The 143,119-nt window shown below is 46.3% G+C and overlaps 4 protein-coding genes across 5 annotated transcripts; 1 reads left to right on the top strand and 3 right to left on the bottom strand.

Annotated features, from left to right (window-relative positions):
• The first annotated feature begins 8,483 nt into the window (after positions 1-8,483).
• Positions 8,484-30,158, top strand: LOC143172579 (one cut domain family member 2-like). The gene is made up of 2 exons (XM_076362185.1): positions 8,484-9,624; positions 29,382-30,158. Exons 1-2 carry the CDS (start codon positions 8,484-8,486, stop codon positions 29,666-29,668), a joined length of 1,428 nt encoding a protein of 475 aa, XP_076218300.1. The 3' UTR covers positions 29,669-30,158.
• A 20,793-nt stretch (positions 30,159-50,951) lies between these two features.
• LOC143172403 (ferrochelatase, mitochondrial) lies at positions 50,952-72,275 on the bottom strand. The gene is made up of 11 exons (XM_076361830.1): positions 72,191-72,275; positions 69,755-69,860; positions 68,410-68,529; positions 67,883-68,031; positions 61,507-61,641; positions 60,890-60,996; positions 58,731-58,829; positions 57,829-57,936; positions 56,666-56,830; positions 56,173-56,232; positions 50,952-55,705 (listed from the first exon to the last, which is right to left on the bottom strand). Exons 1-11 carry the CDS (start codon positions 72,246-72,248, stop codon positions 55,571-55,573), a joined length of 1,242 nt encoding a protein of 413 aa, XP_076217945.1. The 5' UTR covers positions 72,249-72,275; the 3' UTR covers positions 50,952-55,570.
• An 8,242-nt stretch (positions 72,276-80,517) lies between these two features.
• LOC143172444 (asparagine--tRNA ligase, cytoplasmic) lies at positions 80,518-94,520 on the bottom strand. The gene is made up of 15 exons (XM_076361912.1): positions 94,439-94,520; positions 93,413-93,495; positions 93,137-93,202; positions 92,937-93,029; positions 92,404-92,493; positions 91,064-91,142; positions 89,973-90,043; positions 89,603-89,689; positions 86,421-86,642; positions 85,821-86,020; positions 85,233-85,368; positions 84,074-84,187; positions 82,362-82,493; positions 81,609-81,740; positions 80,518-80,984 (listed from the first exon to the last, which is right to left on the bottom strand). Exons 1-15 carry the CDS (start codon positions 94,479-94,481, stop codon positions 80,853-80,855), a joined length of 1,680 nt encoding a protein of 559 aa, XP_076218027.1. The 5' UTR covers positions 94,482-94,520; the 3' UTR covers positions 80,518-80,852.
• Positions 94,521-96,112: 1,592 nt separating this feature from the next.
• Positions 96,113-141,714, bottom strand: LOC143172534 (phospholipid-transporting ATPase IC-like). 2 transcript variants are annotated; one of them, XM_076362098.1, is made up of 29 exons: positions 141,651-141,714; positions 138,346-138,482; positions 125,384-125,576; positions 121,625-121,722; positions 118,500-118,613; positions 117,879-117,977; positions 117,712-117,773; positions 117,193-117,265; positions 117,026-117,096; positions 115,679-115,761; positions 113,794-113,952; positions 113,508-113,596; positions 112,555-112,745; positions 111,422-111,630; positions 110,502-110,545; positions 110,199-110,355; positions 108,821-109,009; positions 107,980-108,092; positions 107,320-107,484; positions 106,865-106,976; positions 105,662-105,737; positions 104,713-104,845; positions 103,243-103,528; positions 102,252-102,475; positions 101,217-101,300; positions 100,009-100,254; positions 99,614-99,752; positions 98,380-98,510; positions 96,113-97,504 (listed from the first exon to the last, which is right to left on the bottom strand). In XM_076362098.1, exons 3-29 carry the CDS (start codon positions 125,562-125,564, stop codon positions 97,274-97,276), a joined length of 3,759 nt encoding a protein of 1,252 aa, XP_076218213.1. In that variant the 5' UTR covers positions 125,565-125,576; positions 138,346-138,482; positions 141,651-141,714; the 3' UTR covers positions 96,113-97,273. The 2 variants fall into 2 exon arrangements, with proteins under 2 accessions (XP_076218213.1, XP_076218212.1); XM_076362097.1 differs by lacking the exons at positions 96,113-97,504; positions 98,380-98,510; positions 99,614-99,752; positions 100,009-100,254 and adding an exon at positions 100,265-100,585.
• Between the last annotated feature and the right edge of the window lie 1,405 nt (positions 141,715-143,119).

The following is a 143,119-nucleotide window of genomic DNA, read 5'->3' as shown; positions in this document are numbered from 1 at the left end:
ATGTGCTGCAGCTGAAAGGCAGTGCTGACTGATTTAAGGACTTAAAGATTTTAAACTGACTGATTTAAGGACTTGTACTGGTGCAGAAACCACTGCCTTATTTTTAAGTTCTCATAGTGGTTATTTCCCCACCACTAAAAATGTGCTTTGTATCTCTAGTCTTTTATACAGGCAGCTTGTGGGTATCGGATCCTTTTACGCCTTTATGAAATTAAGAGGATGTCCAGTAACGGCAACATTCTCCCTGTACCTACAAGTTCCTCTTCACTGCCTATTCCAGTGCCTGTGAGAGCAGTGCAGGAATGTCCTGGCTCCCTCCCGTCCCTCGTTAAGATTTACCAAAGCCCCGGCAGCGGTGCGGCTCTTTGGGAAACACCGGCCAGGCGGGAGCTGCGCTAGTTCTCCCTCTAATCGCTACTGAAGCCTAAACAATTGCCAAATCCATCTACACTGTCAGCATTTATTGCCTAGCAATAGTCGCTATGGGATATTTTGGGGATACCAAACCCCAAAATTATGTAAAAAGTGACAATTTAGGTGCTAACCAGAATATCTAAAATTTCTAAGCAGTTTCCAACAACTCTTCGTAAAATCATATATACAAAAAAAAGAAATAAGCTGTCACACAGTCTGGTTCCTTCCCAGTTAATGCAGTGACAGTATTCTACAACACATTTTATACTACTTCATTCAATCTGATTTTAAATATAATGGCTGACTGCCAAGGCAGCAGTAACGTCAGGGTAAAACTCACGTGGACAGGGCTGACTGAGAGCTCCTGCCCGTGCTGGCCAAAGCCCTGTTTCTTGGAGCATTTCTGCTCTCTGAATGTGGCTGGTATTCAAACCCACCTCAGGACACCTCTGTCTGGGACAGCTCATTCTGGATTTGTTCTGATGCACAAATTGCTCTGGAGAGGTTTGCCTGGCTGGCACAGCACAAATGCAAGTCAGCTCCTGAATAACATTTGTCACTCTTGTGCACATCAGGCATCCTCACCACCAAAATATATTTAAACCCCACACTTTTGTATAAACTGGAAGGCTCACTGTCCCGGTACATCTGTGTGGACGTTTCCAGAGTAGGGCTAATAGTTTGGGCAACCAGTTGTTAATCTTTGAAAAATGTTTTAGTAGGTAATGTTTAGTGCAATATAAATGAAAAAGCATTATCTGTCTATGCTACTTGCATGCTTCCCATCACTAATATCTAATATATCTAATATATTTATCCTTGAAATGATCATGGGAGAGAGGCAGGTGCCACTGTCTCCATTTGAGAGGCAGGACACTGTGCAAAGCGTGGGAGGGGAGCAGCCACGTCCTAACTGTGGGGTGCACCCGTTGATGTGGGCCCCTCCCTTGGGTTTTGTCCCATCCTGGCCACGTCACATTCCCCGCTCACTGCGCGGGGACTGCCGGGACCCCGCGACCCCGCTGGGGCCAGCCCTGCCAGCTCTCTCCACGCCAGCGTCACTGTTTCCCAACACTTCCCATAAATCAAACAAGCCGGGGCCCTCCTGCTCCCAAGATAAATATTGCAAACTGGATCCAGTTTTAATCTTTAACCATGGCCCTCGCCAGCCAAGTATGCCATCAGCCACGCCAGGATGGCCCCGCTGCCCCTCTCGCAGTGGGGGCCGGGGTGCACCGAGCTGGGGCTGTCCATGAGAGGTGTGGAGCAGAAACCCCCGAGCAAGCAACCACCCACCCACTGCCCCGGCCCCTGCCGGGGGCACACCTACCCGGCACACTGTGCCACGGGGACTGCACTCCCCATCCCTGAAAGAGCTGCTGTTTCTGCCTGGTGAGGATGCGCGGGGACAGGGGGCACTGGGGCTGGTGGCTGCTCGGGAAACCCCTAGCAAGAGCAGCCCTGCAAGTACCACTCAGGCTGGGATTTATTGCCCCATAACCCAATTTCTGGTGTAGTGATGGGAAAGGAAAAATCCTTTCCTTCATCTTCCCACCAATAAATCTGAGGAAGGCTCCCCAGACCCTCAGCCCCTCGGTGCCGGGGCCGGAGGGTGCTGGCAGTGGAGGCAAGCAGCCCGGCCAGGATCTCGCTTCCCCCAGGTAGCCCCTGAGCCATTTTTCCTGTTTATCAATTTGCACTGAGAAAGCCGGCTACAGCTTTCTCAGGCCCGTTTTACCCTCTAAACTGCCCCCCAAAAAACTCTGGGAAAAAAAAATCCCATATTGTCTGACTGGGTTTTTACTTCTAAATAACTGAAATCCTCTCTGGGGGGAGAAAAATCACAAGGAAGGTTGGTTCTGCTTCTCATGAGCAAAACTTAGACCCTGGGCAGCAGATACACCTGGGGCCAATACAGGTTTAAGTCGCCTCTGGACCTGTGTCCAGCTGCACTGCCATCACTGGGAAGACGTCACGGGGGGCTGGAGCTGGCCCCTCTGCCCTCTGCAGAGAAGAAGGGACTTGCGACAGCAATTTCAAAATACCAAAAGAAAACACTTGCAATATTTGTTTAAAAGCAGGTGAAAATTATGTGTGCCGTCCCTGGCCAGCTCGTGCTAGCTGTTTTAAGGGAAAGCTCACCCGTGCCTGTGCCACATGCAGCACTAACATGAGCGGGGCATGCAGGGCTGTAAGCGCAGGTGACGAATCCCTGGACTCACCCTTTTACAGGTGGTTTGGGTCAGCCAGCCAGTTTTGCAGCACTGAAGGGCCAGGGCCTTCTCTTTCCCGCCCTCAGAGACAGGTGTGGGTGCTGGAGAAAACTGCAGAGTCGAACCCCTGGTGAACAAAAGAGGAGAGGAATTAAAATTCAAATACCCAGGGGAGCCACAGCCAAAAAAAGAAGGATGCCGAGCAAGAAAGCCTGGGGCGAATGCGGCCAGGCCAGGTCAGCCCCCAGGTCCATCCCGTCCCGCCGGCCCCTGGGCACCGCACTGCTGCCTGTTTCAGGAGAAGTGAGGGTACCCGGCAGCGGCACAAGGAGTCCTGGCTACAGGCAGGGAGAAGGAGGAAAGCTAACAAAGAAACCTCCCTCCCCCAAGAGCGGAGAGGGAAAGCCTCTGGCAAAGCAGCCATGCAGGCAGGGAACGCCGCTTCCCGCTGGGCAGCCAAAGCTCGTTAGGCTGGAAGCAGCAACCGGCCGCCCCAGCTCTCCGGCACTGCTCCTGCCAGCCGTGCCCACGCCTGCTGCCAGCGACACGGCTGACGGCAGGGGTTTGTTTCATGTGGGCCCCAAAGGACACCCGAGCACCCTCCATTGCGCAGGAGGAAAGGTTTAGCGGGCACGGGTGCCTTGGGGAGTCCCACGGCGGATGCCAAAGCAGGCGGCACCGACGGGGCAGAAGGGCAGAGCTCTCCCTCACACTGTCTCCAGCGGAGCTGACGGCAGCCCTGGGCTTCGCAGCTCCCACCGAGCCGCAGCCCCCTGGCAGTGCCTGCGCTGCCTGCCAGCTGCGAGACGGCAGGCAGAGCACAGGCAACACAGCACACGAGCAGAGCCACACCACGATGTACCCACCATGTTGGTTACAACTGCGCTGTGCGCTGATATTTATACATTTGTGGGTTGATTACCGGGAAGATTTTGACATCAATTTGGCAAGATGCCAGAATTAGACACTACCATGTGTAATATGACATAATCATGGAACGCAATAATCAGGCACAGGTTTAAAAAGAAAAGGTCAAAGTCAGGCCTTATCTCCTGAATTTTGAAAACATCGTTTTGTCAGGAAAAAAAAAATCAATTTCTCATCTCTCCTCTGTTAACTTAAAGAGAGCATAATGGATCGAAATGACAGGCACAGCCCAGCCCTCCGAAGGCGCTGGCAAATGCCCCTTCCACCTGCACACCCCCTGCGCCAGCCTGCAGCCCCACCGCGGCAGGCACTCGGCAGCTCTGCTCCCTGCTGCCGGAACACTGCTTCTGTCACTCTGCCGAGCCCGGTTGTTCCTGCCTGTTGTCCAAAAGAAGGCAGCAGCCTGCCAGCTGGACAGTTAAGCCCCTGAAGGGAAGCCGGGGTAAGCCGCATCACCGGCGGGCATTGACCAGAACGGGAGCCTTGATTTTTTTTATTTTTAGGGAAGAAAACTCTGCAGCACTTTAAGCAAATAAAGTAACCTAAAGGCAGTGAAAATGCACCCAGCAATTAATAATTACAGTAATAGCAACCAGTTCTCACACAGAGCAGCTGCCCAGTTTGACTCAAAATGCTTAACAAACCAGCTCATCTTAAAGATGGGGGAAACTTAGGCTCAGAGAGCTGTGAGTGACAGTTCCCAGCATCAAGCAATATATATTCACCTGCAACTGTAATAAACCACCATATTATCCACAAATCTCAGGGTTCCTGCTGAGTTATGGAAGTTCCAAGTCTCATGCCTACCGGCACAGACCCCACAAAAGCCAAGTACCACCCCAACTAACAAAAAGAGGGGCTAGGTGCCTACTGAGAGAGCTGAATGCAGCTGGCTTTTTGAAAGAAAAGGGGATCAATACACAATCAAGTAAAACAGTGCAGTTCATTTTTTGTTCAACAAAAAGTTGTATTTCATTTAAGTTATGAAACGTGTTAGAAGATCTTTGCAATCCTATGGAGCTAAAATTCAAAGTATGATTAATCTTAATTTCTAGGTAACAGTTTCCACTCTCTAAGAGAGTACTGGTTAGTTCCCAGGAACGGCAGGAGGGGATGGAGTTGAGTATCTAAAAAAGCATGTCCTGCCACCAGCTCACACTTGTGTGACATGGTTTGAGCAGGGGTTGGAGTGCCTGGTCTCCAGAGGTACCTTCCAACCTCAGCACTTCTGGGGAAGGGGAAGGGGAAGGGGAAGGGGAAGGAGAAGGAGAAGGAAAAGGAGAAGGAGAAGGAGGAGAAGGAGAAGGAGAAGGAGAAGGAGAAGGAGAAGGAGAAGGAGAAGGAGAAGGAGAAGGAGAAGGAGAAGGAGAAGGAGAAGGAGAAGGAGAAGGAGAAGGAGAAGGAGAAGGAAAAGGAGAAGGAGAAGGAGAAGGAGAAGGAGAAGGAAAAGGAAAAGGAAAAGGAAAAGGAAAAGGAAAAGGAAAAGGAAAAGGAAAAGGAAAAGGAAAAGGAAAAGGAAAAGGAAAAGGAAAAGGAAAAGGAAAAGGAAAAGGAAAAGGAAAAGGAAAAGGAAAAGGAAAAGGAAAAAGGAAAAGGACGCCATCACATCTGCGGCACCTGGCTCCCATCAGGGTCTGCCCACCCAGTCCCCTCCCCGCCTGCCCACTGCGGCACCTCTGCCTCCGGCGGGCTGTACTTGCCTCTCTTTTCCCCGAATCAACTGCAACTTTTGCCTTCCTTTAGGAAGGACAAAAAGATTTCACGCATAACTTGCCCTGAACAAAGGCACCTCACGCCAGGGCTCTCCTTTTCTTCTTCCTTCCTTTTTTCTTTTCCACCACAGGCTGACAACGGCAGGGGTAGCTGTGGTGGGGGGAGCTCCACTTTATTCCCACTTGGTTAGGGCCAAAAAGCAGCTTGGAAATACCGTGAGCTCCAGAGACACGCGGGGGTGGCAGTGTGGAGAGAAACGGATCGTTAGCCTTTGGGATCCATAGTGGAAATCTATAGGGAAACTGGGTGCTATCATACGCAACCTGTCTGTAAAGAGACTCTGGGTACCCTGGAGAGGGGCCTAGTAACGAATGGTGTCTTACCTCGGAAGAATATACGATACAGCCATTTTTGGACTGGACTCAGCCATTCTCACTCACCAGCTGCGTTTCTTTACAAGCCCCACGGTATTTCTGCATGTCCCAAAGCAGAGGGATGCCCAACACCCCATCCCTGCCTGTACCCGGGCCCAGGCGGGTTGGCTCGGCACACTGCCCACAGCACTGCCCACGCCACACTGCCCACACCACACTGCCCACCCTGCCCACAGCTCCCCCCAGCCCGCCGCCATACCACCCCTGCACATCTCTCCCCCTTACCCCTTTTCAGAATTTTACTCCCCAGTGTCCAACGCAGGCTGAACTCTCGCTGATCCTATCAAAAATGTGACGTTTCCCCCCATTTTCCCCCATTCCATTACCGGAAAGACACAGTGGGGGTGGGACCTTTACAAACACAGAGATGGTTATCAGGGCCTGAGATAAGGATGACATAAACGCAAGTCTCTGCGTTACTGATTAAAGCGGGAGGGGGGAGGCAAAGGCAGCAAAGGGAACCGCACGGCTGGGAGCAGCTGCTTGACCTGGCACGGCACAGCACAGTACAGCCCGACAGTCAGGCACAGCATGGCTCAGCATGGCACAGCATGGCACACTCCGGCACAGCCTGGCACGGTGCTGCACAGTCCAGCACGGCCCATCCTGGGATGGCATGGCACAGCCCGACATGTCTTAACACGGCACAGTCCAGCACAGCCCAGCCTGGGATGGCATGGCACAGCTCAACGTGTCTTGACACGGGTGCCCTGCAGTGGAGCGTGTGGACGGCACAGGGCCTGGCAGAGCAGGCAGGTCCCCGCTTGCCAGCTCCGTGCCAGGGGCTCCTGTCCCCACGGGCCCTGCTCCCATTTGCCCCATCCACCCACCCGCACAGCTGCCTGCACAGCTGCCTGCCTGCCTCCTTGGCTGCCCACCCGCCTCCCTCTGGCCTGCCCACCTGCCTGCTTCCATCCCTCCCTGCCTCTCCCCACAGTCCCCGCAGTGCCCGCCGTGTGCCGAGGCTACGGCCGCGCTCGAGGCCCCTCTGGGAACCCGCAGGCTGTTACCTGCTGCTGCCTCCCCTTCCAGCGCAGCCCCCACTCCCCGTCTGCCCCCAGGGCCTGTCCGGGCAGGACAGTGATGGGCTGTACCCCACGCAGCGGCATACCTGGGGGACAGGGCACTCGGGGGCCTTCGGAGCTGGGAGGCGGGCACAGCTGGGAGCAAAGCTGGCTGCCGGTAACACGCTGGATCGGCACGGGGGCTCGCAGCTCACAGCTCCGAATCGATGGCCCTGCAATCGCGCACCAGATGGTTTTGGCAAGGGTAAACGTAAAATAGTTCAAACCCGCTCACTGTGACTATGCTGGTTTGTGCCTCTTGGCTCGGCCTCCTCGGCGCGAAGGTGTGCTGCTGCGCCTTCCAGCTGCAGGGGCTCAGAGAGGGCCTGGGGAAGCCACTCGTCCTCAGAAAGGGGGACGATGTGCGTGTGTGTGGCAGGGGGGTGTGCGTGTGTGAAAGGAACCACGCAGTTGTGTGAAGGCAGGCTGACACGGGGACACAGGTTTCTTTTGTGACCGTTACCAGTTCATTCACTGCTGTACGTTCATGATGCATTTTTGCTAAGCCGTACTTTCTGCCATATTTAATGCAATTAATAACGCAGATCTACACTGCGCCTTGGTTTAAAAAAGCAAACAGTGAAGCAGAAGAGCGCGGGTGCCGTTAGCCCGGGCCGGCCGTGCCGAGCGGGATCCCCGGGGAGCGGCGCCCCCCGCCGCGCCGGCCCGCGGCAGGCTGCGGGGGCTGGGCTGCGCGCCGCGGCTCTGCCCGCACCTCTCACGCTGCTCCGCCGAGGAAGTGCCGAGCGAGGGCGCGGGGCGAGGCGTCCCCGCTGCCGAGGGAGCCGGGACCCGCTGCCGCCCGGGGCAGCCTCCGGCCCCCTCCCGCTCCGGGGGCGGTCTCCCCGCGGGCGCGGCGGCCGGAGGGGCCGTCCGGCCGGGGCCCCTGCTCGCCCTCCGGCAGCCGAGCGGGAAAAACGGGTCACGGCTCCCCGGCCCCCATCGCCGCCTCCGCACAAAGGCGACACCTGAGCGGCCGGCCCGCCGACCCGCACCGCGGGCAGCCGGGAGCGCGGGCCTGGCGGGGCGACGGCACCGGCACCGGCGGGCCGAGCGGGATTGCCGCCCGCCGGGACTCGGCGCGGCCCCGTTCGGGGGAGCGGGCGTCTGAGGGGGCTGCGGGGGCTGAGGGACCCGAGGCACCTGAGGGGACTCGAGGAACCTGAGGGGGCTGAGGCACCGGACGTGACTTGAGGCACCTGAGGGGACGCGAGGAGCCTGAGGGGCTGGCGGGGGCCGCGGGGCCCGGGCCGGACCGTCTCCCAGGAGGAGCCGAGCCGCCGCCGGGCTGTCAGGGCCGTGGATCCCCGGCGCGGCGGTGCGTGAGGAGCCCCGGCCGGCCCCGGCGGCGAGACACCCCCCGCGCGGCTACAAAGGGCCGCGGCATCTTTAAGGGCCCGGCGGTTCCCGTCCCACCGCCCCGCCCCGCGCCGCCATTGGCGGGCCCGCCCCGCCCCGGGGCCCGCGCGGCCGCGCCGCCTGTCAGTCGCGCAGGCCCGGCCCAGCGGGCGCGGCCAGGCTGTGCGCGCAGCGCGCCCTGGACAGCTCCCGCCGCCCGCAGACGGCGGCGGCGGCGGCGAGGCGAGGACATGGCGCGGGGCCGGCGCGGGCCCGGCTGAGCGGCCGCTGCCCGCTGCCCGCTGCCCGCGGGGACGGCGGAGCGGGCGGCCTCGGGCCGCGGCGCGCTGCCCCGGCGCGGCCGCCGCCCCCATGAGTGAATGAGGAGCGGCCGCAGCGCCCGTCGATGCCTCGCCAGGGAGCCGGGTGCCTGCGCCATGAACCCCGAGATGGCGATGGAGCCGCTGGGCAGCCTGCACGGGGCGGCCGGCCATGAGCCGGAGCTGATGGGCAGCCCCAGCCCCCACCACGGCGGCCGCGGCGCCGGGCCGCTCCGGGTGCCCCCGCCGCCGCCGCCGCCGCCGCCGCACCAGGAGCTGGCCCCCGCCGCCGCCCGGCCGGCCATGGTGTCCAGCATGGCCTCGCTGCTGGACGGCGCCGCCGAGTACCGCCCCGAGCTCTCCATCCCGCTGCACCACGCCATGAGCATGCCCTGCGAGTCCTCGCCGCCCGGCATGGGCATGAGCAGCACCTACACCACCCTGACGCCACTCCAGCCCCTGCCGCCCATCTCCACCGTCTCCGACAAGTTCCACCACCCGCACGCCCACCCGCACGCCCACCACCACCACCACCACCAGCGCCTCTCGGGCAACGTCAGCGGCAGCTTCGCCCTCATGCGGGACGAGCGCGGGCTGCCCGCCGTCAACAACCTCTACGGGCCCTACAAGGAGATGCCCGGCATGGGGCAGAGCCTCTCGCCGCTGGGCAACGGGCTGGGCCCCCTCCACAACGCCCAGCAGGGCCTCCACGGCTACGGGCCGCCCGGCCACGAGAAGATGCTCAGCCCCAACTTCGACGCCCACGCGGCCATGCTGGCGCGGGGGGACCAGCACCTCTCCCGGGGGCTCGGGACGCCCCCCGCCATGATGCCCCACCTGAACGGCATGCACCACCCCGCGCACCCGGGCCACCCGCCGCCCCACGGGCCCGCGCTGCCCGCCGGCCGGGAGCGGCCGCCCTCCTCCTCCTCCGGCTCGCAGGTGAGCAGCTCGGGGCAGCTGGAGGAGATCAACACCAAAGAAGTGGCACAAAGGATCACGGCGGAGCTGAAGCGCTACAGCATCCCGCAGGCCATCTTCGCCCAGCGGGTGCTGTGCCGCTCTCAGGGGACCCTCTCGGACTTGCTGCGGAACCCTAAGCCTTGGAGTAAACTCAAGTCCGGCCGGGAGACCTTCCGGAGGATGTGGAAGTGGCTGCAGGAGCCGGAGTTCCAGAGGATGTCGGCCCTGCGGCTGGCAGGTAGGTGCGGGCCGGCGCCCCGCGGGAGGCCGGCGGGGAGCGGAGCGCGACCCTCCGGGAGCCGAGCGCCGCCCCGGCCGGCTCCGCAGGGCGCTTCCCGCCGGTACCGGCCCGGCTCGGCGGCCTCCCCTTCCCGCGCTCCGCCTCGCCCGCTCAGCGGCCGGGCGCGGGGACAAGGGCTCGGGGCCGGCCTGCCCTCCGCCTCCCCCAGCGCCGGCACCTGCGCAGCCCGGCCGGGAGCCGGCGGGGCTCGGCGGGGCTCCGGGCCCGGCGGAGAGACGCTCTCCGCTGCCAGCGCCGGCCTGGAGCCCCCCGCGGCCGCTGCCGGGCGGCGGGGCCGGGGCAGCTCTCCCCGGCCGGGTGCTGAAGGGCGCCCTGCGCGCCTGCCGCACCGCCCCGCGCCTGCCGCAACGCTCCGCGCTCGCAGCGAGCATCCCTCATGCCGCTCCCAGCGCTCCCGGGCGCACCGGGAGAGACTGACCGCCCCCGGGCGGGGGGGACCGCGTCCCCAGGGCAGGCGGGGCCGGGCGGAGCGGCTGGGGGGGCCGGCAGCCCCGCGCAGCCCCGCGCAGCCCCGCGGCCCGGCCTCATTGTCCCGCGGAGGGCGCGCGGGCGCCCCCTGGCGCGGTCGCGGGGCGCCGCAGCCCCCATTGTTCTGCGGGCGCGGAGGCGGGGGGGCAGCGGGGCGGCCGGCAGCGACCCCCGGCAGCACCCGCCCCGCACCGCGCTGCGGGGGGCTCGGGGGGGGGGGGGCAGGCAGAGGGGGGAAGACCCGGCGAAATCTCTTCCCGCGCGGTGGGGGACGTGCCGGCGCCGGGGTGCGCATCCGCAGCCGCCCAGCCCCGCTGTGGCTGCCCGAGGGCAGAGCGGTGTCGGCAGAAACGCGTTCGCTACCGCTCGCTTCTCTGTCCAGTCCCACGGTAACGCAGGACTTCGGGCAGGGCCGCCCGGCGCCTGCTGAGGAACATAGCCTGTCACGCGTCTGTCTTCCCCTCCGTGGAAACTGCTCATCTGGTTGATGTGGATATATGGTAAATGGGCGGGCTGTGGCACGGACAGACACGCGTGGACAGACGCACAGACCGCAGGCGCGGTGGTGTGTGCCTGTGTCCGGCGTGGCTCTCCGCTGTGACAGCGACATGTCCACAAGCGCAGCTGAGAACCCTGGGGATGTTTGTTCCGACAAGTCCGTCCTTCTTTTATTTCGATTGATTCCGATCTGGACGGATTAATCCTCTCGCGTTATTGATTAGCAGGGGGCAGGTACGAGCGGGCTGCCCCTCGCCCCGGAGCCCACTCTGCTGGCACACACGGAGGGGTGGCTGAGGGGAGAGGCGGGGGTCTCTGCCCGAGCTGGACCCTCCCGGCGGCTCTTCCCCGCTCTCCGCGATGGTACCGTGTCGTTCCTGCCGCGCTGGTGCCGCGGTAGTTCCGCACTTCCTACAGCCCGCAGAGTAACGGGGGCAGAGCTCTGCGTGGCTTTGCGGGCGAGGACGGGGGCTCGGGAGGCCCCGGTGGGCGCTCGCCCCTCCTTTGTCTTCGGCGGAGACAGGGGGAACAATGCGGTTTGGAGAGCGGGGGGCGAGCCCCGGCCCCCCCGCGCCCTGCGGCAGCTCAGCTCTTCGGGCCGGCCGGGGGGCTGCCTGCGGCGGGGCTGCCTGCAGACCCGCACCCCAACCGCGCCGAGACCTCGCCTTCTGCCACGGGATTCCCTCTGCCACAAGAAGTGTGTGCAGGACTCCGGGCCGCTCATTCTCCCTCTCCTGTCTGGAGGCGGTGGGATGCTCTCCCCCCCCTGGCAGGGAGGCGGGCGCAGAGGGTCCCTGCATGCGGGGCAGCTGCCGAGCGGGGGTGGGATGCGGCAGAGCAGGGGGGCGAGGAGCCATGAATTATTGATGACCGTAATCCCAGCCCGACCCCCAACCGGAGATGCTGTGGGTTAAACAGACACCGCTCTGGGGCCTTCAAAAGCCTCTCGGAGGATGCTAGGGCTTTCTCAAGGTGAAGGTGTAAGACCACCGTGCCCCGAGCCCGGCTTGGCCGGGACGGGGGAAGGAGGACTCGGGGCAGGGATGCTGATCTCCTTCTTGGCTCTAACAGCGGCTGCAAACTCCTCCCGTCCTTTCCAACAACCCCTGGGTATCCAGTTCTTCTGCATCATCAACCAAATGAAGGTCCCGAGGTTTGTCTGCAACGGGAGCATCAGAGGAACAGAAAGGGTTTGGGTTTTTTTGCCGGAGCGCGCGGTGATGTCGCCTTCTCAAACAAACGCGTATCTAGAGGGAAATCGATGCAGATAATGTTTAGAAGATTAAAAGAGCATTAATGCTGGCAACAGGAGCATAAACGCGTGGACCCAGTTTTCATTGATCTGGAACCTGAGCCGGCTCATTTCCAGTAATGCTGCTGGTGCTTTTCCTTCCCAGCATCGGTCCCGGGTGGGGGGTTCCCCACGGAGCCGTACATATAGGGCAGAAAATCAGAAATCGCACCTATGCACCCGTACACACGGAGATATGCATATATAATTCTGGATCTCCACTTTCCCAGTTCCCCCTGAATTCGTCGCAGTGATGCCTTTGCATCCAGGAGTAAAGTTTGGAGAGAGCTCGGTGGCCGAGTGAGCACGGGTTCCCCGTGGAGTGGGAGCCGGAGCGGAAAAGACCTTTGCAAATTACCGTCCCCTTCGGGAAATCGATTTTTTTTTTTTTCTTACCACGTGTGAATATGCAGCCTCATTGCCTCGGTGCTTCCTTCTTCCCCTTTACTCGCCTGCTTAAATCCCTCCGAGCAAGGGGAATAAGCCGAAAGTATTTCAGATTTCTGAAAACCGGCCAACTTGCCCCGTGCTCCTGTAAGTTTTCCCAAACGGGACGAAAATCTGTTGTCCTTTGAGGGAAATCCCCCCCTCTCCCGGTGGGAGCTGTAGCAGTGGGGTGTGCTTATTATTTCTTCTTATTATAGAAGATATGTAATAATATCCTATCCTATCCTATCCTATCCTATGCTATCCTATTATTTCTTATTATTTCTGTGCTTATTAGCTCTTCTTTTGAAAGACTCCTAAGCCGGCGGATGGTGCTCGGCCGTTCCTGTGCTGGAAGCAGCGCCGGTGCTGCGCTGCTTGGAGCAGTAGGGGCAGGGAGGGCCGGCTGCCCGGGCAGAGGTGTGGGCAGCGCACGATGTGAATAGGCAGCTCGGTGCGCGCTTTGGAGATCCGAGAGTGAAACATCGTCTTGGCGTGACCGTGCGAGTGTTGCTGCGGTTGCAGCCGGGGGAAGCGGCGAGTGCCTTCCCGGGGAGATCGGGCTCCCCCCGGGACAGCTGGAGCAGGGACGGGGTTTCGGGGGAGCTGCGCTGGGCTTCGGGCGAACGCTCCTCCCGCAAAGCAAAACGAAACGCGAGAAACCCCACCGGTCCCCGCGTTCTCGGTCTGCCTCGACGGCGGCATCGCCCCCGGGACCTCGTCCCCGGAACGGGCTGGCGTCCCCTCTCCTGCTCCCTCCTGCCGGGAGAGCGGGGCTGCCCCTCGGGGCGGGGGCGGCCCCAGAGCAGCGGGGCTCCGGGGCTCCGGGCAGGACCCTGCCCGCCGCCCCCCCCCCCCCCCCCCCGCCCGCGGCCGCGGAAACGTCTCGGTGAAGGCTTGACTGGCTCCGGCCCCGTCGGGCAGTCCCTGAATTTCTGCCGGGGTGAAAAATATTAATGATCTCCAGGCGAGTCAATGTATTTATCTGCGCGGTGAGTTCAGAGGGCAGGGTTCAACTGCGGTTCAGGTTAATTGAACACGGAGCCACGTCCTAATGCCTGGGTTGCCCGCAAAGCGCTGAACCTCGGGGCACTGTCACCAAGTCCCTGCTAGGTAAACGCAAGAAGAATGCAATTAAAACAACTCCATGCCGTGTTCTCCTGCGAGCCACCGGGCTCAAGCGGGTTCCGAGATGCCGGGTGAAGACCCTTGGGTGCACAAGGCGTGCTGCTGAGCGTGTGGTTCTCGTGCTGGTGTCCCCGACCCGCGGAGCAGCCGCGGCAGCTTGGCCTCGGGCTCCGAGGGCGGCGAGCTCCTGCCGGGGCAGAGCGAAGCGTTTCTTTACCCAGTCCCTTCGTGTAACCCCACCGAAGTCGCTGACGGCCTTGAGCAGCGGCGGTGGCAGCGCTCCCCGGTGTTCGTGACCGAGGCAGGGCACGGCCGGGCGAGCCCGTACCCCGCAGGGGTCTTTACTAGCCATTTTTCGGGGCCGGTCAGCAAAACGCTTGCGCTGCTTGTTTACATTTCCCGATTGCTGAATCACGTTATTGATGATTAAACGGTTTTGTACCAAAACACCATCAATGATTCATTTGTGCAAAACAGGCGCGCTGACCTCGCCGTATTTATTTATATCCCTTTGATCGCAGCGCGTTTCGAGGGGGGCGGCTGTGTCAGCCCTGCTCTTCTTTGCTCGGCCGAGGGGCAGCGGCGGCTGCCGGGGGTCTCTCTTTCTCTCTCCCCCCCCCCCCCCCCGCCCCGCGGGTCTCTCGCCGCGGAGCCCCGCCGCTCAGCGCCCTGCGGCGTCCCCGTGCCGGGCACCCGGGCAGCGGGGGGCGCGCCCATCCACGGGCTCGGAGGACTCGGTTTCGTGGGAGCTGTGCTCGAAGCTCCATCCCGGGTCCCCGCGTGAAAGCCCCGGCCGTGTGTGGCCTTTGCTCCGCGAGTGCTAGGGGGTGGCGGGCGGCGCTGCTCCGGTCCTCGACCGCCCTCCCCGCGGCGTCTCGTCCCCGGAGCGCGTCCAGAGTGCGCGGCCTGCGCAGGGACGAGCTCTGCTTCTCCCCCCGCGACCTCTGCCCGCTGTGGGCGCAGGGCGGGTCTCGCCACGCAGAGAGGCTCGGCGAGCTTCTGTGCGCCCGGGAGCGGGCCGGCTCTGGCCTCCCTGCGGGAGGTGCGGCAGCGATCCACGCGGGAAGGGCGGGGAGCGACGCCCGGCGGGGGGGTGCCCGTCAAACCCCGCTTGCCGGAGCGGCGGGCGGACCGCCGGGTGCGGGACGGGAGCGGCGGCGGGCGGAGCCGGCGGGGCGGCGGCGAGCGCGATCCGTCAGCACCACGGACAGCGGTGGGGAGCGGAGCGGGGGGGCGGAGGGAGGGAGGGAGGGAGGGAGGGGGGCGTGGAGGGGAACAGGAGAGGGAGGGAGGGGAGGGAGGGGTGGAGGGGAACAGGAGAGGGAGGGAGGGGAGGGAGGGGTGGAGGGGAACAGGAGAGGGATGGAGGGGAACAGGGGAGGGGTGGAGGGGAGCAGAGGGGTGGGGGGGCGGAGGGATGGAGGGGAACAGGGGAGGGATGGAGGGGAGCAGAGAGGTGGGGGGGCGGAGGGATGGAGGGGAACAGGGGAGGGATGGAGGGGGCCGGAGGGATGCGGGGGAGCGTGAGAGGGATGGAGGGGAGCAGGAGAGCTAGGAGGGGAAAGGCAAAGGAGGAGAGAGGGGAGCAGGAGAGGGGTGAGGCACCCCGGGGCAGGCAGTGGCTGTGGCCTCTTCCTGGCCCAGGCCCCGGTAAACCGTGGGGGGCCATAACAGAGGAGCGAGGGATGGTGGCTCCGCATCCCACCAAGGCCAGGGCTGCGCTCGTGCAGCTGACCCTACTGTACCCTTCAACCCTCCAGCGCCCGGGAGAGCCCCCCTGCTGTAGCTGATTGCGAGGGGTGGGTTGTGTATGTGTGGGCTGTTGTTATCCGCCCGTCCTCTGCCTCTTTGTGCTCTACCTAATGCTTCTTTCTCCGGATTTTGAGACTATTTTGTTGTCTGTAGGTACAGCTAAAAATTCAGGCATAACAACATCTGTATCAAGTGCATTATCTATATATAAAACTATTTCTTAGTGTTGAACTAAATATACAGATACATAAAGATTCTTTGAAAGGTGCTTAGTGGCTTGAAATATTAGTACTCTCTTCAGATATAGATTAGTGGTTATGTTTGAACAATCCATGCGGTAAATTGTGGTGCTGGGTGATAAATTATATTTCTCATGTACCAACTTTCTGAAATAATATTCTGCCCTATCTTTTTGTACTACATTATTTCTGAAGACATTTCTGCCCTGCAGAAATTTGAATACCATTTTTGTTAAGCAGCCAGTCTTTATCAGTCTCTTGATTGGTTGATAAAGATAAATCTGACCACATTTGTCATTAAATGCATTTCTATCTTTTTTCCCCTCTACTTTTTTTAAAGAAACAATTAGTCTATCAATGTGTTACTCATTCTGAGATTTTCCTATCTGTTCTTCACTATTTCCTTATTAGATTTTTTTCCCAGCATCTCATTTTTTCCTAGTATCTCTTGGGCATCACCATTTGAACTGAAATATCCCAAACTCAAATATTTCTCTGCATTTGAAAACTGACAGAATTTATTTGCGGCAAGGAACACATAAAGGAGAGAATATTTTTGCCAAAAGGATTATTTTCCAGTAACTGACGCTGTTTCTTCCCTCATTCTTTATAGGGGCGTTTTCACTCAAACTTTGCGCTTCTTTTTTTCTGCACCGTGGCCCCGGTTGCTCATCCTTAGCACTCCTCCCTTGTATTAGTCACAAAATCTTGTCCTAGATGTTCCTGCCATCCACCAGTTGCAAGTGGCTTTTTCATCCCTTCCAATTAGACATTACTCAGAGATGACAAGCTTCTTGCCAGTAACCCAACACGTCTATTCTGAGTCTCCACGCACTGAAAGTAGCAGACTCCTCGCATCAGAGGAGCTCCCCTGTGGCTGCCTTCAGAGTGGAAACAGGGCTCTGCAGGTATACGGAGAATTAATCTAACAGGGAAAGCAGGGCTGAAAAGGACTTGAGACATCACTTGTCCTGACAGTCTGCCCCATTCTTCAAGAATCTCCAGTGATGGGGGTTTCTCAGGCTACCTAGGCAATCTCTTCTAGGGCTTACAGGTACAAAAAAATCCTTAATGACTAGCCTTAATCTCCCTTTTTGTCTTTTAAATCCTTTGCTTCTCATCTTATCCCTGCTAGACACAGCAAAAAAATTACTCCCTTTCTTCTGATAGCAATCTGTTTGTATTTAAGACTACTATCTTGTCTCCCTGTCTTCTCTAGAAAAAAGCCCCATCATATTTTGGAGATGAATATGCAGAGAAAGCATTATGTCCAATGGGACAGATAATACATCTCTTTTTCCCAGGTAAAAGATTTTGTATCCAGCTCTATCAATCTTGCAGACTTTTGCATAAAAGGCTTTCTGATTTATAGAGGATTTTTGTACACAGAAATCATACAAAATAGACTAATCTCAAATGGGTTCAGTGATAAGACCAACCAGACAACTCACTGATGGCAGATAGAAATGCAATCAAAAAAGAAATTTGAGTGTTTTGGGATTGTTTGGGGGTTTTGAGCTATAAAATCAACTACTCCATTGTGAAAAAAGGGGACTCAAACCACTGGTAAATGCTGCACAAAGGAATTATTAGACAAGCGATAGAGGCTGGCAGTTTCCCAAAACACAAATTGTCTCTGAGACCAAAATATCTCTAAGTAAGCAGGGAACATATTTATGAGTAGTGGTGATTTTCCAGCAGATCTCGTCTTGTCATAATGGGCATTTAAGAACGGGGGCCTGCGCTGAGGCATTAAGCTTTGGCAAGCAGCACACAGCTGAAAAAGATAAAGGAAGAGCATGAGGAAGTCTTCCTCGGAGAGCTTCCCACACATCTTCTCTGTTTTCCTTCTCCTCTGTGCTTATCATGCCCACTTGTTCCCATATCAGGTCAGGACACCGCTGCTTTCCACGGCAGCCAGTGTCACAGCACAAGCACCTTTCCTCCAGCTATTGCTGGTAAGGACCAGTGGGCACCACGGCACCGTGTCAACCCCAACCACAGGCTCCCAATGTGAAGAGGCTCACACAGATTAGGTATAAGCTGCCAAAGCTTTTCCCCTGTCCTTCTGGCATCTTTAGTGCCAAATTTCTCCTCCATCATGCCTGGATCCTGGAGCTTCTTGGCTCTCCTCTCACATCCAGCCCTGACCGTGCACCGCAGAAGAGGTGTCCTGTGGGGCATGGCCTCACAGACCCGATGCCGGAGCCACGCTCGGTGTCAGCTAGCTCGTACCACTGGGGTGATAGGAGCACTACTTGATGCAACTGCTATCACCCACATAGCCTGCTGAAGAGCCATCCCACCTCCCATTCACCAGCTGCATGGTAGCACGTTCACTGTGGAGGTGGGAGACCCACGGCCCCTCTGCCTGGAGGGAGCTCACTCCCTTCCTCACATCCACACGCTACCTTGTTGGTGCTCGGGGAGGAAGGACACTTACCTCTTCTGCTGAAGCTTACTGTGAAGTAAGCCCCTGGGAAGACGGAAATGGGAACCTGACTTTATGGCAAAGAACGTCACTCCTCCCAGGCCTGCTTTTGCATTCTGTATTCAGCAGTCATTGTCTGAAGTGCAAGGAGAGCTCGGAGAGCCAGGAGAGCAACACAGGTCTGGCTTTCGCAGATAAGCCAGCAGAGCTTTGCTCCTGTCGTCTCCTGTTCTTCATAATTGTGCCCTATCAATAACAGCCATTAAAAGGAAATAATCATTTCCTGCTTTCGCCCATGAGTCAGAATTTCTGAAAACAAGCTGGTTCTGGAGGCACACAGCAAGAACTCAGTAGATCCGTACTTTCCCTTGCAGTAGGGCCCATGGGACTCAGCTCGCAACTCTGACTTGTAAGTGTAAGGTGCCAGGAGGGAGCTGCAGCATGGGAGGGTGTCAAAGCAACATAGCTATGGGAAAGCTGCTAGATGTAATCAGCAGAAAACAAGAAGGCAAGATATTTCAAATTCTAATGCACTCTAAGGTTTCAGACTCCTATTCAGTGCTTGCTCACCTACCTCAACTTTAAATTCCCAGTCCTTTCTTGGAAAAGATGCCTGAAGCACTTCCCTTTCTCCACAGGGAGAAGGTCACAGCTGTATTCTGGTACTTGAGGGGATGTGCTGGCGCATCACTTGCAGATGCTGCTACAACAGGCAGAGCACTCGGTGTGGGGAAGGTTTGGTTTCAGCTCTGTGCTCTGACGAAGGGAATATAAATCCTCGTTACAGAAAAGTGTTATAATTCAGCTGGAAACTATTTTGGGATTCAAAAGGGAGAATCTCCAGAACAAGAGGAAACATAAATCTCCCAGGCGTTAGAAGTGAAGGACTCGCAGAGCGCAGTTTGAAGGATCCAACGTTTTGCTGTGACTCGATAGAGTACCTGAGCAGTCTTGCTGCTGCAAGAGCTGATGGTGCCGGGGGGTGGTACATCAGCGCTGCAAACGGGGTGACGCTGCTCATCACAGTCGGGTGGCGGCATTTAAATGCTACTGCTTCTACAATTTCTGTCAGCTTGTGCTTCTGCAAGCAGCTGGGACTCTGAACCACCACAAGTGTATTTTGGCACCTCGACGAGGTTGATGGAATTATGCAGGGTGTGTGTCTGTCTGTCCCTGCAGCCCCACTGCTCCTCTCTGCACAACGTCATTGGTACCCTGCGGGGTACCCCAAGGGTGTCATTGCACCCAGGACCAGAGGTCTCACACGTAATTGTGGGCGGTTGTACCCCTTGTTGTGAAGACAGGAGTCTATGGAGAGAAGGAAGATCCCATAAGTGCCTGCCCTGCAACAAGGCTACGGCATGAGCTTGCACCACGCTGGATGGTGGTCCTGGCAGGAGGGCGAGCTTATACATCCCCCAGCTATTGGAAAGGAGACCTTACGAGCTCACGATCAACTCTGAAACAGAAATCTGTCAGAAACCGGGTCTGTTCCTTTTGCAGCTCACAGAAAAGCTTGTTTGTAAAGAGGGCTGGATATTGAGTGTCAGGGGATGCTCCCTGCCTCGGCCACAGAAGAGAAACTGGGAGGCTGCCTTGCCAAAACTGCTTCAGTGCATGGTTAGAGCTCGCAACCGCTCAGTGACAAGGAGTACATTGAAACTGTACTGCATGCTCACCAAGCCTCCACTCATTCTTGCCCTAGAGTGCAATAAATTGGCCCTTTCCCATCTATTATTTATTATTCTGTATTAATGATGGAAGTATATTACAATACTACTTAGAGGCCCTTGTCAGAGATCCCGCACTGAGATGGGTGTTGCAGCATTGCACGGGAGGAAGCAGCCTCTGCCCGGCAGAATTTACAGCCCAATTTCAGCCACCCAGCAGATTTACAAGAGATTTGACACAAATAGCCTGAGACCTGCTACATGCCAGAAAGAAATATAAAAGAACCAAGTCCCTAAACCCCTTCATCTTTCCTTCTCAAATAGCTGAAGGAGGCAAGACCTAGACAGGAAGGCATTCCCTCCGTGACAGAATTAAGAGAGAGAAAAATCAGGTTGAGTACCAAGAAAACCCGTTCCTGGCAGGAAACAGCAAGGCTGTGCGCTTCTTTCTCGGAGTGTTGTAGGAATCCCTGTATCTCCAAACAGGAATTGCCGTGTAGGGAACATCTTGCTGTTACAGGAGGGTTGGTTTGGGTGAGCAAAGAGATCTCCAATAACGGTGGATCTTCTCTGGCAGAACAAAATTAACACTTTCTGCTACACTTCTCATTTGTGGGCACATTCTGTTTTTCTAGATAAATGCCGTCAGAGGGATTATGCAGGACTACAAAAATCAGGAAGGTTTCGTGTATGTGCAGCCGATGGAAATGAGCAGGTGAAGGCGCACTGGCTGCACACCCCGACAATGTGATCATTTGCATCTTCATTCAAATTGTTTCTTGTTACATAATGATTTTGTACACAGTGGAGTACTTAACCTAATTTGTATTGATCTCAATTGCTTTCATTTGTGCATACTTAATTCAGAGAGGTAATCAAATTGATTTTTGAGGCCTAGTTTTTAAGAGATTGTAGTAACACAGATATACAAGAGGTTGCTTTAAGTGAATCATAGTGAAAGAAAAACATTTTAAACCTTTGGAAAACCTTTTGATGGTCATTTCATTGTGTTCAGTATTACTAGCATAATTAAATTTCCTTCACATTGAGTTCTGTCCGAAATCAAATTGAGGAACATTTTTTAGTTCCATCAGACAGATAACTGGGTTTAGTTGACTTTGTACTACACCCGCATGAAACCACATACAGGAGATCAATATTCACGGCTTATCCTTATGAACGATAAAGAGAAATGACTTACTGCTGGATTAAGGGAATATTGTTCTCTACTTGGCTCCTTCTTAACATTTGTTATTTGTTTCATAGTTCCAAAGTCACTTTTGCCATTAGAGTAAAAACATCATGAAACCGGTGATTCTCTGAGGGTGTTAGTTAACTTGAGAAACTGCAGGGAACCAAATTTAGAGGAGGTGAGGACAAAGGGAGGCTTTTTTCAGTGAAAGTAGACCATGAAGTATGGCCCTCAGAAATTTCAGACTGCTAAGTAGTCCTCCAGGATTTCTGGTTAAAACCCCCTCGCCTAATTGTTTAAAAGTAGAGATACCTGAGGGGGAAGATGGATTGACATCAGAGTTATGCTGGGGTTTTGTTTGTATGAGTGCCGGGCTTGCACTGTGTTTGTGCTTCACAGGACATGAGTTCACACCATCTCTTTCATTAATGTTTCCAACATCCGAAGGAAACTGATGTCAGGCTCTCGGAAGAGAAATGGGATGGGTCTGTAGTCTCCGCAGGTCCCTCTGTGCCTGTCTCTACAGTTTGTGATATTAAAGCCCGGTTGGCAAAGCCCCTCTGCCCATAAGCATCACCGCCCAGGGTTCCCTTATGGACCAGCTCCTGCATCTCTGGGATGTGGCTTCCCAGACTCCCTGCAGCGCCGGCCATGGTGGCATTAGCCAGTGGAAGATTTCACATTAACACTTTTCCCTTTGCTTGAGCAATCATTATTTCTGTGTTGGCATGCTTGCCCACAAGTGTAGCTCCAAGCAGCGCTGACACAGAAGAGCAGAGTTCACCCCATCCTCTGCCAGCGGCACGGTCCCTATCCTCTTTCTCAGGTGCGGGACATAGGCTTTCTCTGGATGTACTAGCCACCAGCGGCGATCACGTGAACACACACACCCCCAAGCTCTGCATATCTTACTTTCTGAAGCCTCCAGACCACCTGGCTCTGCAAGCAGCTCCTCTTCTTCACCGAGGACTGCTCAGGCACCACCCCAGCCCCTGGGACCCCTCCCTGTCCTGCTCCTCCTCCTCCTGATGCTGGTGACCCTCATGTCCTCCTCCCTGGCTGTCTCCCTCCCGGAGCAACAGAGTCTGCGCAGGGAAGCAGAGGAGCTGAGGGAGGAAAGAGGCCCAGCTCACTCCAGTGAGCATCCCTGCCCCGTGCCTGAGGGTTTGGAGGGCAGGATTTGGCTGAATGCTATTGCAGTGCTGCCACTCACAGTGGTGAGCTCCGTATCAATCAATTTTGGCCTACATATGGCAAAAGCAGTTTCTATAAAAAGGACTGGTCTTTCTGTGCATGCATAAACAGCTGATAGGAACTATTGCTGCCTATAGGGATATGCAACGCTGCTTCTGGGTTTCATAAGACCAGCGTTACGCACTGCAGATTGATTGCTCTGAGCCGCACGTTGTTTCAGCCATTAACGATGGAGCCTGTGGATATCTTTCAGTGAAAAAAACTGCCACGAGAAAATGCCAAATCGTCTGATCTGAACCATTGCATTTTATCGAGCTTTCACCAGCTTCATGGAGGACTTGCCCCGGACTGTGGGTCCCATCCTGCAGGGATCCACCAGCTGCCGCGGCTCTCCCGAGTGAGCTGGGCTAGGGCTGGAGCGCAGTGGGATCCACAGCCTGGCGGGGGGGTAGGCAGGGCCGGGCAGGGCTGCGCTGGGCGCTGGGGACCACCGCAGCTCCTGGGGGATGAGCGTTCCTATCATAGGAGGGCGGAGGGGAGACCCCCACGGCGGCGTTAGTGAATCCACTGTCTTTTGCTGGTAGTTGCCATGCATTCATCTTTAATGATAGAGTAAATTTCCCAGTGCTTCAGTCTTTATAAACGGAAGTTATAAGGCAATACTTATCAACTGAAACATTTCTAGATATTTTTCAGGATTTATAGCTATTTGTAATGCAGGGGCTGGCTGGGTTCCTCTCTTCTGAGGAAGAAAATGGAAAATAAGAGTTATTGTTGCAGAAAATGAGACAAATGAACTATTAGTGGAAATATTCAATTTAATGGTACTCAGTGACAAAAAAAATTGAGCTTAAATTAGAAGCATGTGAAGTTCACAAGGAAACCAAAACTCAGCCAGGCTTGCAGAAATAAAATTTAAAAAAATCACCACTTTTCTGCAGATCCCTTTCAAGCAGGTGGGGTTGCAGATGCTGGAGTTGGTGCAGTACACATCAGTCACTACAGCTCCTGGTTACAGCGGGGTCATGATTTCTTCCAAAGCAGTGTGATATGATTCTTTTTTCCATGTGAGTTGTATTGAAAGCTATTAAGTGTGGGCAGTTTAAAGGAAATTTTTTAGAGAGGTGTGTCCCAAGACACGACGGAGTCCGTGGCAGATGCGAGCGGAGGCCGTGTCCTTCCCCGCTGTCACCCGCTCGCAGCGAGGCGTCTGCCTGCAGGAGGGGACGCTTGTGCCCTGGCTGCAGGGGAAGCCAGGACATGGGATGCCCTGCTTTCCCTGGCTAATGTTAGGTGAAATGAGTGCTGGCCTTACTGATCAGGGGAGCTGGCTTACGGGTGCAGGGAATTCGGGGAGACAGCCCCTTAGCAAGGCTCAGCGGAGACAGAGGAGGATGAGCCAGGAGCAGTGGGGTTTTACCCAGTTCCCGGAGCTGGAGCTGCACAGGGCAGCCTGGACTGATGGCGGGGTTTTGCTTCCCTGGCTGACAAACAGGGCACGGTACTTGGGTGGCACATTTCCTAACTGCCAAACACTCGCACAGGAAGGCGGAGTTGGGTGAAACTTTTTGAGAGCTGCTCTATCTGTTAGCCAGGAGGGATGACTGCCTGACTGCCTGCCTCTGCCCTCCCTATCTCTGGGATCTAGCAAAATATTTCAGCACATGCTTAACCTCGGGCTTGCAACAACGCTAATAAAAAAATCAATGGAGTGTCTTGCATATTTAAAGTTGAACATCTGAATAGTTGTTGTCTTTCTGAAGAGGAACTTTATTAGCACTGAGAACTGCAGAGATTCTGGGGCTCATTCCCGTCATCTCCTGGTGCCTCGCCTGACTCGCCTCCTGCCTCTCCACATTTACTCTGGCTGCTTCTTTTTATTTTATTTTTTTATTCCTAAGCAATACCTAATTCTGTTTTAAAGCAACATTTTTTAAACATTCTCTTAGTTTTAGCTGCAGGACAAAACCACGCTCACTGAAGACAGGCTGTTCCTCCTTGGGGACACAGCCCCACAGTGCAGTGTCAGGTCTGCACCACTCTTAATGCCCTTTAAATCGGTGGGTTTTCACTTCAGTCAACATTAAGCGAGGCAGTACTGAATCTATTTCTGAGCTCCTTCTATATTGTTTCTATGTAAAGTGTCTTTAGTCCAGTGTAGAAGAAAAGGGAAGTTTTTTGGTTATGGCTATCCACAGTTATGGCTTTCAATTCTTGCCAGTTGTCCATTCTCTTCCATAGAATATGTTCAGTATTAACTGCAGTTAATAAATCAAATTGTTCTTAGAATCAAGATGGCCGCTTCCCTTCCCTCTACTATTAAAATGTTTCTCTTTCTGTAGGCAGGTTTCCTGGATAATATCTTTATTTTATTAGAGTGCTCACTCCATTTTTCTCTTCTGATAAATGCATGTCAAGGAACAACATTTGCCTTTATGGTGCCTTTTCAAGAGCAAACTTAACAGCTCAAGGAAAGTATTTACTGAATGCCTTGAAAAGCACATACCTTTGCATTATTTATTATAAGATACCAATAACTGTAAAACGCAGAGTATCTCTGGACATAAATTAGTGATGTTAGGAAACACTAGACTCTTCCCAGTGTCCCGGAACCTATTAGAAACTGCAGCAAAGATGCAGGCGCTTGTCACATCCCCAGTGCTGGGGGTACTGCCGCATGGATTCCAGACAAAAGGCAAAGTAAAGCATTGAATGCAGAAATCCAGCCTAAAATCTGCTTTTTCATCTCAGACAGGCAGTAAAACATTGCCTGTGGAGTGTGTTATCTGGTAGGTTAGAGATGCAGTCAGGGAACCCAAATTCTTCCTGTGTGATGCCTTTGGGCTTATCACCTCCGGAGACCCAAGTCTGGCCATCGGGATGCAGTAACGGGCTCACCCTGCAGCCTCCGACCTGCCCACGCAGGAGCGTCCTTGCTGCCACCCCACTCCCTCGGGTCCCAGCAGAAACCCTGTGCTGGTGCCGCTGCCTCCGGGGGGGCTGTGCTGTGAATCGCTCCCGGGGATGCTCACCCATAACCCGTAAGTCTGGGTTTGGACCCAACTCTCCGGAGCACCCTCCTCTTACATTTTGGCCCTCTTGGGGCATTTTGAATGGTCTGACCCTGACCTTCCTCCCAGAGGCAGCTCTGCTGCAGCCACTGGAATTTGGCAGCTGAGAACACATGCAAGAGAGGGGTCAGGATCAGCCACTCCAACAAAATATTCCAGTTTCCTGCAGAAATCCTGTTCAATACTGTCCCATGCACAAAACTAAACTGATCAGCGTATTATACACCCGGCTGAGCCAGGCTCCCTGTGGTGCCATGCTCAGGCACAGGTAGATGGGTACGGTCCTGAGTTTGGGTTAATTACAGACATTTCCACAGTCTGAGTTTTACCTTTTGGAGCAGGTTCTCATTTCACATTCTAGACCTGCAGAATTATTTAATAGGGCTGCTTAAAAACCCGTCCACTTACCAATTCACTCTACCTATTTTGTCCCAGCACATTACCTAACTATGTCAACACACGGATTTTTTTTATCTTACTGCCCTGTGTAGACAGCCTTATCAGGCTATTTTTAAATCTGGGTATGCTATGGCAGCGGTATTCGTTTCAGTACTTGATGTTCTCTCTGTGCTAATAAATACAGATCAGCTATTAATACTGATTTTTTTTTAGGCTCCATTAGCATCGCTTGGCACAGCAATGGTCAGGCGCTGCTGCCCTGCCTGACCTGAGCTCTGACGGGCATTTCTGGCTGGCTTCGCCCTTGCCCTTGGGAGATGCCCTGGGGAGAGGGATGCTGCTGACCCCCGCAGAGCACTGCCGGCTTGCCCGAGGGCTCTGCAGCTGCCCTGTGGCTTTCAGCCCTTCCCACCCAGCCGCCGCCGGCTCCCTGGGCTGGAGCAAGCTGGGGGGCGGGGAGGATGGCCCTGCTGAACCTCCGGCCCAGGAAAGCAGAGGGTCAGGCTTTAAGGTGATAAGAACAATCTGAGGAGGAAGGGGAGATTTCTTCTCAGAAGAAAGACATTTGCCTGTTTTAAAAGAGATTTGCAATCCAGGGTATTTTAGACTATTTTGTCCTCCTGGAAGGCGCTTCAAAATGCATGCTGTAAACCCAAATGCAGATAAACTCAAATATATAGGGCCCAGGTTTCTAGACAGCTCAGCTGGCTTTATGCCTGGAGGCCTCCCCTTGCACAGCCTTGCTGTGCCGTGGCTGGAGAAGCATCCTCCAGTGTGTGATGGGCTGCTGCCGCAGCTGACCCCTGGCGATCTCTGCGTGGGACGGAGGGAGAAGAGGCACAGAGCCCTGGGGTGGTGACACTGCCGGGAGTCACGCTGGGGCAAAAACCCTAGGGGAGGAGCGGGAGAAGGACCAAGGCGAGCCAGTGCCTGACCTGCCGCTGTGGAAGCCCAGGTATTGTCACCTCCACAGAGACAGGCTCTGGTAACCACCGCCAGCAGACACTGGGAAAAAAAATCAGCCAGTGTGTTTCAGCAAAGCTGCATGTTCAAAGATGATTTCCTTTGGGAAGTGTTACCTCATTTCTGGACCAGCTTGTGAAAAGCATCATGCAGGGTGAGTGTATCGTGCCGTGTAATGCCATGCCTGGTTTCAGCGATGCTTCTGAGTTTGCTTATGGAAAATGCAGTCATTGCAGTCTAAGAACCCGCTGTGAAGCAGTGATGAAGAGGATGGAGCTGCTGGCAAGCATGGCTGCACTGCAGCCAGTGGCTGTGCAGGGTGTATGAGGTGCCCGGGGGAGGCTGCAGGCAGGACGGAGAACCTTTGGTTGGCCGTAAACCATGTGCATCAGGTGGCAGCTGCCAGATGACTTTGGAGCAAAGGCTGCATGGGACTGCCTGGATGTCCACGTCATCTAGGGATGTGTGGAGAGCTAATTGCTGACAAGGGACATTGCCTAAACAGCAGGTACTGCTGCCGTGGCATCTCAGAAAGATGTGATTTCACTTCTTTCTGTTTTTTCATAGCTTTTCAACATTGTAGTCTGTGAGAGACCACATTGTTGTGGTTTAACCTCAGTCGGCAACTGAGTACCACACAGCCGATCGCTCACTCCTCCCTCCCCCACCCCGCCCCCAGTGGGATGGGGGAGAGAATTGGAAGAGTAGAAGTGAGAAAAACTTGTGGGTTGAGATAAAACCACTTTATTAATTGAAATAAAATAATAATAACAATAATAATGTAACAACAACAACAACAACAATAATAATAATAATACACAAAGCAAGTGATGCACAGTGCAGTTGCTCACCACCCGCCGACCGATGCCTGGCCAGTCCCCGAGCAGCAGCCCCCCCCGGCCAGCTTCCCCCAGTTTATGTACTGAGCATGACGCCCCATGGTATGGAATGTCCCTTTGGCCAGTTTGGGTCAGCTGTCCTGGCTGTGCCCCCTCCCAGCTTCTTGTGCCCCTCCAGCCTGCTCAGTCGGTAGAGCATGGGAAGCTGAAAAGTCCTTGACTAGTGTAAGCACTGCTCAGCAACAACTAAAACATCGGTGTGTTATCAACATTGTTCTCATCCTAAATCCAAAACACAGCACTGTACCAGCTACTAGGAAGGAAATTAACTCTATCCCTGCCGAAACCAGGACACACATGAAAGTGCAAACCCACAGAGAGCTGTAGAATTTGACACACACTAGGTGGTCTGGTTATTTCTACGCGAAGCCATAAGCAAACGGTCTCACACCAGAAGTTATGAGTTTATCTCACAACAGATGTCTGAAGTTTTGGCAGCTTTTTCAGACAGCAGCTGTTGCAGCAGTGGATAGAAACCACAAATAAATTGGTAAATGGTTAAAAAGTGGCCACAGAGGTCTCTTTCGGGAGAAAACAAGCAAACAGAAGTTTCAGCTGGACAGTGGCAGTTTGTGCTATCGAACATGTTTTTTCCCCAGTGGTGGTCACATGAAGTTGCTGCCATGGGAGCTTTGACTAGGGTTTGCTTTGGGGTGTTTAAAGTAATAAAACTCCTGTACAAGTGTTAGACCTGGCTGTTGGGGAGGTAGAACCAGGCCTCCTTTTGGGGGTGGAAAAGATGAATGTGGGGAGTGGAGCAGCCTGTCCTGGGTCAGAGCAAAGCTGGGAGTGGAGTTCGAACACGTGTCCTCCCCTGCCGTGGGGTTTTATCCGTCCCTCTGTGTCCACGGGCGTATCGCCAGCACCTCTCCGTCCTGCAGACATCTTCTGGGAGAGGATCCCATTGGCGCAGGTGCTGCGAGCATCCCTCCTGCCGGCCAGGGCCGCCTCACCAGCCCACCCTGCCGCTGAGTGGGAGTGAGCGGGGGAAGTGGGTGCAGAAGGATGCGTCGGCACCAGTTCCCTGGGGAATGCCTGGCAGGAGTTACCTGCATTCGCTGTCAGACAAGAAGGCAGCTCAGTGTGCTGAAGATTTCAACTGATGCCCAAAAAACACACCGCAGCCCCAGATGGAGGGTGTTTTTGTGTTGCAAATCGTGTAGGGAGCACTGGGAGGAGGCTGGGGGCAGTTTCTGCTTGCTCAGCTGTTCTTTCCACTGTACTAACAAAGCAGGTTTGGGGGGTTCCCGCCTTCACCGTTGTGCCCACGGTAATTGTTTTAAGTATGTGTTTGGAATGGCAGATCAAAGAAAAGGCTATCTATCTGTCCCAAAATATGGATAAATTTATTCTAAATGCATGAACAGCAATTTCCAGTTGTATTTCCTCTGTCCTGTACATTACCCAGGGGGTGGAGTTTACATTATGGAATAGTGGCCTGCACAGTTTTGTTAAAAAATAGTAATCTGCAGTTGTTATATGCTATGGCACATGAGAAGTTTCTGCAAAGAATTAATCTTTGTCTTAGCTATTGAGGGGAAAAAAGGATGTGCTCTGCATTTTCTTTCCTAGGCTGACATCAGATAAACTAAATTGTTAATTCTAATGCTGGTGTAACAGAAGAGCAACGCATTTCTCAGATGGTGGCTTTATAAAAAGTGTGGAAAATCTCAAAGTTGTGCACTGTCCAGAAATGGCAAGTGAATTTGAGGGCTCTGTCTGGGGATGGTCGGGGGGAGCGCTCCAATTGCCTAGGAATTCAATGCCCGAATGCCTAACAATCAGGTGCCCATCCAAAATAATTTCTGAAAATGCAGGTTTTTGGGATGCGAGCGCGAACACCAGCATAGCCCCCCCTGGGATTCTTCCGCGAGCCCTCGGGTCCCACATTCCGGCACGGTGCTGGCTCAGCCGCCAGCTGTGCACCGCTGGCTCTGTGGGTCCTGCAGGAGGGTGACAGCTCGCACCCGCCACGTGCCAGTCTCAGTGCCCAGAGCGGCCGGCAGGGTCTGCGGGCAGCCACGCGCGTCCTGACGCTCGCTTTCTCTCTGTCTCTGCCCACCCCTTCCCCAGCCTGCAAACGCAAAGAGCAAGAGCCGAACAAAGAGCGGAACAACTCCCAGAAGAAATCTCGCCTGGTTTTCACGGACCTCCAGCGCAGAACGCTTTTCGCCATCTTCAAGGAGAACAAGCGCCCCTCCAAAGAAATGCAGATCACCATCTCCCAGCAGCTGGGCCTGGAGCTCACCACCGTCAGCAACTTCTTCATGAACGCCCGGCGGCGCAGCCTGGAGAAGTGGCAGGACGACCTGAGCTCCGGGGGCTCCTCCTCGGCCCCCAGCACCTGTACCAAAGCGTGATGGGGAGCAGCCGGCGCGGCGCGGCACGGCGCAGCACGGCGGAGAGAGCGGCTTCGCAGCGGGGCCCTTCACTGGTGACTTAAAGCACAATCCTCCTGGAAACAAACCCCAGCCCAGCTGTAACAGAGGACACTTCTTACGGCTTTTAGTCAGTCTTAGCAGGCGCAAGTTAAAAATTAACCTCTTTCTATACAATACTATGCTCAGGACAGGCGAAGCAGGTCTGAAACGTAGGGGAGTCGTTCGTGAGGCAAGTTTCTCCTGAGCCCCAAAGAGCCTTGGCCGGCAGGGGTGCCGCTGCGAGCCTGGGCAGCCTGCCCGTGCCCAGCGTTTGCCGGCAGGGCGCCGGTGCTGGCCACACCGCCCTGCACCAAAGCTCGCCGCCGTGGCGCAGCCACGCGAGAATGGAGCACAAAGTCTGACACGTAGACGCTAAAGAATCTGAGAACCTGTTTTTAAAACTCAGGCATGGTTTTGTTAAGTGTTTTAGGGAAAAAAAAAGATCAAATTTAAGTTTTTGTTTGGTTTTTTTAGTTTGTTTAATTTAATCAGCAAGTATAGCTTGATCTTGGATCAGAAAAATTCAGTTCACTTGAGCTCAAAGTATCAAGCACAAAGCCAGAAACTATAGAAATAGGTACGATCCTGGACTCACTGCAGCAATTGTTTCGAGATGCAGTCTAACTTCCAAAGTCGGTAGGGAACACCTCTGTGACCACACGAGCCTCAAGCACAGTTTGCAGTTTGTCACAAGTTCTGTGTTTGTACCTAATGCAGATGCACACTCAGGAGGTCAATTTAACTGCTACAGTACATGGAGCAAACACAACGTTTTGAAAGATCTAGATTTTTTTAGGTCATTAATACATCCTTTTTAGTTACCCGGAATCTAGTTTCTCCTCGACAATGTCCTTGTTAAACGTATTTAGCGTTCAATGTATTTTTGTTCATTTTTTCAGTATTTTATGGTACTTTCAAGCAGGAAAAAAGCAGAAACAAGCCCTTCAGATGCCACTGACCATTTTAGATGTGCTGCATATGGCTTCAATATGCCATCTAGATCTATTGCATCCCTAAGTTCCTTTTATCCACCAGTTACCCAAGCTGGCGGGAACACAGCACACCAAAGAGACAGGATTACTGCAAGCCAAAGATGTTTATAACTTGCCATTTTCTTTCCGTCATCGCTGGTGCGGGTGGTTGTTTGGCGATGGGGAAGCCTCACAAACTCCAAGCCCTCTCTCCACCTCCGGCGGCTGCCGTGCAGCAGAGCGGGCAGGCAGCGCTGGCAGCCGATGTCAGCGAAGCCCCGGCCGCAGCCGCCGCGCTCGCAGCCGCACCGATGCCACGGCCCCGCCTGCACCTCGCAGCCCCGACCTGCGCCGCCGAAACGGCCGCAGCCGCTCGATGTGCGCACTTACCAGTGAACGGCCCCTCCTGGAGCGCCGGCCGAGTCCGCAGCAGCAAGCCAAGCGTGGTCGTGGTTCTTTAGAGACACTTGAGACTTTTTTTATGTACTACTTAATCGAAACCAAAGAAACGTTTTCTGCACCTACTTCTTCTGCAACAAACTGTTCCATTTAAAAATAAAATAAAAATTAAAAAAACAAGGAAGCACGTCAGGAAGCAAACGAGTAACACACTGTGTTTTGACAGACATCTTGGACATTTTAGGAAGCAGATCTCAAAGAAAGGGTTGACAAGGACGAGAACAAAGCAAAGCCAGTACGATTGCTGCTTCATTTGACAACTCAGTCATCTTAAAGTTGAAGATTGTCTTTAATTTGTGCCTATGCAGTTTTTTCAAAAGAACAAGGAACAGAGCAACCAAAACCTCAACAGCTACAATACCAAAGATGAGGATTCTCACTACTTTTCTTTCAGTTCATTGTCTCCTCTTGCACGACTAAATGCATATAGCACCATTGATCTGTGTACAGGTAATCACTTCTGTTTCTTTGAACAACCAAAAGGGTGGGTTTATTTATGTTTTTCCTGTTTCTGCCCCACACGGGATCTCTCCAAGAGCTGCATGGACTCCAAGTGCAAGATGTTGGGATACTACGCTGGTACGTCTCCTCTCTCCAGAGCCACCTAGGAAAAACGTGTCGGTTGGGTATGACTTGTTCTGTCAGGTAGAGTTGGTCTCCTGTATGCCTAGAGCTTTGAACAGCCATCCTTCTGTATGTGAAATCAGTTGAGTAACCTACACTCTTCTTTCTCTTCCCCAGGGATAAAACTTGCAATATATATGTACCGATTTATGTCATTGTGAGTGCTGAGCACCGCCACAGCCTGGCTTACTGAGATCAGATCCCGATCTGAACCAAAATTGAGGTTTCAGCAGTTCATGTGGCAGTTTAGTAGTTTGTTTTGACATATTAAACGTCATGTTGGTTGATCAAAGTCATGATGATCCAAATCATGACATGCAGACCTGGGTCCAAATTTATCTTCAGAGCTGGAGTGCAGTGGTGCCATTTTGTTCTATCTCTACCCTTAAATGAGGGCTTCTTTTTAACTATTTTGCAAAACTGCTGCAGTCATTTTCCAATGCTTACATTTAAAAAAAGAAAGAAAATCAAAAAGCCTTGTCTGCTCAGGACAGGAAAGGTTTCTGAAAAGTAAATTCAGGATCCTCACAACTAAACTGACAGCACATACCTGCTCTGGGAATCAAAACATCCTTCAACATAGATTTCCAGACAGATTGTGCATGATTCGAAAATGATCCAAAGAAGCCTCATATTCAGACATAAAATAAAGCTGCCAAAAAATGGTTCAGGTCTGGGCTGATGCGTACCGATGCCGCTGGGTATTTGACTGAGAAGTTCTGAGTCAGCACTAGAACACTACTCAGCTGTAGAGCAGGGCCCAGCTGAGGTGGTTTGGTCATGTTGAAGTTTCACACTTCATTCCCATGCAAGAGGGTCCCCTCAAACCAGCCTCTCCATGTGCATTTTGAGTGTGGCATTGCCCTCATGGGAAATGTCTCATTCTGAAAATGTCCTGCCGCAATCTGCAGCAATGTCAGGCGATGCTGGGTTTCGGCCGCTTTTCTCATGCTCCATTCCATAGTGCCCTTGCAACCACTGCAGGAGATGACGCACCGCCAGTGAAACCCAGCCTGCCGTCCCTTATGTCCCCTTCTCTTAGTGCAGTCGCAAGGCAGAGAAGGGCATCTTGGGCGAGGAGAGTCCCAGGCGTCCTCTAAGGCGTGTGCTTGGCAGTCCGTGTCCCACCGCAGAGATGGGCACGTGGGACACTTCGCATTAGGGACATCCACAGGCTGGCAGTTTTGCCCCCCGCGTCCCACCATCCTTAGAGGCAGCGAGGAGCCTGCCCTGGGCTTCTCGTGAAGTCTGTGAGCAAAGACCTGGGCTTTTTATTTCTGTTCAGGGTTCATCCCAATAGCCGTAACGAAGTAAGTCCAGATCAACTACTGAATTATAAAAATATGTATATTTAATGAAATCATTAATTTTCTCCAAATTGTGGAAGTTCTTGTTATGCAATATTATGGCTTAAGTTCTTGCCTCGATCTTTCAAATGTTGATCCGCAATCTCACACTGGGAACAATATAATTATATGGACTGAGTAGTACTGAGCCCGATGTTACTGCCCGCACTGCATCATTTGTTTAGCAAAACGCGTGAGGCTTCTCTGTGCTGGGGATTGCAAATATATCAACACCCATGTTTCCTCCATATTTGACAAAAATCATTTTCATCTGAACATCTGAAAATACTGCTGCATTTTTTATCCCTGCATCTTTCATGGCCCTATGTTACGTCTTCCATTTCACTGTCAACTCTTGTAGGCTTTTATGTAGCAGATGTCTCAGAAGAGTGTCGATAGCATATACTGTGGGTAGATATATTTGTATGTACATGTATGAGCAGAATATATGCTATATTCTGCCCATACTAAAAAATCAAATAGATATGTTACATTTATATACCATATATTTATGAATCTGTAGAGCTGTGTAATGTAACTTGTTCCTTTTATTTACTCTGATACAAAAGACTAGTATGTACAGATAGTATCCCAGCATCTTCCATACCGTGTACTTGGAGTTACTACCATGGGCACATCCAAGATGAATTCAACTTTCAAGAAACCTTGGATATTGTTTAATCATCCGTGAAGGAACAAAGAATGTGCTTGATGACTTCGGTTGAATAGCTTTATTCTGGATCTCTCTTACCTAAAGCTGAATCCAAAGACCTGAGAAGGACTAAACCAGCAAACTACGCTCAAACCTGCATAAGGGAATAGGGATCTCCTCTTCCAAAGCAAGACATGGTAACGACATGGTATTGCAAAGGCTGCGCTAGCTTCGGACAAAAACCAATGTTTTTCTTGCTTGTCACAATACCTAAGTATTTTTAAGACATGGGGAAACTTTATACTTGGCCTCCTTTATATTTATTAAGGGGAATTTTTATTGTTTAAATTTTTTAAAAAGGCAAAGCTTAAAATGGTTTTATTTTTTTCCAGACACTTGTGGGTTTTAACCCAATATATTATCTATCAATAATGTAATTTATTTAATTTAGTCTTAGAGTAGGTCCTGAAATCTCTGTTCAGTCTAAATCACATTGAGTTTCATTTTAGCTTTAAAATTCAATGGGAGTTTTGGCTGAATACAGACTGCGGGATCAGGCTCCAATGTTAGTTATTTGTAACTATTTAATTCAATGATTTATGCATTAATTTGGGATTAATTTTGCTTATTTATCCATTTTACTGTTGTAGCGCATCAGAGATGCGAAGCCTATGTTAGTAAATACACTTAAAAGTTAGTATTGCTTCATAGAGCAGCCAGGTTCTGTTACAGACAGGAGAAAAATAACAAGTTACATAAAACAGCAGTCTAGTTTTAATTTCTTCTTTTAGTTGATTTTAATTGTTTAAATATCAAAGTTTAAATTATTTAAGTTAATCTCTTCCCATTTGATTAGAAAGTGCGACGTACCTTTATTATGGCACATAAAGCCTTCATAATATAACTTATTTATTTAACTTATTCATCATCACCTGATGCCCTTGTATAGTTTTTATTTTTTATTTAGAATTACCTTTAAAGCACTACAGCTGATTTCCTGTAAGAACAACAGAGCGAATTTTGAGGACAAGCAATGAATATTCAACCTAAAACTGTGCATTCAGAAACAATAGGAAAAAAAAAAGACACTGGGATACTTTGCCTGAACTTTGTGGCTTCTTAAAACTTAAGCTGGGGGAAAAATAATACATGCCAAGCAAAAAGAGAGAAACCCTTAAACTAGCTGCTTCCAAGAATGAACTTCTGTGTGTGTAAAAAAAAAAAAGAAAAAAAGAAAAAAAAAAAAGGAAACAAGAAAAAAAGAAAAAAACCTTTCTATTTCTAGTGAGAACCAAAGAGGCTACCTCACTGACTTTTTCCATTTGTAATTTTAATCGTGTTGATGATACCAAAGATACCAAAGATTTCTTTCTCTGTGCGGTCTGCATTTTGCTTGTGCTCTTTTATAGTTTCAACTGTTCTCTCCTACTTACAGTAATGTACAGTTGCAACCCAGATACCCAAAGAAATACTTCTTGTGGAAGCTGCCAATTCTGGTGAGGACATTTTCTGTGTTTCCCTTACGCCTCCCTGCCAGCCAAAAATGTTTGGAGACATGAAACCATTTCACGTCCTTCCCCGCACCAAATTCCGGTGGATGGAGCAGTTGTGTTGACCTGGAGGCGAATCCAGGCTTTGTCCGGCAGCCGATTCCTTGGGGAAAGGGATCTGCATGCTGCCACCTGCAGAAGTCCTGCTTAAGTATTTATGGGTGTGCATTTGCATCAGCAGCAGAAATTAGCATTAGAAATTATTATTTTCAAGTAATGCCATCCTTGAACATAATCTAACGGGCTGCTCTGTGGGCCCCAACGCTAGCAGAGCCCACTGCTGACAGCTAGTCTGAGGGGAGGGGGATTCTTCTTAATTTTGGCCATCTGGACACCAAGCAGCCAGCCCTTTGCTCGGACGAAGCCCGATTAGCCTGGCCCACACACGTGCGCTGCGTCTCTAATGAACCCAGTGGGCACAGCAGATAGAGAGGCTGCTCTCTCCTGCTTACGTTTTGTTGTTGTTTGCAATTACAGTTTTCGTATGAAAATCAATTAATTATTTTTCTCAAGTTAGCAATGAAACAAAGCTACATTAAGCTCCATTAGTATCATATTCCTAAGTGATTACTTAAAAGTTGGTTGTTTGTCTTTGGGGAATTAGTGGTGCCCTTTAGCATTTGTTTCTTTTAGCCTGTTTTATCCTGTTTATAAGACTGAACCAAATGCTCTGATGAGCTGAATCCACTCCTGGGCACTGCTTGCTCTTCCCACCGCTCTGTACCTCTGCAGCTTCCCACGGGCCCGTTCAGACACACGTTCAGCTTTTCTTTAGGAGCCCCCCTAATCCTGCCACTAGCAGAGCCTGTTCCGCAGTAAAAACAAGAAGAAGATGAGCACTGGCTAGTAGGTAAATTTAAAAGAGGAAAGAAAACTCATTCAGTTTGCAGGTGTGCACTTTTGGCTGAGCTTAAAAGCTGGTTTATAAATCCCTGGACCTGCCCTGCATGGGTACAAACACCTTGATTTAATGACCGTTAAGGCAGGTGACACTCACCCCAGCACAGCATCTCCTGCGTTGGCGAGATCCCGCGTTAGTGCAGAGCCCGGATGAACCACGTCCCAGGGTGGGACGGGGGCCATAAGCCGGCGCCGCCGTCAGCTGCAGGCGCTTGAGCCTTTCCCTAAGAAATCTGCCTGAGCAGTGCCTTTGGATTCACATAGATTACCAACAGCTCAATACAAAAGCTCCGCTTTAATTAAATGTTGCCTTTTATTTTGTATTTCTTTTTGGTTTTAAGTCTGTATTGGAAAAGATAGGGACTTGACAAGTGTGCTTTTTATATCTATATATATATATATATTCCTTCAATAAAAAGCTATAATAATTCTCAGGATGCCTTCTGGGTGTGGAGGAGACGATCTGTCCTTGTGGTAGGTGAAACCTTCCCGCCGTGCCCCTCTCCACCCCTGCACAGCACGGACGGGTGGCAGGCCGGACACAGAAAATCCCCAGAGCTGGCAGGGTCCTCTGCAGCAATCGCGTTTCTTACCAGACTCATGCTTCACTTGCAAAGTGTGACATTACCATGGGACGAGTGCCTTGCTTGAACCAAAGCAACGATTTTGCCAGTCTAGACCTCTCTGTGCTTTTTTTTTATTCTTCCTGTGAATACCTCAGCTTCAACTGGGCCGCCGAATCGTACCTGGTGGGCTTTTTGTACTGTGGTGCTTTGCAATGCAGCCCTGCAAAGAACAAAACTCCTAATAATACCAAAGGCTCCTCTCCTGCCTCCTCTCCTCCTTCTCCTTCTCCTTCTCCTCCTTCTTTCTCCTTCTCCCTCTCCCTCTCCCTCTCCCTCTCCCTCTCCTTATCCTTATCCTTATCCTTATCCTTATCCTTATCCTTATCCTTATCCTTATCCTTATCCTTCTCTATTTCTTCATGGTTCCAAAGCTTTAATATAAAACTGGGCATGTTGGCAACGCAGACCGTGCAATCCCTTACCGAATTTTCTCAGATATACCTCATAGAGAATAGTTGTTTAGAGTAATGTTATTATAGCGTATGTAATAAATTATTCACTGTTTCTTTTTGGTAACTGTGATTTAAAAAAGAAAAAGCTTTATACGTTTTAGGTTGTGCTTTTGTAATAGACGGAAAAGGTGCGCTTAAAAATGTACGTCAGTCTTTCTTCCCGTTGGGTTTTTTTTGTTTATTATGGATTGGGGAAAAGTTGCAGAATGAGCCCAAAGTTTACAGTTTCATATTTTGCTGAAGAAACAATCTGTGTTAATTTGCTCTGTTGAAAAAAAAAGAAAAAAAATATTATTTTCTACATTTGTGCTACTTGGTCTGAACAGCTATTTGTTCTGTGTGACGGTGTAGTATTATAATTAGCAACTGCCAATCAGCGCTACCATTTTTATGCATGAGGCAAAACCTTAGCAGTGTGATGCATCGTGGTTCTTAATGGCAACTTCTTTTTTTGAATTTGAAAATAGGTCTTTTGGTTTGATGGTATTTATTTATGCATGGAGCCTGTTATCTGTTAGCAGTTGTGGCGCAGTTGTGTATACATTTAAGCTGTGAAAACATGCACAGTTTTGCCTCATACGATTAAGTACTGATAAGAACTGATATTTAGATCAGTTCTCATCTATCCGTGTTTTAAACACAGACGCCAATTGAATTCCAGTTAAATTAGGTTTTTATTAGAGGAAAAGTTTGGCCAATTAGCAGCTTTTTCCTAGCCAATTTGATTCGTCAGTCAGTCACTTCAAAATACACGTCTTGCTCAAAACGGAGCCAACTGTGCGTTTTTTCCCAGGAACAGGAGTTACTTTGGCTTTATGGCAGACCCGCGGGCATGGCACGGGGGACCGGCCATGGTGGGCGTGCTCGGGAGCCTCAGCTGCACCCCTTGCCCCATCTGTGCCTCCTGCCCAGGCCCATCATCCCGCGTGTTGCGACGAGGCAGGCGCTCGGCCGGACACAGCCGAGTTCGGGGTCAGCGGTGCTCTCCCAGCCACGTCGCCTGTCGCGACGGACAAGCCTGCCGCGGGGCGTCAGTCCGGGCAGCGCAGCCAGACCCCTTGCGTCGCTCCTGCCTGTGCAGCCCAGCCGGTCCCCCCGCTGCCGCGCTCCTGCCGGGAGGCAGCACAAGCACCGGCTCTGGCAGCCCCATCACTCACCACCCTCCGCTCTGGGTTCAGATTTCCTAAAATGTTTTACACCCCCTTTGATTTATTCCCTCGTGTCCTAAACCGGTTCCACGCTCAAGACCCCCCAGTTTTACAGTACCGCTAGCGGACCGGCAAATTGATTGTCTTTTATATCCAGGTCCAGTTTCAGACCCTTAATGTAACCCTGACTCACTGATCGTACTGGACATAAAGCCAAATCAACTACTAAATACACTTTACTCTGCGTAGAAGAGTGCCACTTGGGGAATAGGAGTACGAAAGTCGCAGTCTTCTAACGAGGCATCTGAAGTAACGTTGGTAGAGTGTTTATATTGTCTGTCATTAAGGATATATTAGAGATGTGCTTTCATTAGTGCAAAGAAACATATTTTTATTTGGCCTTATACAGTAGATTGTGATAATGAAAGCTTTGTAATATAGTCTGTTTATTTTTTTTTCTTATTTATCTGCCAAAGACAGTAATGGATACAAGAATTTTAAATAGGGGTTTTTTTGTAAGACAGTTAATGATTGTAATAGTGTTTAATCTTCCAGAAAGCTTTATATGTTCTTCCGCAATAAGCAGACTCGATATTTGTTTTGGCAGACTCAACTCATGCTAGCAGATCCCAGACACTACTCAGATGACACGCAGTTGTTGTAATACCTACACGCTGAGTTCACCTGCATTTTTCAGTCCAAAGGCAACAAGGGGTATGTGAGACAATGACAATGTTCACTACTGTGGCCAACAGTAGATGGTCCAGCTTGCTAAAATTTGCCAAGGTACTTGTATTATGAAATTTAAGGTATATTTTATTATGTCATTTTATGTCATTTTTTAACTTTGTGGAAGGTGGTATGTTGAACTGAGTGTAAGCTGAGTTTTTCAGACAAATAAAGTAGCTAAAGAGTGAATGTTATTTTATCATTAAAGGGTTTTTACTCAATGATTTGTGCCAATAGATGTCCTTTATCTTAATGACAAGTATTACATTGCTTTCAAATTTTTATTTATAGCTATTGATGTAAAACACACACACACATATTATTTGCCAAAGTTCAATAAAGGAGGAAAACAATGCTTTTGCTTCCTTGTGCGATGAAAAGTTACTGGGTTTTTTTTTTTTCCGGGTGCCTTCTTAGTGTCTGGCTGCTCTCCACAGCCTGATCCTGCACCATGGGGTGGAGCAGAGCTTTGCTGCTCAGGCCCCCAGCGCAGGTGCGGGCTGTTACCACTGTCAGGGGTAAAGCAGAGCCGAGCACAGTCAGACTAATGCAGGACCACAGCCCAAAAATGCTACATTGCATGTAGGATCTGGCCAAGTATGAGCAAAATGTACCTGAAAAAAGATCTGACACATTCTTCTACGAACACCGCTCATGCAGGTAGTGCCAGAGACCTTACAGCAGCCTTCCAGTACCTGAAGGGGCCTACAGGAAAGCTGGAGAGGGACTTTTTGCAAGGGCATGTAGTGATAGGACAAGGGGTGATGGCTTTAAACTGGAAGAGGGTAGATTTAGATTAGATGTAAGGAAGAAATTCTTCACTATGAGGGTGGTGAGGCACTGGCACAGGCTGCCCAGAGAAGCTGTGGATGCCCCATCCCTGGAAGTGTTCGAGGCCAGGTTGGACGGGGCTTTGAGCAACCTGGTCTAGTGGAAGGTGTCCCTGCCCGTGGCAAGGGGGTTGGAACTAGATGATCTTTAAGGTCCCTTCCAACCCAAACCATTCTATGATTCTATGATTATAATGGAATAGGGACAAACCAGAGGATGGAGAGAAGCAACTTCATTATCCCGCAGATGATTTCTCAAGCGGAGCGTTTTGCAAACCTCTCCCAGGTCTCCTCTCATACAGACTTACCAGTGCATTAACCTTTTCTCCTGTTTGTCATGCGTGGTACGATGCATACGCATTGACTTCAGTGCCACTGCTCAGGGGTCTTTGCACAACAGGGACTTGGGGCTCTGGCACGGGAGTATCCAAGGTCTTTTGTAAAGAAAAATCCTATAATTATGCAGGTTGCTGAAAATGAAACAGAGCACTGTGTTCACATCTGGTAACGCCACAGCTCCTGAGCGGTGGGTAATGATACAGCTTTGCTCTAGAGGCTGAGAGCAAGAGAAGAAAATGGGATGAGCACTGCTGCCTGCCGAGCATCCTTCTTCCCATTGAAAGGGTCTTGGCCCCCCGGGACAGGGGGTGACAGCACTGGCAGTGCTTCGGAGGGGAAGCAACGGGAATGTGGCCCATCTTTCCTCTGCTGTGCCAGTACCTGGGTGCAGGACCCACGTGCTCCCGCTGTTTTCCCCAGGCGTTTTAGTCTCAGCACTGGTTTGGGGGAGGGTGTTGGGTTTGGGTCTCGCAGGTGGGACAGGCAGGAACAACTGCATTTATAAACAGAGCTTAATTACTTGTGTGCAAAATCCTCTCTCAGCCTGGCCAGGATGCATCAGGTCCTGTTCAGAGAGTGTAACTCATCTGAGGAACCACCCATCCTTCAGCAATAGTCACTGACATCACTCCCAGAGGGGCCCGCGCCGCTACCCAGGGCAAACCAGCTGAAGGAGGGACCAGCAAAGACAGAGGTCATCAACCTCAGCTTCTTTATCCTTTTCCTTTCCCAATGGCCTCTGGTTTTCCCAAGAAAATTCCAAAAATTGGTTCAGTTGGTGGTAACTCGCTGTGTACATTACAGCAGTGAAGATGTTTGTTAAAGAAGAAATCACCTTATATTTATGTAAATCATGGAATTACATGATGCACTGCATCTTAATTTACCATAAAATTAAGTAAATTATCACACTCTCATTCCCTGAAGCAGCACTACCAGAGAAGACAGGAGGTTCCTCGAGCTGAAATTTCAGGGCAAGGAGAATGTAGCAGGTTTGCATTCATTCATTCATTCATTTTATTCCAGCTATGGGCAAGTCTTTTTTGTTTTTTTCTCCTTGAGTAATCTCATCATAAGTAGATCAAATGCAAGATTAAATGAACAAGGAAAACCACTTTCCTATGTTTATCTCTTAAAAAAAAAAAATTCCCATTAAAAAGGTCCTTTCCTTCCTTAACCTTTTGACAGCGTCAGAAGAGTCACTCCAGATGCCATTCCTCTCTCTGCCCACTGGCAGGGACTGTCGGTTGGCCACCCCAGGGGACCCAGGCGTAGGGCCCTGGGGGGGCACGGGCGGGCGGGAGGGACTGTGCAGCCCTCCTGGGAACGGCTGTGTCCCATCCCCGGGCGAGCACCGTGTGCCGCACACAGGGCCGTTGGGAGGGCTGCAGCACCGTCACTGGTAAAAAGGCACCATGGGTTTTATCTTGAATCTAACCTTAACACCGATTTTTAACCTTGGGGTTAATAAAACCACAGAAGAATTCGTTTTCATGCTCATCCTTTTCATATCCCTCTCTCGACACTGAGCCAAATTCTGCCATTAATTACATTTAGGCTGCTTCATTTAACTTTGCTGAGTGGCTACCGGTGCAAATAAAAGCAGACCTGCCTCTTCAGCATTTTGTGTCAAAGAGCCCAGAACGTTGCCGTTCAAGTCTCCTTTCCACCTTCGCCCTCTGGCGCGGGGTGCGGTGGGGACTCCCGAGGAAGGGGAAGGAACCAAGCCCCCCCCACGCCCCATGCTCCCGCCAGCTCACACACCCACCAGGCATGGGGCCGAGCATCTCTCTGAGCACCCTGCCCCACGCTCCCCTCACACAGCTACAGCCGGCTGGTCCACGTACAGGGGCAATGGAAGTGACAATGCAGCCTCACCCTAAACCTGCGGTCCCCATGCACCCGGGGAAAGGAGCCCACCCACTCAGATTTGGCTTTGACCCAAACCAGATCCTGGTGCTCAGGCTCTGCGGCGAGAGCAAGAAGGAACAAGCTGGGTTAGGTGCGTTATCCCGAGCCCCCTCCCCGTGCAGAGCTCTGGGCTCCTGCCATAGGTAGCAAACCGCCCCGGCAGAGGGGTCTCCTCCAGGAGAAGGCGGCGGTGAGGACCACGGGAGGGAGTGCCGCCGGGACGGCTGCCGGTTCCGGGGAAGGGCCGGGAGGGTAGCTGACCACTGGAAGGATAAAAACACTTTAACAGCAAAAGGATAAAAGCGACGACACTGAGACTAATGCGGCCCACAGTAGATCATTTCACTTGCGGGATCAGTCCCCCAGGAATGCATTTTCCAGGCACTTAGCAGCGGGCACATCTGGAAGAAGGAAACAGGACCATTTCATTAATCTGACAAAAAGCTGAAGGATGACCTGGGTGTGTGGCAGGATTTCAGCTGGGCTGCAATGTTGTATCGGTACGGCACACTGTTCAGCTTCTCCTGCAAATGCTTTAACTGCAGAAAATCCCCCAGGGCGAAGGGACGCCTTCAGCTCTGCTGGTGCCCAACTGCGCTGACACTGAAGCCACTGGCCTTGGTGGGTATTAGGCTGTGCCACGGCAGTGAGTGGTGCTGCGAACACTGGGCATTACCCACCAACCCGTCAAACGGGGGCAGCTGATCCAACCCGGCTCCTGGCAGACTTGCCAGAGCATCCTCAGCACAACCCATGAGCAGCTGCGGCCAGGGCCCCGTGCACACAGCAACGTGCACTTCCAGGGGACGGAGAAGCGATCGCGCGCAGCTGAGGAACCTGAGGAGGATTCGATGCTCTGGATCCTCCCGTTGTCCCGGCAGAAGCTCCTGCCCACACATGGCAGCTATGGCAGTGCACCCACGGCACCAGCTGTACCCTGCACGGCACTGGGGGACCCGCACCACCTATGTCAGACTCTTCTTCACCCACCTCAGTTTATCGGCTTATGTTTGAGTCACATTTGGGCCTGCAAAACACACCAGTATGAACCCAAAAGGGCGTTCAACAGCTGTGGTGTGTTTCTTTGCATGCCCTCCTCCGACTCTTCCTGACAACCCGAGGGCAGGGAGTGCAGGAGCTGCAGCGGATGCTTCCATCTCCCAACTGCACCTCTCCCACTCCCTTCCACCACCGTCCCCATTCCCCTCCGCCACTGCTCCCATTCCCCTCCGCCGGCTGGCAGCAGCTGGAAGCCTCCTGAGACAAGAATTGCCGCTCTCTCCTTTTGTGGCTTTTCCCAGTGCCGGGTCGTGACATCTGCACTCTGGTCCACACCAGACTTTGCATCCTGTGATGAGGGGATCAGCTTCCCTGTCGGAGCAGCTCATTCCTGTCAATTCCCCGCGACTTGCTGCTTCTTAATGCTGCTGGGGCTCACATGATCATTCCAGGTTAAAACACCTTAAAAAAAAAAAAACCCTCAGTTTTGTCACCAATGTTAAAAAAAGCCCACCAAAACACGGCACTTACATCGTGGGGATGCAGGGGCACCCCTGGGAGCAGGGGCACCAGCTGGCCTGGCCTCCCCAGCTGGGCTCCACAGTGTGTGGCAGGGAGCCTGGGGTGCTCCCTGAAACGTTCACCCCCAGCTGCCCCTGGCAGCACAGCCCAGCCCGAAGGAGCGGGTGCCACGCTCTCCTCCTCCTCCTCGGGCAGGCTGGCGCATAGCAGCGGCAGGGACGGCAGCACATCCGTCAGGCTGAACTTGACAGTAACGATCCGCTGCGCCGGACCCCGCGGTGATCGTGGCACAGGTCCCTCCTGACTGCAGATGAAGTGCTGGCAACGAGGGTTTTAACTTACAGCATTACCATCTTCTTTGATCCAAACACTCAGCCCCGGTTTGAAGCCTTGTAGGGAAGCCTGGGGGAAAGGCCTGGAAGCCAGAGGGTAGGGAAAGCTGCACCCCATTACAAAGTGTCATTATAAGGCAACTGGCTTTCTTTTGGGGGAAAACAGCGGAGGATCGTGCAATACCACTGATATTTTTTTTTTTAGCACATGTGGCACAGAGCTGCTTAAGCAAAACAACCAGGAGGAAAAAACACTTGTGATAGGCAGCGTGGTGGTGGGACACCGCAGCAGGATTGTTGATGCTTAGGTGGAAACAACCAGCGTCAATGCACGCACACACACAGAGGACAAAAAAAAATAAGATTAGATCTGCCTACCCACTGGAAAAATGCCTTTCAGCTTCTGCACATATAAAACCTCTGTGAGTGACTCCAGGGTCCATCTCAGAAAGGCATAATGGCAGGAAGCCATAATATATTAAAACAGTAGATTAAAACAAACAAGAACACTTTGGATCATATTACACATCACTTTCCTCACGCCTGACAACAGGAGAAATCAAAGGCAGTAAAAGACAATCGTAGACCATAATGGCCTAATAACTCTGTGATAAAAGTGCTTGTGGGAGTTGGCTGCGAGGAGCCCAGCACAGCCCGCAGGATGCAGAGCCACCCCTGGAACCCGCAGCGCTGCACTCAGGAGCATTACAGCTTAAGTGCTCGTTTAAGACTTCCTTGAAAATGCAACGCGCTCACTTGAGAAACGTAATTAGGCCTGGATTGCGGGTGATGTTCACACGTTATGGATCATCCTTAAAAATGACAGGAAAAGAATGACTGAGGGCTCTGGATTCTGCATTATACCTCCCTCCCCATCATCCCGGGAGAAAAACCAACCCCCCCAGCAGCGCATCCACCCTGTCCCCCACGGGGTGGCCCAGGCTGCTGGCAGTGGCAGCAAGGAAAGGGGCTGGCTGTGCCGCAGGTCCTTGGGCCGCACAGAAGGGCCAGCGCTGCCAGGGCTCCTGGGGAGCCGCACTGAAGGGAACGGGGCCGGCTCATGTAGCATGGGTCGCTCTGTAAGGCTTTGCTTCCTAGCACTTTTAGGAGTACGAACTGTGTGCGCACACTCCCTGACTCACCGTGCAGACGCACGGCCAGGCGAATCTTAAGTTTATCCCCAGACACCTTCACATATACGCAGACATTTTAAAAAGATTTAAAGTGCCAGCAGCCATTAAGGTACTTCTTGCACCCTCTAGCACCTCACGCACAAACATCAACTTACACCAAACCCAGTGTCCAAACCTCCAAGTCATTCCATGGCAGCTGGCTGTTTTCTCAGTGCAGAATTCAAGGAAAAGCTCCTTTCTCCAGGGTCCTTCCTACTGTTTCTCTCTCTGTAGCACTGGGACATTTGGGCTCTGTGCTGGGACGTTGGGCAGAAGCTGCAGCTCTCCCACAGCTCTGCCAGGCACCCTTTGAAGGAGCACAGCCTTTTTGCACTTACTTGGCTGAGAAGCTGCAATCCCCCTTTCAAGCCGTTTTGGGCTACTGGGTGCCTGATGAGCAATAAATTATTCCAAGACTTTGTTCTGCCGACGAAAGGACCGACAGTCCTCTCCGTGAGAACAGTTGTAGCAACTTAACTATGAATCACAAATCCTGCAGTGCCAACTCGGCTGTTCGGTTGGATTTGGGGTGGTTTGCAATGGCTGCTATGCCATTCTGGTGCCCACCACTCCTGTGTAAGCTCCCAAAGCCTCCCCAGGGACACCTCTCATTCAGCTCTGCATACACCAGTCTTTTCTCCATCCCTCAGCCCCAAATCTGCTTTGTCTTCTCACCTCCACAGCATATTGTACATCCTAGCGCAGAACTGAGCTGACTGCAGCATTGCTCTTGCATCAGTTGGCATCACGGATTTCTATTAAGCATTGATGATCCTTCCAGAGGTTACAATTCACATCACCTTCCTGCTGTCTGCTCCTGGTTCCCACTGCTGGGTGCCTATTCAGTGTTCACACCACGCTGTCAGCAAAGCATCTCCCAGGCGAAACGCAGTGGATTAATGCATACTTCATCCATCAGAGAAGATCGCTGTAGCACTAAGCAGGCTCACGTCGAGATCCCCCTCAATTTCCAGTAATCCACTGACAGACCTCGATGTTCTGCAGGCAAGCTTTTCAGCTTCCACCAGTTACCAGGCAAGGAGGCATCAGTGCTGGGAGCACTGGGAAGGAACTAGCCTGGAGCAGGGCATTTGCACAACATACTGCCTCCGTGCCAAACGTGGGGCATTTTCCTGAAGAAATGTGGAATATGGAAAACGTGTTCCCGTACACAGCTGCTTCAGGCCGTCTTTTGAAGGGACCTGGCCATAACAGAGATCGTGATGAAGTCAACAGAGCTTGCCAGAGAAGATAGACAGCAAAAGCCCGGGGATGCGCTGTCAGGCAGCAGTGTTCTCCTTTTTTTCCTTTTTGTGAAAGTAGCGTTTTTCTTCCATATGAGCATCCATGTCAGAGGGAGAGCATACAAATACACTGACTCTAAACAAAGCTCAAAACTACAGAGCTTGTGGTTTATTTACTACAATACCAACCCCACCCTGACCGTAAAGCCAAGGAAAGGAAGAGCTCAACACCTGCAACACCCCTTTGCCATCGTCTGAAACCGTGCTCCTCGTCACCTCAGGGTCTGGCCGTAGCCCACTGGCATGGGAAGACCCCACTGATTCAGCAGGCGTCAACCCGGGTCTTAGTTAAATTCCTGGTAGCTGCAATTAGAAAATACATTTGCAGGGGACATCATGACATTATTTACTGCACATTTAAGTCCCATCTGTCCCCACTGCATATTCTGAGCCCATCTTACATAGCATCAGAGCTTTTCCAGTGATTTCACAGAAACATGTTTTTTGCCATATTTTTCTGCATTTGCCTGCTTTATGCCCATCGTAGCAGTTGCAGTTCAGACCAACACAACGAGGCACCTCTGCGCTGCTGGGAAACAGTACATTGTTTGGCAGGATAACATGAGATACCATTAGTCTAAACCATACATACAGGCTTAATAATCCCAAAATCTCACTTAGTATCTTCAGTTTAGCTCTAGCTCTGTTAATGGAAGCAGAGTGCTGCAGTTTAGTGCAACAGGCTGTCTTCTGATGGAAGTTATGCTGACATAATTATTCAAGTAGGTGTATTGACTTCAAATTGTTTACCCCAGCCAAAATTAACAGCAGCAAGTTATCTCAAACACCCACATAAATTCTGAACACCTTGAGCAGAATCCTGCGCTCACATGAAGCTCTGCCATTACACCGTCTCGGGCAGGCTCCCCTTTGCCAGAGGTGTGTTTGCATGCTTGTGGTGCAAGCCCGGCGACCCCTGTGGTCCCCAGCCGGCTGCAGCATCGTCAGCAGCCCAGCCCCAGCCACTGCTGCTCAGAGGCCGATGTTTCATCCACCCTGCAGCTGCATCCATCTGCTCTGTGGTTCGAGATCTTTCAAAGCCTTTCTGGCACTGCATTAGGTGCCCCAGTGTCTCGGCCTGGGAGCACTGTTTGGGGAGAGGTTGCTTTTTATAATGGCTTTTTCCAGGCGCTGCAGCATACGTGCAGCGGTTATGCTTTCAGCTCCACCGGAGTATTTCTGCTCTCCGCCGCTGTGTCAGGTTTTCCTCGCCACTAGGGAGTGTAAATGTGTCTTCACATGCATTTCTGAGAGACCCTGGAAACCTTGCCATAAATCAGCAGGAGGTAATGTCGCTCTTTAGTACTTTGTAGGTAATGTATTTTGACATCAAGGTAATGAGACAGAGGTTTGACTTCGAACTCCGCATCCTTTGCGGTGGGTCTGGTCCTGGGAGGGATGAGCCCTCACAGCCGTCCTTGGGGCCGATGAGAAACACCCATCACCGCCAGGCATCAGCTCCACCGTGCATTACAAAATGCAGCAGGGCGTCCCCATCCCCGTGACATTTGGCCCTTTTTCCTGCCTCGTAAGCAATGTGATCACAGGCACGGTCCCCTCCTCCGAGGACAACAGCAGCGACACCTTTAGCGCTTTCTCCCCACCTTACGGCCTTGTGATCTCTTGGCCTTTGGGGTTCAGATGTCAGTGGGCAGCCGCTCCCGACGCAACCTCTGAGCCTGGGGGGATAAAAGGCCATGTGTCTCAGAGACGATCCATCTCTAGACGATCCATCTCCGTGCAGTCACGTAAAGGATGCCGTTCAGCCAGGCCAACAGCTGCAAATTAAATAACCTTTTCCTGGCACTTACTGATGAGCACAAATTCAGCAGGAAAACAAAAGGTAGATTTTAGACCTGGTCCAAATTTACAAATCCCTGTGCTCCACGTGCAAAAGCAGAACTTGCCCGCGAGGGCTTGAAAGTTATAAATAAATCACTTGCCCAGCACACCACTGGTGGTATCACTAAAAGACAAGTACTATTCGCAGAGGATGAAAGACATAGCGCAGCCCCTACGTGCTCGGATGGCCCCGATGGTAGTCTGACCCAGCCAGGAGGTACAAATCAGTTTAAGCCTTCGACCAGCCCGTGCTGAGCATAAAGGTGTGAGGACCCAGTTGTCAGCCACAGTTTCAGGGTCTGCCCGCCCTCCACGAGGAAAGCAGCAAAACAGGAAAGCAGGTGGACATGTTACCTCTGCAGTTACTGGCAAATATACGGGCAGTTTCCCTGGACTCTGATAATGCACTTGCAGCGGGTATGCTGGTTTTCGTTTCTAAGGGGTTGCTGTAGGGTAGCAGGGAGTTCAGCTTACCTGCTGTTAAGAGGACATGAGTATTCACCCTCCTGCAACCTAAACTCCCGTCTATCCAATACAAAGTGACCTCGTTGCCGAGACAATCCCGTAACTTCCCAGGATTAGTTTAGGGAAAATATGTGTCATGCAGCCCCTTGCAGGCACTGCAAGCCTGAGCTTCCTCCACCTGCAGCATCACCCGTCATTCAGTGACACCCTGCAGACGCCCTCGCCGCTGGTCCCAGTGGGGCACCGAGGTGTGTGGAGCCCACCCGCAGGCACAGAGGGGCGAGCGGCTTCCCCCTGAGGTCACAATTCCCCATGCAAATCTCAGCAGAAACCAGCAACAAGCTGATTTACCACAAGGCGAGAAGTTGCCAAAATCAGCTTCTCTGCCGCGACAGCAGTGGAGGGACTGTCACTCCTGCTGAATACGGAGGAGCTTCTCTCTTTGCTACAGCATTTGGGAAATGAGAAGGTAAAAGCCAGCAGGTAGGCGATTGCCACAGACTAACTGATGCTTGGCAATTTTTTACCCTACTGTAACTTTCTAAAGGGAGAGTGAGCCAATGCTTCCACAATGTTAAAGAGATTCTTTTGGATTCAAAGAAACGTGACATTTCTTAAGTTCTGCCATGCTTACTCAGCCAAATCTCCATTCAAATGCAAAATAGCAAAGCTACTGACTGGAATACCAGAGGAAAGAAAGGAAGTAAAATCACCGCTCTCCTTCATTCTTCCCATCTTCCATCCACTCAGCTCTCTCCCCCATCACAGTCTAGTAACGAGAGCTCACTAATGGATCAGCTTAAGTATACAACTCTCATCACTGTTCTAGAAAACAATCAATCAAGCACTTAATTTTTAACATAAGAAATAAGCTGCCTAGAGACTGTTAATAGATAACTGAATAAATTAACAATCACAGGTGGGATTCAAAACTAGTGCAAATCTTTTACTCACCATCTTCTTGAGCCTGTTTTTACAGAAAGCACGCAAACCCCCTGTTTTCACAGAAAGCAGACTGATGCTCAATTCCACACCTCCTCCAAGCGTGTAGCTGGACCTTGGCATGAGGAAACCCCACCACGTACATCTGTGTATTTTATATCCCCTTCCACATCCTGAAGCATCACTTGGCATTGTCCCGGATACTTAGCGAGATCATGGCAAACAGAGCCGAAGAGGCAGGGTGAGGTGTAACTCACCCCAGCCTGAACATGCTCATCTACACGGGAACAGACTGCGCCTTCAAAACAAAGGCTCAGGCTGAATTTGACCCCTTATACAGAAAACTACAAACGAAGGCACTGCTCTCTGAGTCAGAGGCAGGCGGGTTCCTGTGCGAAAGCCTTGCTGCGCAACCGTCATCTCCACCAAGGGACCAGTTTAACTGGTGCTGGAGTTTGTTACCCCAGGTGGGAAGTCATGGAGGTGAAGGCAGTGTGAAATTATCACATCCAACATTGTACCAACTGCTGGAAGGTTATGTATACAGACACTTCTGCATGAGCAGAATAAGCAGCTTTGACTACTGGCGACATCCATTTTCAAAAACATGCATAAATACCCAGATAAGGGCTGCTGCTCACAGAACTTCATTAGTGAACTCTGCCCTCGCGCATACCCGACTTGACCCTGAAGGACTGCGAGCCCAGAGGGCTGAAGTGCCATTACTTCCCCTGAAAACCTACAGGATTGACCCACCATGGCTTGGCTACTTCAGCAAGTCATTTGGCGCATCGGGACCAGACCAGTGTATCTCAGTGGGTGCTGAGGCCCCACTCCAGGTAACGTTAGTCTGGGTCCTTGGACTGAGCATTCAAATAGGATTTGGCTGAGACCCGCATGCAGCGGGAGTGTTTGCTGCACGTCTGGAGTGCTTCCTTCCAGAGGCATCCAGGGTTCGAACCTCTCGTGCACAAAGTGAATCAACTCTCTGTCAGGGGGGGAATCATTGCTTCACAGTTCACTGCTGATCCAAATCAATCAGTACACGCGCAAATGCTTTTGCTTTCTGGTGCAGAGAAAAGGAAAGGAACAGAGAGGACATCAAATACCATCATAAAGGGCTCTTTACTGAAGACACACAGCTCAGTTATTTCTTCCAAAAAATTTAATTGAAATTCCATCTTTATGGCAAATGATACACAGTAAGATTATACAAATTTTTTGTGTTACATTAAATGGAAGTCCTTGTCCAATCTGAAATACATAAGTTGGACTAAAAGCAAGTATTTGTACACATCTGGCATTAAAAAATGAAAGGAACTTCTTTCTCTCTTGCATCTTACACTTCATATTGATTTCCAACTCTCTGGGTGTGGTAGAAAGGGATAATAAAGTGAGCTTTTAGATATTCCTAGGAAAATCCCGGCCCCGCTGAACTCAACTGTAACATCCTCTTCTCCAGGGGGAGCAGGAGGTTAGCTCACAGACACTTTCCACACACCTTTTAATACTACAGCACCACTTTTGGAAGCTATCACATTTTCTAAAATGCAGCCAGTAATAAGGGAGATTTTATGAACTCCAGAAGATAAAAACTTCAACTAAACAAAAAAAGAAAAAAGCAAAATTGCAGAGTTAAATCAGGAGAACAGCCTAATCATGAGCAAATTCTTCAAAACATTCCATTTGCAAACACCTGTACTTCCCACTTCTTTCCTTAGGACATGAAGGGCTGTTTCTGAACTCCTCTATTTTTCAATCAATATCCTCAGGCCAGAGCTCGACAGCACTGGGAGTGCCGGTGTAAAGGTTTCATTCCCCAGCTCTCATTCCTACTTTCAGGTGCAGTCTCAGTTGTGCAGCTATTTGTCAGCCTGCACTGCAAACAGCACCGCCAGCATTAGCAGGAGTAAGACTGAGCAGCCTGGGCAAGGGGACAGCAACGCCGCACCGTCACCAAAGCTCCCCCACTGCTCAAGTCCAGCCTGAGGACTCAGCTCTTACCAACGAAATCTTGGGATACAACGCTGCCTCAACACATCACTTAAGCTCACTTAAACTGGTTGCTTTTTGTCAGGTCATATGTAAATGATAAACACTCGCAAATGAAATAAAGTACTACAAAAGGACTGTAATGGATAATGAAAAAAATCAAACTAGATTATTGTCCAAGGACTAGAGTCTCCCAGATGCTGACACTTCCATATGCTCAATTCAACCAGAGCAGAAAGTGCTCAGGATCTGGCGAGACTGGGTCCTGAGTTAGTAGCACCACATGTTTAAAATCTGCCAGAGGGGCAAACTGAATGCATAACTGTAGGATTAAGACTGAAATCTCCCAAATGCAGTGGCTACACATCACTGGCAGAGTGCTGAAGAAGAAGGCACGTAAATGGATGGGATTCATCTCTCCTCATATTAGACATGTGCAACGTAGCTAACTACCTCTGAGTTAGTGCACCACGCTCCCTTCATGGTCAGAGGCAGCAACGGAGTGAAACTCATCCAACCTGTTGCGGACATCTGCTTTGAGAGATGAGTAATTTCTCAGAAACACATATTAAACCAATCTTTTGACCATAAATAGTACCTAGGAGACCAGCTCAGATGTCGACATGCAGATCGGAAGCATCTAAAGTAAGGTCAAATGAATTCCACTGTTAGTTAGCATAGTCAGAAATGCTCCCAAACAGAAGACCCAGGATTAGAAGATTTCAATGGCGGCAGAATTCCCACTGTTAGTAGTCTCACTGTTATCTTGATTTCCATTAAAAATATTAAGCAGAGCTGCTAGCTAACTTGCTCAGGTAGTTTTTCAACAGGCTTTTGATGCTGTGCTAAGACAAAATAATGTGTGTTAAATAGCAGGGCAGGGTGATACTACATGATCTGTTCAGCAAAATGAAGAACCCCACCAACTACGAGACAAGATCCATCTGCTAAAAGCTAGAAAAGTAAGTGATTTCTACATTACGGTCTAATAGCAGCAATAGGCTTAGTAATTATCTCACTTGTGGTTAGCATACTAAAAAGTGAACTTTAAATACCTTTTATTACTGGGGACAAACATAATGCCTCATAATTAGTGCCGGCTAATATTTTCAGTACTCTCTCCAATATGGAAATAAAAAGCCAATCTATATTTATAGTATCACAATGTTCATATGAAGTTAACCTTCACTTTCCAGCTTCAGCCACACTTCTAAATGTGTTGGTCACAACCTGGATTTGAAGGTCAATATACCCTTCAGCTGGTAAGAGAGAGGTATAAGTAGGAAGATTTTATAAAAACAGATTGTTTTCCACTGACCCGTAAGTGTCAAGCAGTGAAATGGGAACAGAGAAAGTTCTTTGTTCGACAAGAGACATAAGGCCAGTGTTCCCTTCCCAGACGTATTGCAGACATTTTTATTCTTTTGACATTGATTCAAAGATTTTCCATGAAAATTCCACCCTTCCATACACACGTGATAACCCTGCCTACTCCAGCTGAGCAAGGGCAGGAATCAGCTTTGCGTTCCTTTTTCTGCGAAGGCAGCGAGCAGAGACCAAGAATGAAGCAAGACAGGGAGAACAGAAGCCCCGGCTTCTGGCTCCCTGCCACTGAAACAGGCACAGGTATGAAGGGTCAAGGAAGACTTCTTTCTGCTAAAGCAACAAGGGGCAGCAGTAATGTAGGAGGTTCTGGCACTGAAGGAATTTAAGTCTGTCTCACCATAATCACACTTGGAAGCTGCAGTATGGCAGTGGAGAGACGTCAATCAACTCTCAAGAGGTATAAGGCCACAGGCCCTAGTGAGGCTGTACAGTAGGATTTATATCGCTCCATGGCAGTACTTGGCCTACTGGCTGATTGACACAGCATCCGCTCATTCCTTTAGTATCCCATGTCTAATTCTTTCAACATAAAACAGAACAAGATAAACCCCTCTTATACCAACAGAAGCCTATTTTCTTTTTAAACAACCCTATCCTTGAAAGATCAGAGGTTCAAACTGTTCATGCCTCATAATTACATAAGCAAATAAAATTGTCTGAGCAGCATGGCATCTGCTTCTCAAACATCACGATTAGCTGAATCATCAGTTACAGAAAACAACCTGCATTGCCAAAGTACTAGCATTTCAGTGCTAATTACATAAAGTAAACATTTATACCCATGAAGTTGACAGCTAGACTAATACACTTATGGCTCAGTCCCACAGAACATTGTCACAGCTTTGCTCCTCCTTTGTCCCACCCAGGAGGAGAGGTCCCTGTGCAAGAGGACCACTGACTGAGGTGCTGCGGTACTTCTGCCCTGAACTACTTCAAGTGCCAAGCTCAGGCATGCTGTGCGGTGACCAGCCTTTCAGAAAAGCTCCCTCCTATCCCAAGACTAACCTGGACACCGGTCCCCGTGCTGATAGTGAGGGAATACTGCCCTAAAAAGGTTTTTCACTCTACTAAACTACCGCTACTTAGGAGTGGATTCAGCAGTCCTGATGCACCCAAACGCCTGCCAAAACAAGCAAGAAGTTTAGCTGGGTTATGAGTGCATACTCCTGGCCCACATTCAGTGCCGAAAATCTAACAGACAAAATTCAGCTTTCGACAAAGGTATGCATAAGCACACAGCTGTCAGCCTGCGGGGCTGCCTGCTCTCAGGCATCTGCAGTGTCAATTACTCCTGACTTACCATCTCAGTTTTAAATAACAACATCAATTAAGCTAGATCAATTGTACCTACGGAACTCCATAGGTATCCCACAAAAACCACAGCACTGTGGCACAGTAGAAAGCACAGAGCAGATCTATAAACCTTCTGGAGAGCAAGCCTGACTTCCTAAATTTACTTAACCAAACAGAGAAAGCCCTTTTTAATAATAATTTTTAAAAAGCCATTTTGCTTAAAAGATAAACCAACATGTTTCCATACATGCTCCTGATAGCTGCTAGATTTGAAACATACACAGTTTGTTTCAACTGAGCATGTTCTTCAGCATCACCCAAGCAGGCTTATTCCTTTCATTTTACGCTCTTCAAATGCAGAAGCTTTCCTGCAGATAATGAGAGTGTTTTTTCTAGAAAATGTAAACAAATCTGATGCATTCTACTATCCCAGCTAAGCTTTCACTGGAAGTTTCTGGCAGGAGAAAACAAAACAAAACAAAGCCTTATCTTCACGTTCTAAAAAAATATACACATTATTTAAAAAGCATTAGAAGTCACTTGATCTTCAAACCCATCTGAAAAATCACTCTCAGAAGAGACAATCGGTGACTGTGCTGGTTATATTCTACCTTAAGCATAAACAAAACAAGTAATTGTATGCTTGACCTGGAAAGCTGAAATTAATGCACTCATGACAAAACTGCATACAAATAAATCCCTGCATAGTAAACAGAAGCTAATTTGTAGAAAAGGTTTTTAAGTTTTTCAGTGCGTACTTACGGGCTCATGCTAAGTCCAATCAGAATCAGATGAAACGAGATCTTTTCACATCTCACAGGATAAACACCCTTATTTCCCTACTTCCTACAAACTCCTCTCAAACAAAGAAAACATAAGAAAAAAATAAAACAAAAAAGTCAAGTTCTCCTCACTGTTACATGAGGTTAACATCACAGACTACCAGCCTGGAAGTATGTAACAGAGGAGAGTTTGATCCAGCGGTTTCTTTCCCTTGCACTGCTTCACCAGGGCAATTTTCCTGTATAATCCAGCAGTGCTCTCCTAGACGACCCATCACAGCTGTTGATTAGTGAAGAAGGCTTTTGTCTCCCTGCAGACGGGATTTTCACAGAGCGGACAGCAGAGGGTTAACTGCCTAGAGCAGATTTCATTCGACTGGATATGCGAACAGACCAAGTCTGCCAGAGCCTGAAAGATAGTTAATTAAAAATCAGAAGTGAGCAAACCTATCTGCATAAAAAAAAAAAAAAATGCTTTAACATGTCACACTGACTAGTGAGATTGCCAAATTGTGTATTCATCAGACTACACTTTTTAAGCACTACCCTCTTTACTTCAGGAGAAAATCCTGCTTTAAAACTGCATTGGCATAGTATCTTAAGAGAAATATTTCATTAAAAGATTACTACAAATGAATACAAGGTTTTTTTTCTTTTTTGTCAAACCAAACTTCTGAACTTTAAAAAAAAAAAAAAAACCACAAAACAAACACATGCTGTGGTAAAAGAAAACACTTTGTGGTATACAGATTAAGTACAGGGGGTTCCATTTTTGCTCTTACATTCAAAATACTTTAAAACTACAAGAAGCCATCCATAATCTAATAGGAAACACACAACTGCAAACTTTTACAACTATTGCAACAAAGAAGATACCTTGGAGAACAGTGGATTTCCATTAAGAGACTCTGCTCTTCTGATATTTTCAACTCCACACTGAATCAAAAATAAGGAGGAAAAAAGTTAAGTCTGCTAGATACTTCACTAGTTAGCCTTCAAAATCTTCCTTTCTACTTCATTCAGAAGTTGCCCCAAAATGACGGAATTAAATGCAGTACCGTGTTTTTCAATACAGCAAAAATAACTACGATGCAAAATTTCACTCTGCTGCCAAAAATTGATGATTCTTTTTCAGTAAGGATAGTAGTGGCTTAAAGAGTTAAATCTAGAAAGACAAATTCCCACCTGTTTTGCATTGCTAAAAATTAATTTGAGTTAAGCCAGTTTAGATTAATTTTCAATTTACAGAAAAATAAAATTTGCCCCAAATCATACTGCAAGAAGCATCTACAAAGCAAATTTCAAAACAGGAAAAGTAATTTCAGAGCACCACTTTCCAAACAGTTATAAAAACTATAAAACTATTCACCTCATTCGCTAAAACTTGAGCATACTCAATATCCAGTTCATAAAGTGTTTCAATGTGGTCACTTGTAAATGCTATTGGGACCAACAACATGTTCTTCTTTCCTCTTTGGCACAGTCCTTTAATGGCCTCATCTGTCTGTGGACCAAGCCAAGGCATTGGTCCAACCTGTAAGAAAAGGAGGAGGGAAATAAAGACAAAAAACCTCATTAAATCATTCTTACAAAGAACACCCATGTTTTCTTAAGCAGGACAACACAGACCAGATTATGTTTAAGATTGAGCCAGTTGTTTGTATTTCCCTGCTTTCGATAGTACCTCTCACTTTCTCCATTAAATCTTTTATGAAGACATACTGTCCCGTCACTTAAATCCCAAAGAAACAGAACCTGGCCTGGCCTAAATGAGACTCTCATTAAAATAAATGAAAATTTAAATACAGGTGTACTGTTTTCAGTTCAGTAACACCCTGACTACTACTGCACAGGGTTTACCTGCCTTTTAAAGAAGTTACCATTCTGTAACAAACTGTCCTTACCCCTTTACTATCCATGAAGTATTCAGTGCTGATGTACCATAATATGCAACTTTAAGAACGAGACAACAATGGCATGATACGTGTAATGCCCTTGAGACATCAGGTTACTTGTACTACATAATTCTGGTAAAACTTATGTTCCTTGCTATTTGCAGTAGTAATAATAAGTACAAAGTAATGCAAGCAGTCTTTGTCAAGAATAATGAAGCCTGTTTGAATTAGGCTCGTATTATTATTAAGAATGCCTGTATCACAATAATGACTTCGGAAAAATTGCTCAGAGATCCTCAAAAAGCAACACCTTAAAAATCCAGTGAGTGCTTGATTCTTCCTTCTGACAAAGACAAATGTCAAACTAGATGTTATGAGATCATAGGTTTTCTAATGGACACATCAAAAAGCTACTTTAAAATGATGCAATATACAAAAAAGGTGAGAAACTGTGGATAAAGTATCTGGAAAGACTGAATTTGAGTAAAAGATGGGAATTCTGTTCTAGCAGAAATACTTGCGGAAAATGCGAAAAAGGCACGGAGGTTATGATCTTCTTAAGCTGGAAGATCATAAACTCCATCACCTGAAGAGCTTTACAGTGGCAGGTGGCTTTACAGCTTCCCTGAGCACATACCTTGGACTGCCACACAAGCCTGTAAGGGTTGGAGTAGTTCAGCTTCTCCATGACTCTCTGGACAGTAGCTCCCACTTCCTGAGGATACGGATCACCACGGTTCACTACCTTCAACACAAAAACACCAGACCTTTTTCTTCCGGTGAACGTGTTTGGGCAAAGACCACCTAAAGACTGGGAAAGGCAAGCACGCTGTGCGTGATGTGGCTACGCCCAGGATGGGCCGTATCAAGTGCCTAGCTCATCTGAAACAGGGAAGAAAAACTGCATTCTTGCCCAGAATGCATCATCATAGGTGCATGATGAATCTGCTTTACCAGAACATCTACTCCTCCTCCTTCACACGATAAAAGATAAATTCTTCTATCATCATATATAGATATGGTTACATTTTGGTAACAGCACTGCATTTTTGAAAAATGATCCATGAGCCATTTCACTGCAGTTGCTGGTTGCTGACAGAGGATCAAGTCATTTATTGCAACCTTGCAAAGATTTTACTTACATTCCTTCAGGGAAGGTATTATTACTACTTTCTAGAGGTGAGAAAATAACCAAATTTTCCCCTCCATTACCATCTGGGTTTGAGCTGGCAAGTTCGTGAGACCATGAAAGCAGCCATACCGAGTCTAACCTAACCCAGCGCCCCATCTTCAATGTTGGCCAACAGTGCAGATCTGACTAAGCATGCAGGAGAGTAATCACAGCTCATGTGCCTCGCCTTCAGCTCTGCATCAGGCGTCCAGCTGCAACTCACTGACTCACCTTTATATTTCTCTTTTATATTTGCCTTCCACAACTGTGGCCCTACCCCATGGGTGCGCAAGCCGCATACCTTTCCATTCAGCCCAGCCAGTGTGACTCTGGTCTAACAATGACAGAAACGACCTGCTGTAACTCACAGACATGGGCAGCGAGTGTGCCGAGAAGAGGATGATGACATCTTTCCTTTTGTCGGGTGGAAACAGGTTCAGTTCCTTCTGTATGTGATCGGTGAAGCACTGTTCAGAAAAAAAAAAAAAGCAAAGACCTGAATCAGAAACACTGAGAGGCATTATGTGATCTCAAATGACCCGAGACAGGCAGCTTCGATGCTCCAGGCTGCCTTAAGAACTTCAAAATTCCCTTCGGTACACGTGGGGCAATAGCGAGAGACAGCACGTATTACATACTGTCAAGTCTACAGCATCACACAGTGCCCAGTCCCAACACACCAAGGGCAAAGGCCCCCGTGAACTTTTGATCATCCCAATGGTTTTAAGATGCTGGTAACAAACTGAAAGAACATAGCCAATTTAACCCAACTCTCCTCTACTGCCCCTGAAAAGCAGTTCCCTGGCCAAAGAGGGCACATATGTACAGCTGCTAGGGCAGGGACAGAGAAATGGTGAATGGGCAGAGCACAACCATCCTCTCTTAACTGCCCCATTACACTCAGACTAAATTAGAGCACATACACATGGCATCAGAGAAGTGTCCCCTAATGGTCTGTTGAGGCAAGTTTGAGATAACTGTATTCAACTGTATTCAGAGACCTCCACCTTGAGCGCAGCTGATGGGAGAGAACATGGGAGAGATGGACACCTCTGCCCATCAACACCTGAAATGTTCTTAGTACTACACAAAAAAGCAGGGAAACACCTCTGATTCTTCACTCCCACCTCCAGCATTTGAACTGAGCGCCATGACACTGCATACACACAGCTAGGCTCAGGGAGCATACAGAGAGAAAAGAAGCTGCTATCACTGCTGGCGTATGGTGCTGCAGGAGCATGAAACAACTCCGTCTGCATGCTCTTCTCTCTTAGATATTTTACAGTGAAAAACAGATCAGAAATCTTAAAAAAATTAACTTCCATTTCAACTTTATAATCAGGGGCTGAGCCAGCCCTTTCAATTACAGCCTCCCTGGGCTTAAGGAAACGCACGTTGGTGAGCTTATTGGGGAAGAAAAAAAAAAATAAAAAAAAAAGGGTTATATGTACTCTGTCTAATAGAAACCATTTTGCAGGTTCCCTGAAGATATGAAAGGTTCCTAAACTCTGCTGAGGTGTTTCACTGAAGGCAAGGAGAATACATACTGAAGGCATGGAGAGTGCATAATAACAATGGCACGTCCCAGGACAGCATCACGCTCAGGCAGCTTGTCAGTGGAATGTCACACAGTGTGGGCAGTTCCACCTTGCCTTCCTTCAGTCATTTTTATCATCTGTTCAGCACACCACAAAAACTGCAAAACCCAAACTAGAGGAGAAGCTCCCCAAAGATAAAAATGCCATTTTCTCTGAAAAGGAAGGAGTAAGAAGGTTTCCCTTAATTGCTCCTGCCACAGCTAGTGCTGTGCCTAGAATTACTTCTTTGCTGCCGGATGAGAATCTGACAAACCGACATGATCTGTATGTGTGTTGACCATAGACCTGCTCTGAGCAGGAATTTGGACTAATGACCTCTAGAGGTCCCTTCCAGCTAACACTGTTATGTTAATATGACTATGCTTTTAAAAGAAGATGTGCATGGTGGTCACTTTCACACATTATCATGCCAAAACATCTGGCATGAAATAACCATCCCTCTCCTGTAATTTCATACATAGTAGACAAGACACATTTCATTACCATAACTAAAATATACCCTCAAATTGAAGAGTTCCTTTCATTCTTCTCAAGTTTTTTTTTTTTTAAAGAATATATATAAACACAGCCTAAATCAGCAAATAGGTTTATCTTCTTTTAGTACATTCTATAGCTAAAAATCTTGTAAGCTTTGTTACAAGCTAAGACTTGATCTAAGTGAAGTGTTTCCTCAGAATGTTTCTGTTGCTTAACATTATACTGTGTTTTTCCTGGTAGCAAATGTTTCTAAAAAGGAAACTCAATAAACATCTGTATTTACTTAGTTCTTTGTTGTTTTAAAGTCAGCTGGCAATGCAGAGTTACCAAGTTTCTCCTACATCAACCAAAGAAAACCGCAGGGAACACCAATTTGATAACATACCAGACCTGCTCAGTTCACACCTCTCATTCTGACTGCTAATTTCAAAGGCTGTCATACAAATCCATACCTGAATAAGAAGGGGATGTGTGGGCCATCTGTCAATTATACTCCACTTCATCTTCGGCTTCTCCCCTTTTTTATTATAGTAGCGATAAATGGCATTTAAACTGCTTCCTGAAATGCAGAGAATTAAGAACCTAAGTTCAGCCAAGGCATTAGCAACTTGTCAGATGAGAACAGTTTTGTAGCAAGGTATTATAATAGTTGAAAATGCTACATATTTAAAATGCAACCGTAAATCAGAACTGAGAGCCTCAAATGGGAACAATTATATCAAAGTTCATACAACGTACCAGCCATGCTAAGCCATTCTTTAATTGAAGAACAATTACTGCTCTAGTTTCCACGAAGAAAGCTTACTCAGTCATGTTCCTGAGCCTTCAGTTTATGTTATCTCTCAGTAACAATGGTAACATAAAGCTATCCTGAGTTAAGAAGTTTCCACCTAAAATTCAGAATTACAGTAAATACAGAGGACCTCAAATTGGCAATGAAGCCAACAGGAAGGGCCACCTTGAGGAAGACAGGACAGCTTGCGCTGACACTTTGCACACTCCCTCAAGGCTCACGGACACGTGCCTACATTAGCCTCTGTCTGTGCTCTGCTCCTGCACAGACGCTCACCTGTGGTAGAACAACTGTACTGTGGGTACTGCGTGAAAGCGATAGCCCTTTCAATGCCATCTTTCTCCATCTCTTCAATTGCTTCTTCTGTCAGAGGATGGACGTACCGGAAGCCAATGTAGTATTTGTGAGGTGCTGCCAGCCAAAGCACAGGAAAAGAAATTCCAGAAAAGACACAAGAACTCTCAATAACACGTCATTAATAAGTACAAAGTACACAATTAGACAGACTGAAACTTTGAAATAAACTTGTTGATAATTTTCTGGCTACTTTTCTAAACCACTGTCATATAAACACATCTTTCTTTGGCCAAGTATTTTTCTGGTAACTCACTTTGCTGTTATTAGAATTTAAAAGTGATTTATACTATTGTTTGCTTCTGCAGGAAGCATCATTCTTCTGCTTTTACTTAGTTTAGCAGCGGCATGGTTTCCAGACTGTACAGAGCTGGGCAAGTTCTGATTTAAAGGATGTATTGGTAAAAAAGTGTCACTGCGAGATGTTAAATGAACACTACTATGCCCTAACACAGACCACAGTTACAGACGTGCTATGGGCTTCCTAACAGCACAGCTCAACTTGCTTACTGAAAACAGAAGTCAGATGTTTTAAATACACCAATGTAATGAAAATGCCAAAACCTTAGGAAAGACAAGACTTTATTCATTCTGCCATACAAAAGGAAACGCATTGCTTAAGTGCTTTGCATATTCCAGGACATTTTATTTACCTAAACTTTCAAATATAATTGGGCTGCAATTTTGTGTGCCAGCACTCAGATATTCTGCTCTACAGGGATCAGCTTCAAACAGGAAAAGGCCCTGCACCTTATAGACATTAGCTGCCTATAAGACATTTCAGGAAATTCAGATAATTTTATCCCTTTCATGCTCCAGGTACCAATAGCGGAGTCATCAAAACAGGATGCCTTCAGTGCATGAAGGATTTATATGCTTTGCTGGATCAGGCCTTCAGTCCCAGCACTGCAGGGGCGTTCAGGCAGAATTCCCAGGTACCTACGGTTTGCTCCACATGCCCTCCCTTCCTTGCCCTCTAATTCCTATTTCAGCTTCAGCAAAGACCTGGCTCCCTTACATTTCCCTCACCTACTCTATCTTTTCCTTCATCATTTTATGCAGATGTAGTTCTATTTCACTTCTTTCCACTTCCTTGCCTGCAGTTAACCACATTAAAAAACAAAGCTAAAAACAAGACAACGTGGAACCATCGTTTGATGCAACTGCTCTGGTCACCCTCCTTGCAAGAGAAGATGCCTTCCCCCACCCTGGTAAGTCTGCTCCATTTGCACATAAACCCCCAAGGACCCAGACTGTTGTGTGGGGCACGAGATTGGTGGTACTGAATAAGTGACACATGTTCTTTCGTTGTGGTTTCTGGGTGTTTTTCATAGAAACCTTCATGCCTTTAAACACTTTACTTTGGAGGCAACATTATTGTCTCCAAGGACAACATTTTAGGTTTTTCCATTTTTCATCTCTAATCTTTTGGGTGTTGGCTTCAAGGTTTGGGGATTATGGTTTGGTTAGGGGAAGGGAGGGCAGCTTTCTTGTTTTATTTTGGGGGTTTTTTTTGGTTTTGGGTTTTTTTTTTTTAAGTAGAGGACAGAGGTTCTTAGGAGAACAAAAGCAAAGTTTCTTTTTCAGTGTTTCCGGGTCACTAGCTCTGAAATAACATTTAACAGGTTTCTGAAGGAAGCAGATGTCCCATGCTTGGTCTCCACTCCATACATTTATACAGGATTCAGAAAACAGGTTTAGTCAGCCCCAGTTCTCTGCAGGAGGCAAGAGAGCTCCCAGCTGGGAGCAGTAGCAAATAATGACCCAACTTCAGGAGCCCCAGGAGCCAGTAGCCTCATTAACATTTTTAAATGGCATTAAAAAAAAAAAAAGTCTGACTAACCAGAGCAAAGACAGTAGGAATTTAACCGGGAAAGGACATACTGGGAAAAAACATGGCCAACTTGGAAACTTCTTGCAATACTCTCGCAGTATTATGTTTTGTCCTGGATCAAAGGCAGCAAAGGAGATATTTTCATGTCTGTGTACATATTCATTTTGTTGTTACAGTTAGAGTCAAAACTACTGGAAATAGAGTGACATCTCCTTCCACAAAGACCTGCTGATCTAAATAAACAACATGGCCCCCTCATCCTGTGAGCTTTCATTCTGCTGACAAGGGACTCTCAGCTAAAATACAGCTTGTAAGAAATACTAAGAAACATTATAATTAAAAACAATTAAAAAAAAAATCAAGATGTGCCTTCTTAAAATATAATTACCATTGCAAGACATTAGCCTATTTGATGTCAGCACTAAAAAAAAAAATCCCAACAATAGAAATGGATTTTCCTATCACCATGTTTGTGTGATTTATTCTTACAGACTACTGAGCCTACCCAACACCACCCATTCAGACAAAAGAACTCTTGTTCATTTTCAGACAGCTGCCTGTAACAATAAAGCTTCATTTTAAAATTATATTGTTCCCAGATGATGTGGGTGAGGCTCTTTATTTACTACTTTATATTAGTCCCATTGCCGAAGTGTAACATGTCAAATATATACAAGTCAGTAAATCAGTAGATGGATTAACTTACACAGGAGGGAATTTCACAGGTGGTTATTGATACTGTCTAACATGAGCTCTTCACCAACTGCAAATACACAACAACTATAAACTCTATGCCCAAAAGTCCAGATCAAGGTAAAATGAGTATGCAAAGTATTTCTTCTTTGCCATGTGTTTGAAGTCTTACCACCACAACTGTGAGTTACTCATTAACAGGGCTCAGTGCTCCCAAAGTGCTACCTGTGAGCACACAATATTCAGAAATGCATAGCTCAGTCTGGAAGCACACCCAACTGTTTCAAGCTATTCTGAAGCAACAGAGTACTCTGTATTGCTGCAAGATTACCCAAAATGCTTAAAGAAATGGTTAGCACTCAATTAAATTGTTAGCAATGGTTAGCACGTTCAGTTTTTAAAACTGCAGCTACTGTTAAGTAAAAAAGGTCTCTAAACGACTTATCAGGTGTAAGAACTGCACAGAGGCAGGTGTGACTTCACAAAAAGTGGTCACCAAACAAAAGCAAGCAGGAGTGGTACGCTGAGAAAAGCAGATAAACTTTCTAAGCTTTATCTTCAGAACCTGTTGCAAGCCTGAACCTTCAGGGGCTACTGCTGCTAAAAACGCTACTGCCTTGGATGCTGCATCCCAGTGCGGTTTTGGCTTCAGGCTTTGACTATACTTGCAGGGACCACAGCTGGAATTAAGCTAGAGAGTAGCATCTGCGGAGAAAAGGATCGAACATCACCCAAATGAAGGTATCAGTGACATGTTACACGCTGAACAAATGAAATAAATTTGGTTCTAGCCTTCCAAGAGCATTACTTTTCACCTTCCAGAGCCTTTTACCAATCTTCTACCTTTAGCCCTTTTCTACCCAAGTCTGAAGCAGGTGCCACAAAGAACTACAAAATAGCTAGAAACCAAACAACGTGTATTGTCAAACATGGAGGGGGATTCCCTGACACACCAGCATCACATCAGCAAAGGTCACGGAAACTGAAGGGAGAAGGCGGCTTGCAGCACCACGCGTTGTAAAGCTGCTGAGCTGAAGAGAATGGAGAGCTCTCCTCTTTGGCTTCTCTTACTCCAGCAGTTTTTCTATTAAAAATGTTTAGTGTTCCTATTGGAGTGGCAGGATGAGAAGTATTATCTGTAACTAACACATCAGTGAGGAATTCAGCGGGCAGCTTAGTGATCTCGTTAATTCCTTCTACTCACAAAGGTAGTCTGCTGCTTCAAGACAAAAAGTATAATGCAGAGAAGTACCTTATTGGAACAAAGGTGACCCCCAGACAGGTCATTTCAGACAGACCAACCATCACGTTACTGTTTCTCCTGGCTTTTGTCAAAGCAGTGGTGATTCACTGTCCTTTTCTGTCTGTCCCATGAGAGGCAAGACACAGAAGATGGCCATCACCTTTGAGCTGCTACGTGAATGTGGAAGTTTAATTTCTAGTGCTGCCACTCACGTTTATTAACCACGGTTTTAATGTCACACAGCAAGAAACTGTAGCGTAAAAGGTACTGTAAGCAAATGACCTATCACCTTCAGCAAGCAGCAGAAGAGAAACAGACTTCTAGTTCATCACAGCTGCTAACTGCACAACAATACAAGCTGAAGTCAAATTCAACTAACAACCAATTTGAAAGCAGTTTAGCTAAACTAGTGCAAATTCACCATGAAAGCACTTAACCTGGGTGAAAAAAGACTCATCTATCAATTTGGCTGGAGGTTTTAGGAGAGAGATTGAACATGGCTGAATCATAGCAAATTAACATTATGCAAATGACCGTAGTTGTCTGTGTTTGCACACCTAGCCCATTGCAATTGCATGGTAAAACATGTTAGCTGAAGCCCTTAGTAAAGGGACATTCACAGAAGTGTCTGCACCCATTTCCCATCACACTAGTGCTACCAGGTAGCTTGGCACAGGGTAATCCATACAAGTCACGGCTCCTTGCTGTGAGGGAGCAAGGTTCAGAGAGATTCTGTGACCCGGAGAGAGGGGAGGGAGGTTGTATTCACCTTTCAAGTTTTCTTGTCATCAAGGAAGGACTGGCAAAGACAGAATCTACTTCCACCCAAGCCAAACCGTTAGGCCTTATCTTCTGCTTATGTCCTCGGGTGGGGCTCACTGCTATCACTCAACCAAGCCCTGCAATGCTCGTCTATGAAACCTTGTCTTTTCTTCCAACTGCCCTCCTCTTCAGTCCTGAAATCAGGCCTAATTGGTGTGTGTTCTTTTATCCATTATTAATAGTTACAGGTTCAGACAAAGTTTTAAAGGCTCTGGATACATCCAAGCAATAATTGCAGAGGGACATTTCAGAGGAACAAAAGACACCTGCGGCTTTGGAGAACTGTCAGACTCCCGACACACTCCCATGCAGTTAGCTATTCTTTAGGCTCAGGCTGGCACAACAAAGGCAGATACAAAAGGCTTTATAGCGTTAAGTTCTGGCCTCAGAGCTGTTCCACATCAGACAGTCCCTGCACAGCATCTCGGCCGAGCCAGCCCTGAACAGGGAAGGGCACTTGCAGGAAGCAGCAGGAGCAGGGAACGCTGCACTGTCCTCTGCGCCCTAACTGCTGGCTGCTGTGAGTGTGCAGCAGCTGAATGACACCATCCTGCAGTTAGCTACAAGGAGCAGCCATGAGAAGGTGGCCGTGCATTTTACAGCAGGAGATCCTACCCCCCTGTGAAACTCAATAGCACCAGTGTGCAGAACATGAACAACCAGGAAACCCTAGATCAACAGGCATTTTTTACTCTGTGTGTGCACGCACATGCGCAGCCTAAGAGGAGCGTCGTTCTCCCACACTACCTCTTCATAAAAGATAAGAGAATTACATGAGATTATACTGCCACTGCCTATGGTCACAAATCTCCACCTCATTTATGCTACTGCAAATCCCACTCTGAACACCCTTCTCCCATGCCTGCCTTATTTGTTCACATGAAATACATTCCCCTTTCTTATCATCTAAGGCTCAACCACTTGTCTTCAGTGTAAACTTCTTCAAGCTCAAGCAGGGCTTGCAGGGCAAGGTATGACACCTTGCAGTCGTACACACCAACGGAGACTCCTGTTACCTAGCTTTAGCCATCTGAAAATAAGATACTATGTCTACCATATCCATCTAGATTTCTTCCCATAATCAAAGGGGAGAGATAAGTGTACCTTTAGAGGGTGACACCCCCCATCTTTGATAATGACCTTAGGACAAACTGAATCACTTTCTCTTCAAGCCCTACTCTCTCTCGATGAAAGAGGGAGCAGAGACCACCAGTTTAGGCCAGATGCCCAACTTCCTGATGGCCGAAGTTATGCAAGATGAAACATGCCAAAAGCATCTAAGGGTGGACATACGCAGGGCAGCTTTTAAGCTTGGGCACAGAGGTGGCAGCTGGACCACAGCACATACTGGATCCAGCCTAAGAAGGTGGGTAAATGTTTGGTTGTTGGCTTTTGGAACTACACTGTTACTGCAGGTTGAATATGTACCGACAGTACTCTCCAAAATCAAAGCCATTCTCCAATGCAGCCACAGAAGTGACCACTGCACAAAAATATATTTGCATGTGTGGGAACCCTGTGCTTTTGCATATGCCGAATTTTTAACGAATAATAACCTCTGTAATATCTTTGTTATGATTTCCTAGCAGGACTGAGAACACTGTTCACACTCACAATAGAAATCAAGAAGCAAAACCTGCTTTACAAGCGTATACTTTCAACACATGAGACAAAAGAAACTTTTAACAAGCACAGTAAAGAAGTACCAGTGCGAGGCGACATGCTGTCCAGCAGTTTCACCATGCCTTCTCCCTGCACCGCTGTCCACTTCTTGATTGGTGATCCACCTCCAATCCTGCTGTACTGCTCCTGGATTTTCGGTGTGCGACGTTTGGCAATGAATGGTGCTAATTTACTAAAGCATTCAAAAGGTACACATATTAATATCATAACCCAAATCACTACCCCTTTCCCCAAATCTCTCCGCTGCAGTGGGTTTCCCTGGCAATCTCCCCTAATTATAGCAAACCAGCACTGCATGGCTTGTTTATTGTTATATTCCATCACCCTTCCCAAACTTACTAGGTGACAGGAAACCACAATTTGTGATTAGAATTAGATCTTGGCACATCTATTTCCAGAGAATTGTAACACTGTTTCTTGCACTGTCCAGTCCCAAGATGAAACAGTCTTAAGAAATACTGATATACACAGAAGTTAAATGTCTGAGCCTACAGCTAAGGCAGCAACACCCAACCCTGACTGTAACACAGGATTTCACAGTGTTTCTCACTTTTGAGCTGGAAGCGTCATTAGATCTCTGTCCAGGAAGAGACGAAGTAAGAAATCATGCACATCATCCAGCCGTTCTGGGCCTCCCATGTTTAACATCAAGATTCCTGTTTTAGGTTTCCTATGGAAGCAAGAGATATGTCAAATCCTAGTGACCTACTACTTTTTTTATTATTACAAAACAATCAGCTTATCCTTCTGCATTTGTCTCTTGCAAAAGCAGCATCCTATTTAGAAGCTCATCCTGCTTATGTAAAAATATGAACTACAAGTATGAATAGTCAGAGAACAAGTATTTACATGATCTTTACTTTTTTTAAAAAAGTAATCACTTTGCAACACAGAGTTTAACCGGAAATATACTGAGAAGTTATCTCGCAGCTGAAGGCTGTAAGGGAGGTTATAAAACAGGGTCTAAGGAACTACCTCAGCTGAACGCCAGCTGTGGATTCCAACCAAACCAAGCAGCAGCTTCCATAGAAAACAAATGAGCTACCCACACAGGTCTTTGTCTTCATTACTTTGGAGACACGTCATCTCCCGAAGCAGTGAAAGCAGCAAAGAGCCATTCTACACATAAAATAAGTGCAGGGTTGGTTTTGGTTGGGTTGTTGGGTTTTTTCCCCACAATGGGTTTTCTATCCAGGTGCAGGTCGAGTACACTGTTCTAAGGATAACGTCCCTCCCAGCAGAGCAGAGCAGAGCAGACGGTAGTATCAGCTTTTACAGAAACGGCTGCTGATCACAACTCTCACCCAAGAGGTGGATTTCCCCATCAAATCGTTTCCTCTGCCTGAGGGAGCTCAGTGACCAGGATGTCTCGCCTCCTGAGCGGACGGAGCCGAGGTTGCACAGGGAGTTTTGCTCTCCTCTTGTTAAAGCCAGAGTCTTACAAAGGGGCACTGAGAGGAGCCTAGGCCTGCCCCGATGGGTCGGGACCTCAGTTTCCATTCCCTTCCTCCTGGAGCATCTATCAGGAGGTTGCTGAATAAAACCCAGGAAGCAGGAACCAGAATCTCAAATAATAATAATATCCTACTGTTTGTTCTTCCATGGCTTCTGCACTGCCTCAGGCCTTACCGTGGGCCACTGCCTCACTGTATTCTGCAGAGAACAAGGCAGGCAATCCTTGCCCCACAGAACTGTGAAAACAAGAGGCTCAGTGAATGCAGCCAGCCAGGTAAAACCAGTTACACACGCACAAAAAACCTAGATCAAGCCCTGTGACTGCCACGTTTTACTACATAACCAGCTTTGCTATGTGAGCAAAGCAGCATACCATATCAGAGAGAGAAAAAGGCAACAGGCAGCAGGTCACACCCACCCAGACCTCACTGCAAACTTACCGCACTTCTGGCTCAATTTGAGGTTTTGTGCTTTCTGTCACTGCCGCTGCAGTTGCCTGACCTCTCCATCGTACCGGGACCCTCAGTTGACTGCTGCTTTTTACAACTGGAAGAAAGATAAGAGCACATTGATAACTTTGCACCGGGCTGAGGGGCCTCTTTACCAGGTAGGCACTAATCCCTCAGCAGCTACATAAACACACTTGGCAGTATTGCGCTGCTTGGCATTTTCTCCCGTAAGCTCCAGGTCCTGGAATCAAAGAGAGTCATGAAATTGCAAGCTTCTGCCTTTCTTTAAACACTCTGTATACTCACAGCTTTTCAGATACCAGGCAGTAACCTAAAACCAAACAAAAGCCTCACTAATCTTTAAGCTCCAATCGTAAGTCCAAAATAACTGGTGACAACACAAGAGAAACTACACAGGGCTGACACACTGAGGAAGTAAGCACGTCAAGCTACGTAACTCCTCGTGGTACAGACGTACCTGGGCTAACTCTAGACAAGCAAAGTATTTCTACACCACCTCTACAATGTAGGTTAGACATTTGTTAATTTAGGGTCCCCAGCAAACTTCAGCAACGCAGGTCAGCACCTGAAAGCCGTAAGCACACAGCTCCTTAGTTTGACCCTGTGTCGGGTACACTGAGCAGCAATACTTAGCAATACTTTACTTTAGAAGTAAAGTCTTTCCACATGCTGGTTACAGCCTGCTTTTTCAAAAGCACGCTTTGTTTTCCTCAAGAGTTCATAGCCATTACATGATATTTTTTGGTGCAACAATAGTGTCAATTGCCCAAGATGAAAAAAATTGTTAAATTCTGCATCCCCGGCTCTCCAGCAATCGTTTGGTGCGACACCTCCCTCGTCAGACTGCAGGAGTTCCAGCAGCAATTGAGCCCCAATAGCACAGACCTCCACAGCAGCCGATCCACCCGCTGAGAAGAGCATCTTACAGTTCACAGGTCCCTAATAACATCCTGAACAGATGCTGAATGCCCTCAAAACCTGCTGAAATCAATGACAGCAAAAGGCATCTTGCAAATCCAGCTTCTTACACAGGATTAAGAGTGTGTAGCTGTGGATGCCTGTGTCTGCAGTGACATAAAAGGCTGCAAACTAAAGAACTTCAATTCAAGCATTGCTGATGCCTGAAAGACTCTTTTAAAATATTTATATTCTTCTTCCAGTTCTTCAGTTATTACTTTTTGAAGCACTGACACTCTATGTTAATTATATAGAACAATAAAAAGAGAAGTTTCAATGGCTGTATTGATCCTTCTGCGCTGTAAATAAATACTGGAAAGCATTTGTTTTGCTTAAGGTGAGGTTTGGGCACATTTCTATCTGCACCATAAAGCACATGACGCAGAACGCACAGGATGTGCAACGACGATGATTCCAGCTTGATGGAACATTGATAAATGTGTTCTTTTATAAGTTTTAGAAACGGCATTATCGTATTAGCCTCTGGAGCCAAGGCCCGACAAAACTGGCCCCTGGCGCGTGCCCGCACTTCCACGGGTCTCAGGGTAATTTAAGCACACCAGTGCCTCTCGGTAGGTACGTGAAGTTACTCCACCGTTACAGCAGTAACCGGGTAATGCGTGACATTTACAAAGAGTAAGGAAAAGAGCTCCTGCTGAAGAGCACACGCAACTGACTGCATATTGTAAAAACCGCAATTCATACCTATATGTAGACAACATATATAATACACATTTGTAACATTAGGCTAGCTGTGAAACTGACTTGCAACTGTATTTATTACTCACACCTCCTCACCACACCTGGCCTTATTTTGAAAACGCAACCCGTGAATTGTTAAACAAGGACGATTTTTACACAAACACTTTCTAAAAAGGAAAGTGCCTCATTTAAAATGAAACTCCGGGGGGGGGGGGGGGGGGGGGGGGGGGGGGGGGAGAAAAAACCAAACCAAACAATGAAGAAGGGAGCCCGACAGCAGCAAACGACAAATTTCTCTCAGGTGAAAAAATCCCAAGCCTCACAGCCCTCCGTTCATTCAGAGGAAAAACCATCGTGAGCCCGCCCGGCGCCACCCACGCGCTCCGATCGCTCAGCCGCACTTTCTGTAAGGTCTCTGCAGCGCGGCGACGCGACCCCCGGGGCAGAGGCAGCCCCTCAGCGCCGGCGGAGCCCCACCGCGCCCGGCCTCCGCCGCCCGCTGCTGGCCGGCCCCGCCGCCCGCAGGCTCCAGCCCGGGTCACGGCGCGGGGATCGGAGGCCCCGGCTCTGCCGGCAGCGTTACGCAAAGGCACCTCGCGAGCGTTGTGTAACGCGGTCCGCGGCGGTGCCGCTGCCCTCCCGCCCTCGCAGCCCCCGCGGCGAGGCCGGCAGCCCTCAGCGTCCCCCGTGTCCCCCCCCCCCCAGCCCTCCGTTCCCGCCGGTTGCAGACGGCGCCCACTGACTCACGATAACGCGCCGCCCGTCCGGCAGCGGCGGCGGCCATCTTGGCGGCGGCCGCCTGCATTCCCTCAGACGGCCCCCGCCACCGCCACCGTCGCCTCCGCCGCCGCCCCCCCGGCACCGCCCCCGGGCGGGGGGCGGTGCCGGGGGGGCGGCGGCGGAGGCGACGGGGCCGGGGCAGACCCGGGTGTCCTTCAGGCTGTTCTGGCCCGGCTGTCCTCCACAGCCCCCGTGCGACCGTTACCACCGACCGAGGGCTCAGAAATGAGAGATCAAGCACCCCATGATCCAAACAAACAAAAGACCCCAATATCTGATTTTTTGAGGCTAAACTAATAATGGCATCCTTTGCGTCATGCCGAGGTTCCACTTTGAAGGCTTTCTTTGCAAACACACATGCTAAATAAAATATATACTTGGGCATCTCTTAGGTTTGCACAGTTAGGCTCTAAAGAAGCTGCAGACCCTTTTAAAAAAAGATTTAAATCCACCACCTCAGATCGCGGTCAGCCTTTGCAGTTAAGCCAGGATCCTCGCCTACAAAAATCCTCATGCCTCCTTTCCCTGCTTCATGAAGAGCCTGGTGTGACCCCAGTCTGCCTCTTCCAGGGGACATTGACCAATGGTGTCTTCCACCATCAGACCCCTTATTTTGCCTCTAGCAATTCTCTGCTCCTCCAAGAGCCGTTCCCATGCTCTGTCACCCAGGTTGGTCCCCTCTCTGTGGGCAGTCCTGAAGCTTTGGTGCTGGAGGTTACCCTGTCTGAAAAGGACCCTTGTCGGTAGCACAGGACATGGACGTGCAGTTTGAACACAGCAATCCCACTCTCTAAGTCTGCATCGGCACCCAGATGCTGTGCACAGCGTACCACAACCGCCCAAAGTTTATCTCTGTGTGTGACCTGGGGGATGTTCTCACCTGAGGTTTTACTGGAAGACAGGTGTGAGGGCAGTCGGCGTGTCTGACGGAAGCTGGGGCAGGACGCCCCGTGGGGCCGCGCCAGCTAGGAACCGGTCCTGAGCGCTCGAACCAGTCCCGAGCGCTTGGCACAGCAGCAGGTGCAGGCAGCAGGCAGCGCTGGCTGCGCCAGCACCCGGCATCGCTTCCTGCTGCACTGGCACACCTTTACAGTGACCACAGGAAAATTGTTACCCAGAACACGATACTTGCTTTGAAAAAGCTGATAAAATTACAGCGACAAAACCAGCACAGGGGAAGCACAGTCCCTCCCAGCTGGAGGCTGTGGCGACTCCTGCATGGTGAGCAGGGCCGAGGGGCTGAGCCAGGAGCTGGCCTGGCACAGTTGGGGTTGTGTGCCGGCGCTCTGCCTGTCCTCCCAAGTTAAACGCATGTGTTGGTCTCAGCCCAGTGCACCAGCAAAAAAACACCTAAATCATTATTTACTGTGACGGGCACGTTTTTGCTCTGCAGACTGAAATCTTCTCTAAGAGATGGAAAGAACAGGCTTTTCAAAGCTCAAATTCTGCATCTGCCAGGGCATGGTGGGAAAACTTTGCAATAGGGCTGCACCTTGCACACAGGGACACGCACTATGTTTTCGGTGTGCATCATTTATGAGGATGTGCTGGTTTTGGCTGGGATAGAGTTAGTTTTCTTCATAGTAGCTCACCCCACCACCCCACCAGTGAGTAGGCTGGGGGTGCACAAGAAGTTGGGAGGGGACACATCCAGGACAGTTGACCCCAACTGACCAAAGGGATATTTGCTTTACCTATTAAACTGTCTTTATCTCAACCCATGAGTTTTCTCACTTTTACTCTGCTGATTCTCTCCCCCATCCCACTGGGGGGGAGTGAGCGAGCGGCTGTGTGGTGCTTAGCTGCTGGCTGGGGTTAAACCACAACAGTCCTTTTTGGGGCCCAACAGGGGGCTCGAAGGGTTCAAGATAATGACAGGTTTGATTGGAATGTGCTAGATCGGATTTATAGCTGTTATAGCTGTTTAGCTATTAACTGACAGGCTCCTGTGCTTGCCATGGGGCTTGCTTGCCTTACTGTATATTAGAGTCTAGTGCTCATTAGTGGCTGCTTTTTGCTTACGCTGCTTGCTGTACTGCTTATCATCTTACTCTACTGTGCCTGGGAACACTTTGATAACAGCAGTGGCCATGCACCTGGGCTGGCAGATGGCCAGGGCATCGCTGCTGTTTCTGTGCTGCTGTACTGGACAGGCTGGAACTCCAGTGTGAACTCAGGTCGAAGGGACTGTGACCTGTGGGTGAATCCACACAGGAGCAGGACACCCCGAAGCGTCTGTGGCCGTGAATAAGTCCACACCAGAGCAGGTACATCTCAAAGCATCTGTGGCTGTGGTTATGTCTGTGCCGCAGCAGGCATACCTCTGAAGGGATTGTGGCCCAAGGATAAGTCCACGCTAGAGAAGGTACACCTCAAAGCAACTGTGGCTGTGGATAAGTCCATGCTGCAGCAGGTACACCTTGAGGCATCAGTGGCCGTGCATGAGGTCATGCTGGAGCACGTCAAAGCATGCGGCCATGGATAAGCCAGGTACTCCCCTGGAGGAACTGCAGCCACGGGTAAGGCCATGTTGGAGCAGGTTTACTTCTGACGGAACGGTGGCTGTGGGCAAGGCCACGCTGGAGCAGGTATATAGAATCATCATAGAATCATTAAAGTTGGAAAAGACCTCTAAGATCATCGAGTCCAACCGTCGACCCTCCAACCTTCATATCTCTGAAGACATTATGGCCCAAGGAGAAGGCCACACTGGAACAGGTGCGGCTGACAGATAAGGCTCCACTTGGAGCAGGTGCACTCCTAAGGAACTGCAGTCTGTGGGTAAGTCCAAGCCAGAGCAGGGGCAAGGGGTGAAGTTCATTGCAATGTTTACCTGATAGTCTGGTCCAAAGGGGCCAGGGGTGGAGATTGTAATGGAAATACCTTTAAATTGTTGTAATCCATTATTTGAGTTGCATGCTATGGGAATTACTATAGCAGGAACCACCCGAACCAGTGGAGGACAAGCCTTACAAGAAGCAGTGCAAGTGCAGCAGTGACCTGACCTGAGCTGGCTTTGGTGCCCAGTAACTCCACGCAACACACCACCTCTCCTGTCCTGAGTGACCACCATAACAGACGGAGCCCAAAGTCATGGACCCAATGACCTCAATGAACATTTTATGGACATTTGTGGACCTTTGACAGGGGTGTTCTATAGACTAAGGGAATGATATCTGCGTGTTACATCAAAGGATGGGGAGTGGTGGTTAATGAGAATGTATTGGATAGTATGGGATCTGAGCATGATGTAAATGGTATGGAATAAGGAGCGGAGAATGTGCTGGGTTTGGCTGGGGTAAAATTAATTTTCTTCATAGTAGCTAGCTAGTAGCCAGCTTCTCTCCGCCATCCCACCGCGGGGGCATGGGGGAACGAGTGAGCAGCTGGGTGGTGCTTAGTTGCCAGCTGGGGTTAAACCACAACAGTGGAGATTTCCTTCACATGCAGGGAGGAACAGCATTTCTCAGCTGGAGGCAGATATCCACAGACCTGGATTTATGACCAGCAGCACCTCTGCATACCGTTAACGTGCAAGTTGTACTTCTCTGTCACGGTCACAGCACAGTGTGGTTTGCAGATGCTGGGAATCAAAGGCAGCTGTTTGGTGGGCAGGAGGGGGCAGACAGGGAGGTACTGCTGGCCCTGCTGCTGACTTGCTCCATGGGCTCTAGGGCTCTCACTGCTGGCCCTAACACCACAGTCCTTGCCCCTCTTTTCCATGTCATAATTTTAGACAGCAGCACTGCAGGACCTGTGCCTGAGGAGCAGGACAGCCAGGAAGAGCTCCATGTCAGGTGGAACAAGGACTAATGGCAGTGCACAGAACAGACCGCCGTGGTACAGCCCCACACCAGGGCAGGGCCCGACTTCTGCGTTGGGGCTCCTGGCTCGTCAGACACACTCAAGTAGGAGTGCAGAGCTTGCCTGGTAACCTCCATTCCTGGTAGAAACATGAAGGAACAAATACCAGAGCAGTTAATCCTGTGCACAAACGTTTGATTTGCATCCCACATCATCTCGGCAGCAGTTTCAGTCGCTCCATGCACAGCTTATGGAAGCCAGAAAGGGCCCAGGGGTGTAACACACCCACCCTCATGCCTGCAGCTCAGGGCTTCCTCAAAGCCCATCCCAATGCTTCCAGGCTTGGCAGACACCACCTCTCCCCAGGCTGGGCGCACCCCGCAGGGTGGAGGCAGCTCTCCTCTGCCCCTCACGTGGCTGCCCTCCTTACTGCGGGGCAGAGGGGCCTGCAAGCCCCCCACCTGACTCCTAGTGCTGGGACACCACCATTATCTGAAAGCAAAACCTTACGCTAGCGAGTGAAAGTCCCCATGCTTGATAAAATCCTGAGCCGTCCCTAAGCTTCCACTTCTCTTGGAGCTGGGGGACAGGTGGCTGGCAGCTCATCACACAACGACAGGGGTTTTGGCAGCTCAGCTGCCAGGGCAGAGTAGCGGGGAAACAGAATCCCCCATGGGATCGGTTCATTTCCCAGTTGGCAGGTTCTCCAGAGATGTACCATCCAAAGGCAGACCCAGCTCTCGTCGTCCAAGGCCTGGCAGCACCACACTTCTCCTCACCCCTCCAGCGAATGGCGGCTGTTTCGGTCCCGGCTGCCCAGTGGGGAAGTGAGCAAAGAGGAGAAAGGCCAAGTTTGTGAAGGATGCTGGGCTCTCTGGGATAGTTAGTGCCATGCCACTGGCAAGGAACTTCAAAAGGTCCTTACAAAGGGTGGCCAGGTGAGTTTCAACATAAATATAAAATAATGCACGTAAGGAGATGTAATCTAAACAAGGCTACACAATAGCGATCTCAAAGCTGCCAGCTACAAGGCTGAAGGAGCCTTGGAGCCAGTGCCGGCAGTCCGGTTTACCAATTACAAATTTGACTGTGTGGAGATACCTTGAGGGAAAATGAAAGTGAGGATGAGGAGAAATCCAAGTTCTGATTGCACATTTTCTCCTCTTTTGCAGATTTGTTTACCCTTTCTAATAAAAATAAACCCAAGTATTCTTGTATTCCAAGCAGCTGCAGTGCCTTTCTGAGAGCTGTTACTAACAATCACGATTTGCAAGGGATGTAAGCTGCACAGCAATTCCTGATAGAGCCCGTAGGAAACTGCAGCTCCCTCTAGTCCCTGGAGTCCTAACAGCTGGTGAGACCAACGAGCTGCTTTGCTTCCCCCAGCATCTGACCAGTATTGCTCACATATACAAAGTACTTGTATTAAGGAGGACTTAAACATCGAACTCAGATGGGCAGGACCTGGGAACGCTGCTAGCCCAAAGAACATGTGAAGCAGCAAACATGATTAAATCAGCCCTGAATAAGAACTTACAGTCAAAAAGCTTTACTGACAGAGGGCTTGGAAACTAGGCTTCTGGGTAGCTGCCAGAAACACCCAGGGTCATCATCAGTTTTAAATCACTGGAGACATAATCAAACTCAGCAAATTTTGTAAGAACACAATAAAAAAAGAAGTAAGACACCATACAAAACCACAACTGATGGGACACAGAAATAAAACCAAGCTACGTTTATCATTTTTCAATCTCTAATTTTTTTTCTTAATGATCAAAAACCTGAGTTGAACCTCGATGATAAATCGGGAACTACACCAGTCCTATTTAACATAGTGAAGGGTTGTTTTGAAGCAGCATTTCAACATTACCACATTCCTGTTGGCTAGGTTTCAGTGGCTGCCTAAGGAATTTCTCCTTACAGTAGATTTGCACAGGCTTTTGCTTAATTCAGGGATCTTTCCCACGCAGGTGGTTTGCCCAGCACCACCTCTGCTCCACGAGCAGATTATGGAACTACACAGCAGTCTCCGTTCGACAGTATCTTTCATCCCAGTCACCTTTTAAGCTCCTTATCTGATCTGCCTCTTCCACGAGCACCTCTTAAGTCTTCAGACCTTCCTCTAGTAGCTCCCCTGATACAGAGGCTTTTAACCTTTACAAAGCAGCTCAGCCCTGCCAGTTTTAAGGACAGAAAACTGACTGCCAACAAGTGATGCTTTTCCAGTAGTATCTTTTCCCAACCTTCTTCCTCCCTTCCCATCACTTCAGGCACTTGAAGGAATTTTTTTTTGTAAAAAGTCTTTATATGCTCACATGACTAAATATTCTGAATTACAGAAGCCTCTTGAGCTCTGCCCCCCGCCTCCCAAACACTAACACCACCCAAAAAAACCCCACAAAAAAACCCCAAGGGGTGTGATTACTACTTGGTAGCATGTTCAACTTTTGGACTGGGGTGATGTTTCCTGTAGCTGTTAGTAAGCTGTCAAGTATGTAAGTTTGGAAGTAAGAAATTGCTAGCATTTTGTTGCAGTCAAGCTTGTTAATTTTTCTCCTCTTCCTCTAGTTTATGCACTTAACACATATGCAACAATACCCCAAACCACAGGAAATTTACAGTTGGCTATACTTTTGCAGGTATTTAAAAGAATCTTTTAAGTTCTACATTCAGACAAAGAACAACCCATCAAAAACGGAGAGAGCAAATGTGAGAGTGAGCTGAGGCACGTTACTGTAGATTCTTTTCTATTGTGGCTACAAAAGGACTGGGAAAATGGGTGAAAAGGGTGAATTCAAAGAGAGGTGGGTAAGAAAGAAAACCATCCTAGCAATGCTCATTTCTTAGAGCATCTTTCATTCATCCTCACACAGCCTCTACTCACCTCCCCTGCTTCAAAGGGGCACCCCTCAGGTCACACAGCAATGCCACAGCGCTCCCCAAAAAACCCCCGAGACATTAAATCCAGATGTTTAAGAGCTCTGGAAATAACCTCACTTCTTCCAGCTGCAGCAGTCGGCGAGGCAGATGTTAACTCTGCTTACAAACCTGGCCTCGCTTTGGGCAGCCACAGCTACAGGCAGCAAAAGTCATGGCCCGCTCCCCCTGGAGCTGCTGCCGTGGCAACCAATTACTCAGCACCGCATTTCTCATTTATTCTCTCTAGGATGTTTCAACGGGGCAGCTGAGGTGGTCTATCCAAATTATAAAAATTCATGCCTTTAAGTTAATTAATGGGGATTTAGTTTAAAAAGAAAAAAGTAGTTCCATTTTTTGGAATGTGTTTACTGCACTTGAAAATTCACTCTTCCTCTGCTTTTGCCCACACAGATCTTGCCTATGCCAGGACAGACTGTATGAAGCAAGTAAGCTATAAAAACTAAGTGAAAGGAAAGGAACAGACATTACAGGTCAAGAACTACTGTCTTGCACAGCAACTTATGTTGCCGTAATTTACTGGTTGCTGATTTAGACCAGTTTCTATATGTAACATGCAAGATGAAGAGAACCAGTCATTTATTACAGAAATATGGATATCACACAGCTCAACAATTCTATGAATGGCAAATCCAGGTCAAGTCTCACTGCAGGTAGCAAATGATGCACCTACCATTTTTTTTTCTCTCTAGTAAAAGGAATTGCTTTATTTATGACTAAAAAGCATACAGATGCCTCAACACATTAAATAATTAATCCTATTTGATAACTTGATTACAGCCAGAGAATCTGCTCAGATGCAGTAGCACAAGAGAACACGGAGCCAGCCAGGAAACATGGAACTGCTCTACTATGAAAACATACTTTAGCATGACGTGGGAAAGCCCCGCTTGAACTACAATTCATCTAGAGGGGACAGCAATTCAGTCAGCATACAATGCTGAAATCCAATTGTATTTCAAAGTTACCTGTTTCTTTGGGTCTTCAACCAGTCATTTCCGGTTTGAAACAGACGGCAGAATCTTAATTTGGAAGGCACCACAAACACCCCAGTGCCCACGAGCTAACAGACAGTGCTCTGGCAACATGTCCCCTCCTACTGTAATTCAGCATAGGCTGGGTGTGCACGGACCCACTATAGCGCTTCATCCACAAGTATCAGGAAAAAGTAGCAAAGCATACCTCACCATCAGCATCATTATTTCTAACCAATAAATAATCTGGTAAAAAAACAAAAACCCCCCCCCAAAACAAAACAAAAAAAAACCACAACGCACATCTCCTGCGGTGGAATTGTGTGCTCTATACTACATACCTTGCTACTGAATAAAATCAGACAGAACTTCCATTAAAAACAGTAGGAGCTAAAAAAGTGTGGCGCTTAATATAATTATTTCCATTTTTATAATTTGTTGAGCTCTTTGGATGACGTCTCTTCATACCATTCTCACAGGTCAGTATTTGGGAATTCAAAGAGCTTGAACTCCTGATTTCTCCAACAAGAAACCACAAGAGAAAACAGATTAAAATTAAAGCAAATTAAAAAAAAAAAATGCCCAGCATGTTTTCTTTTAATTCACAGAAATTAAAAGCAGAAGTGTATCTTGTTTTTTAAATGACAACTTATCAGAATCTTTGTTTTATGTTGACTTGAGAGCATAAATGCACCTAACAATTTTTTCTAAGGCTTCTTCCAGTTAATTAGTAGCATTTTCCTTTAAAAAAAAAAAAGGTTTGTTTATTTTCCTTTTCACGCCCTAAATTAGTATTTGTATTACCAACAGGTTGCAGTAAGTCTTGTTCTCAGACAGGCTGTAGTATAGCAGAGTGTATCGTTCTTTTCCAAGCATCAGTTGCTCAATTTTCTAGGAGTTTATCACAAGGACGGCTAAGGTTTGCAGCGCTGGACAAAGCGTGGATAGAGGCAGACATCTCGGATATGGTGTCTATTCAGAATCCAGGTTAGGAACCGTTCTAATCCCAAACCATATCCACCATGAGGGCACGTACCATATTTTCTCTGTTAAATTAAAACCAGAGAGTAGATATTAAACATTTTCTTGTTATTTATATTATAATTGCAGTAATACCACCAGAAAAAAAAAAACAAACCCTTCCAAGATTATTTTCTGAATGATGAGGAAAATGGACTATGCTCTTTTCAGGCAAGATATTTGTGCTTAGTTGTCCTGAGTTTCCTGGGGCAGTATAAGGACTAGAAGAGGAAAAAGGAAGGTGAAACAGAAAGTATTAACCATTTGTTTTCAACCACCTCCTTTTCTCCTCCCCTTACACTAGCTAGAGCTTAGCCATTCAAGTCTGTAAAGACCAACCTCTCTTTATCTAACAACCTAACAACAAGGGCTTCGCAAACATTGCAGAAGACATTACGAGAGGAATACACCCGCACAGACCAGTCTAATGAAGGTGATCTGGTAAGGGCAGCATGCAACTGCAGCGAACAACAGCAGTTTTAACAGAATGGAAACTGTTACCCATTGCATTTTGCCAATGGTTAAACGACTATCTACTTTGGGCCACCAAAAATGCGTTTCCAATTTAGACTGCATCATTTTAAGAGCAGTTTAAAAAAGAAATCAAGTATCATATCTGACAAGCAGCACATCTAATCTGTTTTACAAACCTGATCAGTATACCAGTAGTACGGCGTGGGATCAATGCCCTCTCTCTTATAGCCTTCGAGTAGCTCCTCACTGTCCCAGATACGCATAGAGCCTCCAACAATTTCACCAACATTAGGCATCAACACATCAACCTACAACACACAACATGAGATCAAACTATTACAATTAAGCTGCCTGCAGGAGGGTAATGAAAAATATCCCAAACTTGAAACTGTATTTCTATAACACATTTTACCATGTAATTTTAATTCTCCATGACAGGAAAGAAGGCAATTCCTTCCAGACCCAATTTATAGATGGAATAAACTAACCGACTAGGTGCTCTAGCTTAATCTCTAATACTCTTGGCCACACTGAACTGTAAAAAACAAACAAAAAACTCCCACAAACCACCACAAAACCACAAACCCAGCACCATTCCTAGCAACCACCACTCTTCCTGGCTGCCAGACAGCTAATGTTTAGACAATAGAGCCTCCAAGAAGTCACAGAAGTATTGTCATTAGACTAGCACTTACCTGAAGTCACTGAAGAGCATGCTCACTATCATCTACCGACATTTTATTAGCACTTCAGAGTTGCTTCATTTATTTCTATAGGATCAACAAGCCATGCCAAGAGACACCCAAAACAAAACCTGGTAAGAATTCTCCAGGATTTTCCTGGAGTACTTATTCATTTTACGCTCACTCATGCTGACATTCCCCATTCTATTTAGAAGCCTGCAACACTACGTAAAATACCAAACTTACAGATTCAGTAAGCCGGGAATCGTCATGACAGCGCTGCATATAGAAAGACTTTATCTCTGCAGGAAATCGGCACAACAAGATCGGCTCATTGATGGTGTCTGTCATCAATCTCTCAGGAGCTTCAGGAATATCCTAAGGTTAAAGAAGGCTTTATTAATATTTAAAACCAAAACCACTCCAATACCTTGAGCTCCACATGTATCAGGCATGAAACAGTTTCAGACCACGCGTATCCACACATTCGTCCTAACGTACCTAAATTTTTAAAGCAAACTTATCTTAGAAGAAACTATATTTATATATAAAAACATGTATGTTGGGGGGGGGGGGAATGTGTTCAGTTAAAATCCAAGTCTTCCCAATGTTTCAAACAGAAAACTGGGGAAAACCTAACCTGAAATGTAGACTTTCCAAACATCCAGTAAACACTGAAAAGCCTAATCTCCTTCCTCCCCAATACCGTCTTCCACAAACCTTAAGAAGTGTAAGTGTTTCCTTGTTATGCATATGGGATATTTTTTAAAAACCTCAACTGTTCAGTTACATAGACAAGGTTATTTGTTTTTTATCGAAGTTTTCTGACTGAAATTCGATAAATTGTGAAACACCTAGCGTAAGTTTCACTTTGATCGATTCAGCAGTTCTATTGTTTAAAAACCGGGGAGAAGTGAAGTATGACACCACAGTTACACCGACAGACAGGGAACATCAGTGATGATGTGATCATGGCTTGTTAAACAAACACGCTTTATCTAGTCAAAAAACTCCACCTATCCCTAAAAGGTTTAATTTGAACTTTTATTCAGCCAATGGTATCACACTTTTCTTAGATTCTGAGTTAAAGTCAGAAGATTAGATTTTTTCTTTAATAGGAAAAAACAGCCACACCTGTTACTTGTTTTAATCCGACTGAACACTGCTACAGCACCGACTGCTGTGGAAGCAGGGCAGAAAGGAGCCAACTATAGCATGCACAGCAAAGAAAGTACAAGGAACATAGGCCTTGTGCAAGGGCAGCTTCACAAAGCAAGTGTCAGCCCGCAATGGGGGAGAGGAGGTAAGAATCCTTATTTTCCTCTGGAACCTGAAGTTCAGTGCAGTTTGAAGACCTCTTCCTCCCTTCATCTCTATCATCTTTGATACAGATGGGAAAAACAGTAACAGCAAAAACCCCAACATATCTGATTTTGAGGTGCCAAGGTTCCCTCAGAATATGCTGTGTCGACTTTGAAGTTAAACAATTATATGATCTCCTCCTAAAAATCCCACTTCTCTTAAATCCTTTTATGACTATGGCTACACCACCTCCTCTTGAGCTCCTCCAAATAATTTTACATGTTGGAGGAGAGTGAGACAGGGAACAGATGGACAGATGACAACACAGATTTTGATTCCAATGTTCAAAGACATTATGTGAAAACCCAGCCCACACTTGCATTCCCCAGTATGACGTCACTACACCTCCCAGCACAGTTCAGACAAAAAATCCAGGCCTCACTGAAGTTTATAGCAAAACTCCCTTTAACTTAAATGGGACTAGAATTTCACTCCTTATCGATATCATTCCAAACAAAACAGAATCACACAGCAAGAGTAAGCCAAATAGCATCTCCATCCAAACACACTGTTCTTCAAGGGACTTACACACCCTTAGTGCAGGGCCATGGGATTTTGTTTGGTTTTAACTCCTAAAGAGCCTCAGAAAGACTTACTTCCCCAAACTCATAGTAAGTGCCATCTTCCTTCTTCACATCATGTTCCTTTAACCACTCAATGGCTTCAGTATAGTTCATTCGTCGGAAAGGACGTTTAGGGGGCTTGAAGCCCTGTAAATAAGAGTAGACAAAGACAGTTGGAAGAGTACCATTTTTAAAGAACACTTTTCTAGTTGATCAGCAAGTCCACTTCCAGACTTGAAGCATACACATTACTCTTTCCAGCTCATACATCAACGAATTATTACTTAAAAAAAAAAAAAAATCTCAGTATGGAAAAGCTAGAACCAAACACAACCATCTTCCGAGCCCAACAAGGCTCACAGAACAGCTGCTGAAAAAGATGGCAGGAGAGAGAAGAGAGGAAGTATTTTCAAAGCTGTTTCCTTTTCTGTATGAATTCATTGCACATGTAGGTGTTTCAAACTGAGCCATTAGCAGAGGTTCCATGTGCAAGGCTACAGAAGAACATTTTTGCTTCCCTGTGCACATAACTGCTTCAGAACCCGCCTTTGTGAGGTGGGTTGTGCTTCAGCTATTTCCTACCTCCTGCCCCTTGCCTCAGCTCAAAGTTAAAACTGAACCTCCCATTGTTTATCAGGAAAACAGATCAAAATAACAGGGATGACTGAGTTTGTATGCACTCTGAGAGAAAAGCTAGCAATGGAGATAAAGTTAGCAGTCTCTTAAAGCCATCTTCTTTGCAAAGGCAACAGAAGACAAAGGGTCTCTAACAAATGAAAATAGCTTTACAGAGCTCCATGTTCCAGGGTAGAAAGTAAAACACCAGTTGTTTCATTGCTCCCTTGTGCTCAATCTGCAAGTACCAGCCGATCAATATTACGAGCTCTGGGATACAGGTTTTTATTCCACTGGTACAGTACACATTGCAATAAATCCCAGCACATTGCTGGCTCCTGGAACTTGCTAGCAGGGAACTTCTTTCCCCACAGTTCCCTGCTTCTGAAAGAGTCATTACCAGCCTTGCAGCATTTTCATTCTTTTTATGTTATTTAATATTTTTCTTATTATTAATAATAGTAAGCAAGCAGAGCTCATTGCCATGCCCTGCCTTCCCCAGATGAAGGTGCTGATCAGGAAAGGCTAAAGATCATATTTTCTTGGCTATTCACGACTGTTCCACATTGCTGCCTACCGGGTTTAGGTCATATAGTAAGCTTGATGCAGGTGATTTCAAGACTCTGTCTACTACATCACAAACCAAGCTCTCCAGACGGTCCAATAAATCCTCAAAACTTATAAAAGGACATTCAGCTTCAATGTGAGTGTATCTGAAACACAAAGTCATGCCATTACAAAACCACACAAAAGCAACAAATCTTTAACTAAAAATTCTCATGAGAAAAAAACCCCACAACCCAAGAACACATGCTTTTGTTCCCTTTTTCATTTCTCCCACTTCTACACCGTAAAGGAAATAAAGCCTTAAAAAAAAAGTAAGGAAGACAACAGTATGAACTGTATTTTCTAAAAAGACAAAGCTTCCTAAAAATGTATCAGCTCTGTTTCGCCCAGATCTTCCTTCACTAAATGTCAACGTATTATGACCAGCTGGACATTCACCGAGACAAGGTATTACCCCCAAATATACTTTTGATCAGTCCTTCCGCATTACTATTATGCCGTCTACTTACTGTACATTATGTCATCCAACTACCTGCTACTCCCCTGCTTTATAAATTCACTTATACATAAATAAAAAAGATGTATACTCTCTCCATACTCTGCCAAGTGTCTGCGGGTCCTGGATTGCTCAGCTCTGTATGACTGAGCAACACAGAAAACATCTCCTAACGCTGGAATGCAGGTCTCCAGATAGAGCTGGGACGATTGTGTTAAGTACGCCTCTTCACCAAAATAATCCAGTTTGAATAGGGTTGAGCCTCCTTCCACCTGTGTCTGGACTAAAGTTGGCGGTGTGACCTGTTAAAGAACAAGACTGTCATTACTTGAGTGAAGAATTAAGGACAATGATGACAACACATAAGAGCAGTGATGTAAGGCACACTCTTCCAGAACACCATCTACAAAGATTTTCTATGCACGCACACAAGCATTTCAGTCCGATATCCTTCAGCACCCTAAAAAGAGGTATGCAGGCTGTTTGTGAATCACCCTATAACACTTACACGCCTCAGAAGTGTCTACACACCTTTGAGATCTACGTCTATGAAAGCGATCAAATAATAGTTTCCTAATAAACAGCTTTTCTTTTGCCCCTTTCAGGTCAATTAGAAAGTCTACATAGTTTTTCCCAGAAAAAGATAGCCTTGAAGTCAGGACATTAAAGCAGTCATTTGCTGACAGAGGAAAATATACTTACTTCATAATATCCATTGGCAAAGAAATGATCCCTGAAGGCCTGTACTACCATGGAGCGCACCTTGAAGATTTTTGACATATTCTCGCCTCGAATCATCATATGCCTGTTGTTAAGTTGCACGTCAACCTCCGAATCCTCATTGAGTAGATTGTCAGCCCCTCCTGCTGGGGCCAGACCAATAAGCTCCCAGTAATCACAGTTCAGCTCATGGCCTCCTGGAGCCTGCCAATTTGAAGAGAAACAAATATTTCAGAAGTCCACTTTTTGCCCCTTGGATGTCACCATCTGGCATCGTGGCAGAGTTGTTAATCCAGTTTAAACAGAAGATGCTAAAATCCTAACTGCAGTATTTTCAAAGTGACTGCTTTGTAACTCAGTCGTACCATGCTGGGAAGTGCCATTTGTAACCCACCATGAGTGTCTCAGACTTAACATGAATGGGACTGAGTACTACAGGCAGATAATTAGAAGCTTCCAGATACATTCAGTTTAAGTATAACGTATCACAGACAGCTGGGTTTATTCAGGTGGAAGAACAGAAAGCTAAGCAGGGGGAAACTACTTACTGCCTTCAATTATTTAATGGGTGGTTATAGAGAAGGTGGAGCCAGACTCTCTTGGATGTGTCCAGCAAAAGGACAAATGTCTCAAGTTGCAGCAAAGGAGATTTCAATTGGCCATAAAGAAAAAAAATTCTTCACAGGGTGGCGAAGGACCCATGGCAGCCTGACCTCACATTAGACCTTCTTCAAGAAGAGGGTGGACAAGATGACCTTCAGAGGTTCCTCCCAACCAAAACCATTCTGTGGTAACTTACACTGTGTACTAGTTTTGGCTGGGATAGAGTTAATTTTCTTCATAGTAGTTTGTATGGTGCTACAACACAACACACTGGCACAAAGAACCTTCCCGTATGCCTTAAGAACACTACACCCACACACACAGAGGGAAGAGTCCTCCCATCTATTAGAAGAAAATGCAGACCCAAGACTGCAGTATGACATTCAAGGTATTTTGTTCTTTGTACAGTTTGAGTCGCATTCTCCTACTGGATGGAAAACTTCAAAAAAGTTGCTTAGATCATGACAGAGGAAGAACTAGCTCTCTATGGGTACTCTTCTGTTTGTCTGTCAAACACACCTGAGCAATCTTTCTGCACTAGGTAGCATCTCACCACAACATGAAAATAGCAAGTTTCATGCTGGCTCATCTCCCCTGTCCTATTTGCTGCCATATGGCAAGAAGAGGTCCCCATGCCAGGGCTCAGCCCTGTCCAGCTGCCCAGGCTACAGACCTCTTAATTTCTGGTCTCACCAGCTCCCCCGTGTGGGTCACAGTAGGCTTCTGTCCCCTAAAATGGTATTTTTTTCATTCACAGTATTTTCAGGGTATAAATGCAGATTTTCAAAGTCTAATCAATATATTTTTACAAATCTGGTGGTTTTGTTCACTAAAAGCATTGTATCATTGTGATGAGACATGAAAACATGAAGTGTTTTCAATGTCCAAAACGTTATGAGCAGTAACATACTATGAGTTACTTATGATTACCAAACTGCATAAAGCTGTTTAAAAGAGCGATCCCTGTTTGGCTGCATTTATTTTTAGAAGTCCCAGTAGCGTAAGCTATGAAGGAAAGGAAATCTTGCTAACTTCTGATCGGCAAACACAACAGGGAGTGGATTCACATTTAACTGAGCTTGGCTCTCTAACCTTAGGTCAATCTCTTGGGGATAGGACCCGAGTGGCAGGGACAACTAGAACAATTAAGCCTAGCCAAATTTCATTTGCAAAACATGCCAGTAATGGCCAACAGTACATGGATTACAAGAAAATTGAATTATCTACAAAGCACCACAAAAGGTTAACACTTTGACCTTATTTTACACACTACAGTCAGCCACAGCGTGGGAGTACTTTGCTCAAATATTGTCTAATACATCTTGGAAACATTGTTTGGAGCAATGTAACGCTCCAAAGTGTGATTTTTTTTTTTTTTTTTTTAACAGACATGTTTCTTCTCCCCATTATCTTACTAGAGTTAGTACACTTATTAAGAGACCAGACAGGAGAATATAGATTGCCAATCCACACAAAAGAACAACTCTCATTGCAAGAGTGGATGACAATTTTGAATATATATCTAAAGGAAGAGGTAAGCTTACAGTCTAGGAAGATTAAACATACATCTGTCCTCTAAATCTCAACATTACTGCTTTGCTTTCTCCTTCAGAAAAAGAGGATGTTACTATAAGCAGCTGTCAAGAGCTCACATCTTAAAAGGACTTATGATTTAATAGAACAAATGTGGCCTGAGCTTGCTTGCTGTTTCTGCATCACAAGTTAAGTTTTGCAACACAGACACAATTTACTTTTGTCTCTCAGTCACCTCTTAATAACTAAGACAGAAGTCTTACAGTAATTTTCAATAAATATCCTGATATAGGCCTGCAAGTCCTGATGAGTGCATTGAGTTGCTGTCACAGTTCCTAAAAGCTTCTCTCCTGCCTTCAGTTTGAATCCTTTTTATTGGCCATCCTTCATGCATAGCTGCTTAACATGGCTTTAGCCCTAACTCCAGATTCAAACAATTTTCCAAACAGTAACAGTTTGTAGATCTTGACTGGAATGAGAAAGGCACAGGGCATAAGCAGCATCATATTTTGAGATCTAAAAATCACACCTGCCCAGTCCTTAATCTGAGACCACCATTATAAACAAAGTTTTACAAAACAAGTTATAGTAAACTCCCTAGTTCATACACCTGCCAAGTGTTGGAGGTCAAATACAACATGGCGAAGAACCTACAAACCCATCTCAGTAAAAGAAGAGAGCTAATCCCAAATTCTTAGCCTCACAAAGTAGAAACTGAATAAACCTCTTAGGGAAAATAAAGCTACGTCATTCATTTAACATAATTTTCCACTGTTACAGTCTAGGAAATATCTATGGGACATATCAGTGGAAAATTGCTTCAGGCAAAAGCAGAGCAGTCATATAGTTCACCTGTCATCCACTGAACTGTGGGTGACAGCAGCAGCTTTGGGAGGTTTGTTCTTGTCTCTAAACCAAATTCCCACCAAAGTGGTGGAAATAATTTTTTCCACCTCTGCTTCTCCTTCCATCAGGAAAACAATAAACTGTTAAAGAGGAGGAGAACCCAAACACACTAATTCCCATACCTGCTTGCCTTCAGGAACAAGGTTCAGCATACCATACACTGCAACACTGCTCTCTGTAGAGAGAATTAGCCCGCTGTAACACTGACACTACAGAGAGAAAAAGAGACAGAGGCATAGTCAAGGCAATTTTTTATTTTTAGTTTTTCTATGACATCTATTGGAGTCACAGTCAAGATTAACTCATAGTCACTTCTAAATGGTTCTCACACTGACAAAAAAACTCCAGGAGTAGGAGATACAATTTAACAATAATACAACTTAATCAGTAGTTTTAGGAGAACTTCCAATCGTCTATATAAGAAAAAGATGGATGAGGTATGAACACTTCACTTATTTAATGACAGAACAGAATTAAATAATCACAACTTACCAGTTCATCTGAAAGGACACACTGAAGAAAACCTGTGCCATCTCTCAAAACAATGAACATCAAATTTTTTCCTAGTTAAAAAGAAGGGGGAAAAAAAAAAAAAAGGAGAGCCTCAGCTTTATTCACCAATCCATTTGAACAGACCCATTCCCAAGATGTATTAATCACTGACGTGCAGATTATTACAGAAGGACTGGGATCACATTTTTCCATTTTAAAAACCAAAGATGCTCCAGGTAAGCACTGAAGCATTAGCACAGTTACAGAAGCCTTTCACAGAGCTGTATTTTGTATAAGAAGTTAAAATAAGTTTCAACAGACATCAAGAGCAAAACCTGCTCCAACCTCAACAGGGTTGGGATTGCACCGCCACACCATGACTTCAAATGTCCCTCTGGGTCCTGAGGCACTACAAGTCTGTTTGCAGAAATGCTGAATGCACAGGCCCAAGGTACACCTAACAGGGACAAAGTGACATCACTCTGGTCACCCACCTGTCCGCAAAAGCATCTAATTACAAAAATAATTTGCTAGCAACTGCTCGTGATATCCAGATCCACAACCACTCAGTCAAGTCCTTCAGCGATAATTTGAACAAATACCTGTGGAGTCAGAACCACCTCTGCCGTGCACTTCTATGCCCTGACCGATGCTGCCTTGCTAACTAGAATACCAATCGTTTTGATAGCAAGTATTACTTGCTAAACTTCTTTTAAAATAAGTTATGCTACTTCGTATAACTTTAAAATTCCAATTTGCCGATTTCACCATGAGCAGATGCTAACTCCTTAGTTTGCAGGATTAGTTTAAAACACAAAACAAGTCTTTTGAAGAAATTCTGCAGGACTGGCCTCCAAACTGAAAATCCCACAAGATTTCAACTAAGAAATGTCTATATGCTCATACATCATACAGAATTTTCAGTGTTGCAGTGGCCACTGCGATAAACCAAAGAGGACATCTAACTGATGGTTTAAAAATCTAAGAATAGGTGCTATCTGATTTGTTGTAAGTGTCCAAATTTTGAAGGCTACTGAATTTGTTCCATCTCTCTGCACAGGCTCAATAACTTCTAAATGCTTGTGGTTTACCTTGCCTCCGTAATCTGTGAATCCAGCCAAAAACCTTCACTCTCTGGCCTCTGTAAGCTTCCAGAGCATCAATCTTTACCTGTAAAGCAGGGAATAAAAGCAATCAAATAGAGAAATGATTCACCATTTAGACAGCGTTTTCCACATAATTACTTAAAATACAAGTGTATATGACATCTCCCTCCCCAAAACGGCTCCTCCCAGCAGCACCTGAAGCAAAGTTCCATCCAGGGTATAAGCACAGCTGTCAATACTCAACAGCTGTTCAGTGAGGAAAGAGTATTTTAGCCAGGACAGGCCATACGTTTAGACAGCATTTCCAGACTTCATATTGAGTCCCTTCTATTTCGCAGGCTTACTTTGCCACATAGAAACTAAGGACTGTAATAGCTTTCAAAGAAGCTCACTTTGCATTTGACCAAAAGGAGAAGTGGAAACACGTAACAGCTCACACCTTAAGACTAGAGTACTTGGGTACTACCGGAAATCCAAGGTGCATTAAATCACCAAAAGACTTGGAAAGGATGCCATTTTCTGGCACTCTGAATGCGCTCTGGATTAATTTCTAAAGACATTCAAATAGATGAGTTCAGTTAGCAGTCAAAGCAGCACAGGACCCGGATCCGACATAGGTACATCTAGACATGTAGCTGAGGTACTGACACTGCCACAGTCAGAACAATTAACCCAGCAGGCACCTTCAAAATGGATCACGCCTCAGGCAGTTAAGGACTGCTACAGTGCACCGGTGCAGAAAGGACTGTGATTTCAGCACAGCTGGGCCCAGCTGCCCCTTTCCCAAAGAGCAGCCATGAGAGTGCAGGGCTCCAATCAAAACCGTCTTCTACACAGGGTGTATGCAAAAACCTATCACAGAGCAGCACACATAATAGCTGCTTACTAAGCTAAGGACTGCACCAAATCACCAAATCCAGCAGGACTCTACAAACAGCCACGTAAGAACATGTCTCAATAACTTAAGTTACGACCTCTAACCAGCACTGTTTCTTCACTCTCCACCACTACAATAATCAAACAAAACAAAACTAATGAACTTTTTCAAAGAGAAATACGGTCTCTATCAGCAGACAAACACAGACACAGAGAAGTCTGATACGGGAACTAAAAAAGTTCAGATATCCATCAAGTGCATGAGAAAGACCAAAGTCTATATACCAGAGGACACAGATAACCAGAAAAACAAAGTTACATTTGTGGACAGCAAAAAGACAGTGGACTTCAACAGCTGCCAGAGCCACAAAGCAGAGACAGATGCAATCTTTGTGCAGACAAGATGCTATAACACAGGCCACGTATCAAGCGCACTGGCTCTTACTCACACATTTTGGCTCTGGAAGACTAGGATCATTCTTGATAACAACCTTCTTAGCTTCCTCCAGGTTCTTCTCTCTCCTCAAGAGATCTTCCGCCTGGTTTTAAAAAAAAAAAAAAAAAGTATTAAATAGCTGTAACCAGGCTTTGTAATATTTCCACTCTTTACAATTACTGGAGACTATAATGTACACTTACAGACACAGGTGTCAGAAAAAGCCTCGATGTTACCCTGCTGAGGCCTAAACCTGCCCTAATTCAAGACCAGGATGAGAAACAATGCACAGACGCATTTCACACTTTTTCCAGAAAGTCTAAAGGCAATAGATTGCAATTATTCAAAACTCACCCAGTTTCAGCCATTTGCTTGTCCTAATCTAAACAAAGGCAAGTTGTAAATAACGTATGTGTAAAACAATGATACCAACGAAGAACAAGCTGAAACTTTTTTGGAGGGGTAGGAATGACAATAACGCTGTTTAACATTTTTGGAAAAGAAAGGCGGTATGCTTCCTCCAACTTGGCATCATCTGCAACCTACCTCCTTCTTCTCCTTAGCTTCATTCTTCATTTGTTCCCTGTGCCACAGTTTTTTGACATTTTTCATCTGTGACTTTGAAATAATGGCCCATCTCTAAATCAATCCAAGGAGAGAGCAGAAGATAAAAGATTACATTTGTGTTCCTTTACACAAAGGAGCATTAAAATAATTTCTACTAGGAAGCTCTAATGCTACAGCACCTCGTTTTCTTTTTGTGAATCCACATAAATAGTAGGAAACGGTTCCTTTCCTGCTGTCATCAAAGCCTAAAAGGGGGAGAAAACAACAAAATCAATGACACTACAAGTGAACTAGTCATCCTTAAAGAAACCGAGCAGACATCCTACTTCTGATCCTTCTGGTCAGAGTTGCAAAAACCAGTATAAAATTTACATTTAGAAATACAAGGCCAATCACTTGACCTAAAGTGCAGTTCACACTCTTCAAAACAAACAGCAGGTGTTTTCCCCAGTTACCTTTAAAACAGTCTTGAATGGTTTCTTTTGCGTCCCATCACCAGTGGAATCATTGCCCTCTCGTTCAGAAACATACAGCTCTTCTGTAATACATGACAAATACAGGCAAATACTCAAAAAAAAAAAAAATTATCAGCTATGGAAACGGTCAGGAAGAGACTGGACACACACAAGGATATAAAGTCTTCACAGTTATCAGCAGCGATGAGCCTTCAAAAACAACCAGTTGGTCAGAATTACTTAATATTTTCCATTCTGAAAATCAATCCATGCAGTAAATATGTCATAGCTAAAGTCTTAAGGACTCCCAGGATACTGAACTCTCGAAAGCCACTGGCTGCACATCAGGAACCAAAAAGGAAGCAGCCTTTTACAGAAACAGCTTTTTCTAGGCAAACAGGGAAACGCTAAATTGAGAAAAGTCAGAGAGTTCAGATCAACGTTCAGCTCGCTCATAGCCAAGAAACGAATCACGAACGACAGAAAACACTTGCTCCTTCTGCCAGCGCCTTTTGGACCCCTCCACGCACCGCTGCCGTTCCCCGCCCAGCTACTCCCAGTCCACTGACCGGCTGCCAAGACGCGAACCTTTTTGCTCCCGCGGACGCGTTCCGTTTCAGCTTCCAGGGATCAGGGCGGGGAAAGCCCGCGCCGGGCCGCGAGGCCACCCCAGAAGCCCTGCTTCCCCCGCCAGCGCGCCCGTGCTGCGCTCCAGCCACCCCCGCGCCCTTCCCGCTCCGCCGAACCGCGCCACCTCCCGAAGGCGCGTCTCCAACCCTCCCATCGCTCCCAAGGCTTCTTTCCTTCCCACCCTAAAGCCGGAGCCCCCGGGACGAGCACGTTCCCTTTCGGCCGCCAGCCAGAGCGGCCGGCGCCGGCGGCCGCCTGCCGCCATCTTCTGCCTGTGGTGAGGGGCGCGGGCCGGGGCCGGGGCCGGAGCCCGGCCCAACCGCGCCGCGCCGCGCCGCCCCGCCCGGGCACGGCCGAGGCAGGGCACGGCCGAGGCCGCCCGCCCGCGGGCCTCACCCAGGACGAGCGCCGCTGTCCTCCCCAGGACCTCTCCCGCCATGGCCGCAGCCCGCACCGCCGCAGCGGACCGCCGGAAGTGTCGTCACCGCGCTTCCGCCGCCCTGAGCCAACCCGCCACCGCCTTGCATCAGCCGCCCCGCCCCGCGGCAGCCACCGCCCCTGCCCGAGTCCGCAGGGAGGATCCGGTGGACTGAAAGGGGCCACGCGGGAGATCACGTACGTGACGGACAGCGCTACCGCGTCACAGGGCGCAGTGATTGCGCAACGCGGGCGCGTCAGCCCCGGCAGGTGCCCGCGGGCGGCGCGAGGGGAGAAGGCACCCGCCGCCCCCGGCCCGCGCCTGCCTCGCCCCGCCGCCCCCGGCCCCGGCCCCGCTCCGCCGCCCCCGGCCCCGCTCCGCCGGCCCCGCTCCACCGGCCCCGGCCCGCCCCGCCGCGGTCCCAGCTCCCAGCTGGTTGACGCATCGCGGAGCCTGCCCCATCTCGGAGCACAGGCCGCGCTCCGCCCTACGCTGCCTGAGACGCACCGGGACCTTTCTTTTTCACTGGTGCCTGTTCTTCCCCAGATAACGTCCTCACCGCGCACGGGGAGACGCGGGGGAGATGTGTTTTGAATACCAGTTTCCAGCGCTTCCACTGCAGGCGCTTCGACTCGACATGGTCTTCAATCTCATCGTGGCTTTCCACAAACTCCCCGTTCACGTCTTAGATTCCACCTGCGATCGCGCTGGGACACGGCCACTAGACTGCCGGCCATACACGAGAAGGGGTTCCTCCAGCCCCTTGGGAAGCGGGCAGGAGGCGGCCAGCACTTCTGGAAGTTAACTGCTCCCAACGCGCCATGGGCTCCATTAGCGGTCCTTGCCCCCTTCCCGCCCGCCGCAGGCATCTCTGCGGCAAGCGGGTACGAGAACAGGCCTTCCTCCAGCAGCAGAGCGAGGAAGGCAGCGTAACGCCAATCGCAGGAGCGAGTAATACGAGAACAGAGCACGAGCTTAGACAACTGACTGAAGTCATGCAGCGGTAGAGGGATTATAAGAAAAGCTGTTTTGAGGAATACCAGTTCTTACCTAGAAACTTAAAGTCTTCCTTTCACCTTCTCCTAGTTTGAGACTATGGAAAGCGTGGTTCAAAATTAAGTTGGTGTTCGTGGTTCTGTACTGGATACCCTGTCTTTTTGTCCAAGTAATAAAACAATCTCTAACACAACAGAGTGAAATCTGCTATTGCGCACTTTGGTAATAACAGCAGGAACATCTCATTAGGGGATGAACACTGCGGTAGGCTCAAAGCCTGCTAGCTTTCAGGCTCCCTTCTCATCTACTTTTTCTTAACCTTCTGGTCACCCTTCAAACAAACAAACCAACCAACCTACCTTAGCTAAAGCAGCTTTGCTTTTCATGACCAGCCGAAGACAATCATTATCTATGACAAATGTTTGTCTTTAGTAAGTCTCATTAGAAATAAAAGGAATATACCCACCTCAATTTACATATTTAATATTTTAATATTACACCCGGTTTTAGAGTCCAACACGTGATGGGGTTTGTTTGGGTTTTTTTCTTTTTTTAAAGACCAACCCCATCTGTCTTGATGAGAGATTAGTTATCTCTATTTCCTACTTAAACTCCACTCACACTTCTATTCTTACCCATATACTTAAGAGAAGCTGTAAACTTTAGGATATTTATTTGCATTAAATTTTTGAAATGTACATTCCATTAAACAGCAGCTGTATATCATGATTTTCACTATAAAACCGCTTCAGTAATCAACCTTAGTCTGGGAGTTGGAAGTAGACAGAAGTGAAACATTAATACATCTCAACTTGAAGAGTAGAAGTATGTGCAAATGTAAAGAGACTCCCATAAAAACACTTTTTACATTGTAAGAATCGACTCACTACAAGCAACTGTTTTCTATTTATCCATTATTGACTGCTGTATCTAAAACTGAAATGAACAAACTTTTGCCAGCTCAAAGGGCAGCTTTCCAGAGATCAGATATATCTGTTCATAAATATACTGTGTAAGTAGACACAAACATACTCTAGAGTTGGAAAGAGAGACCGGCAGAGAAACAGACAACAGAGGGGGGGATTCTCACTTGCTAACTATTGACTCAGATCTCTTTATTCCGGGGGAAATAAAGGAATTGGCTATGAAAGGAACAATGGCATATCACTCATACTAACAAGATGCAAAGAATGATCTCTCTCGATTTAGTGCAGCAAGCTGTAGTCAACTGTTGAAGAAAGGAACAGAAACCACACCTATAAGTGTCAGAATTCCTAATAAACTTTAGTCAGTGTCAGATTTTATCACCAGATATCTCTTATTCTCATCTGAACTTGTACAGATGAGATTATCTAGGGCCCTCTCAAAAGACTGATCATCTGATTTGCCATTATGACTGTGCAATTTAATGAAATGGCGCACACAAGGTAACCACTACTTAGCAGTTTGCTTTCAAAGACAAAATATGAAATGTAGCTGCAGTTTTATACCAACATATTATTAAAATGTGAAAAAGGTTTGCAATTCCAGGCATCACTAAAAAGAAAAATAAAATTACAATGCTGGGTTTTCATACCCTAGCACACATATCCTTCACTTTCACATTAAACAGAAATCAGTTGCACAAGGATTAGTAGCTCCGTAGAAAACTCTTGGCCTTGCTATGTTTCCAGTAGTCCAAAACCAGGAAGTTCTGTGATAAAACAAAAATCTTCACATCCTTATGCTATTTGGTTAAAAAAATATCCTGAGTTTGTTTAAAAAATAACTTTTGTGCAATTACTGGGATAAAAAGCTTCTCTCCAAAATGCAGTAAATCAGCTTGTTTCACGAGCATCTCTGACTTCTGTCACACTGTTGCCTAGGACTGCATCTAACGGAGCCCGTTTTTTCCGTATGCTGCGTCCAGAAGCAATAAGATCAGCATACCCCCGCTGATGGGAGAAAGCATAAGCAGAACGACGGCCAGATATCCCTCGGCGAAAAGCACTCTGCCTTCGCTTCCACTGTTGTTCTTCTGCCATGTATTTCTTACGGTTCTTCTGAATCTTCATGCATGCAAAGACAGATTAGTTTATGGATTACAAGGGAAAACAGCTTGCTTGCATTTACTGTCTGGGGAAATAACCTGATACTTTTTTACATCCTTAAACTGCTTAAAAGGAGGGTTCTCTTGTTTAAGTTTGATTTTGTTAGAAACAAGAATATATGCAGTAACGCATCAGCGTTTCAGGAAGACTTACTGTATTATTTTGAACTTCATTATTTTCATTTACCTTTAAATGTCTTTCATTGAAGTGGATTGAAGGTATGTAATTGAAAGCTGTTCCTGTATTCTCAGGCTGACACTTCCTTAGTATCTTTTTAAACAGCACTACCACAACTTTAACTATTTTCATACCCATATGCTATTTGCCAGCTCAAGGCAGAACAGAAGCAAACAAAAACTGTCCACTATATTCTGACAGATAATAATAGAACTCCAACACAGCCCAAATAAAAACAAAAGTCAGGCCATCAGTAGCTTCAAAGTAGGCTTCTGTGGTTTTACAAAGTCAAGTGCTCAGCCAAGACAAACGATGAATTAGCCCACACTGAACTGTGTGCTTAGCTTGTACACGTACCTCTGCATCACACAGAAGCACACAAGGAAGATACTGGGAATTAAGAACACATCAGAGTGACACTCTGCTTTGGATGGCAAAACGTCATAGCACCAGTCTTCACCCAGCTAGAAGGCAGGCTCGGTCTGGCCTTTGGAAAGCCCTGCTGCCACCCTCCCTGGCCACAGGACCTGAGCTCCAGTCTCATGTAGTTCTCCCTAGGGCACAATCACTTTTTTATCTCTAACATTAGCACCAATACTGACTCCTGTAAATAAATACATGCCAAATTAACTGAAATAACATAAGACTTTACTCACTCTGTCACTTTCTGAAGGCCAAATTGTCATTGATAAGAAACGCCATGCCACTACAGGAAGTAAGCAAATAGCAATTGATAAAATGATGGTCAGCCAGAGGTATGGTTGTCTCAGAGCATTTGGAGCAGTTCCTAGGAATAAAAAGAGCAAAAATTAGTTTATGACATGATCAAGTAAACTAGTTATAAAGCACAAATAAGATACTAAAAGCCACAGCTTCTTTCCTGAAGACCTAATGTTCAGGTATTCTGTTGTGTATCACAACATCAAGCTTTTATTCAGAGACTACTATGAAGAGAGCATAACGGGAAAGAATTTTATAAAGCACTTCGATTACGACGTATCCATATTCATGTCAAAGCCCTTTTAAGAGTTATGGGAGGCTGCAAGACAAACGCTTGGCTGAGATGCATGGCTTTTGTCCTGCTTTAAAACGTGCAAAGCAAGGAAACTCCTCCCAGTATCATTGGCATGTATGTGGTCTAGAAAGCAAGCGATATTTAGTAGCCAAACACCCAATCTCATAGAACTTTCTATCAAGCTAAGTAGCAGTCACATCTTTATAAAATTCTGAAATGCATAAAGTATTCAGGTAGAAGGAAGCTATAGAAGAAGTGTAAAACATTACTAAAGGTCAAAGAAAAATGTTCTATTAGAGGCAACTACCTTTTTTCAATTGGGTTCAGCTTAAAAATGAGAACATAAAATTGAGGGGGTTTGTTATTTTTGGGAGGGATATTTAGATCCAAGGCAACATAAGAAAGATTTGTCACTATGAAAATTAGAAAACACAGTTTTCCTCAGAAAAAAATTTCCTAATGGCTGCTACTTACACCTCCCCAGACTTCCAGCAAAATCCCAAGGAGCTGCCAACAGCATTTGGCTCTGTCTTACTTGATCAGTTTGAGCAACTTGGCAAACACATACCCTGCCAGATCATTGCATTCCCTTTACTTTAAGCTGCCTCGCCAATTCTAACTTAGTTTTCATTTGCAGACTCCTACTGCTGGGCAACGTCAAGTTCCAGCTCGTTTTCATTGAAAGAAAATAAATACTCCAATAAAGCAACCTGGCCCCAAACATAAACAAAACCATTCCTTGGAAGTAAACTAGTATTTAACATCATTTCCTTTCACAGGCATCAGGTTCATGTCATGATATTTTGGCCATAGTTCTGCTCAAGTTACAAAGCTGTATGAGACAGGAACAAGAAACACAAAACCCAAGGACTGACCTGTGAACTGAAAGCCAGAAGGAAAGAGAACGTGGATTCCAGCACTGTGGAAGTCAAATGTGATACCAAAGTAAAGTGCGATACTGCCAAATACTGAAAAAGCATTAACAAAAGTCCAATAAGATGTATCCAAGCCAATCTGAAAGCAAACAAAAGCTCCAAATGAGTTTATTAACTCAATATAATGTCAACTACTCTGAAGATTGACAGCGTTTTGGTCAAGTCATCTCTCATCCAGTTACACGTCAGTCAGAGAGAGCGAGCATCAACAGAGAAGAAAGAAGGCAAAAAGGGGAAGCTTTTTGCATATTGTTATGTTTTTAGTAGACAAACTTAGAAACATGACCAGAAAGTGTTTTCAGAGCAACAGGGATCAGGAAGCTAAGCTTACTTGCCTGAAAATTGACGACAAATATAAGAGAAGATGCTGCTGTGACAGCAAATGACTGATAATCTGAAGGTGCTTCTCCATCTTGTCCCATAGTTTTAAGGTAAGCTCCATATGGTATGAAGAAGATTATTAATGAAGTTATAGCTCCATGAAGCAAACTTAAAAAGAATTTCTTGTAATTAAAAAGTAAATCTTTCTGTCCCAAAACATACAGCCTGGGGAACCGAAGACTCAATTTGTCGCTCACATCCTTAAAAAAGGGGGAAAAGAAAAAAAAAAAAAGAAGTTGCTGCAATTTCTTGTTCTCAGTGTGAGCATTGAAGAGTAAAAAGCTCAACTATGAAGTGTCCCAAAGGAAATGGCAGATCTCTTTTCCTTTTCAAATAAGCAGCGTGGGCAGCAGGACTTTGCACAGAGTAATGCATGCAACTAGGAAGAACCAAGTCTGGAGGACATCTCTCACAAAGCTATCACGTATCCCATTTCCAGGATTCTAAGTTTTTAGCCCATTATTTGCAAAGACAAGAATGTCCACAGTTGCACAGCTCTTCACAGCTATGTATTGTGTTGGAGTCCTTTCCCTACACGGTGAATAAGCAGAAGATGGGGGCTATCATTGCATGTCCTGACTTTAAGTCTCTAACAAATACTCAAGTGAGAGCTTAATTTGGTACTGAATTTCTTTCTTATCTGTATCACAAAAGAAAGCAGAAACATTGATTTGCCTAATCAGCAGGTAAGCCTTGTATGGAAAAACAAGCAGAGAAGGCCAAAAGCACTTGTCCCACTGAATTAAAACAAATGCTACACACCAAGACTTCCTGTCAAATACAGTCATTTAAAATTGTGCAGTCCCTACATCTTCAGCTCAGAAGGGTAAGCAAAGAATATCTTTTCCATTAACAAAACCACCAGTTGCTGTGCTGTGTGAATGATGTCATGGAACAGCAGGCATTTAGAAATATTTTTAACAAACATTACTAGTACTGAAGACCTCTGACCCGATTAACTTTGGCTATTTCAGTAACCCTCTGCTTATTGTCTCTTGTATTCCTCTTCCCAGTGTGTGAGGTAACATTTTTAAAAACCAGAAGACCAAACAAAACCCCCAAAATGCCTTGTACATAAAAAAAAGCAACCAGTTTCAGTGTAATTAAAGACTTGGTATTAGATGCCTTTGGATTAATCTGTTGTTAACAACATGGAGAATACCTGGTCAAGCAAGCCGACTAGCAGAACCGGGAGACTAGAATACAATACATTGTACAATGTGATGAACCAGTCTTCATACGCTGTCTGCAAGAGGAGGAGGAATTTCAGTAGTTAATGATTTATTTTTGATTACACCTTTTCCTTCCAATTCCTGAGAAAATTCACATATGCTCTACTATAGCATTAAACTACCTGTCTCGGTGTTTACCCAAAAGGCAAGCAGCACCTTAGCTCAAAGCTCTGTTGAAACTATTTTTAGCCTGTATTAAGCTGCCCCACTCCTTACAAACCATCAGTGTTACCTGACCTGGAACACTATCAAAACTGAACACCTCATACTAAGTGTCAGTCTGGTTTATAGCTCTACTTGTGACCGTGATGAGCACTTGGCATCTCACATACAAGTTTGGGAACCCTGGTTTCTTTTTATGTGGGTTTTTTTTTTTTTTCTCTGTCCTAGGCATCCACAGTTTCCCTCACAGCAAACAGCATTGACCTCAGGCAGGGGTGCTTGTCTGTGACTGTGGCCCTGACCCTCCCTGCTGGTCCATGCAATGACATCTGCCTGTCTTTTGGTTATGCCCATGGAGATGCATCTCGACTCTAAGTCCTTTCAACACATGTGAACTTCAAACGCTGCCAGTTACAACAAGCACATTTCGAGCCATTCTAGCCAGCAGTTCAAGATAAAAAAAAATTTGAGTTTGGTTTCCTACTGACATATACACACACCATCTCACTTCACCTACGAATATCTTAAGTAGCACCGTTGGGAAAGGTTTCCCAAACCGCTATGTAACAATCTCTTCCTCCCCTCCTCCCTGTACAATCATGATACTGACTTTAGTCTTCTGAAATCATAACCAACTGCTTAGCTTGTAACTAACTAGCTTAGTAGTCATCACCTATTCTCCTGCAGAAATTATTGATGATAACTTTCGGTTCCCATCATTTCCCAGGTTAAGCCTTTGCTATTCTGCACTGACAAAAAGGAACATCCGCTTCTTAATATTACATGTGAGCATGCCTTCTTACCTGGGCAGAAAAGCCATTAAAGAATGAATACCAGATGTGGACTAGTGTAAAAGCAAAGTTTTTGTAGAAAAAATATCTTAGAAACTTGCACATCCTAATGTAAGACCATCGTCCGTGGACCAGCAGCAGTCTCTGCAGGTAGCGGAATTGCCCAAAAGAGTAGTCACTTGACATGACAGCTTGCGTCCCTTCTTGGCCACTGATTCCAACTCCAATGTGGGCAGCTAAGTAAATGAAACAAACACCACGCGCTATGTTGAACAAAGGGAGAGGAACAACATGACCAAGGGCAAATCTTCTGCCAGTTCCTGTTCTCTGCTTCAGGTTTTCCTGCCTCATTTTATTTCTGTATACAGCACAAAGGCTGCATTAAAGACTAAAACAACAATGTGTAAGCCCTTCCTTGCCCTGCTATTTACTGCTCATGTCTCCACTGTCGCTTGGATTCTCTCTCAGTGCTTGTTCCATCAGAACGGGCACTGGGAAGTTTGACCACGGGAGAACTAAGCAATGAGACAAAGCAAGCAAACCCCTGAATGAACTGGCCAGGCAGTTTACAAATACACTCCTAACAAACCATATCCCAGACGTTTCTTTCTCAGTGGGATTTCTCAGGGAGCAGTTCAAAGAGCGCCAGTTGCAATACAGCACGGCTAATGCCTCCAAGCAAGGGGCAGCTAAGCTATTGCTTTGTTCTTTATATTACACTTTTGTAACCCACAACATAAGAACAGATGTAATTCAAGTCCCTTCTCAGGGAACGTCTACAGAAAAAGCTAAAATACATCAGCAAAAACCACTAACCATTTCCTAAAGGGCTTCCTCAAAAAGGGAAAGCACAGGCATAGAAGCTAACAAAACCCAAGTGATGCTAACGTGGGTGATGAAATAGATGGTAGAGTCTTCTGAGCAAAGAGTAATAGCAAAGACACTGCCGAAGAACACCCAGAAGAGATCTTTCCTACCAAGAGAAGTTTTACAGCTGCCTTACTTTTAATCATGTTTACATCATTGGCACCATCCCCAATAGCCAGAGTAATAGCTTTCTTGTATTTCTTCACAAGCTCAACCACCATGGCTTTCTGCTTTGGAGTCACTCGACAGCAGATCACAGCCCTGCATTCGCAGGCCAAATCAACAAAGTTCTGCTGCTGCTGTTCTTTGTAAGCTTCAGCCCTTCTTCTCTTCTCAGTTTGCCTTTTTTTCTCTTCTGCTGTTCTGGGGAATTTCAGTTTAAGTTTCTTTTTCTTCTTTTTCTTCTCTAGCAGGATTTCATTCTGTGTAACAAAAATATTTTATGCTTCCTTCTACACTATTTCAAATCGCACTACGAGTACTGCCTATACAACACACTTAACTTCATTATGCTCCCATCACCCATTTATAGCATTTTAATAAAATGCTTGTGCAGAGGAGTGAACGAAGAGCTACGAAACCAATGAAAAGAATGTACTTGGTGGGATTAACAAAAGCAAAATGCTTGTATTTAGTGTCACAGCACTTTTGGCAGAGTTCAAGGAATATTTCTTCCAATGGGAACTAATTCACTTTTGAAAATATTCTGGTATTTAAACTTCCCTCTCTCCTATTTCCCCATCTCCTAAAGGAAGCACGACGATGCCCAATACATGTGGAAGTGTCCTATAAATACCTGGGTTAGCTCTGGGGCAGTTCAGCTGGAATAGGGGGTAACAGAGACCTGCAACTTTATCTGATGCTCCTGCTAGTTTACCTTTAGGCATCGCCAGCCTGCTTCCTATGCCTTCTACACGTACAGATGTACATTTCTTTATACAAGATAAAGGTTTAGGGCTGGAACGCTGAAACGTGGCAGATGGTCCTTAACTGTTCACCGACTTTCTACTTTACAGGTGTCTGTAAGAGCAGCCTGCCAACAGGGTGGGTAATAGTCACTGCATTACTGCTAGTCACCTCTCTGCTAAAAGCTCTTTTCTGCTTTCTAAGCTCCTGTGAGAGCACTATATTGCAGGACTGAGCAGGAAACTGGTCTTTTGTTTCTACCCTTTCACTCCCATCTCTCATTTGTAAGTACGATTTCTGTGCCTATACTGAAGCCATGCATCCTGTAGCACTGGCAGTATCTCTTTTTCATTTTTTTTTTTTCCATTAGACCAGAATCCCCATGAAGAATAAACACACTGAAAATCAGACTGTGCTTTTGCAGGGGTTTGGCTTTACTTTGATGGCAGCTACCAGGGTGCTTTGAAAGGCCCAAAACATTCCTTATTTTATTGAGCACTACTTTTAACCTTCAAAACCAAAAATATTTCTGAACATAAATATCAAACAGATATGTTCAACTGGTGGCACAATGGCCAAAGAATTTTCATTGACTGGTTTAGCAAAGCAGACAAATGAACAGAGTCCTCAATGAAGGACACTGTGACTTGGTGGTACCCCCAAAATCTCAAATACACAGGAGAATATCTTTTGTACATACCAACCAGGAGCCAGTGATTATTAAAGCACGATCTCTACTACCCTGGAAGAAGGGCTCGTTCATTCTTAGGGAGGAATGTGTACTCGATCCAGCTCTGTTCCTTTGGTTTTCCAACCTAGTTTGAAGAAGAGCACTGGAAAGAGAGGTGGTTACTATTACAGAAAAATCAAGGATAAACTTTATGCTAGATCAGTCCCAGACTGAAAATCTGCAAGAAAGAAGTGCAATACATGCTGCAAGGACTTTTTTTGCCATATATTAGGTGATGTTCTAAGCAGTGCTAGAGCAACAGTGAAAAGAGGAGCACACTGGTTTGATGTCCTTGCTGTTCTGCAAATAAGGAAAAATTTGGAAAAACGAGTCAGGAATAGTTGTGACACTGCTACAAGGCCCTAGTTCTTCTCCCAGCCCCATATTGTTTTTCCTTAGGTCTAACCATTTTGGCAAATTCTTTATGACTAAGCGCTGAATACCTTGTGATCCATTGTGTTTTTATAGCATAGGTCTGTACTGCATACAGGAGCATGGGATAGGGTGAAAGACCAGCTGGGGTAATGCTGGAGTTCAGGGACAGGTAGCAAGAGCAAAACCTGGCAACTACTCCAGTTTTGGACTAGGGAGAGACCTGCTTAGCCCACTCCAGGTGGGCTCCAGACTTGTCTGAACTACAGGACAAATTTAATGTCAACAGTTGTTGACCTAGAACGTCAACCTAACCTCCTGCAAATAGGATATCACCACCTCTACCCACAATTAAGAGGTTGCCTTGTAAAATTACAATTCCATAAAAAGCAAAGAAACAGACAATGTACAGCTGAACAACTGCCAAGAAATACTGTTCAGTCATTGAAGAGTCACTGTGGGATAAACCAATGTTACTGCTGGGTTAATTTTAAAAATTGAACATTTTTAATTCCCACAAAAGAAATCCTTTGTGCTTTTCACTTGCCTGATATCTTCTCCATAGCAGATTGTTGTCTCATCTGTTAAGAGTTCGCAAGAAAATCCAATGTTTTCAGCAGTTTCTACAATAAAAAATAAGAGAGGAAAGTATTTACTTAAAGTTCTGTCATGAGTGACTGTTGGGAGCAGCCAGAAGTACCTGAAGTTCTTTTAAGTAATTTTTGAAGTTATGTTTCAGTACGAGAAGTTCCCTTTCATTGCCACAGTGTGGATGAACAGGGGAAAAAAAAAAAATCATACACAGCACAGAGAAGCTAGGGGAATGCTTGTTGATTATTTGTCATACAACAACTGTGTGGCAATGAAGGCGCAGTGGGCAATGGATTTAAAGTCAACAACAGGGAATTATATTTCCTATGCAACATTTCCTATGAAATGTACATTACTGTGGGTGCAATGCATTGTCACAAGATGTTTTGAATGTAAAAACTGTTAGTGACCTGGAAAAGTCTATCAGCCAATTTGTGAAAGGAAGATCTACCAGGGCCTATTTAACCTAATGGTGGAGATGCTGTCTCCATGTCAGAGAGCCATTACACCAAAGGCATTGCAAGAATCAACCACAGGGTGTGCCACAGTATCTTGCCCTGTCCTTACTCCAGATTCCTTGAACCAAGGCTGTTGCCAGCATCAGAGAGATGCTGGTCTGGCTGCACCTCCATCCAGGCTGTAGTACAGCCATTCTTACTTAAAAATTTTATGCCATTTTTTGAACTGACTTAACAAAATGTGTTGCCAGACTGCAGACTAGCAACTACCAAAAGAAAAGCAAATCAGTCTCTGTCAGCAGCACTTGTGATTCTTTGAAAAGTAAATTTTCACTGTAAAAAGACAGGTTTTGGTACCTGCCCTCAGAGCCAAGCAAGCCTGATGTTAAAAGCAAGTTGTCCTGCATTTGCTTTGCATTGGGAAAAGCAGTAGCTGGATATTTCCCTATAGAAGGCAGTCACAAAATCAGTCATCTAGGCTAATCTGTTGGAGGAACAGAAGTTACACAGAAGCCCATCCCAGAAGAACAGCTGGGATTAAATTTTGCATGTTGTAGAAATTCCTTCAGTTTTGATTTAAATGGACTTTCATACTAAGCTTTTCTAGAAACATATGCTTTATTTCTAGTCTGCATTTGTCCCAGTTTATCTTCTAGCCCTTATCCTGTTTTTACTAGCTCTTTGGCTGTAAGTAACCCCACCTTTTTTGTCACCAGTAAGCACCCAGATTTTAATGTCTGCTTTTGAAAGTCTGGAAATAGTTTCTGGAACTCCATCCTGTAGTTTGTCTTCAATAGCTGTCGCACCAAGTAGCTGGAAGATGTTTGAAATACAGGTATTTAGTAGGATAAACATGTATGGAACACTGCTTTATTTTCAGTAGAGAATGAAACTATTCTGGATACGTCTTCAAGCCAAGGATTCAGTAAAGACAAACTCTTGCATATAGAAGTGACCACGCTGAAATACATGTACTAAAATACATTTTCCTTCATTCTATTAAACTCTAAAATTTGGCGTGGCTCTAAAGCCAATAAAATACTGAAAAAGATCTAAATCAAAATGTCCTAATAAACAAGGATAATTTATTTGCAAAAAGATCTGTTTATTCTTATAAAAGAATAAAAGTACACTAAAAATTTAAAGCTTGACTTACAATCAAGTTATTTTCTATTTCCTCATATACTTTGTCCAGAACTTCATCACGATTAGTTGTAGCTACACTGGCGTCCACAAACTTTTTATTCCATGCTTCAAATTCATCATGACTAATGTCTCTATAGCACAGGCAGAGTGTCCTAAGAGTTTCATTTGCAAAAATCTGAAAAATAATTTTAAAAAACCCAAAACACATATCCACAAAACAAAACTCTTCATTTGCAATCCAAACATAAAAGAGTTAAGATCATAAGCATTTGGTAAGTCTGATAAAACAAATCTGACTGCGCGATTAGTCCTGAGTATTTCAGAAATGCCAAAAATTAAATTATAGCTGACAAAGGCAGTCTGAACTGAAAGACTAAAGAGGTGACAAACAGAACAGAGTGTAGTGATCTGGAATACTGATAACTATGGAAAAAAGCACGTAGACAAAATTTAAGTTCACTTTTCATGAAAAGACAATGAATGCATTTTTAAGAACATGCATGAAAACAACTATTGCTTTGATTATTTCTCAGGTTTGGGATGACTTGTAGAACCACTTATAGGTCTGCACTTGTTTTAATAGCTTAGGAAAAGGAAATTAATAAAATTAGATTATAGTCAGAAATAAACAGTTTTTAATTTAAAAACAGCATATAAAATACAGACGTACATCTAGTGCTTCTTCTGTAGCTTCTCTCTTTAGATTCCTTGGGTGCAACCGTTCATAAATTACTGTATCAGCCCCTTTACAATATAGCCTGATATTTCCACCTGATTCTCTTACTGTGGAGTAAAATATGAGAGGTTGGACAAAATGTTAGAGTACATTTAAATAAAGGAATAGTTTCAGATTAGATTTTTCAGTCTACTGCTGTTAAGTACTAAAACTACAAGATCATGTTTCTTCATCTCTAATATTGTTCAATTAAGTAACTTGGTTGACAAGTAAATTTTCTCTTCTCTTTCATGACAGGAGAGGATATTTAAACTCTCAAGGATTATGTTTTTGATAATGGTTCATACAGTATTAACATCTCACTTGCCCATAGCAACTGGGCAGAGACATACACTAGAGATATGATGCACCACAATTATAGCCTTAAAAACAAACAGATCTCTAACTGATTCAAGACTGACTTCTTTAAAGATAGTTGAAATTAAAACTAAAGAGCTACCTCAACCTGCATTATCCAGTGTTCCAATGGCTAGAGGAACATACAACTTGTTTGTTCTCTGGGGAAAAAGGGGAATAAATAATCTTTGCAGCATTTCTTCAAGCTTCTACTCAAGGTACCTAAGATTGTCTTCAGCAGAGGCTACGTCTGAACACCAGGGCTGTCTAGCGGACTCATTTGCACCTAAATACAAAGCCTCTCTTTTGCTATACAGACCTATGTGGATTAAAATCTATCAGAGGGCTGTGTGTTACACAGCAACTTTCTGTGCGCATACTTTTTCACCTATGAAATACAAGTGACCTTTTCTATAAAGGTTGGTTGTAATCAGCTTACCAATGACAGACATGCGTTTTCTATCACTGTTGAAATCCAAGATAGCAAGGACATCATAAATTTTTTCAATCCCCATTTCACTTATAGTGATGGTATTTTGTGTTCGTGAAAGAAAAACATAGCCAAAGTTTCTGGCCGCTGTAACCAGGGCCCCTTCGTCTGGGGAAGCTGCTTGGTAATTGAGCTGACCTGTGTCATTGAAACAGTGAAAAGAAGAGAAAGCCAGGATATACCTGAGCATTACAGGGGCACTCGGACACCACAGCTAAAAAATTCACACCCATTCTTTAGAGTACTTGAGAGCTGGACATGTAATGCCACATCCTTTCTTTTTCCGAAGTGAGGTCTAATACACTGCTGCAGCACTCAGTAGCAGTGCACATAGAGGAGGGGGACTATGGACCCCCTCCTTTTTGTTACGTGTACTTTCCAAACAGGATAAGTCACTGAATCCTCTTCCCTCCAGGTACAAAAGCAAAAACTGTAACTTCTCTGTCTCAAAACAAATATAACTTAAACATCTTAATTTCTCAACACATTTGTTTAAGCATTTTCAAAGGAAGCTCCAAAAGACAAATTCTTGGCCACAGACACCAAAAAACAGTGGTGGAAACAACCCCAAAAACATTAGTAGGAAGAGCAAGAAAGGACAGGAGCCTGCTGGTTTCACAAAGATCTCGCAGATAGGAGTAAAGCAATACTACTCTTCAATGTTTTAATTGAATCTTCCAACCTTATTTTTCACATTCATGAATTCTTCAATAGCCATTCACTCACCTCACAGAAATTTAGTTTCTGTCACATTTTTGTTATTTGTTTTGGTTATTTCCTGCCAATTCTCTTAGGACAGATGTACATGATTTGTATATATCTATGGGGCTGTGCTTAAAGGAGTAAAAGCATGAAACCCTCATGCTGAAAACACTTGTTTCTCCACACTGAAAACAAGTGTCCAGATGTGATTATACTTTCACATATGTATATGGAACCAGAGACTACGCTAGTGTCATTATAATTTTATTTGAGGTTTATGCTTTTGAGATTTCAAAGATGGATTTGAACAGAGAGAAGACCCGTAACATGAAGACACAGGACCTCTGTATAAACTTCCTCTACCTTTCTAAATCTGGTGTTAAACAAGATGTGCATTTGCCACAACTGTAACTGTCATAAAGACAGTCCTCCTTCCATAAAGGGTCAGGTAAGTTCAGCACAGGGAATAGCACCAGCTCTTGCTTTTGTTTAATTTAAAAGAGCAGCCTAGCACTCCTTCTCACTTATGGGATCGGCATTAATTTTGGACCTCTCCCTTGTGCAACTGGATTTGAATTATTGTTTCCCTTTGCACAAGAAAAAAAAACAAACTAAACATACTCACCATCAGAAGTGTCAACCATGACTGTGTGACAAATAGCAAGCAGAAAAAAGAACTTTTGAATTTCTGGCTCCTTTTCAGATTTTATTTGCTCTATCAGATAGTGATCATAGAACAAGAACTTTCCATCTGCATACATGTTCCAGCTGAAATCCACTTGCTGCTTAGAAAACAGAAGAAAAGAAGGCTTGAGTTATCTCATGTGCAATTGCTCTGTGCCTACCTGCATCTGTTCATACTTTGGCAAGGGAATGTTCCCTGTTCTACAGACCGTAGGTACTTCAGCGCCAGATTGGACCGACATACCTCTGGGTGGCTCTGAAGCTGCCCTGCTCCATCCCGGCAGTCTCCTGCAATGCAAGCACCCATCAGTTAGAAGGCACAGGACAGAATAACAAAGTTTTTACAACTCATTCACAAAGTAAAAAAACACATAGAATATCTACTGTGCTAGAATAGCTCAGATTTCAAAAAAAAGCAAGTTCTTTCACAGCCGCAGTACCTTTGTATACTAGTGACACCAAAGCAAATAAAAAAAAAAAAGCATGCAGTGGAATTGTCATAAAACATCCATGTTGGCGTAACACAGCTTTCACTGTCAGAAATTCCTCATCTCTCTTCAGAGGTAGGATGTTTAAAAAGCACACGGCGTTAGCACACTGCGTTCTTCGTTATTTGAACTGACCAAACAATAGTTTTGGAGCACATATGCTACGTATTCTAAATATTGAAATCCAGACAAGATTGGAAATGGAAGTAACTAACACTGAAATTAAAGACTGCTGTTCTTATTAAATTTTCTTACTTGTTTCTAGATTGATTTTGTCTCTGAAGCATTTCTACCAAGAGTAAAGCATTCTGTAAATTACTCATTTCTGACTTTTCTACCGGAAGTTTCCACTCAGGTCTATCACTTTCCCCTTTTTAAAGGGGAAAACGGGGGGAAAACCCCAACAATTCAATTTTACTGGAGCTTACTCAATGTCAGGGCCAAATCATGGAAGTTCAGCTGAAACTAAAAAAAAAACCCAACCAAACTCACTCATATGCACCTGATTTCAAACAAGCATTGAAATTCCTACTCATTTGTATAGACCGGTCAGAGGCTGCCAGCTGTGCTATACAGGGACTTGTAGGGTCTTCCCCCTGTGTTCCTGTCAAAAATCAGAGTTCCTGTGCTAGCCATGGTTTTCACTACAGGATGCAGCAGCATGGCACAGACTTACCATATCTTTGGCCGTTTATGCAACATTTTTTAAACGTCATGATGTTCTGTGTAAGCGTTCCTGTCTTATCAGAGAAGATGTAGTGGATCTGCCCCAGCTGCTCATTCAGTGTGGTGGTTCTGGCCTTCGCGGCTGTGTCCTTCTCAGCGTGATACATTTGCAGGTCCCAGTTTATAAAATAGCTTTGGCCCAAACGAATCACTTCAACGCTAAATGAAATAAAATTAATTTTCTCACTCCCAGCTGCATCTCATATTTCAAAATAATGACACATTATCAGATCCAGGGGACTCTGACTATTTTCCAGGACTCAAGTTACTTATATAGCCCAGGAGCTTAAGACAAAACAATTACATTTACCAACACATTACAGAGCACCATCACCCCTACACAGGCCACTCAAACTGCTATCGGACCACACAGCTCAGCTTCAACACCACCGTGGTAACTGGGGAAAAGCCTCTACAGCCTTATCAAGCCAAAAGTATTGATGGTGCTGCTCCCATAACAAACAGAAATCCCTCTTGGGAATAGCATTTTAAGTACAATTTGGAGAAGAGCGGGTAGGAGGCTGGATGACTTCAAATATGTTAGACAGGTTTGTCAAAGGCAAAACTATTCATACTTCATGGAGCAGTAACACCTCTCTTTTGAGAATAAATCTGGAAAATATGATTTTTACATTTTTTTTTTTTTTCCAAGTAGTTTCCTTCATGCATTGTGACTGCAGAATTAGATTGAGAAGTTAAGTACTTGCAGGAACAAGTCTCCAATTTTGTCAGAGATCATTGCTTGGGAGAGTTTTTTCCTTAGTCAAAGTACAGAGCAGATATGCTTAATACTGTAAGAAAAGTTTGATATCTTTAAATTCTGAGTCAAAGATCTTTGAGTGATGATTTTATATGAAAGCAATACAGATCACTTTCTTGTAAAATCTCAGTGAAGAGGGTGAAGAGGGTGAGTGTATCCAATGTCTTTTCAGTAAGACAAAGAAATAATATGCTTTCCCATCCAACATGAAGCTGCATTTGTTACCACCAATAGGAAATTAAGTCCATTCACCATTAATCCGTAAGTTAAGTAATTCAACCCTATCACCAGTTCAGCTATTAAAGGCCAAGGTATTTACCTACCTCACATAGAGGGAAATGGGAACCATGGTGTTCAGAACAATGATATATCCCCAAAAGTTAAGAAAGCCACGATATGGAGGACTGGAGTCTTGTGCATCATAGAGGTACCAAGACAAGTTGCCAATCTGCTGCTCCCAGTAAGTGTGTCCAATGACAAGGCCAGCCGACAGCAGGATGAGGACAACAAAAATCTACAGTGTACACAGAGAGGCCTGTAACACTTCAGAAACATTTCCTCAACTCAAATCCCAAATCTCCATGTTCAAAATAGAGTATTACATGTATTTGTAAGTAAGAAGAAGAGGAGCAAACCTTTCCCACAAAACGGTCTCCTCAAATAATATGGGTTGTAATTTTAGTATGTTCCCCAAGCATCATTTTCATGTTTTTATGTTTATTTAAGCAGGCAGTGCATAGGGTACGCGAACATGCTCGGAGCAGGGGCAGAACCAGAGTCGTGCTAAGTTGAGTGCCTCTGCCTGCCAACAGGCCAGCTCCTCTCTCCTCTTTCCCCGTCCCAGGGAATCACACTCAGTAGAGCGCAGGTTGTAGGACAGTGGGTATTCCTTATACACATACCCCACGGGTACTGACCAAGGACAAAAGCCATGGGTGTTGAACCTTTCAGGCTGAACGGACCTCTGGACCAGGGTCCTCAGGTCTCTGTCCAACAGTTCAGTGCAGACAAGCAGAAGCACCTGCAACACTGGGTTTGAAGCATTTGTCTGCATCACATAGGCTGCCCTACACCCGCAGTGTAGGGTCACAGATTCCACCAACAGCGAGGCACCTTTTTAGATTCCCTCCTACTTCATCCCAACTCATCAGGTCAAAACAAACTGAAAACATACTTATTACACCAAAAGAAAAAAAAAAGTTTCCTAAATTTGCATTCACTCTATTCACTTTAAAATGAACTCAAAACCAGCTGAACTTTAAACAATAAGGCTTACAGTATAAACCATGTAATTCATAAGGGAGTCAATTTTTGTCCTTTTAAATCTCGTCTTTCCACTATTTTTCATTATTTTTGTATCAGCACCTAAAAATAAAGAAAAAAAAAGGAAAGATACAATACGTAAACTAGTATTGTATTAGTATTACTAATTGTACTACTATTACTATTTTACAAAACTGGGACATAAAATACAGTCAATGTTTATAAGATAAAGATGTCATTTCACTCTACAGGGCATGCTTTTAGTCAGTAAATATTACACATGTTTAATTCATAAATACCTGCAAATATGACCACTCCATGGCAGAAGTCTGTATTCCTGATTTTACATCCACGTAATAAAATCTTATCAGCATCCAGTGAATAACTCGTGTTTCTCCAGAATAATGTCCCTGCAAACTTATCCAGTCGGTTATTAGGCTCTTCACATTCAATTAGACCTAAAAAATTTGGATGAGAATATGTTTAATATACAACAGTTAAATAAAAATGCATTGATTTGTACCCACCATAGAAGTAGTTTTACTTCATGAGGTTGGTTTTTTGAGAAAACAAGTGTTCTTATTAAACAATTTCTTTGAAATGTAGGGTGTACAAATATTCAGTGCTGTATTGCTAATATTTTAAATATGGTATCTTAGGGTGGTATTTTGCTTTCCAGATTAAAATAGTAGAAAGAATTCATTTCTGCACCAAGGCCAGTATGCACAGCATTTACTGCCAAATAGGGCACTTTTTGTTCACCTTTTCTTTTAATATTTCTCAAGTTTTAACAAATGCCTGCCTACAAGAGTGTATGTGTCTCTGGATCTTAACACTCTAGCATGAACGCAGTGTTCAGTTCATTTTGCCATTGAAGACTTACCAGCAATGATCCCACAAGAGGAAGACATCCTTCATGCAGTACGTTGCTACAGATACACATTGCCGCTGTACATTGCTACGCTGCACAGGTACCCAAATATTACAGCTGAAAAAGTGACGTTTTACTCTGACTCTTAGGACTTGCCCTATTCCCACTGCCTACTTTATGACTGGCACTTGATGCTACACATTTGCATTTCCATCCCCAAAACTGAGCTCATCCTAAAATTTTGGTTCATGCTGCAGTTACCGTTATCACAACTGTGTTTCAGAAATAAATAAATAAATGTAAATGTCAGCATAACTGCCAGTTGCTACAGAGGAGCACCGAATGGCAGTTTCAGGCCAAAACACTGCTGTCTCTAGCCCTGAACCCTGTCTCTCATCAAGACTGGTGGATGTGCAAGGAAGAGTAAAATTACAGGTGCAGGCCACTGAAACGCTTTCACAGTCTCGCAGCAAGTTGCAGCCAACAGATCTCCTGAACCAGAGCCGATGTCTTTGTGGGCAGACTCTCCTTCCACATAAATTTGCTCAAGAGACGCTCTTTGAAAGCACAAACTTTTTACATCCACGACATCCTTTGGCAAAGTGTGAATTTTAGCTTAACTATGTATTGGGTGAAAAAGCATCTCCCTTCTGCTTATTTTGAATTTGTCAGTTGCTCATTTCACTTCGTGTTCCTCAGTTCTTATACTGGAGGAAACCAGGAACAGTCCCTACTTGCTTACTTCTCCATGTCACTCTGTTGTCTCCCCCCCCCCCCTTTTTTTTTCTTTTTTTCTCTCTTTTTTTTTTTTTTCTTTTTTTTAAGCATTTGCAATTTTAGGATTGCTAAAGAACTCAGCTTGAGATAAACCTCTGTGTCAGATCTCAGTCAGAGAAGGGATTCCTGCCCTTCAAGTTTCCACAGCATGCACAGAAAGCCGCTAGATCGTAATGAGAAATATGAAAAAGACAGTAAAAGATGTTTTCCAGATTCAATCCCAACAGCAAACATACTTTTTTCCAAAAGAAAACAGGCAGGCAAACACTAACAAAGGGCTCCATCACCTCTACTTAGTGTCACGTAGCTCATTCATGGCAAAGGTCTCATCTTCAGACAGACTATATTTTGCTCAACAGCACAGTTTCCTTTGTGCAACTTGCTTACGCTGCCTCGTGACAAAAGCCAGGAAGCCACTAACTCCAGAATCACAAGCACCGTGGGCAAAGCTTCCATCCCCACCCATGTTTTATTTACTTGTACTGTAAACTGCTTGAGCAACATTTGAATAGTTGTAAGAATATAACTGTACAAACCATTGAAGTCTGCCATCGCACTTTCTTCTTGAAGATATCTGTGTGTTACCTCAAGTGCCATTTTGAATTTTAAGTTGGTCTCACTAAGAAGAAAGGATAAAAAGGTCATTTTATTAAAAACATGGATATAGGAAAGAAGTTTGAACAAAATTAAATTAAGCAAATCAACATGCCATAGGTACCAACCTCCTACTTTGAAGCAACGGCAAAGCCATGCATGTGCATGGATATGAAGTATGCATGAACCATCTGACTAGTTCTTACACTGCCTGCTTTTCTTCGCAAGTGAAATCTTACCCCTTTACCTCCGCTCACTGTAGTTAAGTGACGCTTCTCAGAACCACTGTTTTACTAATGCAATAATTAAGTTTGAAGTAATGGTTATCTGAAAGCAATATTTAATAACTGACACTGTTAAAAGCTCCAAGAGAATAAACCTTTTGCAACACAAACAGATCCTTGTTATGCATGATGTTATAAGTCATCGTTTTTAAGATTACTAAAGGTTGAGCGAGGAATACACTGCTCATTCGGCAAAACTAACATTTCACCTCATTAGGGGAAGTCCATATCATTACAGACTTCTCTGAAAGAATTCAGCACTAGCTTTTCTGACAACATGAACTAAAACAACATTTACAAAGAATGTGACAGAGACAGTAGGATTTATGCTATCTAAGCAGTTTCTATGAAAAACTTCCACTGGAAAAAAAAACGTATTTTTGTTTTCCCACTGACAGGGAATAAGAAAAGTTTAAAATCATAGAAAAGTCCAGGTTGGAAGACACCTCTGGTAATCAACAGTCCAACCTCCTGTTGGAAGCAGGACATTAGATGAGGTTATCCAGGGCCCTGTCAAGCCAAGCCTTGACTGTTTCAAGTGAGAAAAATTCCACCACTTCCTTGGGCAACCTATTCCAATGGTAAAAATCATCCACCATGAGAACAGTTATACTTGAATGCAGACAGAATTTCCTCTGGAGCTACTTTTGTCCATTGCTTCTTGTCTTGTCAACGTGCATCCTTGTGAAGAGAGTATCTTCTCTGTAGCTATCTTTGAGATACTGGAAGACTGATTACATCACCCTTCTCTTTTCCAGGCTGAATAAATCCAAGTCCTTCACCCTTTCTTCATATGTCATGTTCTCCAACACTTCAGACATCTTTGTGGCACTCCAGTGGACCCTCACGAATTTTTAATGATCCTTGAATTGTGAGAATCAAAAACTGGACACAGTTTTCCAGGTGTGGCTTAACAAGTGACAAGTAGAGTCTGAAATGCACGCTTCTTGCTCTTTTATCAGTAAGCCAAAATTAAATCCAAGAAATCCTTAAATAGAGCCTTACCCATCTAGTTCAGCTGTCTCTATATAGCAGAGACTGTTTGGTTCTGAGCTGGATAGCAGCAAAATATCAGCCTAGAAAAAACAAATAAATAAGCATCAAATAAATCCAAGTCAAGATTCGTACAGAACTCTGTAGAAACATAAAACAAATGTATCTAAAGCACTTACAGGAACGAAAGCATTTTTCTTCAGACGAATGATATCACCAACTTTAATATCTTTCCATTTTGTGTTTTTGAACCTAATATCAAGATAGGTCAATTAATTATTACTATTTAATCTAGAACACTATGCACTCTATAAACCTCGAAATATTGAACTTTCCTTAGTATAAAAACATTACATCTTGGCAAGGTGTGTTTTTTCTTTTTGGAAACTGCAATTTAGTTGGGGGTCTATAACTTAGAAGTCAACCTACCTCTTCTCTTCCCTCTTCACCTATATATGAATTTCTGCCCTTCTCTCCAAACAAGTTGCTCTTAGCACCGATTTAGTGCCACAGAATTAAGTTTAAATTACTCCTTTGCGCAATTCTCTACCATTTTCAATTAGGTTTTCACACAGACACGTGGAATAGTAAAGAACAAAAAGCTGAACTTTCCCTATCATCTATCGTTTAAGATCTGTGATGAAACTTGGTAGTAAGGCAACAAACACTACTTACAAAGTTAAGGGAACAGTACAAACCTTCCATCCCTGATGACTTCACATGTCCTATTATTAACCTCGTTGTCCATCCTGTGACGAGCCTGAAAACCAGGAGTAGAGAATGTACTCCTTACTGTGTATCACAATTAAAGAAATTAACAACACTGGGGTTTTTGCTTTTAGTCTTAACAAAACATGTTTCTTACAATGTCATCCACTAGGTCTTTGACTGCAGTTATTCCCAGCACCAAGAGTAAGGGCACCAGTGTTGTATACCATGACAGGGTAGTTATTTGGGGAATCGACTACAAAAGACAAATAAAATCAGTTGAATACAGGATTATCAATCAAGCTCAATTCAGAGACATTTAATAGTGATCTGACTATAACATAAGAAAGAAAACCAACACAGAGAGAGAATTTTAAGTCAGGCTGTGAAGATGAACAAAACTCTCGGGGGAGCGTTTGACCGTGCTGCCCTACCTCAGCATCAGCTTCTCTTTAACAATTGTAGTTGCTCACATTTTCTGTTGGAGCTTCTGATTCATGAGTGGAACTTAAGGCCAGCGTGTTTTACAGAGTAAAAGAAACATCTTTTCCCCACGAAATTCATGAACTCTGCAACTAGTTCATCCTGGCTAATACAAAGCTAGTATAGGTTTTTCCAGATTTCTGTTAAGATGGGCTTAGTTTCTATAGTAGTTCAGATACAGTACCCTGCAGTTTTCTGACAGGATAGCACTGAATTGTGTCATAAGTATTATTCATCTCAGTAGATTAGCACCTCAAATTCACTTCACAGTTAGTATTCTCTCTGTCTTTCTTACCTGCAAAATGAGAAGAACGAGGAAATAGGAGTTGGCTACTCTTTTAAACTGTTCAAACAGATTCAGTGGTAAAAAAGTGATGAGGTTGTACTTGTATGTCTTAATTGCATTTCCCTGTTGAAGAAACCCAAATGTCATTCACAATAGCAGATTCTTCTTACATTACAAATGTACAATGCATATTTTTAAGTAAAGCATTTTACCAGTGAAATCTTTCCTATGAACTTTGTTGGAGTTGTACCTTTCCTCAAAAGTTTAACATGAGTCACCGTCTTAATGAAATAAGGCAAAAAAGGTCTGTTTCACTGACATTAACATACCCCAAAAAGCATCTCAGACTGAAGGTTTAGCTACACCGAGGACTACAAAGCATTGCACAGTCACAGCGTGGAAAGGTTACAGCCCCTCCCCAGGTAAATGACACAGTGCACATGGCACTGCCAGATAAGCACAGAGAAGGGGAGGAAACTTCAGTGCTGTCCTCCTCCTAGGCAATCTTCTCTGTAATGCCTTTTGAAATTATTTGCTAAATACATGATATAATTGGTCTTAGGCATCAAACCACAAATAATGAATCCAGATACAAAAGACTGTTAATTAGACTTATTCAGGAGGGACAATGCCAGATCCAGCAAAGGTTAACTCTCATGAGTGCCAGTCCCTACCTAGTCCAAGCATGAAGGATTTCCATTTGAATAGCTCCAGTTGTAGCAGTTTTACTATTAAATGTTCATACTCATGCATGAGATAATCCAAACTGTCTCAAGTCTGCAAGGCAGGTATCTCAACAGGTACAAGGGAACCACATGAGGCAATGCATCACAGATAAAGCTGGACAGTCCACGTGCAACCCCGCAGCCCAAGCCTCTGTCACTCGCAACCAGCACCACATACAAGCACCATAGCTTTATTACTTTGAAAAGTTAAAAAAACTAGGAACAGGGAAAAAAAAAATTCAACCTTTTGTCTTCATAAATGAGATAAAAATGTCTCCTTTACCATAATTAAGTGAATTTAGAATGACACTGTTTAAATGACTAGACATCCCCAAATGTCTATTTTTAAGACTGTCCCAGTCTAGCTTAATCAGGATATTGCTTAATACTACACTGAGACTTCTTATATGAAAGATGACACCTATGCGGACCTTTGTAACAGCCATAGTTGAGCAGATAAAACTCGGAATTTGGACTGAGGACACCTGGCTTCTAATTATCTATCTCATCTTAAACAAGTCTCTTGATACCTTGATTTTCCATTCACAAACCCAAAATCAATTATACTTCCCCACCTTTGATGGAAATCCTAAGGAAGCGTTAATTGTGGCTTTTACACTAATCAGCAGTGGTTGGAAAGATCACAGAATCATAGAACCGTTTGGGATGGAAAGGACCTTTAAAGGTCATCTAGTCCAACCCCCCTGCTGTGGGCAGGGACATCTTCAACTAGATCAGGTTGCTCAGAGCCCCGTCCAACCTGACCTGGAATGTTTCCAGGGATGGGGCATCCACCACCTCTCTGGGCAACCTGGGCCAGGGCTTCACCACCCTCAGTGTAAAACATTTCTTCCTTATCTCTAGTCTAAATCTACCCCCCTTTAGTTGAAAGCCATTCCCCCTTGTCCTGTCGCAACAGGCCCTGCTAAAAAGTTTGCCGCCATCTTTTTTAGAAGCCCCCTTTAAGTACTGATAGGCTGCAGTAAGGTCTCCCCAAAGCCTTCTCTTCTCTAGGCTGAACAACCCCAACTCTCTCAGCCTTTCTTCATAGGAGAGGTGTTCCATCCCCCCGATCATTTTTGTGACCCTCTTCTGGACCCGCTCCAACAGGTCCGTGTCTTTCTTATGCTGAGGGCTCCAGAGCTGGACACAGTACTCCAGGTGGGGTCCCACCAGAGCAGAGTAGAGGGGCAGAATCCCCTCCCTCGACCTGCTGGCCACGCTTCTTTTGGTGCAGCCCAGGATACGATTGGCCTTCCGGGCTGCGAGCGCACATTGCTGGCTCACATCCATCTTTTCATCCACCAGTACCCCCAAGTCCTTCTCGGCAGGGCTGCTCTCAATCCCTTCATCCCCCAGCCTGTATTGATACTGGGGGTTGCCCCAACCCAGGTGCAGGACCTTGCACTTGGCCTTGTTCAACCTCATGAGGTTCACACAGGCCCACTTCTTGAGCTTGTCCAGGTCCCTCTGGATGGCATCCCGTCCCTCTGGTATGTCGACCGCACCACTCAGCTTGGTGTCATCTGCAAACTTGCTGAGGGTGCACTCGATCCCACTGTCTATGTTGTTGATGAAGATATTAAACAGTACCGGTCCCAATATGGACCCCCGCGGGACGCCACTCATCACCAATCTCCATCTGGACATTGAGCTGTTGACCACTACCCTCTGGATGCGACCATCTAACCAATTCCTCACCCACCGGACAGTCCACCCATCAAATCCATACCTCTCCAGTTTAGAGAGAAGGATGTTGTGGGGGACCGTGTCAAAAGCCTTACAGAGGTCCAGATAGGCGACATCTGTAGCCCTTCCTGTGTCCACTGATGCAGTCACTCCGTCACAGAAGGCCACGAGGTTAGTCAGGCAGGACTTGCCCTCGGTGAAGCCATGCTGGCTGTCTCGAATCCCCTCCCTGTCCTCCATGTGCCTTAGCAGAGCTTCCAGGAGGATCTGTTCCATGGTCTTCCCAGGCACAGAGGTGAGACTGACTGGCCTGTCGTTCCCCGGGTCTTCCTTTTTTCCCTCTTTAAAAATGGGGGTTATGTTTCCCCTTTGTCCAGTCAGTGGGAACTTCTCTGGACTGCCACGACTTCTCAAATACGATGGACAGTGGCTTAGCGACTTCATCCGCCAGTTCCTTCAGGACCCGCGGATGGATCTCATCGGGTCCCATGGACTTGTGCACCTTCAGGTGCCTTAGATGGTCTCGAACCTGATGTTCTCCCACAGTGGGCGGCTCTTCATTCTCCCAGTCCCTGCCTTTGCCTTCTGCGGGTTGGGTGGTGAGGCTTGGGCGCTTGCCAGTGAAGACCGATCTTACTGATCTTAAGATCTTACTGAGCTTAAGCAAGTATTCACCCTGATGAGTACTATTAGCACATAATTGAGATATAGAAAACTTACTGCATATTTGCTTTTTTTGAAGCACAGAAATATTGTTCTCTTAAACTGGGACTGTTTGTAGAAACATTCATCATTTGCTTTAACTTGCCAGCTGCAGTCTGGAAGAGACAAGGCAAAATGGGTCAACACCTGACTGTTATAAACATGAAGGAACAAATCTGCCAGTTTCAGGTTCTCTCTCAAATGCCATCTTTTAAAGGTACTTTCAGTTGAAACAAGACTGGTATCTGCTTTTTAGTACATAGTCTAAAAAAAGGTTTTCAAGAAGTTTCTAGGCTATTTTTCTTTATTAACAATTAAAATATAATCTGAGGTAGGAAGAAGTGGTGATTAACAATTTGGAAGTTCTATGAGAAACCTGTCAGAGTAACATTTATTCATGCTAAATTTCCTTCTTTCCCCTCTTTTGGTTTGCTTTTGTTACACCTGTGAAGCACTAAGCACCCAAAGCAGGGTTTCTCAGTCTTTCTAGAAACAAAAAGGTCCACTCTACTTTTGAAAATAATTATTTCATATAACCATACTGTGCAATGGTTTTCATTTACAACCATAAAAAAAAGTAAAAATCTGAAGTGCTCGTTCTATTTCTTCAGCCATCAATTTTGTTCGATTGCTGGAAAACTCAGGAATATGAACTGCATTTTGCGGTAAAATTTAATAAAACTAAACAAGCGATGTCTGCAACAGCCTTCTGAAGTTTTTGGACCATAAGCTGATAAAATTGCTTACAAAGCAGCTGAGCAATCCAGCCTCCTTCTGTCACTTTCAGTATTTAGCATTTAAAACCTGACTTGACATACAGCCTCCCTAAGGAAAAAGTTTCTAGAAGACTTGCTAACAAACCATCCATCTCCACCTTAAGGTCCCTATCGTTAATCTAAGTCCTACAAAGTTCATCTTTAAATGGGGTTCATCTGGGATGTACATAGCTTTTGGCTGACCACTACTTACTGCCAGAATGCCTCCTGCTGTCAAGTTACCTTCCATGCACCCTCTTTCACAGGCTACCTCTTTCCCTCCAAGATCCTTCAGATCCCTTTCCTCCCCTCAAGCCTGCATCACCGATAGCCCTATCAATCCTTCCACCCACACGCACAAGTTCAGGCCCTGCCCACGTCAAAGAAACTCCCCACTGAACTCATTCAGCAAGTTTTTAAGTTGACTCACAGGAGCGCTTTGCCTACCTGGGAAGGATGAGGCAGACAGTATTTTGAAATTCAGCTTTCCTGACTCATCATCCAAGTATGTCCCCCTTTCTCCAACCCACAATAATTGTCCTTAATGGGTGCTCTTTTTGGTTTCATGGGATTCTCGTGACCTAAGCGTATCCAGCACTGCAGAGCATGGATGGGGTGAAACTCCTGGAGGCAGAGGCGTGGGATGGGGACTGGCACACGCTGCCAGGGACCCACGGGGAAGCATGTGTGAAGGTGCTCCTGGGCTGCTGTAAGGGCCACTGTAGCGGCAGTCATGTCTGATAAGGCTGACTCAGACTTAAAAACTCAAATCCAGACACAAAGCCTCCCCCCCCCCCCATCTAACACATAAAGCAAGTTCTCATTTGACGCATCCAGGATCTTTACTGTGACTATACAACTTTCCTTTCCAGCATATTGATTGCAAGCTGAGAAGATAGTAGAGAAATATTTATCCTGCCATAGCACTTGTATTTAAGATTGCATAAATGAAAACATACAGCAGATGGTGAAGATACATTGTGCGTCCTGGTCAGAGCTTACATAGAAGTGCTGCGAGTCACAGGGTTTTAGCTGCCTTACATAAAATTTACAAAAAAATTACCGGAGGACCAGGATTTGGTTTAAAAGAAGATAAGCATTACTGAAGTGCATGAATTGAGAAAGTTATTAATGACAGGACTGAAGAAAATTGTGAACGTGTCTACAAGAGCATTTCTTCACCACATTCACAAAAACATTGCAGTGCTGATAAAGCCTTAGCACCCCAGATGGAGAACTGGCAAATTAGGTCTTAAATAAAACCTGCAGGAAGGAAGCTTGCCGAAATGACTTTAAACTGCTTGAAAAGGATATTAATACCTAATATTTGGGAAGCTGCATCAGTAATTCATCATCTTTAAAGGAACATAAAGGGAAAACTGTCTTTGCTGAGGGGAAAAAAATAAGAAGCAAAAAGGATGACGTTTTTGTAGCACTACCTGAATATAATTAGCTACTGAACCAGTCAGCAGATTCTACAAATTCTGCAACTTATGCCAGATAATTATCTATTAACATGAAAAAGCAGGCAAACAGGATTTAAACAAACAAACAAAAAACCCAAAGGGTCTAAAGAGGGGGGGGGGGGGGGGGGGGGAATCTGACAAAGTTTGTCAACTACTTACAAGCTCTATGATTAGAGTACTGGCCTACCAAGCCTGCATGGTAACATCTCTCACCTCCTTAAAGCTTTTGCCCTAGCTCAGAGTTCAAAGGAACTCTGCCATATCCATAGCTCTAGTCTGTATTTTGGATAATAATTTGGGTGACATTAACTGTACAGACAGCAGAGACTTGTGGTTACACTGAACTAGCGGGAGCTATGAGCCCTTTGGAGGGCAGAATCAAAACTCATCTCCCTGCTTTCAGATTCTCTCCAATTCACCAGGATAAAGGAAAAGGCATGGTACACTTCAGAAAAGAAATTGAAGGTGTAGGAGGTCCTGTTTTAGCTTTGGTTCTTTTTTCTTTTTCTTGTACTTATTCTAGGCCACAAAGCAAACCTGTGGTTGCTGGTGTACTGTGTCTACGAAATAAAATATCTGGATAAAATAAGAGGGGGGACGGAAGGGAGAGAGCAACAGTTGTGATGAGAACTCAAGAAAATATGACAGATGATAAGAGGCTAAGAAAACTGTGTTTGTTCTATAGACTATGTTACCTCAGTCATCGTAAAAAAACCCCAAAACTAAACATGTAATAGGTGGTTATAAAATGAAAGCACATAATAGGTGATTATGAAATGAGAGGTGATCAACTGTTCCCTATTGCCACGCAAACAGGAAGAAATCTATATATATTAAACAGTGTTTAAATAAAAAGTACTCACATTGCAACACTGAAGGAAAAAAAAAAAAAAAAAAGGTATTTAGGGGAGTAACAGACTTTCCTTCGACAGAGGTTAAGAACAGGTATGTCTAAAACATGCCAGAGAGATTCCTCCCATTTATGTTCTTATGCTGGCGGCAGCACACAGTCTGCACTTGACAGGTTTCTTTGAACTCCTACTCACCTGACCTTTCTGTGATTGTGAAACTACTGCAAATAAAGGAAATCATGAGGCTACAAAGTTAGCATTGAAGCTGAAATCTCATCTGCGCAAGACTTAGAGAGCAGAAATACATGCAAACCAACTGACTAAACACAGCAAATTGGCTTATGCTGGTTCAAGTTTCCAGATGACAGGGAAGACAAGTATCTGAAGTTCTGTTTGAGAAGTTCTCAGACCACAGGCTATGTACATCTAGGGCCTGCCTTAAGTAAGATGAGATCACAGTGCAGATCATTAGCTTTACGCAACAAGCAGTGGCACAGAACTCTGGTTGCAGATTGGAATGAAACTGATTTTTGTTCTGACATTCGTTAAACTGAATTGCCATCATTTACTCCTCCTCAGATTCAGATAAGCCATTCCAAATCCTACCTAACAAATAAGCACAAAAATCAAATTGATCCATGCATGGCTCAGCCTCTGTATTCAGGATCATTTGCTACCCAAATCAAGTTTCTGTCATAATGTTACCCTTTTTCAATGGCTCTCGGCTCTCCTCAGCGTTTCTGTTGATTTGGTTTTGTCCTGGTTCGACTTCAGGCTGCCGACTGTCCAACTCATCCTCCGTTTCATCGTCACTGTATGGCATCACCTCATCATTAGGCTGGGAATCCTCATCGAAGGTGGTCTCCGAATCCCTTTCTGAGATCATGCTGCTAGCACCCTGTAAGCATTTTGTAAAAGTTAGGGAAAGGAGTTAACATAGCAAGTGCTGGAAACCACATCTCCGTAATTTTACTCTGTTGATGCTCGTCACCAAAACCCACGTTTGAAACCATTTTCCCTGGAACAGCATAGAGCATGGGCTTGGTTCTCAAGCACAGACCAAAGTCATGAGGCAGTTATTTTCACAGCAAGTCGTTCATTACTGTTCTGCTATATGTAATTACACGTGCTCACATGACAGACTAAGGAACGCCCTGTGCTTGTGAGGCAGCACACCCTGAGTGGGACGTAGGAATTAGGGAGCCCACAAACACCCAACTCCCAGTGGCCATTACGCCATCCCCTGCAGAGCCACAGGAGCCAGAGCCCCACTTGGCCATGGTGGGGCCAGGCACCGAGCGCCAGGCCAGCACAAGTTGTGCCATCGAGGGTTCGGGTCATGCAGCTGCTCCTCCATCCCGGTCTGCCCAGTCTCACCTAAACCAGTCCTTGCTTCCTCTCCCCTCCCCACAGGCTGAACGTCAGCGTTTCTCATTGCAAGATCCCATATCTTGGTGTCCAAATACCCGAGGAAGTTTATAACTAGTTTGTGGTTCCACACACAAGACCAGTCAGTTGAAGCTGTGAGGTGTGTGTGCATACCTCTGCCTGAAGCTTTTCAGAAAGCGCATGTGCTCCCTAACCCTTGAGCACTAGCACATTATTTCCCAAATTGGGATCTCCACTTTCCATAAAGTTTATTTAAATTATAGCTCTTGAAAAACTCCCAACATTGCTGTGACTGGGGCTGCTTCAGTTGGCTGTGATCTCAGACAGGAGCAAGACTGATATCCCACAATAGGCGATCCCAGCCTCCTCCAGCATTTTTAGATCACTGAGACAGATTCTACAGCTTAAGCTATCTGCTGCAACGGACAGCGTCCGATTAACTGCTTGTAAACAAAATCCAGAAACCATCTACTCATGGGTAACTCCCCTCCAACCAACACCTACAAATAGCCACCTGCACGATTCCTAGGTGGTCTTCATCTACATTTGGCCAGTTAGTCGCCTTGCTGGGTGTCCTGGCATTTTAATAACCGATCTGGTGCAAGGGTTCAGGCCATTCCGATGAGCGTGTCCTGTTCATTTCTAACCATGCAATACCCAAATTTGTTGTACTGAAGCTTAAATTGCATTTGTTTCTGCAGATCAACACTTCCAAACAGGTTTTGTCCTGTCTGTGCTAGGTACCACAACAGCTGTAAGAAAATTAAAAACTGTGAGGAGAGGAGGGGGCACCATCACCTCAGCCATTTCTGCCAGGGCCCTAAGGGCACCAATAAGCCTCTGTGGTCCCAACCAGCCTCGCCCCAGCCCCCCCACACCCGTGGGACCAGGAGCCACATTTTGGCTCAGCCCATGGGCCCTGTCTGAGCTGCATCTGAGCAGGGCCGGTCTCCAGCTGAGCTGTGGCCATGTCCATGCCCCCTTCAGCTTTGCTTTGACACTGTGGACCTCTCTGGCCATCACTGGGCCTGATCCTAACCCTGAACTACACATCAACTTCCCAACTTGACCCTGGACCTGCCTCATCACCACGGCATTGCCTTATGGCTTGGACTCTGGTTGGATCTGGCCATCATTTCAGGGTCTGTCCTGCTTGCCTTGTGAGCCCTGGGACCCCCGTCTGCTTTCTTTGCCATGGGGAGGAGCCCTGCTCTAGCTGCTCCCTGGCAACTTCAAAATAAAACCAAGTTAAAGGATCGCTGAAACCAAGTAACATAATATGCACAGCAGCTAGCTGTGAAGTGCCCATCTTTTTTTAAATTTCTTTACTGAAAGAGTGGTTAAAGATTGGAACAGGCTGCCCAGGGAAGTGGTTGAGTCCCCATCCCTGGAGGTATTTAAAAGACGTGTAGATGAGGCGCTTAGGGACATGGTTTAGGGGGCATGGTGCTGTTTGGTTAACGGTTGGACTCAATGATCTTAGAGGTCTTTTCCAACCTTAATGATTCTATGATCTGTTGACCTGTCCTGCAAAAGGGCCTGGTTTTGTGAAGGAAGGCCAGGGCCACCCTATACCCCATATGCTGTTGCTAACGAAACCAGCAATCATTGGGGCTGACACCAAACCCTGTTGACATCCACATTAGTTTCTATTTTTGCAAAGCTGAATTGTCTCGCATCCTTAATATCTCTTATAAGAGAGATATAAATATTGCATGAGCACTTAATATGCTACTCAAATGACACGACTATTGGCTGGGAGCGCAAAGCATGCAGTACTCATGAGCTGCAGCACTGCAGTGCTTGCCCAGCACACAGGCTAATGTTTCAAGACTGCCAGTTTACAAAATAAACCAAAACCACAAGGTATCATATGACCGCACAGTTTGATTTAATATGAATTAATACAACTTCTCTCAAGACCCACTCAAGCTATTAGAGGCTGCTTACTGACGCAATTAGCCAGGAACATGACAGCTAGTCACTAACACAGTTGTGGAACCTGAAACTTTTGTGAAAAGATCATTTGTTTCCCTAAATAGCCTAGGAGTTAGGGAATTCACCTCAAGACGCAGGAGATTCAAGCTCAAACTCAGGCACCTGACTACCTCACTGTGATATTTTGGTTTATTTCTCATCTTTTTACCCCTTTTGTTCTTTCTCGACTACCACCTCATCCCCATAAAATCTCATATTTCACCTGATATAGAAAGGAAGAAAAGTATTAACGAGGAACCTGAACCAAAAATTTATCTGCAGAGCAACCTACTCATTAACAACTTAATACGTGGGGCCAGAAGAACTTGCACAGACATCATTACAGGAACCGGTCCGTGATGCAATCCATGCAGTTTCTCTCGCATGGTGGTCAATGAACAGCTGGCCATACAGCCCTTGCTGAGCACGGTGCCTCGCCGCAGCACAGATGTGCTGCAGCGGCTGCAGGCAGGCAGTTGCCCAACCCATGTCAGGGCTCAGGGACTCCCAGGTTACATCGAGGTTTCATTCCACTGGCAAGCCAGGCAGACATTGCTGAATTGGGTATGGGTTTTCCCTTTTAACAATTCTGCAAACTCCAACTTGCTAAGCAATACTTACAGCCAACACAAACACTGACTTTTTCCAATTTTTTCCTATCCAAACAGGGATATGGACAATCCTGCCCTTAGCCAACAACACCTTAGCTTTGCAAGCAAGCCAGGGTCAGACTCTTCAACCCCGTGCCTACTTTGGGGTTTACAGACACTTAGATTTTCTTTACACTGAATGTCTGTTCAGGCAGAAGAAATTCCTTATGTTTTCAATCCCAAATTGTTTGAATGTTAGACAAAGTCCTTTTAGAGCAGGATGTAACGCTCAATTCCTCTTGGAAATATATATAAAATATACATGACTGTAAGAAGCCCTGCAGTAGTCAAGGATTCTGCCCTGCTAATACCTTACGTGGGGACTACTGGAGGGGAAGAGTTGAAGATCCTTACATTCACAGTCCTTAAAACAAAAAATACCACCAGATCTTTGAATTGCTCTCACTCTAAGACAAACAATACCCCTGGCACACAGAGATTCAGCCTTTAGTCTATTAATCTTTACTGATTAACTGATTAATGATTAATGAACTAATTAATCATGCAAAGGGTTAGATGAGATGTCAAAAAAACACTGCATTTGTTTTCTATTATAGATGCATAGCTAAATGGAAATACCTAAAACACAAACAGAAGCAGCCTGTGATGCTAGCTGGGAACGCCAGTGCAATGGTCTGTTGAGGGGGGGGAAGTTCAAATTAATTGTGTTCACTTTACCTGCTCAAAGAACTAAACTGCCAACTGGAAAACCACGCTAACAGAGGAGATCTCATTAACTGTTACCCTGCAGGCAGCACAACTCTGTCCGCTGAGCTGCTCTGTACTGCAGGCAGCACCATTATCATTTCTGCAGAAGGCAACGAAACCACACACACATCAGTGATTTCAGGCAGCATTTACTAGCCCTGATACCATGAAATGCAGAGGGCACTGTCTCTGCACCCAAAGACCTCATCGCTAACATCCCCGGTGGCCGGCAGAGTCTCCTGGGAAGCATAGCTGCCTGCCTGCCTGCCCCCTGCCCTCGGAGATGAACAGCAGCCGAGGGGACAGTGGTCCGACTGATGGGGAGCACAGGCAGGGCTGTCAGCGAGCACATGGCAGTGGAGGAGCCCGGGGCTGGCTAGGAGACTGTTAGAAAGGCACCTGCAGTCAGAAGAGAGCAGAGAGGTGTTGTGGGGCCAAGGGCGAGGGAGTCCTCCAGTGACAGGGTGACAAATTGGTTTAGAGTTAAGTTTCTTGACACCTGGTCTGCATGAAAAGGGCTAGCTGGGATGTCAAAGCGATGTCAGAAGTTCAGAGGAAGGTGGAGAGCGATCACGATGTGAAAGAGGAGACAGGAGGAACCGACCGCATGGGGCAGCAGAGATGCCAACTAATACTGAGCCAGCAGGGGATGGAAAGAGAGGAGAGCTCACATCCACCGGCACCTGGATGCAGGATGGACACAGTGGAAACCAAAGGTGAATTAAACATGGCAGAAAGAGAGGCAGCCGCTACTGATTTTTGCAGTGGTCACTATTCTGAGGAGAAAAAAAAAGGCACCACAACTTAAAAAAAAAAAAAAGCTAGAAAGGCTATGCCATGCAGGAGAAAAACTATGAACAATGTTGAAATAAAATAATAGCAATGGTCCATTCTTAAACGGATCTATTCTCAGAAGAGACAGACAATTTCTTACGTTTGTGTGCACTGCTTATGTTCAGACTCGAGCTGAAATAACAATCGCTTGCAAATTGGTCTTTCAAGTAAGGAAAAAAAAAAAGGGTTCAGTTTGCTGGAGCTGGGGGTAAAACTCTTTCAAACAAGATCCCACCTGCTTTTCCCATTTCACAATAATATAACCCAAAATGAACACTGCTTTTACACATCTTGCACTGAATGGACTAATAAAAAAAGCTACAAATTTACAAATTTCTCTGAATGCATCATCTCTCGCATCAAGCTTAGATTCAACCAATAATTAGCAATGTTTGAACATAGGCAGTGGGAAAGAAAATGAGCAAAACAAAATTCCAACACAAGAAAAGCTGCACAGTTCCTCTCAGAGACAGGATGAGCATTTCATAAAATGAGATCTACTTGACTACATGTAATGCAAACTACAAGTTTAAACTCCGAAGGATCCTGCTGCCTGGGGATCAAGCTATGCATTTTCAAGGGCAGCAAACACCATCCCACCAGCAGTGTTACACACAAGTAACTTTCCTAAATTCTCAACTAACTTCTAATGCTGCCAAAGTTTACGAAGAGAGCTTTTGGTGCCTGTGGAAACAGTTCTTGGAGGGCCTAAGATGGAACAACACAGTTGTTATATGGTGCTTGATAAAATACTCAAAGAACACTTAAAACAGTTGGTTCTTGGTTGTATGGTCCTTATTTTCTAGTTCCTGACTTGAAGACAGGGGTTTTCAATCCATTTCAGGTAAGTCCCAAAAGCAGAAACCCTTACATTAAACAAAACTTCAGTCTAGAGAAAGCATTAGAAGAAATCAAGAGGTTTCCCCAACAGCTCAGTAGCCACTAACTCCACAACCATCCATCAGTACCAGCCAGCCTCTGAGGGCAGGCATGCAGAGCACTGACAACTTGAACTGCAGCTGCTTTAACCTCGCTTGCAGGGAGGCAGCCAGTGCGGCAACAAAGACCGTCTCCCTTGGCAAGGCTGGGGTCAGCTCTGAGCCCAGGCGGGCACTGACTGGGGTGGCCACGCTTCCTGGGCCGGCGGGAAGCAATAGTTAGCTCCCAGTTCTGGCACAGCAGGAATAAACCAAGCTAACAGCCTCCTTATCTTAGAAAATTAAGCTGATCCAACAGCAGGGTTGATGTATGGGGAGGTAAAGGAGAGGAAAATAGTATTAAACAAGTTTAATTATGCCTGCTTGAGTTTATTTATTAAAAAGGCAAAAAACTCAGGTGCAAATTCCAGTGCTTTGGTCACTCAGGTTTTGTGTCTGCTCATGCCTCAGGGCAAGTACCAGCTAATTGGGAATAACTTAAACCTTGTAAAAAAAGCATTTACTGCATTTGTTTGAAGGCTGTAAACAACAACAAAATAATCTTACTCTAAATTCTCCTCTGGAAAGCCACTGCATATGACACTGTTGCAAGAACTGGGGGTCACAAGGCGTATAACTTTAATGCCGCAAATCAGATAGTCACTCAAAGTGGCCCTAAAACAAAGTTACAGATCCATCTAGAATAAGGCATATGCATAGTAAAAGAATTAAAACGCTACTAAATTTGTTATTTATTGTGGATATAAAAACCTACAATGTGAAGCAGAACAAGCCTAACAATTACGTATCTGTCAGTCATCAGTCCCTTCACAACCCGTGCACAGCTTACAACCTGCCGTCATCTCCTTAACAACAATCTCATACGTTCATGCAGTGCCTAGTACAACAATTCCTCAAACCTTGCCACGGACTGTTGTTTTAGAATGTAACCACATCAATATTTTAAGCAAGAGTCATAAACCAAACTCAAATAGTACAAAAAGCAAGCTCAGAAAGACCTTTCTGAACTACTATAGGTCTCTGGAGTTAAAATAGGACAAAAAAGCTACATCAAGATGTTTCACTGATATTTAACTATGTATTAAAAAAGTAAATAAATGAAAAGCCTGATCCTCAGATATTTGGGGTTTGTCCCATATTTCTTCACTCTAGAAAGATTACAAAACCCATCACTACATATTAAAAAAAAAAAACAAACAAACCCCCAAAACAAAGCAAAAAACAGGTAAATTCTTCCTGCCTCAGTATGCCCCTGAACAGTCTTTCTTGGGCACCTGTCGAGAGGATCCCAAGAGGAAATCCTAACAGCAGCTGACTAATCACTGCCTTGGCAGGCAGAAGGCAAATACTGAAACTTCCATAGCTGCACCAATTCTGCATCTATTGAATCATGATTCAATGTAATCCAAATATAAAGCTGTCAGGCTTCACATTGCTGTGAAACAAGGAAATGCATTTTGCCAAACCAATAAGGAAATGGTCTTCTCCAATAAAACAGCAAAACCATCGTTACAAAACACAGTAACACCAATATCCTGTTCAATAAAATGCAAACGTCTTTCAACCTCACTTGGGAAACTCCATCAAACATTTTAAAGCGAGAACTCTACTTGGAGCTCCAGCAATGAACTAGTCAAATGACACTTGTTTTCCTTGTCAGCAGGAATACTGTTGCAATAGAGTAACAGTAAAAAAAAAAAAATTAAAGAAAAAAATTCATTTTGAAATTTCTCCACCCAGGTAGAACTTACATGTTCACCAATTCGCATGTTTTTAAAATCTTTCCTATACTTACTGGAATTTCTTTACTATGTGTTATTGGAGAAAGAAACATTGAAAAACAAAACCTACTCACAGGAGGACTGAATATGCACTTCCAAAACTGCAGCTAGAATACCATGTCTAACATTAATCTCTGGCGTGGGGGCTTCCCCCCCAAGGACTTTCTAGCAGATGCACGATTACTCCAATTACATTTCCCCCTAAGAGACAGAAGTCATTATTCTGCCATCTTCTGCTCATCTTGCCAATAACTGAGATTTTAAGCTAAAAAGGGAGCATGAAACAAAGACAGCCTGTTAGGTAAATAGAGCAACTGAACAGACGCTTGCAGGACTGCAATCCAAACAACCAAAAAAGAAATCAGAGCCCACAGAGTACTTTGATGGCTGTATCAAAGCAGACACCTGTATTTAAGAGACTCAAGTCCATACCCCAGCTTATACCCTGTTAGGTTTAAGAATGATTTTTCATCCACGGGCACATGTTTAAAGAATGGCTCTAACAATGTTTGAGAACTGAAGTTTATAATTGAAAAGACAGCTCATGATCCATTCTTGGGTAAGGTTGCAGTTTTGTTTTTTTTAAAGTAACCTGGTCTCCAATATCAAGTCCTGTGCAAGCAAAACAATACAACTGCTTCCTAAGGATCAATTTGTCAAATCTGTCCTTTCTGACAATGCAGATATAAAGCAAAGTATTTAATCCAGAGGACCATTTTGTAAACCTGACTGTGGCAAAGGGGCTCTGAAACGCCTAGGTAGTGCACACCGAGACACAACTGGGGTAATCCCCACCTCTTCACACTACTAACAAACGCAGCAAATTCAGCAAAACTCCAAGGAACAGAGACTGCTTCAGAAAAAGGAAGCTCTGCTTTGCACAGCAAAGCAGGAGGTATACAGAGGTGCATGCGTTTTGTCTTAAGGCTAGCATTCTCAATCTAAAATAACAGCAGTGGGCTTCAGACAGAAGGAAAAAAATCTGCTTAAAACAGAACAGAGACAATGAGCAGCACAATTCAAAGCATATGGATGGTTCATCCAGTCGACATGCAAAGATTTTTTTTCCACCTGGTGGCAGCAATTCATATGGATATTATTAGCTATTGCTATTTTTAGGGCATAAGAAAAGAAAGAGGATTCCCATGAGTTATGAGATGAGTACATCCAATGCAGTTGCTTAAATGCAAGATGGTTTTATACCATGAAACACAGAGGAAGGGGTAGTAAACCACACCAGGAGCCCAAATTCTCACCACACAAATTGTCAGAGGGATCTGTAAGTATCAGGGAGACAACAAAATACTATTTATTTTATTTGTTAAAGTGAAATGCCTGCAGCCACAAAAGTAGCTGCCACCTAACTTTCCACTGGCTGGTACAAACAACAAATGAGATAATAGCTGTAGGTGAGCATTACAGGATAACCAGAAGAACCGTTACCTTGGGACACTGCACGGCAGTCCATCTCCCAGCCTGATAATCATCACATTGGTAACATGGGTTCAGTTAATGCTTCTACAGTTCTCGCTCGCTATTTAATCCTCACAAAGCAGCAGTCAGAACTGAAGTCCTTCGATGGCAGGATATCGCATTTCTATTCTCACTTCAGTGATCCCAGCCAAATGCTTTAATAGAGTATCATCCTTCATTAAAAATTTATTAATCAACTAATCTACCTGTAAAAAGCTTCTACAAGGAAACAGGCAAATATAAAACTAGATTTGCTTCCAAAATATAAGAGACAGATCACATATTACTCAAAACAGATATGAAATTTTACTGGTAACAAGTGCTTGGACAGGCAGATAGAAGTATCTTCTGAACAACTCAAACCTAGCTAACTTTTATGACATTTTAAGAGGGAAAAAAAAAAAAAGTAGTTACTCAAAATAGCATGAATCAGCACAAATGGGCCAAGGAAATAACCTTCATTCCAAACCCTACTAAACTTCGGTTAGATTGCCATGCAAATTAGACGCTCTAAGCTTATCAATTTATATAGCTACTTCATACATAACAGTTATATTTACTTCATTGAACAACCACTTTAAAATAATTGAACACCCCCAAAATTACATCTTCAAGGGGAATGATTTCTATCAGTCATTTGTTCTGAAACACACTCACTTTTGTATGCATCCTTACAGTATGCCATGACCGTGGTAAAGCCCAGCTCTTGAAATGCCTTGGAGAAAGGCAACCTCAAGAGTTTAGATAACTATTTTAAGTCAGCTGTGACTGGAGACATGCTCTTGCTCATCTGAGGCAGTCTCCATCAAGCACCATCAATGTAGTACATTAGAAGTGGGGCAAACTGAATCGCGAAGCTGAAGCCTCAACTCCTCCAAGCCAACCAAGTACACTTTACATTAGGCAAAAAAACCCATAGCGTATAATTCAGAACGTATCATATATGGTGTGTGCCCTTTAGTATCATCCTAAGTGCTCCCAATGACTATCGGAAGTGGCACGGCTTGGTACAACTGACAAGCAGACTCTGCCCAGACATCGTGGACAATTAGGTTCCTGGCAGCTGACGTAGAGGCACACCCCAGTTCCCAGTGCTGCCTCAGGAAAACAGAACTGCTGAACACTCAAACTGTGCATGGCAAATGGGTCAGCTTACAGCCAAAGTGTTCCAGTGGAAATACATCAGAGCTGGGGAAATAAGCAGAGGTTTGCTTGTCTGTCAGAGCTCCCACAGCTCAACAGTTGCACCTACAGTAAAGACATTCTGGGTCAGGCATGCTTTTCTGAAGTAAGTATGCTCAAACCATACTTGATAGTGTAAGCTAATCAAAACCGGGATAGTAAGGAAACAAACTCCTGACCTTACACACCTTCCTCATTGCACTGTGACCTTGGAGAAAGTTCCCACCTTGAAACTGCCAACACATGCCTAACATGAGGTGACTCAGAATTCCCACCAAAAAAAGGTTAAAATTTAACCTTTAGCCATATTTTCACGGCTACGGATAAAATGCTCGTGGTGAATTAGTGCATCTACAAATCCCAGGACACCAGAACACACGTCATACCTGATGAGTCTGAGATCTTTACCACACAACAGAACCACAAAAGATTCAAACAGCGTTTTCGGAGACTCAGGTTATCCCTGCAACATGAGAAATCCTTGGGGAACCTGTTTTGTAAGCAACAGGTCTCAAATGAGTCAGCTTGGTTATATCATCTATTGCTGTCTTTCACCCAGCCCCAAGTTTTATACACATATGCATGTATAAATACGCACACACACAATTTCTATATATAAAGTACATATATTTTGATTCACAATAGTACCTCATCTCACAGAAAACATTTATGAAAAAGGTCTTTTTAAGCAATTTGTGACCACAAATTGTGCAGAGGCTACTTAGAATTTAGTCTGAATAGCAGAGGTTCATTTAACTTTCCACAAGCATCATAAAGTTAACATCTTGTTGTATTTATTGATTAGAAATAATGCATCTTACACAATCTGTACACTAACAGAGAATGAGCAATAACATCAGCATTAATATCCACCAGAGGAAGAAGATCTGAAGATGCTTAAACTCTAGTGAATAATTGATTTCTTCTTATCTCACCTTACCATCAATTTTGAAATTTTAGTGCCAGGATAAAAATTTGGGAATACCACAGTGCAGAGAACTGATGGGGAGTTGCGTGTACACAGCTATATGCTAAGGCACCGTAAGCCTGCGGTGCCTCACTCAAAACTTTAACGTTATGTTTATCAACTCACCCACGTTTGAAGTAGGCAAAGAGAAGTGCCATAATTGTGCAGAATAAGGATGCTGGAGAAATAAAGACATAAGCAAACTTGCACTGTTATTTCCCACTATATAAACAAACTGCTTTGGCAAAACGTATGTACTAGAATGAGGCTATTCTGCCACAAAGAAGTGTCCTGGCACAGTACTGGGAGACTGCTACAGCGTCTCTTTCAGCTTGTACTGCAATAGGAAACAAGCACACCCAGCCTTGTACAATGTACACTCATTAAAAAAGGTGTTTCCAAAACAGTGTTCAGCTATACCTTTTAACTGTGAGGATCAAGGACTTACCAAACTGGACAACTTCCAGCTCCAAGAGAGTTTTTTATTGGCATCTTAAACAGCCAACCTTGTAATATCCACAGATCTTTCTTTTACAAGGAATCAACTCCAGTCCCTCCTTGGATGCCATAATGACACTAATTACCTGCACCATCAGGAGGTGAACACCAGTGTAAAATTGTAACACTTTGGTACCACCAACTTCTGTGAAATCTTACTTTCTCCAAAAGCTATTATTTTCAAACTTGTTTGAAGGGAAGTGACAGTTTCTCCAATCAACATATAGAAGACCCAGCCAAACAAGCTGAGGCACCAAAACCCTGAAACCCGCTGCAGAGGGGTGACTGGAAAGAGGGAGTACGGTTTTGTACTGTTGACAGATGTCCAAGACCAATCTTGGGGGGAAAAAGGCAAGGAAAAAAAAAAGCACAGTATCAGCAGAAGAAAATGGAAACACGGGGGACACCAGCTCCCAAATGCCTTCACTCCTGATGCTTCCCGTCTCAGTTCTGCATGAGCACACCAACTAGAGAAAAGCACCGCATTTAAAAAACAAAACAACACACCTTCCTCATAGAGGAAGCACTAGAATTAAACTAGTGGCTGTTGTGTACTCACCAATATAGCTACCTATTAAAACGTTAATATTGCTATGTATGAAAATTAATATGAAGGACATTCCAATATAAGTGAATTGATCACTATGAGCCAACAGGAGTTGAGATTAACAAGGAAGAGATTAACTAGTCACCAACAATTTAACAGAAAATAATAACAACAGAGACCCACAGCGTACAGTCCAAGCTGCCTGAGGCTAAGCAAGGATGGTTGAAGATGGGCCACTTGCAGAAACAAAATAATAACTTTACCCATTATCTGCACTAGGATTTTTCATTAACAGATACGCAGACTTTCCATCATTTAAAGTCCAAGTCAAGACAAGTTATCTTTGCAGAAGATGATAAAGCTGGTAACCTTTGTTCAAGCTGTAGGTTTGAGTGTACTCTGAAGGGGTTTCAACCTGCCTTTTACAGAGATTGTTACGCTGCCTCTCAAAGTTCATGTTTTAAAACAGCATATCTTTGTTTTAATAAAGGAAAAAATAATTATTTTTGTGCACATATAAACCATACTGTTTGGCATGGAAGATTTTTGGAACTCTGAATAGAGTTATTTTCCTAGATATTACCCTCGCCCATCAAAACCAGCAGGTATTTTTAACTGTAGAAAATAAAGGTTACTTCCTGCTAACAAGGTTGGAGATTACACAGTAATACCCCTTTCTGTCAGTGTCTAAAATTGACACTAAAGATATTTTCCTAAACTGACCTTTATCCAACGCAGGTTGTGACTGAACCAAGAGACTGCATTACAGACGTAGCTTGAAACGCTTGTACCGTCAGTGCACAGAGACCACTGGCTGCTCAAGAAGAATCCCCTGTATCGGACTTTAAATTAGGCTCCATCTGTAACGAAACAACGTTAGAAAATGGTTTCTTGGCTGACTTCCACCTCATGAGACTATGTGCATGCAATAACAAAAGAAAATTTCTTTTAGGCAAATAGTGAAATTAACTTGCCTTGCAAAGCTTTCTTAACAAAAAGAGAGATTTCTGGTTAGTTCTCCAAACCCTTTCATGCTACCTCCTCTTCCTCCTATCAGGCAGAAAGTCACTTTGGCAACTGACCTGGTTCTTTGCTTGGTTTGTTTCCTGTTTTCTCTACACTGCTTTTTCTCTCTCCCCCCTTTTTTTTTTTCTTTTAGATGTTGCTTTTGTTTTACATCTCCCATAACTGTACACCATTTTGTAAACAAAAGCATCCATGAACTTGCTGGAATTGTCCATCTCTGCTGTCAAATTAAAAATATATTTCTAATTTATATAAGAATACATGAGGAAAAAAACCCACAGCACTAAACACACCACTACACTACAGATTAATTTTGTAAGCTTGCCAGAAAAACAAAGATGCAGCAGCAGTGCTCTGTCACAGAGCACAGCATCTCCAAAGCAGGATTGAGAGCTCATGCACCATCAGTCTCCTAGGGATATAATGAGAACCATGTTTTTCACCCCTGACAAGTACAGAAACACAGAGAGGTTAAGTGATTTGCCCAAGGCCATATGGTAAGTCACAGACAGACCTAGGGTTAGGTTTCAGAAGCTCCTGGCTAATATCCTGCATTCAATTACATCTACACAAAGCATCTCATTTAACAGAGGCCAGATAAAGGAAACGGCCAAGGAAGAACATCAAACCCCTCCATAATTAAAACAAAATCAATCAAACCCCTCCCCATATTTAAATGCAGGTAGCACATTACACTCAGGCCCAATATGATTACCTGTGCCATCAAAATAAAAGCCACAACAACAAAAGAGCATGCAAAATAAGTTCTAGCTAATTTAAATAGAGGGCTTCAATGCAAAGGGAGCAACTGGCTTTTTGAATTCACCATCACAAACTGCAAAGCAAGGGACTAGAACGTTCCCAGGCTGCCTCACAAGGGAGAATTAAATGAAGGGAACAGTTTAGAAGTTACTGAAAATAATCTTTATGATAGCTACAAGTTAACAAACGAGACAAATACAGGTCTGGGACAGATACAAAAGCAAAAGCAACCACATTCTAATGTGAACATCAGTAACAGCAATGCAGAAGCTGACAAGGAAAAACACAAAATGACCAAATACCACTTGACACCTGAACCAGACTTTGAAGAGAAAGACAAATAAAAAACCAGAACCAAACAGAAAATTGTGAGCAAATTTGAGCCAGCAAAGACACTTATGCAGGCAGTTAAACGCAAGGACTCTAGCAGCAGTTAGAGGTAGGGACTGTACAAGAACCAGGTTAGCTGTAAGTCCCACTGACTTGCCCAGGGCACTCTTCAGCCATTTAGATCCAGGCCCCCCACCACACACAGAAGATAAAAGACACCGCACTGTTACTCATTACCAGAAACTATTTATTGCCAGAAGCTCCCTGTACAGTATGCCTTCTTCGATTTCAAAACGTTTCTGCTGACATTCAAGCCAGTGGTGAAATGCTTCATTAGCTGCTCCATTTAACACAGTTCCATTCAGACTCCAAGAGAAGGGATGCTATTTAAGCTATAGACACAAAGCAGTAGCAAACATGACTGAGATACTGATTTTGGGGGGGGAGGGGGGGGGCAAAAAATGCTTTTCATCTCCCGAATGACTGACCTCACAAGTAACTTTTCCAGTATTTTCTGTTGCAGAATTATGACAGTTCTTTAATATGGACACCTATTACTGCTCTAAAGGCTGCATAAACATTGACTAATGAGTAATCGCCCCACAACCATGAAAGCTATTTTCCTCATGTATAGATGTGGGTGGGGAAGAAAAAAAAAAAAAAAAAGAAAAAAGAAGAAAAGCCAGAAGCAGAGCAACTAGCCCAAGGCCACAAAAGCAAGTCAGTAAAATGGTGGTATCTGCCAGCGCTCAGGGAGAAAGCTAAGCTGCATTTGTTCCCCTGTGCCTTACCTCCCAGCAAATACTTATTTTTTCCTTAACCCAAAGTTTCAGACTGGGGAGACTCTGTGGTAAATCTGATGATCAACTGACACACATCTTTTTGGGTGGAAGAGAGACTCAAATCACTGCGAGGGTTTAGATCGACACTGCCAAAACGTTCTGTCCTGTCAGGCACAGAAGTGAGAAAACCCCCCCACACGTGCGGGAGGCACCGGCGGCCAGGTCAGTACCCGCCGCAGCCAGGTCAGTACCCGCCGCAGCCCCGCTCCCCAGGCCCCCACCACGACGGACGGGCAGGGCACGAGCAAAGGCCTCACCTGGCAGAAGGGCCCTTGTGCCGACTGCCTCAGCACCAGCCACCTCACAGTCCCCTGACGAAGCCGCTCTTCTCTGAATGAATATTTAATTGTTTAAATATTCATTGCGCTACTGGACCTCCCCAGTCCAAGGGAAAAACAGCTCCCCTGGGGCCCAGCCCCGCCCGAGCAAACAGCATCTGCACCGTGAGGCAGAGCCGTCACCGCCCTCACACCCTGAGCCCAAACCAGCAGATCGAGGCGTTCCAGCTTTTAAATCTCCCAACAAAAACCCACCAGGCTTCAGATTAAGCGGGTGATATTTCGAGAAAGAAAATCGTTTCAGGTCCGCCCTGGTGTCAGCTCTGACCTCTCCTGCGGCAGCAGGTACGGGAGGAGGCGGCGGGAGCAGTTTGTGACAGAGCTCTGCCCTGCTGCCCGCGGCCCCGACTGGCCACCGAGCGCTTCTCGGGGGCAGCCGGGCTGCCCGACGGGGCCGACATACCTGCCGGACGACGCCCCGGTGCGCGCGCCAGCCCGCGCAGCCGCTCCAGGGGCTCCCCTGGCTCCGCCAGCACCCCGGCCCGCCCCGCCTGGGCTCCCCGGCACGGCAGCCTGCCTCGCCGGACTTAGTGACCGGCGCGGCCGCAAACCCGCGCGGAGACGAGAGGATCCGGGGCTGCCCCGCGGGTGCGGCTGGGGACCGGCCCCGCTCCCCTGGTACCGAAGCGCCCGAGTTTCGGCAGGAGCCGCGCGCGGCGCCGCCCGCACCGCCCCTCGGCGGGTGCAGCTCCCGGGAGCGGCGCGGCCCCAGCCCGCCCGCCGGCAGCACCTGTGGGCGCGGGTCCCGGCGCCGCTCGCTCGCTCGCTCAGGGCCCTCTCATGCCTCCGACGGCCCCGCTCCCGCCCGGCCTCCCCGCGGGAACCGCCGTCAGACCGGACAAACGGGTTCCCCCGGTTCTCCGGACCAGCCCCGCCGCGCAGGAGGAGGGGAGGAGCCGCGCCGGCCCCGGACCTGTCCCTGTCCCTATGCCTATGCGTGTCCCTCTCCCCGTCCCGGCACGGCCGCTCCCCCTCCACCCGCCGCGCACCGGCCCACAAGAGGGGAGGCGGCGGCGGGACCTTCCTGCGCCGAGGCCGCGGCTCCGGTTACACGGCGGGGCGGCACCGCCCCCGCCCCGGCCGAGCAGCACGGCCGATGCCGCCCCCGCCCCGGCAGGTGAGGGGTGGGAATGCGCCGTCCGCCGGGCCGCCGTCCGCGGGTGGTGGAGCCGGTCCGGGCCGTGAGCAGGCCCCGCGCACAGGCAGCGCCCCTGCTCCCGCCGAGGTCCTGCAAAACCCCCTTCTCGTTTGCGGAGAGCCCCCCCGCCGCCTCTCCGGGGAAGGTGGGACAGGCGCCGGTTCACACACAGGGGCTCAGAAAGGAGCAGGATGGGCTCCCGGGCTTGAAGGGCAGAAAGCTGAATCATGAGGGGAAAATGTTGTTAGCGGTAATAAAGAACACACAGAAATCATTGCCCTAGACAAAGAGACTTCGTCTCTCCCCTTTCTCACTATATGCCCTGTAGCAAGGCTGCCCCCGGCTCTGCCCCTCTGCCTGTATCTGCGCTGCCATTACGTGGTATCCGTCGGTGGTTGTTGTGTCACCCACAGGAGATGCCGTGAGTGCTTCAACACCAGCACATTTCTCTTGGGTAACGCGGCGCTTGTGGTGCGGGGCGGCTCATGTGGTGTTTTGGGCCACGTCACCCTGAAGGTTGGGGAGCAGTGGCTCCCGAACCGTTGTGGGAGGAAGAGAACACAGCCCCAGGCCCCCGTCCCCATCGACAAAGGCCAGGCGCTGGTCAAGCAGAGCGCAGTTCTGGATCGCTTCAGGCCTGCACTGAGGCAGCCTGGCCCTGGCTCCGTCACCCACCGCTCTGGTGATGACTGACAGAAACTAACACTGTACCAATGGGGGCTGGGGTGACAGCTACTGCCATCTGCTCATCACCGCGCTACATGTGGGAGAAGTGGTCTGTCTGACACAAGGACAGCCAGCATTCAGCGCGTCCCACGACGCTGGGCCCTCTGGGGAGCTCAGGAGGTCCCTGCTCCCAGCCCAGGCTGCGGCCTGGGGGAACGGATGCTGGCACCCAGGAGGCGATGGGTGCCTCTTGTGATAGGTGGGCCCTCCCTCCTGGTGTTGTTTTAAGTGACATGATTACTTTATCCCGACTTAATTACTAGGACTGTACAGTGTTACAGAGAAAACTTTGTAAGAGGTACAGGATTTTAGCCTTTTGGCCTTTGTAAAAGGTC

Source organism: Aptenodytes patagonicus, chromosome Z, assembly GCF_965638725.1.
Source record: "Aptenodytes patagonicus chromosome Z, bAptPat1.pri.cur, whole genome shotgun sequence".
In the NCBI taxonomy this organism is placed as follows: domain Eukaryota; kingdom Metazoa; phylum Chordata; class Aves; order Sphenisciformes; family Spheniscidae; genus Aptenodytes; species Aptenodytes patagonicus.
This window is presented reverse-complemented; position numbering and strand designations above follow the sequence as displayed.

Excerpts from the sequence above, each read along its gene's own strand:
- LOC143172579 (XM_076362185.1), top strand. The coding sequence starts at position 8,484 with ATGAGGAGCGGCCGCAGCGCCCGTCGATGCCTCGCCAGGGAGCCGGGT. Across the intron at positions 9,625-29,381 it reads GTCGGCCCTGCGGCTGGCAG|CCTGCAAACGCAAAGAGCAA; the intron begins GTAGGTGCGGGC and ends CCCCTTCCCCAG.
- LOC143172403 (XM_076361830.1), bottom strand. The coding sequence starts at position 72,248 with ATGCAGGCGGCCGCCGCCAAGATGGCCGCCGCCGCTGCCGGACGGGCG. Across the intron at positions 61,642-67,882 it reads CAGCATGTCGCCTCGCACTG|CACCTCACAAATACTACATT; the intron begins GTACTTCTTTAC and ends TTTGGCTGGCAG. Across the intron at positions 57,937-58,730 it reads CACACTCGCTGCCCATGTCT|GTAGTGAACCGTGGTGATCC; the intron begins GTGAGTTACAGC and ends TTTGTGTTGAAG.
- LOC143172444 (XM_076361912.1), bottom strand. The coding sequence starts at position 94,481 with ATGGCGGGAGAGGTCCTGGGGAGGACAGCGGCGCTCGTCCTGG. Across the intron at positions 93,030-93,136 it reads ATTCACAAAAAGAAAACGAG|AGATGGGCCATTATTTCAAA; the intron begins GTGCTGTAGCAT and ends GGATTGATTTAG. Across the intron at positions 90,044-91,063 it reads TCACAGATTACGGAGGCAAG|GAAAAAATTTGATGTTCATT; the intron begins GTAAACCACAAG and ends CTTTTTAACTAG.
- LOC143172534 (XM_076362098.1), bottom strand. The coding sequence starts at position 125,564 with ATGATCTCAGAAAGGGATTCGGAGACCACCTTCGATGAGGATTCCCAG. Across the intron at positions 101,301-102,251 it reads TTAATGGCTTTTCTGCCCAG|ACAGCGTATGAAGACTGGTT; the intron begins GTAAGAAGGCAT and ends CTCCTCTTGCAG. Across the intron at positions 100,255-101,216 it reads TAGTCGGCTTGCTTGACCAG|GATGTGAGCGACAAATTGAG; the intron begins GTATTCTCCATG and ends CCCTTTTTTAAG.